General features: G+C 43.2%; 3 protein-coding genes across 3 annotated transcripts; 2 read left to right on the top strand and 1 right to left on the bottom strand.

Annotated features, from left to right (window-relative positions):
• Window positions 1-42045: 42045 nt before the first annotated feature.
• Window positions 42046-71894, bottom strand: C4H14orf39 (chromosome 4 C14orf39 homolog). The gene is made up of 17 exons (XM_068400114.1): window positions 71846-71894; window positions 71457-71513; window positions 68255-68381; window positions 63074-63163; window positions 59110-59297; window positions 58577-58619; window positions 58041-58161; window positions 56755-56849; window positions 51705-51849; window positions 51171-51245; window positions 49020-49105; window positions 48862-48926; window positions 47667-47737; window positions 45849-46006; window positions 45210-45345; window positions 43499-43556; window positions 42046-42248 (listed from the first exon to the last, which is right to left on the bottom strand). The coding sequence occupies exons 1-17, from the start codon at window positions 71892-71894 to the stop codon at window positions 42046-42048; spliced, it is 1767 nt and encodes a 588-aa protein (XP_068256215.1).
• A 3245-nt stretch (window positions 71895-75139) lies between these two features.
• LOC137661779 (proline-rich protein 2-like) lies at window positions 75140-79086 on the top strand. Its single transcript, XM_068397402.1, has 2 exons — window positions 75140-75523; window positions 78646-79086. The coding sequence occupies exons 1-2, from the start codon at window positions 75140-75142 to the stop codon at window positions 79084-79086; spliced, it is 825 nt and encodes a 274-aa protein (XP_068253503.1).
• A 4065-nt stretch (window positions 79087-83151) lies between these two features.
• Window positions 83152-85080, top strand: SIX6 (SIX homeobox 6). Its single transcript, XM_068399180.1, has 2 exons — window positions 83152-83723; window positions 84912-85080. The coding sequence occupies exons 1-2, from the start codon at window positions 83152-83154 to the stop codon at window positions 85078-85080; spliced, it is 741 nt and encodes a 246-aa protein (XP_068255281.1).
• Window positions 85081-104631: the final 19551 nt, after the last annotated feature.

Genomic DNA, 104631 nt, shown 5'->3' with positions numbered 1-104631 from the left:
ATGTAAAGGGCAAGTGTCAAGAGGATGGAGCCAGGCTCTTCTCAGTGACATCCCTTGACAGGACAAGGGGCAATGGGTGCAAGCTGGAGCACAGGAGGTTCCACATAAATATGAGGAAAAACTTCTTTACATTGAGGGTGACCGAACACTGGAACGGGCTGCCCAGAGAGGTTGTGGAGTCTCCTTCTCTGGAGACATTCAAAACCCGCCTGGACGCGTTCCTGTGTGATATGGTCTAGGCAATCCTGCCCCGGCAGGGGGATTGGACTAGATGATCTTTCGAGGTCCCTTCCAATCCCTAACATTCTGTGATTCTGTGATTCTGTGATTCTGTGATTCAGTAGCAGAAGCAGATCCAGAGTCTCATGCCTTGTCCTGGGTTGGGGACAGTATGACACCCTAGAGAGCTGCCATGCTTGCCTTGCTCGTAGCCTTCAGAGGAAGAAACCTCTGCCATCCTCAGAGCTGGCATAGGCATAATGTTTGATCCTGTAAATTCATCCCCATGGAAGTAGAAGTTGTACATATAGGTGGCTGGGGTCTGAAGTCTTGCTACACACAGAGCAAGCTGACATTAACTTTGTAATAATTTTGAAGGGGAATTTGCTGTTTGCTGAAGTATTGGATTAGCAACATCCTCAGGACTTGTGCTCCCTGTTTGAATATGACGTGGACCACACATAAAGAGTTATTTAAGAACATAGAAGACTGACAGGTTAAACTGACTTCTTTTACAGCCAGATCAGATGGTTATTAGTGTCAAAAATGTTTTCAGATGTGTGTTTCTTCCTGGTAAAGTGAAGCGTGTACTAATCCAAGATAGGTTGAGTGCCGAGCAATGACTTTAAGAAGACTACAGAGCCCCTACCAGTATTATAGCACTTGGACTGAGTGTGTGCATCTCTGATAGAGACCAGGCCGTGACACAGGGCAGACCCCAAAGTCAAGGGCTACTCTGGCAATCTACCCTCCTTTTGGAGCATCACTACCCTTACCCGAGAGAGAGGGGAGAGAGCTGCTTAAAAATCCTTCCCTGTCTTCTTTTCCCATTCCTCCAATGTTACCAAACACAGCTTCCCTGACCAGATTTTTGTATATGTTGCAATTCTGTTTTTAAAATGGTAAATTTATAATATTTATAAATATAAGCTTATATTTTATATATATAGCTAATACTTAGCATTTTGGTGCAATTTTTTTTTATTTCCTCTGTCCCGGATGTGTGTTCAAATGTGTTGTTTCCTCCTGAGGATTGTAATTTTTGCACTGTGGATAAAGAAGCCTCAAGAGAATAAAGTTTTTCAGGCAAAATATCCAGGCCACAATATCTGCTTTCCTAAAGCTCTGGACATGCTGTTTGCCATTTCCTAATCTTATTCCTGGGGGTTTTTATGTTGCTGGAGACTAACTTCTGGTGGCAAAGTCCTTGTACAGAAAAAAGTGAATATTTTGACCAATAGCCTGAAATCACACATTCTTTCATTGAAAACAGTTAATTAGGAATTGAGCTCCAAAGTTAATTTCACCAAGGTCATTCACTGTTCTATTGGGTCCAGTGACCCTGTCTTAAGTAATCACGGCATTAACATACAAGGTTATAGCTTTCTTTTCAGTTGATGACATAATCTCTTTAATTGGTGTCAGGAGGCCTGCTTATGAAAGAACCCTGGAAAACACCTATAGACTATAATTTTACTTTCCCCATTCACAGAGCAAATGAAACAAGCCTTAAGAATGTACTAGAGGCTCATTACATCTCCTGGCCTGTCAACACAAAGCCCCTCCATTTCAGCCCAAGCGTTAGGAATGGTCAATTCTGTTTACTCCTAACTTCAGCCTGTGAACTATTAACCTTTTCAGCAAAACTGGTGAATAGTAAATGTCAGATAATCCTCTCTGAGAAAGTTAAGAGGGTAGATAATGCATTTTAATTGATTAAAACTTGCACAGACAAAAGTTTAAAATATCAACAGGAGAATCCCTCGCGATTCCTCTTTTTGGTGGGACGTGATCCAACTATTCCGCATTGACCCTAGTGTCCACTTTAATTTTACCTTTTCTGAGATAAAACTTTTCTTAAAACTATACCTGAAAATTAAATATCCTGCTTAGCAGAAATTCTGTGTTCAGAAGACAAGGTCCCTTCCACAGCTGCTGAGCACTGGCTCAGCAGGAGAGGAGCTACACAGAGTTAAGCCAGGGCAGGATTTACACAGGTTGTTATTGTAGGTAGATTTAAAACAAATATCCCTGTTGACCATATTTCCAAAGCTCCAGAAATAAGTGTAAACACTTACATGTGTTCTCTGCATTCTATAGTACTAGGAGTTACTGCTTAGCCTAAATATTTGGCTTTTTTTCCCCCCAGCAATTTGGACTCTTGCATATTCTATAATTTATCCAACTCCTGCACAAGGGACTTTCTTTGTAACTCTTACGAAATCTGCCAGCACTCTCTGAGTGACAGAGGGTCTTAAATTCTACAGTAAACAACATTAAACTGTTCCTGGAGATAGCAAGATGTATTTCACCAACACAACAATAATTCACGCCTTCTGCTTTTTTTTCCATTGCATTCTTCTAAACCTTCTACTACTTCAGGTTTTTAGCATCTCTTTGGGGGGTTCACATAACCCACTTTTCTACCGTTGCACATTATCATTTGACATTGACATTTGACATTGGTCATTGACAGCTTCGTGAAGCTATCCCTTATGTTCATATTTATTGGTTGAAATTATCTTCACAATTTTTGTGCAATTTTTATTTTCTGGTTGGAAATAAATTTTGGTTTTGTTTAAAAGTGGGAAGAGAAATTTTGAAAAGTAGTTTTTTTTCAAAGGAACAGTCCTATTTAAGAAAGAAACATTAAAAATACTACTTTTTCCTGGTTATGGGTTCACAACACATTCATGGTAGCCCTTCCCAATCCTTTGTTTTTTTATCAAGCTGTATTATATTTCCGTTGGAGTGAAAACTTCTTACATTAACCCTCCTTATCTTCAGAGCCATGGCTATTAAAATAAAGGAAACAAAGAACTCAACTTTTTATTTGATACACAAACCAACGCAAAAGACTGGCAAAAGCATTGATATGGAAGAGAAATTGTTAAACATGTTTCAATAACCCAGAGAATAAACTCAGCATTACCCACCTCTTATTAGCAAAGCATTATTCCACTATTATCGTTATTCTGTGAGATCATCCCTAAGGAAAGTACCAATTGCCTCTGGCTCTGCCGTGCTGAGCACAAAAAAAACAAGATCTGGGTGTAAGTTATCACAGAATCACAGAATCACAGAATGTTAGGGATTGGAAGGGACCTCGAAAGATCATCTAGTCCAATCAACAGAGATATGTCTATTGGCAATTTTTTCCCCCCACTTGCTATGGCTCAGAGCAGCCCCATATGACAAGCTGGGCTCTGTGGATGAATTTAGCAGGGGAACGGATGGTCAGTTGGGCAGAGCAAAGTTGAGGACCAGGTGAGCTGTAGCGAAATCTCTCCCCTTTTGCAGGAAGCATCAGTGGTGGCAACACACCCAGTGAGTGCCTGGTGGTGCTCAGCCCCACAAAGGGAAGGAGGCATTTGGGAAGGAATGAGCATCTGGGGCTTATAGGTAGAAGTGGTGAATGTGTTTTATGACATCTGGAAATACCCACTGGGTAAACTATGGCTCTTGCCTTTCATCCCTTCCCTTAGGAGAGAGCAGAGGGTAGAAACAGCTGAGCTGGAGTGAAATCCAAGTGGGTCTGTTTTGATGGGATGAAGTATTGTACCCATCAGCCTTATCCTGGCCTGTTACAGCCCTCCAAGTGATGCCATTCTGTAAGCATCAGATTATAAATTATACTGTCACCTTTCCCATCTTCTCTTAGTTGGGGCACCAAGGTGTTTTTTCAGTCCTTTGTGTAGTTTTTGTGGGGAGAAATCTCACTGCTGCATTTCCTTGTGCACAGGCACATAATTTTTTTTTATACTGTGGAGCATGAAGTTGCAACAAGAAGTCCAAGGGCAATCAAGAGAGACTTCAGGGTGTTGGGACAACTGGTTAAGGGAACAGGAGTAAAAGTAGTCTTCTCCTCTATCCCTCCCGTTGCAGGGAATGATGAGGGAAGAAACAGGAAGAGCCAGCAGACCAATACCTGGCTCTGAGACCAGTTTCACCAGCAGAATTTGGGTTTTTTTTATCATGGGTCGATCTACACAATACCAGGCTTACTGGTGACAGATGCGGTACACCTGTCTCAAAGGGGGAAAAGGATATTTGCGCAGGATTTAGCAGGGCTCATTGAAAGAGCTTTAAACTAGATTTGAAAGGGGGAAAGGATAAAACCAGGCTTGCTAGCGATAAGCCTGGGGATGGCACGCCAATGTTTGTGGGGTGGTATGCTAGCAAAGTCCTTCGGTCTGCCATCTCAGTGGAGGTAGGGGATGGAGATCCATGCGACTGCAAAGACACGAGGGTTATTGATGGGTTAGAAACCACGGAAGCACCTGAGAATGGTCATGTAGGAATTAGGGCTTCTCCTCTCCAAAAACGTGATGGGATCAATAGCCCAAATGAAGTGCATCTACACCAATGCACGCAGCATGGGCAACAAACAGGAGGAGCTGGAAGCCACCGTACAGCTGGAGAACTATGATATAGTTGCCATCACAGAACCATGGCGGGATGACTTGCATAACTGGAGCGCTGCAATGGATGGCTATAAACTATTCAGAAGGGATAGGCAAGGAAGAAGAGGCAGTGCGGTGTCCCTGTGTGTTAGGGAGTGTTTTGATTGTCTAGAGCTTGATGATGGTGACAATAAGGTTGAGTATTTACGGGTAAGAATCAGAGGAAAGGCCAACGAGGCAGATATCATGGTGGGAGTCTGTTATAGACCACCCAACCAGGATGAAGAGGCAGATGAAATATCCTATAAGCAGCTGGGAGAAGTCTTACAGTCGCTAGCCCGTGTTCTCGTGGGAGACTTCAACTTACCAGATGTCTGCTGGAAATAAAATACAGCAGAAATGAAGCAGTCTAGAAGGTTCTCGAAGTGTGTGGAAGGTAACTTCCTGACACAGCTGGTGAGTGAGCCAACTAGGGAAGGTGCCCTGCTAGACCTGCTTCTTGTGAACAAAGAAGGACTTGGGGGTGATGTGATGGTTGCAGGCCATCTTGGGCATAGCAAGCACAAACTGAGAGTTTTCAATTCTTGGAGGAGTAAGGAGATGGGTTAGCAGAACTGCCACCTTGGACTTCCAGAGGGTAGATTTTGGCCTGTTTAGGAGCCTGGTGGACAGAGTCCCTTGGGGGGCAGTCCTGAAGGGCAAAGGAGTCCAGGAAGGACGGACACTCTTCAAGAAGGAAATCTTAAAGGTGCAGGAGCAGGCTGTCCTCATGTGCCAAAACATGAGCCGGCAGGGAAGACTGGCCTGGCTGAACAGAGAGATTTGGCTGGAACTTAGGAAAAAAAAGAGAGTTTATGACCTTTGGAAGAAGGGGCAGGTGACTCAGGAGGCCTACAAAGATGTCATGAGGTTATGCAGGGAGAAAATTAGAAAGGCCAAAGCCCAGCTAGAACTTAATCTGGCTACTGCCATAAAAGACAATAAAAACTGTTTCTATAAATGCCTTAGTAACAAAAGGAGGACTGAAGAGAACCTCCATCCTTTATTGAATGTGGGGGGAAACATAGTGACACAGGATGAGGAAAAGGCTGAGGTGCTTAATGTCTTCTTTGCCTCAGTCTTTATTAGTAAAAACAGTTTTCTCCAGGTACCCAGCCCCGTGAGCTGGAAGACAGGGGTGGGAAGCAGAATGAAGCCCCCATAATCCACAGGGAAATGGTTAGTGACCTGCTGCACCACTTAGACACACACAAGTGTCTGAGGCTGGATGGGATCCATTCAAGGGTACTGAGGGAGCTGGTGGAAGTGCTCACCAAGCCCCTTTCCATCATTTATCAGCAGTCCTGGCTAACTGGGGAGGTCCCAGGTGACTGGAAGTTAGCAAATGTTACACCCATCTACAAGGAGGGCTGGAAGGAGGAACTGGGGAACTACAGGCCTGTCAGTCTGACCTTGGTGCCAGGGAAGGTTATAGAACAGATCATCCTGAGTGCCATCATGGGGCACGTACAGGACAACAAGGCGATCAGGCCCAGTCAGCATGGGTTTATGAAAGGCAGGTCCTGCTTGACTAACCTGATCTCCTATGACAAGGTGACCCACTTACTGGATGAGGAAAAGGCTGTGGATGTTGTCTACCTAGACTTTAGTAAGGTCTTTGACACCATTTCCCGCAGCATTCTCCTGGAGAAACTGGCTGCTCAAGGCTTGGAGGAGCGTACTCGTCGCTGGGTAAAAAACTGGCTGGATGGCCGGGCCCAAAGAGTTGTGGTGAATGGAGTTAAATCCAGTTGGCGGCCGGTCACAAGTGGTGTTCCCCAGGGCGCAGTATTGGGGCCAGTTCTCTTTAATGTCTTTATAAATGATCTGGACGAGGAGATGGAGTGCACCCTCAGTAAGTTTGCAGATGACTGTCATGGTTTCATGGGGGTAAAATTTATAGAATCACTTTTCTGTTACATTTTGTTTGAGCTTGTGGCCAGCTGTGGTGTGGTGATCAAGGCCATTAGCACTAAGCCAGGGCAGCTGACCCAGGCTGGCCCACAGGTGTATTCTATAACATTAACATCATGTTCACTATAAATGGGAAAGCTTGCTGGGGATGGGTGGGTTTTTTTTTTTTTTTTGCTCTGTTTTCTTCTCTCATTCTCCCTCTTCTGAGTGATTGCTATCCCTGGAGTGACTTGCCACTCCTCTGTGGGCTAAGTATAATTTTGTATCTTTTGTGTTAGCATTGATATTGGTTTCCTTATTTTATGAAATCTGTTTAAATTTTAACCCATGAGTTGCCCTCCTTTTCCCAATTCCCTTTCTCAGCTGGTGAGGGGGTTTGGGTGATAGAACAAATGGTTATTGTTTAGCACTGGGTGCAGGCTAAACTAAGACAATGACACCAAGTTGGGTGGGAGTGTTGATCTACTTGAGGGTAGGAAAGCTCTGCAGAGGGATCTGGACAGGCTGGATCTATGGCTCAAGGCCAACTGTATGAGGTTCAATAAGGCCAAGTGCCGGGTCTTGCACTGGGGTCACAACAACCTCATGCAATGCTACAGGCTTGGGAAGAATGGCTGGAAAGCTGCCTGGTGGGAAAAGACCTGGGGGTGGTGGTCGGTAGCCAGCTGAATATGAGCCAGCAGTGTGCCCAGGTGGCCAAGAAGGCCAGCAGCATCCTGGCTTCTATCAGAAATGGTATGGCCAGCAGGACTAGGGAAGTGATAGTCCCCCTGTACTCGGCACTGGTGAGGCCGCATCTTGAATACTGTGTTCAATTTTGGGCCCCTCACTACAAGAAAGACATTGAGGTGCTGGAGAGAGTCCAAAGAAGGGCAACGGAGATGGTGAAGGGTCTAGAGCACAAGTCTTATGAAGAATGGCTGAGAGAACTGGGGGTGTTTAGCCTGGAAAAAAGGAGGCTGAGGGGAGACCTTATCGCTCTCTATAACTACTTGAAAGGAGGTTGTGGTGAGGTGGGTGTGGGTCTCTTCTCCCAAGTATCAAGCGATAGGACAAGAGGAAATGGCCTCAAGTTGTGCCAGGGGAGGTTTAGATTGGATATCAGGAAAAATTTCTTCACTGAAAGAGTTATCAAGCATTGGAAGAGGATGCCCAGGAAGTGGTTGAGTCACCATCCCTGGAGGTATTTAAAAGCCGTGTAGATGTGGTGCTTAGGGACATGGTTTAGTGGTGGGCTTGGCAGTGCTGGGTTAACGGTTGGACTTGATGATCTTAAAGGTCCTATCCAACCAAAATGATTATATGAAAAGCTTGTCACGTGTTATTGCCATTATTTGCACTTATGGAGCTCTCAGGATGCTGGTCCCCCACTGCATTAGGTGTTTTACAAACAGGACAAACAAACCATTTCCATCCTAAAGAGCAGAGCATGTGAAATGGGCTCAAACCCCTCTTCAAAGGGCTTGTTTTCTTCTGCTGAGTTCGCTGTGGGCATCCATGTGAGCTGGATTGGGCTGTAGTTTCTCTCCCATTACCTTCTTCTCTCCTTCTACTAGCTTCTGGGCTCAAGAAGGGACCTACTACAAATAAGTCTCAGGAAGACGCCCAGCAGTCCTGGTCCAGCACCCTCAGCTATCCTGGTGGTGGCAGCAGTGGCACTGCTCTGTGAGGAGCACTCACACAAACTTCTGCCATGGACCGTAGTAGAGTTCACTGTGCCAAGACTTAGGTCTTTTAAACTCACCTCACTGGTTATTCTTCATATTTAGATGATGGTTATCTCAAAGTACAGTCCTGACTTTAATGCAGAGGTAAGGATGTGTGTGTATGTGGGTGCACAGATCATTCCTGGATTTGCTTATAAGTTATTGAATGGGTTCAGTAATAAAACGACTCTTCTCAGACCGTGGTACTTCTTAGTACAATTATAAAATATTATTCTGCCCTCTGCACTCCAGCTTCCCTTCAGAAGGAAGGCAGCTTCCCTCCAGCACAGAAACACACCACAGTTTCCTTATTTGTCTTCTCTTTTTTCAAACTTGTTTAAGTCTTTAGGAGCCAGTCTTGCCCATTTAGCCACAAAATGCATGTGCGTGCATGCGTGCGTGTGTGTGCTTCCAGTGAAAAGAAGGGAAAAAACCCACAGGTTTGAGTTTGTACAATGTTTGCCCCTTTTCCCAGCAGGGATGGGTTTTGAGAGCCAGGAGACAAAAAGCATGGCCTCAACAAGCTGAATTTAAAAAAGAACATCATTTTCATTATGTAGTCAATCTCAATTACAAGCAAATGTTTTCTCTGTTGAGACTTTTCTCTTTTCAGAGCATTATGCAAGCCTCTTTTGTGGGTTGAGAGAAAGGATCAGTGGTCAATAGGGAGCAGAGTGTTGTGTACAGTGGATTTTTGTATCCTTTAGTCTACTACATAATGCGTTTTGTCAGGAGAACAGCCCAACATCCTGAGCAGATTTGCTGAATTAAAGAGCACAGCAGGGATAGGAAACTTGTTGCTAGGTGACTGACAACTGCTGCATGTCAGTATCTCTGCGCCGGAGGTTACTCTTCCCTTTTCTTCCACCACTCGGTCTTGCCTTTTAATCTGCATCTATAATTAACTCTCTTAATACCGTGCGGCCATTTCTTTCCCTTTTGCTTCAGATGGCTGTCTTGCCATTATTTAATCTCGAACGGAGAGGAAAAAAACTATTTAATTTTTGTGCTTCACTTGGCGGGGAGAAGTTGGGAGTTTTATGCGGCGCAATGTCTCATGTCTGCGCTGTGATGAGATGGCTCTCAAAAGGCATTTCAGAAGATATTTGCTCTTTGTTAGTCTTAATGCTCAGTGAAACATTTCTGTGTTTACCGTTCTTTCTAAAGCCTGTTTGTTTCAGTTCAACTTAATTGAAACGCGATTACTTTTAACTGTTTAGGTTTGGTGACCTTCCAAGCTCTTTCACTTGTGTATTTTGCAAAATAGATTTTCTTTGTATGAGGCTCTTTCTTCAATGTCTGGAAATCCAGGGCTGCATCTGGCCTAGATTTGTAGTGGCAGAAGTCAATTAAACAACAGTGCTCACCCTGCTTATTTTTACTGTTATTTTTCATGGGCAGATCAACCGTTAGTCACATTTATGAAGCTCTGTGTTGTTCCGAGGATGGATCTGCATTGGAGAATTACATCCCTAGTTTACACCCATCAGTTGCTCTGGAAATGTATTTATTTTCATTTTAGTTTTTATTCCAACAGCTGATACAAAATACATGGTATTTAGTGAATGTCACAATTGCAGGAATATGATTATTTACTTGTTTTTTTTATTAAAAAATTACAAGAAAATATATGTCAACCTTTATTCTGGTCATTCTTTAAAATAGCACCTTTTTTTTCTGCATTGTATGTGCATGTGGTTTGGGGAAGCTGGATTCAGAAGTTCAAAGGAATTAAAACAACAATGAAAGCTCTTATTTTTTTTCTTGCAGGTTGGTAATAAAGCTGCAGTCATTGAAAGCATGTACCTTAGACACTCTTTATACTGAAAATTAGACAGCAATTTAAGAAGAATAGCCAAGTAGACGTGAGAAGTGCTGCCGGTGAAAATAGGTGGTGGTCATTGCTTCTAGGGGACTGTCCCCTGTTTGCTCAGTAGTGTGCTGAACTTGGGTAATTTAAAGGAAAAAAAAAAAAACCAAGACTGTTAAGCAGCTGTATCTAAGCAGGAACTCTTTCCTCACCAGTGCAAAAGGCTTTACTGGCACCAGGAACCATAAATTTTATCACTCTCTATCAGCTTCTGTGAAAGGACCAGTGAGGGCAGATCTGGTCACCAGGAGCAGGTACCATTATGAGCACTATCTTATTACCATCCATCATCTCAGACTTCAAGTTTGTAGCCTGGGAATGTGAGTGGAGGGACTTTCACCCATAACCATGGTGGTGTTTCTCCTGCCCGTTAGCCAAGGGCAAAATCCTGCCTGGGGAAACCCAGCTTCACACTGGAGGAGGAGAGGAAAAATTTGCAAACTCAAGCATTTGGAGGAACAACACACATCGTAATAGGGAGGGCCAGGAGAGGGCAAGCAGTGAGAAGACACCGGCATGGGGATGTGTTGGCATCCAACCCTTGAAATATGGGGTATGAGAAAACCCACAGGGGCTGATCAAGAAGCACTGAGCACTCTTAAATGATCAGCCTGCTCAGTTGAGGCTTTCCAACCCAAACAAGGTACAAATCTAGTCTCTTATTAGCTTCTTGGGAGCCAGAAAAGGAGATACAGACCTTATTATGTAAGGCAGAAGTCTGGAACAGAACTGCAGCAATTTCACCCTTTTTTGTGCACAAGGAAGCCAGCACAGGTGTCGAATAAAGCAGTTTTGCCTTATGCTCTTCTGACTGCTCTGAGACCAGCATTTGCTCTTCAGCCTTTCTACAAGGTTCAAGTGTGCTGGGACAGGCACACAAATCCAGTGCAGGCTGGGGTGGGCTGCGTGGTCTAAAGGGTAGGCTGTCATGTACAGTGCGTTGTGGTAACGTTGTTTTGTTGGAGAGGTGTTCAGTATGTCCTAATTTCTTCACAGCAGTATGTCACCCACATTTGGGCTGACACATTTTGCAGTGAATTTTGGCCGAGTAAACACCTATCCTTTTGTGTGATGTTGTGGATCAAGTTCTGCTCCCTTTACTCAGGTGAATAGTCTCTTTGAAGCCACCTGGAGAAGGTGAGTTGGATTCATGCTACTACTTGGGGGACAGGCTATGAATTCAAGTGGTTGCATTAGTTAGTCTGAGTTGTAATCTTCATAATCATTGATTGATATTGAAAACTTGATGATTAAATTATATGCTATTAGTGACAGGGTCAAGTTCATGGCAGCCCCTCCAGCCTCAAGCCTGTGCTCTAAGCACAGAAGCAAGTTCTCGTCTTTTTCTCCCCGACTCGCAAGGATGATGGACACACACGTGTTACAGCAAAGTAGGTGATGAAAGTGGGATCTTCCTGCTAAGTAACTAAAAGGCTGTAATTTTCCTGAGGACAAGCACTAACCCCAGAGAAAGCAACTGCAGCATCGCACGGCCTGTTTGTGCTTGCCTTCACCGACTCCTGCAGGAAAACAGGCTCTCCAGCAAGAAAAGGTAGTACAGACCACCTCCATTCTCATCTGACACCTTTCTTCCTCCACATACTTGTCTTCCAAGCTCCCTCTTAGCTTTTTCAGTTTTTAATATACTCTTTGTTGCAAGATGCAGCTGTCACCAGAATCTGCCACTGCAAAGCTGAATGAGCCCCTTGCAGACACTGATCACCAGGTAGGAATGGGAGAAGAGAAGGGAAGATGAAAGGAGATAGTGAGAGAGAAGGAGACTGCATGGACAAGTGGCGAAGATGACAGACAGAGGTAGCTCTAAGCAAATGCCTTGGTCCCTCATCCAACACTGACCAATGGACACAAGGTCTACACCATATCGGGTGGTTTTCCCAAGTGTTACACACAAAATCTATGACCCTACTGGCTGTACCTGTGTAGTCCTTGCAGGAGAAATGCACCTTATGGGGCTGAAAGGTCATGAGAGAAATAGAAGATATGTTTCTCGAGGCCAAGACTAGTGTCTAGTGCCTGGAGAAGCTTTCAGACTTCTTCAGGAGAGAAGTTCTTGGCACTCTGTGCCAAGTACAGGGACATGTGCCTGTGAAGCACAGGGACATGAAGAAGGGCAGTAAGACAGACTATGCCATTGACTACTCTGAGGTGACACCTGCTTGCATGTTCTTCTCAGGGAAAATGAGATTCTGCTCCTTCCTCCAGTGAAGGGAACCAATTCCTGACTCATATCCCACCTCCATAAATCCATGGGCCCTGATGGGATGCACCCGCGGGTGCTGAGGGAGCTGGAGGAAGTCATTGCTAGGCCACTCTCCATCATCTTTACTAAGTCGTGGGCAACGGGAGAGGTGCCTGAGGACTGGAGGAAAGCGAATGTCACTCCAGTCTTCAAAAAGGGCAAGAAGGAGGACCCGGGTAACTATAGACCGGTCAGCCTCACCTCCATCCCCGGAAAGGTGATGGAACAACTTGTCCTTGGTGCTGTCTCTAGACACATCAAGGATAGGGGGATCATTAGGGGCACTCAGCATGGCTTCACCAAGGGGAAGTCATGCTCAACCAACTTGATAGCCTTTTATGAGGATGTTACCAGGTGGATAGATGATGGTAAAGCTGTGGATGTGGTCTGTCTCGATTTCAGTAAAGCGTTTGACACGGTCTCCCACAGCATCCTTGCAGCTAAACTGAGGAAGTGTGGTCTGGATGATCGGGTAGTGAGGTGGATTGTGAACTGGCTGAAGGAAAGAAGCCAGAGAGTAGTGGTCAGTGGGACAGAGTCCAGTTGGAGGTCTGTGTCTAGCGGAGTCCCGCAAGGGTCGGTTCTGGGACCAGTTCTAGTCAATATATTCATTAATGACTTGGATGAGGGAATAGAGTGCGCTGTCAGCAAGTTCGCTGATGACACAAAACTGGGAGGAGTGGCTGATGCGCCGGAAGGCTGCGCAGCCATTCAGAGAGACCTGGAGAGTTGGGCGGGGAGAAATTTAATGAAATATAACAAGGGCAAGTGTAGAGTCCTGCATCTGGGCAAGAACAACCCCATGTACCAGTACAAGTTGGGGGCAGAGCTGTTGGAGAGCAGCGTAGGGGAAAGGGACTTGGGGGTCCTAGTGGACAGCAGGATGACCATGAGCCAGCAGTGTGCCCTTGTGGCCAAGAAGGCCAATGGCATCCTGGGGTGTATTAGAAGGGGTGTGGTCAGCAGGTCGAGAGAGGTTCTCCTCCCCCTCTACTCTGCCCTGGTGAGGCCGCATCTGGAGTATTGTGTCCAGTTCTGGGCCCCTCAGTTCAAGAAGGACAGGGAACTGCTAGAGAGAGTCCAGCGCAGAGCCACGAAGATGATTAAGGGAGTGGAACATCTCCCTTATGAGGAGAGGCTGAGGGAGCTGGGTCTCTTTAGCTTGGAGAAGAGGAGACTGAGGGGTGACCTCATTAATGTTTATAAATGTGTAAAGGGCAAGTGTCAAGAGGATGGAGCCAGGCTCTTCTCAGTGACATCCCTTGACAGGACAAGGGGCAATGGGTGCAAGCTGGAACACAGGAGGTTCCACTTAAATTTGAGGAAAAACTTCTTTACGGTGAGGGTGACTGAACACTGGAACGGGCTGCCCAGAGAGGTTGTGGAGTCTCCTTCTCTGGAGACATTCAAAACCCGCCTGGACGCGTTCCTGTGTGGTATGGTCTAGGCAATCCTGCCCCGGCAGGGGGATTGGACTAGATGATCTTTCGAGGTCCCTTCCAATCCCTAACATTCTGTGATTCTGTGATTCTTTCTTTTCCTACCTTGCCATGCAATGGATCTTCTACTCGGCTGTATCCTCATTTGTCCAGCACTGGAGACAGATAACTTTTTCTTGCTATGAATATGACTGAGCATCAATCACCACACCTGCTTTGCAAAAAATATGCAGGCACCAGTGAGGGCTTCAAATAGACTCCCAGGGACTCCTTTGCTAGGTAACACATGGGAAAAACTACTTATAAAAGAACATGTTACCCACCCACTGGTGAAAAAGGCAGGAATCCCAAGGGTAGAAGAAGAAGCGTGGAGTCGTGGGGCTGGAACAAGCAGCCCCTCAGCATGGGAAAGTCCTGCTCAGGGCTGTCCAGTCGGTTGTTCTTCCTCAGTGCAGTTTTTTCGATAAAGAGAATAAACCTAGATTTAGACATGGAAATTGGAGAATACAATGTGTATTTCATATCCCAGACTATCCTTGACCCACTAAAAGGAGAAGCAGCTCTGCATCTCAGGGATTCTTTCCTGACTCGTCTTGATCTCTCTTATTAATAAATTTATGGACTCTGAGATGACTCGGCCAGACTGTATTCTTGTCTAAATTTAGCAGTCAATTTGGTTTATTGCTTCAGGGCTGCATTGAAGAGGAATCAACAAAAAAGCATACCTTTTTTTTTATCACTGGAGTTGAAAGTGCATTTGTGTGAAAATGGATATAGGCTTGGAAATAACAGCAATTAATTATTTATTAAGCACACATTGGGGAAAGGCTTTAAAAAAAAAAAAAATCACATTGCATGTCTTTGCCTCAGAATCACCCGTTTCTCCTTTGTTTGCTTGTTGTCTGTGTTTTGCACCGGGTCTGCCAACACTGTTCGCTGGACCCAAAGGACGCTACAGGAGATTGAGGTGATAAAGTGGATGTCTCTGAGCTAACCCAAGGGACAGAGGTGCTCTCAGTGATGGACTGATGCCGGAGCTTCTTTGGGGCAGGTTTCTGCCATTTCAGAAGCCTGTAAAGCATCTCCCATGTTTTAATCTGCTCTGCTGAGATATAAAATCAAATCCCTTCAGTGAAATCAATAGGACCAAGTAAAACTAACCTGGAACCATCTGCTGCCTAGTTAGAGCACAAAGAGAGGCAGTTTCCCAAATTACTCTTTCAATGAAAAATGAGTAGCGGGTTTTATAACAGAATTTCATCTTGTGGGAAACCAATCAGAAATGCTTTTGTATCCGAACATAGTCACTGGCTGCATCTCTCATAATCTCTTACTGAGGCTCCAGCTCTGGCAACTGTGAAAGAGTCTGCTGTTTTATTTTGTTGAAGGAAAAAACCCAGTGGGAATTAGGTTACGATCTCCTCTCTTTGCCCCAGTTATCAGTCATTTGAAGAGTTGGTTCAGTGCCTTATTTTAACTCATTTTCAAGGCTCGTGTGTGTTGGAGTGATGAAAACCCTTGCTGCATCTTCACTGCAGTCTCTGGTCCCTCTTTTCCACCCGCTTACAACCAGACTCACAGACCGGGGACTGGGCAGCACCCAATTTTACCCCCTCCTGCATCCCTTCTCCAGCACTACCCTGACTGTGGCACGAGAGTGCCAGGGCAGAGCAGGGTGCTGGGTCACATAGAGCGGGAGCACTGACGAGGGTGAGCCATGGAGTGAGCACCAGCCACACACACACACACACACACACACACACACACGTATCATAGAATCGTTTTGGTTGGATAGGACCTTTAAGATCATCAAGTCCAACCATTACCCCAGCACTGCCAAGCCCATGACTAAACCATGTCCCTAAGCACCACACTACTTGTCTTTTAAATACCTCCAGGGATGGTGACTCAACCACTTCCCTGAGCAGCCTGTTCCACTGCTTGACAACCCTTTCAGTGAAGAAATTTTTCCTAATATCCAATCTAAACCTCCCCTGGCACAACTTGAGGCTGTTTCCTCTTGTCCTATCACTTATTACCTGGGAGAAGAGACCAACACCCACCTCGCTACAACCTCCTTTCAGGTAGTTGTAGACAGCAATAAGGTCTCCCCTGAGCCTCCTCTTCTCCAGACTAAACATCCCCAGTTCCCTCAGCTGCTCCTCATCAGACTTGTGCTCTAGACCCTTCACCAACTTCATTGCCCTTCTTTGGACTCGCTCCAGCACCTCAATGTCTTTCTTGTAGTGAAGGGCCCAAAACTGAACACAGTATTCAAGGTGCTGCCTCACCAGTGCTTAAGTCAGGATAACATCATCTGACTTCAGCTTTGCACCCAAGTGACTGCCTCAAGACAGAAGCACGCGCAGAAGTAGGTTCGCAAAGAGCAGCTCAGGCTGCTTTGACCCATTTTCTAGGGCTTTCTTAGTATTTAACAGAGGAAAGAAGCAAAGATAATTCAATTCTTGTAAATGCTCCCCAAAAAGCTCTGTTGTCTTGGCTGGTGAGATGTTGGTGTATGTTCTGTTGAGCTCTGGATTTTCTTACGCTTTCTTTCAAAACACATAAAAATGACAGAAATGTAGAAAATTATCAAAACTGGAATTTCTGTTCACCTTTTTCCTATTCAAAACCAAAATTCTTTAGAATTGTAACCAAACTTGTGTTTGTTTATGGAGCAGGGAGCTCTGATGCCATTAAATTAGTTGTGACATTTTAATGTAATTAGACAACATTAGTGTCAGATAAGATTTATTTATGGACCTTGATCTTTGGTGGTTGTTCAAAATTGATTTTTACACTGGAAATCCATGTTGGATGGAAAAAAAAAACCACATTTCATAAATTCACCTTTCTACTAAAATGCTCAGCTAATTGACATAAGTACATTAATGAGAGCAACACACTAATAGGATTATATCAATATTCCCCCTGCATCAGTTAGAGACCCAGCAGCAATGGTCATTAATTATTGCTTTACAGTAATCCTTGGCAGCTTTTGCAAGGGTTGGATTGTCCTTCTTTGAGGAGATCTTTCTGCTTTGTTATTTTTCCCAGATTTGGGGCTTTGCTGTTGTTTATACCCATGTAATCCCATTGGTCAAAACTTCAAGCCCGGGTGCCTAAAATTAGAATCCTAAATCTATACTTTGATATCTCTCCAAAATATAGTTGGATTTTCTCCTCTCAGAACAACTGCAATTTCAAGGCAGCAGGAGAAACACATTTAAAACACAGGATGCTTTTGAAGTCAGAGCATAACTATGCATTTGAAGGGGTCTTGCAAGAGCAGGAAAGGTAATGGTTCAATTCTCACTAGAAGTCAGATTTTCTAAAAAAAAAATCTTATTTTTCCATGTCCAAGCTGAAAATTTTGTCTAAAGATGTCAGCAGAATTGCTTCTAATTTATACTAGCACCTTTATAACCTTTGCCTTGACTGTATTACACAAAAAGAAAGTGTTAAAATTACTGAGTTTCACATACAGGCCAAAAGTGACAAAATAATTCTGGTATTTTGGAACCAACTTGGTTTTGTAATGTTAAAAAACAACAATGATATTTAATCTTTAAACAACATGGGTTTAGTGATCTTTGTTTATCTTTTACACCCGTTTTTGTTTCTCATCTCATTCTATTTGATTTTTACCCCAAATAGTGTAAAAAAAAAAGCAGCTTAGTGTCTGTTAGCACACTGGGCTGCATGTAATTCACTATTTTAGGTACATTTCTTCCATTGGGTGTTTCTGAACAGCGAATATCTATATTTATATAAAACAGAAAAGATACGAATAATCCCACTGCTATGTACAAGAAATTGTACATTTATTACCAATATCACTCGTCTGCTCAGGGAAAGGCAGTCTAAAAATAGAGAAGGCTCCTCTATTTATAAACTAGCTCATCACAGTTAGATTTAATCCACAGTGTTTGGAAACCTTAGGGGAAAAAAAATGCCATTAATTCCAGGTAGCTTTGGACCAGGCTCTGTCTGAAGGGAAACATTTCCACTTGCAGATACAGCTCCACCAGCAATTTTCCTTTCAGAGTCTGGATCTGGTGCACGACAAAACCATTTGCTGCTGACGTTGAGGAGCGCACACAGAATTATGGTTCTTAACAACAATCTGAGATGAAAGGGTTGTTTCTCAGGAAATATTTTGAAAGCAAATATTTCAGAACATCGTCTTATTGTGAGCTCAGGAGAGCAGTGTCAATGAAAGTAAAGCTCTACAACAGGTACAAGACACCTTTGCACCACAAGCGCAAGCAAGCGGCTTTCCAAGCAGAGAGGAGTCATTGGACCTATCTGACAAGATACAGTGATAACCGTCTCCAAGGAGGCAGGAAAAATAGCTATCTGTGCCCCAGCCAAAAAAAGATACAGAAAATTCACTGAAATGTTCACAATTCAAGAATTATGCAACGGCTTGTTCATGTAAATGCACAAGCCGATTAAACAAAGACAAAAATGTAAAGCAGAGTAATGAAGCGATACTGCAGCATGAAGCGGTGATGCCTCGGTTGCAGTGGGTATGTGCTCGTTGTCCCCCAAATTCCTCCCCACTGCCATGTCCCCAGCTCTCCCCTCTCTGGCAGGAGAGCATCACCTTGGCTCGGTCGTGGTGCTGTCTGGCCAAAAGCTCACCTCCGGGCACCGGGTAACAGCTAAATTCTGCCTGTCCTTCCTGCAGTGGGGGAGCAACCTGCCTCTCTTTTCTGTTCCTTCTTGGCAAAACCATAAGGAAACCAACTGCCAAACGTGATGGAAAATGGCCGGTGAGTTCAGAGTTGGGAGAAACACAGTGTGATTCCCTCAAAAATAAATCCAATGAAAAGGTGGGATATTTTCCTTAACAAAGTGATAGCGAGGGGTCGGACATGCCTAAACCCCAGCCTCACTGCTGAGTCTATCCACTCAATACCTTTTTTTACATAAACAACTCAGGTTTTTATTGTGCTGAGCCTTGAATGCGAGCTTTGAAAAAGATACTGATAATGGTATGAATTCACACCAGTAGCATGCAAATGTGCTAAAAAGAAAACCTCACTGACAGAGAGGAGGAGTGAAAGCAGACTTTGTTACCTTCCCAGTCTGCAAAAGGCTCGGTATGCAACAGGCTGCCTGGGTAGGGAGGTACACAGACAGAAAGACAGGGAAGCCTAAGGGCTTAGGGCCAGACGGATGTACTGCTACGCAGATACTCATTTAGTTTCCCTTTCTTTCAGGTGATGGTCCTAGTTAGAGCATCATCTGCACAACATCTGTAATGGCCGGTGTGATTTTTCGTTGTCCTATAACTTAGAGAGTATCTTGCTTACGTGCAAGTGAGTGTAAGAAACAACTGTCTGGCTTTATAACCACTTTAAACTGCCTGTGTAGAAGAGGTTGCTGCTCTTTGCTGCCTCCAGAGCGCATCCTCGTTGCTGAGAGAGGCCCTCAGCTAGCACAAATACCTCTGCTCAGGTAGCTTTAATAATTTGCCTGATCAGAGGAAGCCAACGAGTGAGTGGTAAACACTTTCCCATCAGTGGTCTGCAGATCCTCAGGGAGTTGTGTGTGATGCTTCAGAAACCCATGGAGGGCAATTAAGAAAAGTCATCCCTTAAAAGGCGTGATATATTGGTGCTTACTCCCGCTGGAAAAAGACATTTATCAATCAAAACAAGCTGAAAATCTTTTTTGCTGAGACAGCATATCTTAGGAGTGTCCATTCTGTCTGACCTGATGAGCCACATCCCAAAAACCTCTTGTGGCCAAGACTCACCAGGCACAGACCCAGTCCCATGGAGGTCTGTGGGCAGGTGGAGCTGATGAGACATCCAGGGCTTCCTGCTGCATGCAGGGGACCAGCAACTGTCCCAGGCTGACCCAAGTCCCCGTCTACATCTCTCCCTTTTCTAGCCGCCCCACCACTCACACACCATACCCCCGCTGCAGGAGCCACAGCCAGAGTCAGAGGCACCCTCATGCTGTTACTTTGAAGGCACCCAGATCTACATGCCATTCCTCATGGTGCAGGTGGGACCCCACAGCAACCCACCCTTCCCATCCCACGGAGCTCACAATCAGCTTCACAGCAGCCACCAAGATGGATGGGCTGGGGAAGCACGGGCAAGCACACCAGCGCTGAAGCTACATGTTCAGTGAGGCTAATGCAGAGGAGAAGCGACAATTCCTGTTGTCATGTGGTAAGTGGGTGAAGCCACCAGGAGCTGTGTTTCTTTAAGGTCATGGAAGAAAAGGTTCTTCAAAAAGTATTGAAAGTAGGTGAGGGGGATGACTTTGTGAAGCACCTCAGGAAGGCTGTGAATAGTGGCAGGAGGGGAAAATGCCAAGAGATTTGCAGAGAAGCAGATGCACAGGCTGCTGAAGTTGGTACGTAGGGCATGGGGGATGCGTGGGGGCAGCACGTGAAGTGGGGAGGAGCTGGAATTATGCAGGGCACAAAGGCAAGGACAAGGAGCTTGAACAAGGTGCAGCAGAGAAAGGGGGAGTTAGGGAGTGATTGAAAACGGCTGGGCTGATCTTGGCAAAGACAGAAAGGGATTTCAACAGCTGTGTTCTGCCTGGGTGGCAGGGAGGGTGGAGAGAAGGAAGTTTTATTTAATAACTAATAAGCAAATAATTAGCCTGGATCTTTAGCAATGCCATTTGAAACGCAGAATTTTGCCCTTTCCTTTGCTTTCTCCCCGCACACAGAGGTTGTTTGATTCCTGCCATTGCTGGAAAGAGATCTGGCATTTTATTCAGCTTTGCTTTCATCTATATTGAATTTTTCTTCCTCAGTCACACGCATGGTAAATGTTTTCATTTCATCCTGGCTCAGAAATGCTCGTGACTCACTCTGATCTCTCTTACTCCAGCTCTGCGTCGCTGCAAATCCATTGGTAACGTAGTAGTTGCCTCAAATTTTCTAGAGATGTAAATGCAAGAAGCGTCAAGCCTTGTATTTGGATCAGGAGGGCTGACTGCCTCTTAACAGAAGCATAATGAAACCATCAAGAGTCTTCATTCAATTAGACTTTTTTTCCCTCTGGCAAATGATTATAACACATTTATAGTGTAATGGGCAATTACTTTATACTCCTTGTCTGTTGACATTTTATTAAGTCTACATTTGCTGTCCCTAACAAAGAGATCAGATATAATTGTTAGGAACTACAAGGAACACATAAGAACTACCAGAACACATTTAAGCAGAATGAATAAGTATCCGTTAGTGAGACGCATGATAAGCAGTGGCAGATTTCTCCACTCCTTTCTGCTCTGGGGAAATCTCAATTACATATTCTTTTTTTTTTTTTTTCCTTCATACATTAACTTTTCCTCTGGTGTCAAGAATGATCTTTGTGCTGAGTGGGTATGGATTATACAATGAATTCTGTGTTTGTGAATACAAGACTGAGAGACGCGGTGAAGGCTGCGGGGGAAAGTTTTGCCCCTGGAAGCTTTGGAGATACGTGTGTCGCCGGGGGTTTTTTAAACCTGTAGCTGGGAAGGCAGGGAAGGCAGGGCAGGGGCAAGAACTGATGGAGTCAGGTCTGTCGTGAAGCACAGCGGGTAGTTCTAACAATGCTGATGTTTTCTTCAGCTCAATAACATTTCTTATCCAGACATGGAAGAACATGAACCTTCCTGTGGTGCTCTACCACCTTGGGATGTCCTGGTGTCAGGCAACAGGCAGATGTGTTCAACATGTATGGGTATTGATGGAAGCTGTGCGCACATATCCCTGAGAGCAGAATACAGCCTTCGGATTGGGCTGCTTAGCAAACTCTTACACGAGGATTTTAACAGCAGAGATCCGGTAGATCATGGCTTTTGAGCAGCAGTCTGCAGAATCCACTCTGGTCACACACAAGCTGCCGCTGATCTGGGACTCACCTGTCTCAGCAACAGTCTGGAGGTCTCATACATGGCAATGATTCCCTCTTGAGTAACCCTGCTTACCCTGCCGCAGTGCTCAAAAGTCTTAGGGACACTGTTAGGTGGTGGGGCAGGAAGCATCTCCAGCTGCACTACCCTTGGTTGCTGTCACTATTGGTGAACTACTCTGCTTGGAGATGTATTATACCAGTAAGACACGAGGCCACTGGTTGTGGCAAGCCGTGTGAACTCATGTGGGACATGTACGCGCCTTTGCAAACTGTGGATCTTCACCTAAATGCTTCTCTCCCAGTCCTCGTTGGTGTTCCAGCTCATTGTGTTAGAGCTCCTAATAACTGCAGCATGGCTGTCTCTTCACTGACAGATTAAAGGACAACGAACAGTACGTACAAAGACCTTTTTCACCTGCTTGTTTTTATGCTCTTTCATTATCCTCTGTGATTACATACCCCTGACCGACAGGATAAGCAACGTCACATCCTGACACAGTCACCTGGGAATCCTGAGCGCACACCAGTAACTCCTACCTGTCCGCTGCAACAGGATCAGTTTACAGCTCACGAATCATCTTACAAAGAGCAGCTTTAAGAAACAGTGACAGAGTAGTCACCCAGAAAGAGACGTTACTCAGATGCTCTATCCACAGTGTCAGGGGAGTGGGACGGAGCTTGGTCTGTGACGATTTCTATGGCAGCAGAGTCCATGCCAGGACTATGGGACGTTTGAAGGCAGCGATGAAATCAGCAAGTCACACAAAACCACTTCATCTGCAGGTCCAAAAGCCACAAACAGAGACTTTTAACCTGAGCACCCGAGTCCTAACTCTACTTGATCTGCCCCATACACCTCCCTGGAGCTTGAGATAGGCAAGGGTTTGCCTGCGACGGGCAGGGGCACGCTTCTATGTAAGGTCTTCAACATTTCAGTTTTAGTACCTTCATCCAAATACCAAAGCGCTTCTCTGTTTTGAAAGCTCTTTGAGACTAATTCTGACCATTTACAAGACTCTCAGAGGATTTTTTTTTTCACCCTTAATGCCAAATTTGGGGGTTTGTGTTGCTTTTCTCCAGCCTCTTCTGGAACACCCACATGTGGATGGATTTTTCATGTGAGTTAAGTTGGTGCTCCTGCTGATCCCGAGAAACCTTTCAGGTAGTGGGCGATTTACCACAAAGTCGGGTTAAAATGGTGACAGGCTTGGGGTTGAGAAGGAATTTGTGCCATAAATCAGATGGACGCATGCCATTGGTTTATGGCTACAATTTTTTGCTTTTACCCATAGCGCGGGGTAAAATCTTCTCCCCAGTGTCACCCAAGTTCTCACTGATGAAAAATAAAGGTGTTAAACACACCTGAGGTGTTAATTTAACACACTGGAGGTGTTAAATTTGCTATTGATGTCAGAGAGGCACGCAGGGACACGTCGCGACGGCACGCGGGGACTGGCGCATGTGCTGGGCTGTGAGTTTCTCTGAGCTTGATGTCTATCACCAAACTGCTTGTGATGCCAGGGGTGGACTTTGGTGAAATAGGGGTCCCCCATGTATCTGTACATTCTTCTGCGGAATAAGAATGCAAACATCTGTGCTTCTGCCTACTGTTGGCTCTTGTCTCTTCCTCCCATAGATTCAAGCATTACTTTTTTCCACGCTCTACCTAAATTATCCATTTCGCACAGATTTCTTTTCTAAGGCAATTATCTGGGTTTTCTTAAATCAGATACCTGTATGACTTTTGTTTGCAGAGCAAATATGAATTTCATTATACTTTGATTATTGTTTAATAACACTGGGGACACGATGTTTGGAGGCAGCCTGGATTTTGATTCAAAAATGTCAGGTCTTTTTCTGAATAGCTCCTTCAACTGGAGACCTTCCCCATCAGCTCTTTAGTAAAGAGAAAGGAGGCAAATGGGAAGATAAGCTAACTAGGAAAGAAAGAGCTATTCCTTCCCTTGACCTAGAAGCCTGGCAGGACTCTTTTTCAAAGCAGTGTATTATGTAGTGGTTTTCACTATTATGCATATATTTAGCAACTGCCACTCACCAATCTGCAAAGGGAATAGGGTGGTGAAAGATGGAATTCAAGGGAGGAAAGAAACATGGGAGATGTTTTGTCTCTGCTTTTATATTGAAAAGATTGCACTGAAATATACACAAGAATATATCTCCATTGTAATGCAGGACCCTGTAGCTTTTAGTGGCTTTGGCGTCTCTCCATTCGTACACTTCCTGGTGACATTTCTGAACAAAAAGCCCACTTCAAACTGATGTCAAGACCAATCAAAAAGCAGCTCTAATTACAAGCAAAGGTAAAAAGATGCATCACAGTGCAATGAGGAATGCAAGGGGCCTGTCGGAGAACATACACCAAAATGGTCCTCATCCTCCAGCTAGAGAATATATATTGGGAAAGGCTCTGCCCAGAAGCTGGATTTTGAGCATCTTTAAAGCAGGTTATTTTTGCTGGGTTCCTACTTTGCATGCAGTACGTATGCTGGCTTACAAATAACTTTCACCAATAAATTCTGGCATCTTGAGTGCTTGGTACCTGCTAGTGTTTAGATTCTCTACTTGAAAGACCAGCTGGGGGAAAGTACCTATAAATGTCAATGGTGTGTTACATAATCTGAGCGTTCTTTGTTTCCTTGCCATTATCCCTGGCAGATTATCCAGCTTGCAGACAAATCACTGTGCAACCAATATAGATGGAGAGGATCTAGTGCAGAGTCAGAAAAATGCCTCTCTGCTCTTTCTGAATCTGCTCGAGTATCTTCACACCATCCAGTTCGGAGCTGACTGTATATTGTAATGCAACTCACGTGAAGTAGGCTAACAGTGAGCAGACCTGGCCACACTCCTTAGTGCAGGGACTGTGCTTGCACAGCTCCTACTTCATCCTGCTGGAGGTTCCACAAAGTACATCATTATAACAAGTAATGCTTCAAGCTGGGATTTGCACAACAGCAAAGAGGATCTGGTTACTCACCCGTTAGTTTTAAAATATTACAGACAGACCATGAAGACAGAACTTGGTTCTAATGGAGGATACGAGAGTAAATGTCCTGCTTGAGTCACCGTGTCTCTGGGCATCCCTAAGGACAAAAGAAGATGACAAGGGAGCTTTGATTCCAGAAGGTGAAATAAAACCCTGAATTGCAGCACCATGATAAGCAACAGGAGGAAACGCACAGTTGAAAGGCATGGTAAAGCCACATGAGACAGGAGGAAAAAAAAAAAGGGTATGAAGGTATTTGGAAATCTTAAGCTTGTAACTGATGCAGGTTTATGAAATAGGACAGTCCAGCTGAGTAAAGATACAAGCTGAGAGGAATTAAAGGCAAGGGAAAAGATAATTTTCAATATATAATGTATTTCATTAACACATGGTAGGTGTGGCATCTCACAGCATATCTTACCTCCTTTATGTGTTCAGGTATTTGATGTTATTTTTTTAAGTTTGTTGCAATGTTTTTATATCAGCTCCCATCTGGTCAAAGACAGTTCATTGTCAATATTGAGTATTCAGTATTAGAGAATTATTCACTGGATTAAACTGAACATGCAGTGAATGTTTAACCATCAATCATCATCCCTCACCTTCAGACTCTGACCTGCCAGAGTCCCTCTGAAACTGCAGCATGAATTCCTATGCAAGAGAATTTGAAATACAGTTTCTGGACACAGAGGAACTGGTGCAGAGGACATATGCACTGAGAGCAAACACAGGACTCAGCCCTCAACCAAACTAGCTCAGAGAGGGGCTGAAGTAGAGCCACATGAAATGTTGGCATTTATGGTGTCTCTTCGCTGTGTCCAGCACTGCACGTATCACAGCAGATGAACGTTTCTGTGAAAGCATCCATGAACAGAATAAACCAAGCGCTTACCAGGTCCCTGCTAGGGACTCGCTCTCCATTCTTGTCATGCTCAAACACAGGCTGGAGAATAAAAGCCTCCAGGTGAGCCTACACCACACACCTCCTGTGTTCGATGGCTCGTAGCAACATCAGTTTTTAAGGGACATTTTTTGTTTATATTACAATGAAAGCCCAACCCATTTACAAGGCATTTAGTCTCTTTTAAAGGCTTTTAGAAGCAAGATGTGTGGCCCAAGTTAATTCTGTCCTTGGCTCTGTAGTAATACCAGTAATGTGAACCATTTCCTTGGTTATCTACCAGCCACTGCAAGCACTGGTTTTGAGTGGGCGCTGAAGTGACTGAGAAGTTTGTAACACCTGGTTATCCTTTGGTAGATGCAGCATTCAGAGCCCAAATGACTGACAACCAACCTTTCAACAAAAAAAAAAATCCAAATTTATTTTTCTTCATCAAAGTGATTATTGATTGGCTTAAGGCAAAGCTGGTGACTGACCATATGGGGATGTCTGTTATACGACTGGATTAGTGTTTGCATCTAACTGCGCTCCATCTCTAGCTTTAGGATCAATAGAAGATGATAAAGAATGATTAGCCTTGCAGCTTCATTGTATGTTGTGATTCTTCAGCCACACAGCAAAAAAAAATTGAGAAACTAATCAGGCGGTTTAGAAAAATTACTATTATCTCTTAAAAATATGCCATTCCATTGTTTCCTAAACTGAGGGAATATTTAGCAGTAATCAGCAACACAGAAATATCAAATGCAGATTCTTAATCAGTTCAACTTGCTGTTCCAGGAGATACCTCTGCTGCCTAGAAGATGCAAAACCTTAAATGCTTTGGCTGTAACGTTGCCTGTAAAAATTGTCAGAGATTTAGATCAAAGTCATTTCTTTCTTAAAGGATGGAGGTGAATGGATTCCACTCAAAAACACAGATTATGAAGACATTATAAAGTTTTCTCTATATTCTTTCAAAAATATACCACCTTCCATTTGTTATGCTTTTAGAATATAGCACAGGGCCTTTCTTTTCTGCTTGTAGATGAACATGATAAAAATAGATTTTAGTACAAAAGAACCCCCTGCCTTCTAATATTAGAGATGGCTTGGGTTGCTAATCCCTATTTCTAGGAGCAGATGCTGATTGTCTTGTTAATCAAAGCAAATCATCAGGCATTAATTACACTTAGTAACAGAATAATTGCTTGGTTTACTTAAACTGCGGTAGGAATGTTTTTTTCTTTCCGAGTAGGATAAGCTTATTTGAATTATGTCATGTGCACACTCACAAAACATAATGAAAGTAGATCAAAATCCGGTTTGTTTTGCACGTGTGTGAGGTGAGCGGGTCTTGGAAACAATGTCAACGAGTTGTTGTAGGCAGTCTAAGGAAAGACCAGTCTAGAGGTGTTCTGGCAAAAGGGAAGATTGTTGTGATATAAGAGAAAATAGTCAATAAATCTTGTATCTTAATTGGTGGAAGTGCTGGCAACTGGGTTTTTTCTGCTTCCCCCTGGCTGAGGTTTGAATGCTGGATGATCAGCCATTCCACTGCGGCATAGAAAGGTGAGTCAGTCAAATACACTCCCAGTGTTCGTGGAATACCTTCTCTGATCAAATAAATCAGTAAATAAAGAAACAGAGGTACAATCTAACCGCACAATACCATCTTTAATTTATTCTGTATATAAGAGTTTATTTAACTTTGTTAGGGAAAGAGGGGACCCTTTCTGTCAGTCTGGTGCTAGAAAGAAAGGCTGATGTGACCAGGATCGCGCCCGCAGCACCCACAGAAGTTCCAAATGCACAGGAGAGGTAAGAGTTGTGGTCAGGAAGGTTAGGGCTCCAGCGGGGACAGACACCTTTGGTTAAACATCCAACTGAACTGTGTTGGCTTTTCCTGCCAATAGCTTTAGAAAGACCATGTCTTTCCCTAGGAAAGAAAAACTATGTCCCTGGTGAATAAAAAACCCCAAAAAATTTTCTCCACCAAAGCTTAGACTTGCTTTCACCAGATATCCACCTGAAGTTCTTGGAGCTAAAAGCTCAGCACAGCTTTGCTGTATTTATTCCCCACAAATGTCTTATGAATGTTTGTGATGTTTCAGGTATGGAAAAACGTATCTTTTCAGTACTGTGACAAGACAGTTACACATCCTAGGCATAACAACCCAATACTGGCAATAAAAAACGTTTGTTCTCATAAATAAGTTAAAAATGCCCTACACTGACAGGGATCTCCATTCACCCAGCCAAGAATAGCTGTTCCTCTGCTACCTCTGCAGCAAATACTCAACCATGGTCAGAGGACACTGTTCCTCTCCTGGAGAGCAAATGGGAGCAGCACCCAGAGCAGACAGCTTCAGGCTGGCCTAAGGGTACATGTACTTCTGATAAATCTCGATTCTGGTAAGAAATCTAAATATTTCTCACAATGCTTTGCAAGAAAACCAGATCAGCAAGTTATAAATAGAGTCAACATCAGCTGGAATATTTTATTTTCCATCAACACTGAAAGGTTTACCAGATCTGGCCAGAGTCACAGAACTTAGTTTTCAGATTGTCATTTCAGCTTTTATGTTTTATACACTGTAAAGAAATCTAGTTTTTAAGTACTTGAAATAAAAACATTTCAACTGACCCCAGACATCCATAAACCATTTTCCTCGTTGAAAACTACTCCTCTCCTGCAACACAGAAGAAATGTAATATCTTACAATGTCAAAACTTGTCATAAAACCTTCCCCCTCCTGCACAGCTTTAATCACAGGCTCAGGTGGCAGCAGTGGAGTCAGTGCCCTGGGTATTCCCCTCCCGTGCTACATCCCCAGACATTGTCACCTTAGAGTCAGTTTGAACAATCCCTGTAGACAACACTGCAGCACGGCAGATATTAATCATGGGGAGAGAAGATGTTTTCAGAGGAGACCTTGAAAAGAAATACGCAGAGGTATTTACAAAATCCCTCCCTGATGCTCAACACAAGAATCAATTTTGCAAATTACAAGTTCAGCCTTTATGAAGGAGTGGGAGAAGCTGCCAATGTCTGAAAAGAGGGAAAGGAAAGAGACAAAGTCAACAAGACAGGCTGGACACGTCAGTGGAGAAGCGGGGTGATGGCATATGGGTTTGTTTCCACTGGGAATCCTGGGATGAGTCGTGCTTATGTATTACTAAGATCATAATTCAGCTGTATCAGAATCACAATTACATGTTCAGAGACTAAAAATCTTTGTGTAAGAGACAGTCAGCTCACTCCCAGTAAGAGATTAATCATGCCCCGTTCAGTTTGCAGTCTAACAACCAAAAGATGCACCAGCACAACTGAAGCTAAGTCAAATTGACTAACAGCTAGCTTTTTTCCCCCACTTGTTCAGTCTAAGAAGACATTATCTCTTCTTGCAGATCTTGTAGCACGTAAAAACCACGGAATCACAGAATCAATCAGGTTGGAAGAGACCTCAGGGATCATCAAGTCCAACCGTTGCCCTTACACCACCCTGTCAACTAGACCATAGCACTAAGTGCCATGTCCAGTCTTTTCTTAAACACCTCCAGAGATGGTGACTCCACCACCTCCCTGGGCAGCCCCTTCCAATGGCTAATGACCCTTGCTGAGAAGAAATTCTTCCTAATGTCCAACCTGAACCTCCCCTGGCGAAGCTTGAGGCTGTGTCCTCTTGTCCTATCGCTAGTTGCCTGGGAGAAGAGGCCGACTCCCACTCTGCTACAACCTCTGTTCAGGTAGTTGTAGACTGCAATAAGGTCACCTCTGAGCCTCCTCTTCTCCAGGCTAAACAACCCCAGCTCCCTCAGCCGTTCCTCGTAGGTCAGACCCTCCAGACCCTTCACCAGCTTGGTCGCCCTCCTCTCCAATGAGTGTTGGACTCGCTCCAACACCTCAACATCTTTCTTGAAGTGCGGGGCCCAGAACTGGACACAAGATTCAAGGTGCAGCCTCACCAGTAATACATAATAAATAATAATGATGATAATAAAGCCATTATTAACCTGTTAATTTTTACCCATTGAGAACAGAGATACAGGAAGACTAGTGCCCAGTGACAGATCCAGCTCTCCAGAGGCTAAATGAGACAAATAATTGTGGAGGTCGGCCATTGACCTCACTAAAATAGGACTGGCCCCAGAAATGGTGACACTGCATTTATAGTTGTTCTCATTAGCAATTTATTTAATGGCACTAATACACAAAGGTGTTATTGGCTTTACATTCATTCAGCAGTTATTTAGACTCCACACTAGTACCACACCTTCCTATATCCACACGTGCTTTGCAAAGGAAGAGGCTGACAACTGCAGTGTGTGTGGAAGAGGGAGCGTGCTGTCATTTGTTGGTGTGCACATATTCAATTTATGGAGATGATGTTCTTGCTGATGATGAAAGCGTGAACAGCCAGGTCTGCCAACCACAGTGTGTGTGAGTGGTACTTATACTGTGCTATGAGTATTGGCAAGAGGAACAAAGCTGAAAAGCAACATGTGCTTTGTCCTTGCTCTACTTTCCAAGGCTCTGAGAAAGTGTCGGGAATGAAACCGGACACAGTTAACACTTGGCTTCTTGTTAAACAAACTCATCATATGAAACAAATTTATCATATGATAAATATTGCCACTTTTGGATAACTCTGTCAAGAAATTCGTTTGTTGAAAACAGGCAATACCTCTAGCTGTCGCAAGGGACAGAGAAGGAGTTGAGCTGTGAGTTTAGGGGATTGGCTCCATCCATCACAAAAATCCCACCCCAGTGACACAGGCATCCTCCATCCGTGATGATCTGAGGGTCCTTGCATTCCTGGCAGTATATCCAAGAAGGTGGTCAGACATGAGTCCTGTTCTAGCAGCTTGCAAGCGGCTCAGATGCAGAAATCCATTTTAGCAGAGCCTGTCGGGCTGGAGCAGTACCTAGATTAAGTGCAGCCCACTTCACAAAAGAAGAGCGACCACTTTGGCATGTTCAGGTCAACACTGCAGAACAATGAGGCACGTTGTAAGCAAACACCAAACGAAAAGATACTTTATGCCGTGGTCAAACCAGGCTGGTGTGGCAGGATCATGTGCCAGGGCTGGCACTTTGTACAACGGGGGAGTTACATAAGTGGAAGCACGCAGAGACTTGGGCATTTCTGCATCAGGATTTCCAAATTTCTTTGCTACTGTCCATCTCAGCAATGGTTTTACTAGCTATGTCTTTACTTCAGCGTCTCCTCAGATCACTGCCCATCTAAGTTGGTGTCATCGGCCATTGAGCTCCTAACAATAAGCTATAAAAGCAGTAAGAAAGCAGAGGTCCCTGCCTAGCAGTAGTTGGCCACGTCATCAGAGTGGTGCCCAGGGCTCGCTGGAGCCAACGCACAGCATGGAGGAGACACTGAGGAGGTAAAGCATTTGTGTCAAAGAAAAGTGACTCAGCTGGAATTAACAGGACCCATTTGGGGATCTATTTTCCCACCCAGTGTTCCTTCTTCACGCTTCATGATCCCGTTCTTTTTCTGATATCCTGCTTCTTGCTTGTTTTCTGGTTTCCCACTTGTCCTCCCCTGCTTCAAAACTCTGTTTAAATGCCCTCCCTTTCACTTTCTCTGTAAGGGTCTATCATTCTCCTCCAGATCTTATGACACATGCAGTAACTAACATCACATCTGGCCAAGTGACGCTCTCAGCATCTTAGGTGTTCACCAGCAGTGAGACTGGAGGTGGCATAAGTAAGTTTAGTGAATCACATCTGCTTGCACAAAATTTATTTTCTCTCACAGGGGATGGAAAAACTAAAATTGGTGGCCTGAATCAGTGGCCCCAGCCTGCTTGTCTGCAGGTCCACTCGGGTTTCAGTCCCACTGTTGTGGGAGAGCAGGCGACAGCAGCATATGATCTTGTGTTTTTCACAGTATACTGTGCACATCTGTAACACTCTGTGTATAATTAACACAAACAGAGTTGCCAGGGATTAAGGTTTTGTTTCTGCTCCTATTAACAAACGCCAAAAATCCCCATGGACTTTGCTGGAATAAAATCAGGCCTTAAATGACCCACCATTGACATCTGTAAGGATCTTCCCAAACGCAAGACACCTTTGATACGATACGCAGCGCCATATGGATGGCCTTCTTTTCGCCTCCCACAACAGCTGCCAGAAGCTGTAATGCTGACTGTAGTATTGACGATAAAAATAACCCCAACAGAGACGGTATTTATTATAGGAAAATAAGGCCAGTTTCCCAGGCCACTTACCCAACGTGTTGCTGTTGGCTGCAGTGTCTTTATGCTGACTGCCACTGGCCTGTGCATGGGCTACTGCTGCACCGCGGTGATGTGATGAAACACGTGAAATGCTGGGCTATGTACACCCGTGCCGCACATCTGCCTTCCTCCACTTGAATCCAGCTCTGAAAACGCTGGAGCATGCAGACATTGGTTAATCTTACCTATAGTCTTACTACGGTCTGGGGGTAAGAAGGAATACATGTGTTATATCTCTACTGTCAGTCTGTCTTTTTTTTCCATGACTTTTTCCTTCTTGCTATTTGTCTCTCTTTCCTCTCATCAGATTTGCTCTTTCATCGTCTTTCCAGACTGATATGCACTTGAAAGGACATTCAACACTTTGAAAGCTGCTGTTTTTCAGATTTTATAAATTTCTCCCAGCTTAAGTTCTTGATGACAACTGTGCTCAGAGCGTGGCTTGTCAGTAACATTGATCTAGTGGAATTGGCCCAGTTTGAATTTGGTGCACGATGCCTTTCCAAGGCATCCTAACAAAACCTGGCCAACAAGAGGAATTCTGTTTTATTTCCAACTATCACATTTTCCAAATGCCTAGCATTTAATTTAAGGCTTTTCCCCCTCTGTAAAATGCTATGAAACTAGTGGGAATTGTTTATTCTTTATTTTAGTTGATATTTTCTTTTTAATGAGTCCTACAGGCTTGATGGAGCAGACTTTCTGGTACTGAGAGTGCTAAGCAACCTTAACTCCCATTGGCTTCACTGGAAACCAAATGTGCTCAGCACTTGTGGGAAACACTCAGCATTTTATGATCCAGCCCATCCTTGTCTGCCCTTTTAAAATTGTAAAACGTTTACAGCTTGGACTCTCTCTCATTGTGCGTAACACAACGGGGCCCTAAATGAAGCTGCACCCTGTGGGTGCTTCCTGTAATATAAATGATAATTGCTACATAGGTCTCCCAGCTCTAACTACAAACAAATTCAGACACACGCTTGTTTTCACTGATGAAGGGAGAATAGTATTGCTCCCAAATCAATCTTCCGAGTTGTAACAGCAGCGATGTTTTCCCAACTAGGAATATTTACACAAAGTTTATCCAGCTGTCACACAAAGTGAATAAGGAAGTCACCCTATTTTTTATTTAGGAGTAGCTGATCGCATAAAACTCAGTTTTATTAGTTTACTTATTACACAGTTCCTGAAATCTCAGCCATATTTATCAAAATGATTTAGCAGTGATTATTTTCTTTTGCCAATACTATAATCACGCTGGTTATACTTTATAACTCCACATAGCTACATTGCAATTACAGCATAATGCAGCTGTATGTCTTGATACTTAATTATCATTTAGTCATATGAGTGCAGAGGTAATTATGGCTTCAATATTTAAACTTTGCTGTTCTTTCTGAATTTTTTTTTCAATAGCCTGGTACATTAATTAAACTGTATTCATATCACAACCCTCAATGACAGAACTTTCTAATTTTAAGGACTAGTGCTTCAGCTAAGGAAATTTAACGTATAGTTAAACGTTACCTGTGTAGATCATTAGGTTATAAAACTACAATAGCGTTGGAGTCATGGTACTGTAATACATAACAAAACCAGCTAAGAGAAGCACACATTTGCTCTAATAGCAGCTTCCACTCAGGAACTTGCAGAGATCTAAATATTTCCAAAACACTACAAGTTTTCAAGAGACATGCTCAGTATAGTATTTTTATCTTCCCTGCTTTATTACAGAAAAAAAAAAACCTATTCTCTGAAGTTGTTCTGCACAATTTAACAAGTACCAAGGATTGTAGCAAGTCTGAACATAAGTACCTGACAAATAATCCCCATGGAATTAACCTTATAACAGCAGAGAGATGTATTTTATGCTCCTAACTTCATGTTGTAATTTATAAAGACAATATATAAGCACTGACCATCAACTGTCAGTCCTGATATGATGATAATAACAGATAACTCAACTATTTCTAAAGCTTTGGGAAAAAACCACTAACCCAGCAGCACTCTCTTGTCAAAAACATCACTAAAACTGACAATGTAAGCCGCGAAAGACAGAAAACAGAAATTCGAATCATTTTTTTACTTTATGCCAATACATGCAAATGATAAAACACTCTGCCCAGACTTGGACAATCTACTTTATTCCACTAGTGTCAGCTCAGATAAAACTCAGCAAAGGGAGCTGAAATACATACAGTATCCACTGGAGCATTTGTCTTTTTTTTTTCTTTTTGTGATGTAAAATGTTCGGTGTTAAAATATCGACCCTGCAATATGTGATCTAGCCACAATAAACCCGCAAAGCAGCGTATGCTGCTGCCAGCCTTACGCTGCTGTGAACGTGTCATTTACAGACTGAAAAAGACATGCCTCCACCCCTCGCTTCTGCTGTGTAGCACAGAGATGTCCAAGGTAACACTAAAGCAATTTTGGCAACACAGGAATTCTTCTGATTTAGATCATCTGTGCCTTCCTCCTTCTCCAAAATCAGCACAGGGACATGAGCAGATGGTATGTGTGGATCTTCCATACCGCAGCAAACCCTGGTTATCGTAACACAGGCGGTGCAGAGACTTTAGGCCAAGCCCACAGATGCTTTACATACGAAGGGAGTTGATCTGTATCTCATCATTCTGATGCAATATTTCTGATTCTTCAGAACAGAAACTCTTATCCCTTGATGCTAGCACAAAAATCTCTTGCCTACCATTAATATTTTTAATTCTTTTATGTGAATGTGTAGCTGCCAGAAATATTGCTATTGACAGCCATGGAGATAAAAGTCCTTTATGTACCCATAGTTGGTCCAGCGGTTCAGGCAGTAGCAAGTTTCAGAAGATCTGAGCTAATATTCTTGCTTGTGATGCTGCTTGTAGACCTGTGGGAAGTCTACAACAACCTAATGTCCCTCATCAATCTGACCCCAAACTCAGTTCCTCATTATGTTACTGGGGATTGCGAGATGCTCAATGACTGTGACAATGTGGCCATATAATCACCTAAGGCAGATCTGTAGTTTCAATGCAACACAAGACAAGTAATCCAAATGTCCTATTTATAAGCACCAAGAATATCTCAGAACTATTTAAAAGAGCAATCTGGACAATTAATCTCTTCTGTTGACCAAATGATTGGCTTTTTTTAACAATTTTTCAAAAAATTGTCACTATAATTGGTAATTTTGATACAACTCTGTCTGCAAGCGATAATAACACTACATTCTTACCATATGTGGCACCATGCACTCAGCAGATTATAATTTTTAGTCACTACTATATTGTAATTGGCAAACGAGAATTACAAGCTTACGCAGCAACAACACCAACCCCCCCAAACCCCACAGGTCTATGAAGTCAGCCTAAAGCACAAAAATCTATCCAACAGTTATCGCGCTGGAGTTGCGATCAGAATGCTTCTCCTGTGCTAGCAAAAAACCTGTCTATTCCGTTGAAACCTGGTAAGAGCACAATCCAAGGTAAAGTGGAAGTTTACACGAAGTCATGACATACTTCAAAGAACCAGCTTCTTTTAAGTGCTCTGGGTGGATGGCCAACATGGGTTTAAAAACACTTCTGAAGTTCAGTGTTGGTTTTCCACATAATCTGTGATTTACATCTTTTTTATCAGAACTCTATTGTTCTTTGGCCTCCAGTGATGAGTCACAAGTATTAGTTCAAGATGGGGGGAAAAAAAAAGATAATCTAAGCAGTCATGTTCTGCATCACTCTTCTTACAACAAAACAACAGCAGTGGCAAGCAATGGGCCTGCAATGAGCGCGGGAGGTCAGGGCCTTAATTTAACATCTCACGTCTAAGATCACATTGGTAATAACTGTCATGTTTCTGAGAGCCTCTTCCAACTGTGAGGGAGAAAAAGAAATAGGCAGCTGCGTATGATAACTCCTTCAATATATGTAGCAGTGAGAAACATGACTGGTCAAGTGTTCGGGGCAAGAATTCCAAGGCAAAAAATCACCTTGAAGTATATATTGTATCTGGTGACATTTGTCAACCCCTGTGGCATGATTCGAAATTGTGGTGCACACCCGTCCTGCTTGGGTAGCAGCTAGAGTGCTTCAAAGGCTTGGCACATCCCTGAAATATAATGCAAACATTGCTTACAAAGGATTTTGTGGATAATCGTTAAGAAACATTTTTAACCACTTCTGATACCCATTTTTAACCACTTCTGCTTCTGGACATGAGCCCTTTGCAGCTGTGGCAGTGAGCAACATCACTGATCGCAGCATCATGGATTTTGTGGAAATAGTAAAACTAGCCAAACACGTGCCTCAAGAAAAAGAAAAAAGCAGCAAGAGACCACGCTTAGCTCAAGGCAGTCCTGCTCCAGCAGAAGGGAGCAGATAAGAACTGCAAGCTCCAAACTGAGTTTCAGTATGGACTGTCAACTACAAAGCTTCATGGACTGTCAACTACCAAGCTTCCCACCAGTCGTAACAGCTGGTTCCCCACTAGCGAGAACTTTTTTTACTTAGCCCTGTACTTCTTTCCCTGATTCTCCCCAAGCCAAGTCTCAAAGAATTATAGAGTAAGTCCTGTGCTGTGTGAAATAATTTTGTGGCTGCTTTGTGGATCGTGGTACAATACAGAAAATTAAGTTCATGTTATTAAAACATTTGACATTATTTCTCCCGTGGAATCAAAACAGTCAAAGTATTTGCCTTTTGAATATATTTAAACATTCTATTAACATGGAAACATCCATCTTTTGATACTTTCTTTTCTACCCCTTTAGCAGCATCTTTTGATTTGAATGAAACCAAATACAAGCTACTTATTATTGCTGAATTCAAGTGATTACTGAAAAGAAGAAAATCTGGGATATAACAAGGTGGGGGGTGGGAAATTACCTTTCCAAAGATAACGTGTTGCAAGTGCTAAAAAGAGCATCATCTTCACATCAAATCAAGCAAGGTACAGGATTCAAGAAACAACGTGCCAAGAGGCAATTTCTCAGCAAGATGTTAGCATCAGAACACAAAGCGATGTGTCTGGAAGCAGAACTGCTGAGCTGCAAACAACCTGGGTGTGAGTCAGAGAATATTAGGACAGTGCCTGTCCACCAGGAATACAGACTTGATTGCATGTGACTTGTGTCAACTCTGGAGACATCAAGAGCAGAACATAAAAGCAAGGCAACGGAGATATTTCTAAATGAGCCATTCAGCCTCTAAGGCAGAGGATCTGGCAACAACTCAAGTTGCAAGAGAAAAAGTCAACATTCCAGGTTTGTGTTCCATCGTTATATCCTTCATTCATGTTTTTTCAGAAAAAAGGTCACTGAAACATCATGTTTTAAATCATTAAAAGACACAATCATCTCCTTTTAAACTAGCCCATAACTTTGAAACCAGAATCCAATTGCCTGTTCAGGCTCATTAGTGTCTTTGGATCCTAATGACCCACTCAGTTGCAGTAAATGAAAAACTAATCCTTGTTTTATGCCATTGGCCAAAAAGGATTAGCCAACTCTTGCTACCCATGCAATCAGCCTTGCTCGGGGGAGATTACTACCATCTAATACTGTAAGTCTACATATTCCAATCTGTTACAATAAGTAGCACTTAAAGCTTATTTCCTTGAAATGCTTAAGCGTATTAATGCTATAGTGTAAGATTGTTTTCTTACGATGCAATGATTCTTCTACCCCTGCCCCCAAAGTTTGCATTTACCCACATATATGCAGTGATGCCCCTTTACTTCCAACATTAAGTTTTAATTATGTTCATAGTCTTGAAATGAAAAAAATAGATTTTTTTTCTTTGTATGGGGCCCAAACTGGGCAGGCAACCATGTACAGAATTTCCATGGGGTTCAGTGCAGTAATTGTCTTGCATTGTGTGGAAAGACTGCGACTCAGACTGTAACCAGTTGCAACTGAAACCAGGGTTTTAATTAATTGTTTGATGTTTAAAGATCCAGACGACATTTTTTGCACCTTACTATTAATCTTACCGGGTAGCTAGAAAATAGAGCCACTACTTACCTTTAATGTCCTCTAGTCAATACTGGGGGTTGTAACTCAGTTTTGTACCACTTGTATCACTGCAGTTTTTCCAACCCAGAATTCTGGTTGCTCTTACTATATTAGACATAAAATGAGTGACGAATTATATGAGTGTGACACTATATAAATATTTTTTTTCCCTCAAAGTATTTACACGATGTTATCACTGAAAATGTAATATGGTAAAGAACCAATTGTAACAGTATCACATGCCCCATTCATACCTGAACACTGAACAGTTTTTCTGACTTTCAATTAAGGAACTCTTGTGTTTTTATCACTTTAAGCATTATATATAACAGTACAATGAAATTTGTCCTGAACAGTGTTATGCTGTGCATATATGCTTTATATTGATAGACTTAGACTGAAGTTACAGAAAATTAATAAATTGCTCTTAACTGGAAGCCTGACTTTTGAGTGGGAATAGTTTGATCAATGTCTAATTTTCTATCAAAGGTGGTATGTGAAGCCATAAACCAGCATTACATTAAAATAAAAGCTATATCCCACAACTGCTGGAAGTCATTCCATTAGTCTTTACCTCCTAGTTTCTAAATTAAATTTTTAGCATCAAACCTGTCCAGCTGTTGCTTATTTGTTAGCCAAATATCCTGAACTGTTTATAAGCATGCTTTACATTTATGCATCAGTAAAATTAACAGTAAATTGTACATGTGGTTCCAGTCAAAGCGTTATATCACCTTACAAATTATAATGAATTTTTTTTTCTGAAAGACCACTTTGCAGAACAAGGCAAATGCAGAGAAATGCTCTTTGTGTTATTTCTGATCAGAAAAATGACGTCTCCATATACATATTATTTCTCTGGGAGAAAGAAAATGAGGCATCAGTGTCTTCCTCCTGGCAGCAGCAGGTAAGAGTGTAAATTTTCTTCTTCACTCAACAAATTCAAAAATTTATTTATTCAAATGTTATTATATTTCCTACCATTTTGGTGACATAACAGCACTGACCTAATGCTGGGTGGTACACTAGCTTTTACAAGGAATTTTCAAGTTAAATAGTTTCCTGTCAAAAACGGCACTAAAAACTTAAATGTGACAGTAAAGATATCAGGGCCCTAAATAAACATTTGCCTTCTGGTTGGGATACTCAAACAAGATTCAAAGTCAAGTCCCTGCTCTGCTTATTTAAAACAGGTTTTTACTGTTATTACCTTAGGGCTCAGCTGTGAACCTGAACTCTATTTTACCGTGTGCAATACAAGGACAGAACAAAAAGGCAACCCCCACCTCCAAGGATTCACAGTAGAAGTATGCAGTACGACCACATTACCACTTTGCAGACAGCTGCACTGCTTTTAAGAGATTACAGCTCCCAGCTGCCATTGCTGTCCTGCTGCTGGAGGTTACTGGTCTCTAGTTAAGTTGTAGTCATGTGTGTAATACCTGTCCCTCATCTACTGGAGTCCAGAGACAGCTAAGTTAGCTTTCCAAACTTTCTAACAGTGATACAAATTAAACTCACTGAATCATTGAGGAATGAGAAACTAGAGCACAGTCCATTTGTTGTATCTGCGCCACGAGGGCAATAACTGCAAATAACAAGTGGTAACAAGCAAACAGCACTTTGCTCTCAAGCAGCCCCTGCTACATGGACAAGAGGGTCTGTCTCCACTTTCAGACCAGAGATGGATGTAGTCAGGTAGGTATGTAAAGGACAAAACAAAATGACATTAGTCAATGTGACTAATTGTTTAGCCTGGAGAAGAGGGTCAGAGGTGACCTTATTGCAGTCTACAACTACCTGAAGGGAGGTTGTAGTGAAGTGGGAGTTGGCCTCTTCTCCCGGGCAACTGGTGATAGGACAAGAGGACACAGCCTCAAGCTTCGCCAGGAAAGGTTCAGGTTGGACATTAGGAAGAATTTCTTTTCAGAAAGGGTTATTAGACGTTGGAATGGGCTGCCCAGGGAGGTGGTGGAGTCACCATCTCTGGAGGTGTTTAAGAAAAGACTGGACATGGCACTTAGTGCCATGGTCTAGTTGACATGGTGGTGCCAGGGCAACGGTTGGACTCGATGATCCCTGAGGTCTCTTCCAACCTGGTTGATTCTGTGGTTCTGTGTGATTCTGTGACACATGCTAGTCTCAGCAATCCAACAACATGACCGCTATTGATTTTATAGGCATGATAACAAGGGATCATTTTTAGGCAGAATTTGATAGATAGTACTGAAAAATTTCAATGCATGTTTATAAGCAGTTCATGCTCTTAGATCTCAGAAAAGTATCCCAAATACGGAGTGGTTGCCTTTTCTGAAGTAGCTTTCTCTTTTATGTTATTAATCAGCCTATCCAATTTGTGTAAGTAAACGTCCAGCAATACCTAGAACTATGATTTCTCCCACTTCAGCCAGCAGCCTTGACTACTGACTGTAATGTCAGAGACATGGATGACAGAATTCTTCAGAAGACAGGAAAGCAAGCTTCAGTTATGGAATAACTGAGCCAAAAAAATTATACTTTCCAGCTTTCTAAATTATCTCAGAATATCTGCCAGTAGCATACCCTAAAACACATACCCAAAATAACATAGATAGGCTCTCAAACTTGCCTCTAGCTTATGTGTTTCAGATTGTGAGGTATGCAGGAGATTAGAAAAGCTGTTTAAAATAGATTAACACAGAAACCCACATTTAGAGAGCATGAAGTCCATCAAATCCAAGTGTCTCACTTCTTATTAGCTGGATCTCAGCAGCACTTCACTAAAACTTCATGAATTCCTCTCCAGCAAAAAAAAAAAAATCCAACTTTCACAAATTTCTAGGTACAAGTACTTAAGGAGAAGGCAGGCTGCACAAAAGTAGTCCTAAGGCATTTAAGAGTTTGGCAGAAAAGAAGTAGTGGCATAGATAACCACGCTTTTGGTCATTTAGGGCTTTGCAGGTCAGTAGAGTGAAAGGGACTCTACTCCCCTTTGGACTTCGTTGACATTTTATTGGCAGACTGTACTGGTGCTTTTTGTCAACTTGTTCCACTCAAGTCCATGTGCCCTTCTGACTAGTTTGTGTATTTGCAATGTCTTCTGTGAAGTCTGCTGAATGATGTGGTCTCCTCTGTATTTGCTTTGCTTCCATTTCATCATTTCGCTTGCCTGCTGTCAGGCAGGGTGTTTACTTCATAGTAAGTGACTGAGAAACCCAATTCCCCTTATGAATTCATAAGAAGTTTCAAAAATTAGTAACTTTTTCAAAAATTTTTTCAGTTATGTGTGCAACACCACTCAAAAGTGACCTGGTATTTCCTTCAAAGGCCATAAATGTGAAACTGGTAGTTCTAGAGAAGATGGTTCTGAGGGATTCACAAGGCACAGTGCTGTGGTGGCTCAGAACAGTCAGCATTCCTTGCTGCGTAACCCTGATATTGTCTTCACAGCCAGCCATTCCAGCAGGAAAGACATTTGTGGAGAACTAGTGGATATACTTATACTGATCACAGTTAGACTTTGGAAACTATCTGCTTTTGTATCTTTTTTTGAAAGACACTAGATAAAGAGGAAGGAACTTGCTTTCAGTGTTTCAAGTTAGAAAGACAGAAATTGAGATGTTAAGTATTATAATTGCAACATTCTTTCCCATCAGCTATTAAGAAATACCTACAAAACTTTACATAAAATTAACAAAAATGTTTATTTCAAAAAACTTGTAAATATTCTGTGTATAACATCTAATTTAAGAACATTGTCTTTAACTCAAATTCAGCTTTTATTGCTACAACAAACAGTTGCTCTTACTAACACTTTCTATACAAGTTATTTAGTTTATATCAGAGGTAGAAAGCATTCATCTAGAAGTTTAGACGCTCTCTCACAGATATTAACACAGTACTGTAAAATGGTATTTCTACTGCTTGTAAGTGCCAATTTAGCAAGAGCATATCACAACATTTTATGAAAACAACGTGTTTAGAAAATAAACAAGAAAAAGAAAAGCTGCGTCTCAAAGCATGTGTGCTTGATGAACATGCACGTGCTCTTGCAGCAATTGCAATAATGTATTCTTAAACGAAACGAAAGGAGAAGATTAAATGCTTTGTACTTTGACTTAAGAAGCTGAAAACCTTTGTCAAGGCTAAGTAGGAAAAGAATTTAAAAAGGAAGTCAAAGGTATTCAAAAGAATGTAAATGGTTTTGTATTTTCCAAGGAAGAATGAAAACCTTTCACAGAAGGAGACTGTGATGATCTCTGATCCTGTCCAAATGCAAATGTAAAACTGAAGTCATCTTTTCCATCTCCAAATGCATGAGAAGTCGATTCCGAGGCAAAGGGAAAGGCAAACACATCCTCGCTTTCTGATTTCCCAAACAAGCTTCCTATATGGAATACATATTATATTTATTATTAGATTAAACCTTACTGAAAAAATACTGCGTTCAGCATAATATGTTTCTTTAATAAAATTGTACTCCAAACATCCCGCTGAGTATCAGCCTACAGTTGTGTGTTTATTTCTGCACTAGAAATGGTACTGCCAGGAGGGCGCTATTAGAATCTACATAGAATGAAGTGTGAAGTACTTGAATGACTTAGAACAACAAAACACTTCTGCATGATATACTGAGTGAAATATTTTGAATACTAAGCAACAGAGGTCTTTGTAAACTGATACATTTTTGCAGATTCTTTTTTCTCTAGAGAACAATGCGATCAACCACTGAGATACTTGGAGAAACAAAGCTACTAACAGAAAACACCTCAGTTTTATATTCAGTGACACAAAATTCACATACTTTTCTCTACAACAGTTATATATGCATATAACCTTATATTAATCCACTTTAAAAAAATCTAGCTTTGCACTTGCAGCACCTCAAAAAAAAAAGAGTAGATTACAGTTCCCTTCAGAAAAATGTTCAATCAAGAGTAAGTTTTGATCCTATTGATATCATGAAAAATGGGGTTTTCATTTCAGTAAAGCCAGGATTTCACACAGAATGTGCAAATGTGTGTGGCTCACTTAGTACAAGTGGAAGATACTGTTTAAGTAGGCTGATTCTCCTCTCTCTCACTTGTGGTATTTTTTACATTGTGTATCTCCAACGGTTTAAACTGATGGAAGTCAGTTTACTATTGAGATTTCTTTAACCAAATGGAAACTTTATTGTCATTTTAGTTGAGGGAGGAAAAAAAACCAACAGTTGTACTCTTTCCAACACTAAGTTGGTAGCCTTAAGTTAAAAAGTAGTATTTACCAAGTACTATAGCTTTTTATATTAAAAGAACTGTTCTTTTTATCAGTGAAAAAACTTTGACACATTTTTCTTCTCCCTTGCAGGTCCTCTCAGTTTGCTTCAAACCCACCTAATACTATCCCTATTTCTTTCTATTCTCATACATCTTTTTTCATGACATCTCATACATTCGAAGTCAAACATGCAGGAAAAGATTTAAGCTAGTCAAAACCCAAATGAACACAATAAACCACTGAGCTACAATATCACAACTGAACATCCTTTTAGACAACCAAAGGTGCCTTGTTAACCAGGATCACAAGCTTGTCAGTCACATAAGCACAGGTAGAAGACAGCTAGTATACACAAGTACATCTGAGTTTCAGACTTACCAATATCTTTTTGTGGGGACAGAGGGTTCAAGTTTCCCACAGAATAACCTTCCTCCATCTGAAATATAAACAGCCATTTTATTTAACAAATGAGAAAGGCAAAAGATAAGCTCTGATATGTAATAAGTTCATTTGCTTTTGGCGAGAAAGACAGTCACAGTGAATGCTAGCAGCCTTCACAAAATCTGCATTTAAATGTATATATCAGTCCCTACAGTTGCAAGGTAAACTCTTTGACGAGACAGATAGGTTTCATTACATTTGCTTACATCTGCAAACACACTCCTTCCATTCTTCTGGAAAAAAAAAACATATTGAGAACAGACCAAAATCTGATTTGGCTTCCTGCTGTTTTTCAAACTGAAAAGATTCAAAATTATTTTGTTCTGTGACATTTTAGAAAACTTCTAAGCAACAACATAATTACTGCCTACTGAGTAGGACCCCATATTGCCAGAAAGAGCAGCAGAATAACCACTTATCACTCTTGAGAAGAGTTCTTAGGCTGGATTTATAATAGATACTTAAGTCCTTCAAAACTCCCATCTAACTTCAGAGAATCCCACATGAGTGCTACAGGCTGGTAAATTTTTGGTTTCTGACGCTGAGCAGGCACAAAATAACGCAGGTTCTGACAGGACTAGGTGACTTAATACCTACCTCATTCCTAAACAATTCACAAACTCCTCACCATTGTCTCCTACACACAGCTGATGCTAGGAGATATCAACAACATGTATCTTGCCAAATACAAAATAAGCCAGTGTTTCCCTCTTCCCTCCTTCAGCTTTTATCTAGTAACCTCAAGAGTGAGCACACACACTGAAATAGGAGATACCTGGATTCAAATCCCTTACTTGCCTAATGGGGTTTGAATCTACATGGCCAGCGAGTGATACCAAACCACTGCACTATGCACTGACACACATCTATCCTGAATACCTAATTATCACCATCTCTGGATGTGTTTAAGAAAAGACTGGACATGGCACTTAGTGCCATGGTCTAGTTGACAGGGTGGTGTCACGGCAACGGCTGGACTCGATGATCCCAGAGGTCTCTTCTAACCTGGTTGATTCTGTGATTCTGTGATCTACTTATTAGCCCAAGAGAGTAAAAATTACTCTAAAGCACTGTAGTCAGGGAACCTGCAAAGGAAAAGGAAGACCTGGATTTCACTCCCTGTTCCAATTAGTTGCCTACCTATCTTCTCCATTTAAGTATAGCTAATCCATATTTGCTGTTCAATATTCCTAATAGATAGTCCTTTCTTCCTTTTCTCAGCGTTCTGCATTTTGTGAAAAATGGAGAGGAAAAAATAAGATTTTAAGTACCTGATTCCTCACTTCAGCAAGACGAAACCACACAGGATAGGCATGAGAGTTGTGAATTCTGCTAGGGTAACTAAAGTTTTGCATTGCAACACTGAACCAGAAGCCTTTTTGTGAACCTAGTCACCTGTATATTTGCACAAGATCCAGTCTTGCCCATATGGGAAAGATTCATATTTGATCAGAAGTCATCACAGGGGGATCGCCAAGGAAGGAGATAAGCATTTTCAAAGGATATAAAATGTAAAACTAAGCAAGTTAGTAAAAAAAATATTTGCTACAAAGATAACCAATCTGAAAAACCTCATTCACTGTCAATTCTGTTTTCTTAGCATATTTTGCTTTGTGGAAATTTAATATTCTTAAGTATTCATTTTTACCTCGTCAGGTGAATTTTCTGCCCCAAACACAGAAGAATCAAATAAATTAAAGCCAGGTGACTTCTGGGAGTAGTTCATGAGAGAAAAGAAAGCAGGAGATTTTGATGTTCCTTCTTCACCACCTAAACTGTGAATGCTGTAAAGACAGAAAGGAAGAAACTACTTTAATAATTTTTAAAAGTAGTGTAGATGGCTTTTATGTTCTATTTTTTCTTTTTCTGTTTTGTCACTTCTTTAGACTCCCATAGTTTCCATCAATACTTGCTTCTTGCAACACAAAACAGGTAACAGCTCTTTAAAGCAAAGTGAGGCGGTGTTCTTACCAATTCCCTACCTTTTTACCAAAAAAACCTGTTTAAAGGCAGAAATTGGTGTAACAAATATTACTGCAGAAAAAGACAACAATTTTAGCAAAGGAGCTACAGTCTCTAAGCAGAGGCCGCCTCTTTCAAAACAGCTTCAAGTGTAAGAAGAAAATCTAATAAATTACCTAGCATAACTCAGAAAAAAATCTGAATATTTTCAGAAGAGCTTTCTAGAGAAGTCTTTCTATAACATCTTTCAACAACAGCAGAAATGCTTATACAATAAACATCAATACAACTTTGCTCAAAATCAAAATAAAAGCTGAAATCATACAAGTCAAACGGAGGTGTTTTAGGCAACTGGGTTTTCTTCCCCTTTGGGTCAGGTGTTCCTACAAACTCAGGTGTTTCAGGCGCTCTTAAAAAATGTTCTGCATTTTCTTCTGCTGTGTCAGGATTGTCTTCATTTGGCTTAAAACGTGTGTGTATGTCCTATTAAAAAAGAAATATACAATAATGTTTATGGCATATAAAATTCCCAAAATATCATTAGTCCATTTACCTATAAACATATTCATTGTATATATTAGGGTTAGTTAGTTATTTTTATTCTCATGAAAAATAAAAGGATTTTAATAAAATGCTCCTAGTGATATATTCACCATTCTTAAAACTAACCTTAACATATCTAATTTAAAATGGACTTCTTGTGAATGAAACTATACATGAAAATTTTCATCCAAAAAATAAAGAAATTTGTGAACTAACTGAAAACACTGATTTTGAATAAAAGAACTATTTCACTCTAAATTATGTCTTAGCGTAATGTTTCAAGTCACACTGGAATCCTCTTGATACTCCCTAGTGAAATAGAGGAACGTCACCATCAGAATGTATTTCAGTTGACTGAGATATTCCCTCTTTCTCAGAAAATGTTAAATGAGAATGTACACATGGATTCTGTGAAGCAATTTCCACCAGACTCAATATTGTTTTAAAGATGTTCTTCTCCACCAGCTGCCAGCAGGCACCAGCCTATAGTGAGCCAACCAGATGAGGAGTATCTCAAACTTGATCCGGTATACTGGTTTTGGCTGAGAGTTCATAGGTTGCATGATGCTATATTTTGGATTTGTGATGAAAAAGGCGTTGATAACACAGGGATGTTTTAGTTATTGCTGAACAGTGCTCACACAATGTCAAAGCCTTTTCTGCTTCTCTTGTTGCCCTGCCAGTGAGTAGGTTGGGGGTGCACAAGAAGTTGGGACAGCTGACCCCAACTGACCAAAGGGGTATTCTATACCATATGCTGTCACGCTCAGCGTATAAATCTGCAGGGAAGAAGAGGGGGGATGTTTGGAGTTATGTCATCTGTCTTTCCCAAGTAATCATTACGTGTGATGAAGCCCTACGTTCCTGGAAATGGCTAAACAACTGTCTGTAGAAGGGACATAGTGAATGAATTCCTTATTTTGTTTTGCTAGTGAGCACAGCTTTTACTGTACCTGTTAAACTATCTTTATCTCAACCCACAAGTTTTTGCACTTTCACCCTTCTGATTCTCTTCCCCATCCCACCGTGGGGAGAAGGAGCAAGTGGCTGTGTGGTGCTTAGCTGCTGGCTGGTGTTAAACCTCATCTTGGTATCACCTATGTATGCAAACTGGATGCACAACTGGCTTGAATATTACGGCATGGTGAGCTTGATCTCACATTCAGGCACAGCCAGTAAACGCAATGCCAACGGAGTCATACAGACTCTGTAGCCAGCACAGAGCCTATTTACTATAGTTCTGTGGGAGAAATGCGTTTCAAATGCAAACTTTTTTTTTAAATGTTTCATCAGCTCACACTGATGAAAATTATATGCACCAATTTATACAAAAACTACGATGTGCATAGGACAGTCATCCTAAATAGCCTATTGTAAAGGTAGTATAAAAACCCACAGAACACTGACATGACCACAAGCAATGACCACTGTACTAGTAATCAGAAGGCATTGACTGGCTTCTCAGCTGTTGGGTGCCTTATAATGAGTCACTTTGCCAATTTCTGAGACTTACCTCTTGCCAATAGATTCAAATATGACAATATACTTTGATTATTCTAAATAAAATAATTACTTATTACATAAGAAATGCTTTGCTCACTTGAGGTATATACAAAGAATCCTTTGGCTCATCTTCTGCTTCTTTATCACCACATTTGGCCTCTTGGTTTGCTATAAAAAAGACAGCACTGCTTGTATTGTAACAGCATTTAAAAGGGATAAATAAAAATTACTTTGTGGGAAAGAATCCTTGAGAAAGGTTTACTAACTTGGCATTGCTATTGGTAAGGAAGTGTTCTGACTGTAGTTTTCATAATAACCCACTTTGTGGCTATGCCCATAATAGTTACCTCTCGTTCTGCCACTTACTCGCTATCGTTAAAGCAATGCTTAGGCTGCTTCATATGGTTTGGTACGTTCTTCAAACCTAGCTATTGTTCCCTGAGAGTGCTATGTTTGTCTAATCCAGCTATTGCCCTGTGAGAGTGCTAACACCAGTCAATAGAAACCAGGTGGAAACAATACAAAAAGCACATCCATGTGACACTGATGAAGTGCATCTTAGAGAACTGGGCAACAGCCAGGATGAGAAATGAGAAGAGTGTTATCAGACTTTCTGCTCTAAGCTTCAGACTGTGCAATGTTTTAGGCACTGTGGGTTAAAATCCTGTGTTTCAGGACACATAATTAGGATCCTATTTATTAAAAAAATAGACTATAATTTTTGACATGCATCTAAATTGGCAGTATAATTAGAAAAAACATATTTAAACTGAAGCTCAGTGCCTTGTGATTTCAAAAACCATAGGTGTGTTTGTAACTACCCTGTTTTGTTTCTGTAGGCATTCTGTATGTATTTCTCCAGTTAATTTTCATCTTTAATAACCTTAGTCTTATGCTTCAAGATTCTTATATTACTGAGTTTATGATATCCCTTTTCTTTGCATTTTCTCATGCCTTCTGGGCAGATTTTCAGACTGGATTTCATTTTACCAAGTAATTTGAGACTAGAGCATGGACTTACAAGAGATGCTGGAAGGTTCCTTCCATTAGCAATGGTCAATGCAGAATGAATCCCACATTACTGAGCTGTTCAGTCTCTATTTATATTAGGACACTGCCTGTCTGCTATACTCAAAGTTTGAGCTAAATAATCAAGGTGGGAAAGGAATATGACTGGTGGCCACTTAATGAATGAAAATTTGGCCACTAGAATTTTCTCTTTTATAATTATGTGATCCAGCATACAGTAACAGCACAACCTATCAAAAAAAAAAAAAAAAGTGGTACTTTACCTATTACTGCATTTTCACTCTCAAACTGTTGATTGGAAGTTGTGTGCTTTGGAGGAATTACCATTCTGAAAGACAATAATTACTGTTTGTCTAAATATGGGTTATTTCTATAAACCTCAATCTCAAGAATGAAAACTACTTTATTAAAGAAAAGTTACCTGAATTGCATTTGGTTTTGTAAGCTTGCTATTGATGGAACTTGGGCAATTTGTGGGTTCTTAGTCCCTGCAGTGTCAATAACCATCTAAAACATAGCAAAAAAATGCAAATGAAGCAGCATATGAAATTGTCACTTCAACACTATCACTCTGATTTCTCCTTAGACTGTGGAAATCCCTTCTTTTAACCACTATTTAGGGGTCAGGCAACAAAAAAACTTTTTAGCCTATCTTTGCTTTTAACAGCATGATACCCAAAACCACTTCTATAATTTTCGAAAGTCTTATTCACAGCACTGCTAACTAGATGTGAGTAAATCTTCTCTCGCACAAATAACATGACATAAGTTACAAACTTTATCCAGGTTTTCTACTACTGCAGCCAGGTTGCTCCTGCTTGACAGCACAGAAGGAACTGGAGCCAGGCCTGTCTCCAACTCTAAAGGCCAAAGTAAGTGTCCACATGAGTGAATATGTCTCCTGTGTGGATTGAAAAACTGCAGAAAACATGGAAATACTCCCACCTCACAGATTTTCATCAGATCAGAAGCCCTAACTCTTACACGTAGCATGTGTTTGTGCCTTAAGGGCAGAGTGGCACTAGGAATCTATGCCTCAGCATCAGATAACACATTATTTCACAGCTGCTAGCTCTGGTTTGTTTTTAATTTGCAAAATGTATCAAATTGAATTCAATTTGGGGTGGGGGACAAAAGGGCTGGTTATGCAGAATCTGTCTGCCCCTCAGCTCCTGTAGTTTACAGCACGCCTTTTCTGAAGCATAGCAACCTTCTTTCTTCCAATCTTTTTATTTCTCCTCAGACTCCATCTTCTTTTCCTTGTTGCCACTATCCTTTCTTAAAGTTCCCTTAACCTTGACTTACTGCTTTCCACTATTCTCTAAGTGCAATTCTAGGTCCCAGATTCCCATCCTCATCTCTGGATTACCCTGGCAACAGCCCTTCTGTCATCCTCATCATGTCCAACTCCCTCAGCCAGTCACAAATCAGAATTGCTTGAAATTTCTTCTGGTCTTTTTCCACTCAATCTAGCCATTGCCCTTCATGTTGTCTTATCTTATGAAGGCTGCTTCTTCTACCACAGACTCCACTCTAAACCATTTAGTGATTCACTCACTTCATCCTTCAGTTTCCTTGAAATTCTTAAGAAAATTGCAGCTGGTTCTGTTATTTTCTTACTTCATGATTTTTGTGGTTCATTAAAATTTGATTTTAAATAGATCCAGTGAGATATCCCTTATAAAGAAAGGTTTTGGTATAGAAACGTCCCCCAGCTTCTGCACAGCGAACACAGTTGCAAACTATTTTATCTCCAATGGCCTTACCTTATCTGAGTACTCCTTTTACACTTCAGCAATCTATTGGTTCTATGAATGTTCTTGCACTTAATAAGATTTTATTAGTGGTTTTCATAACTCTGCCAGTTGTTCCTCCAACTTGTTTCTGGATTGGTTTATTGTGTTTGTATATTTAAGATATAAAGCTGCACCTTTTCAAAAAAGTGCCACAGGCATTATTTGTTTATGGGTGAGAGATGGTAAATGTAGCTGTGGACTCCTCAAATGTACACAGCAATGCTGCTTGTGGTTTTATTCCTCTCAGCTCAGATTTTTGTTTCTGGTTAAACATCAGAACTGAGCTGTTAACTGTAGGCAGTCCTGTATAGCATCCTGCACCTTTAGTCCTTTATGAAATCCTTCATTATGGAGTAGACGGCTGACAACTAAATCAGTAATAGAAGATTATGTTCCTCCTTTAGAATTCCAAAAATTTGCTACGTACAGCCAAGTGAATCTACAAAGGTTATTCTAAATTTTTAAAACTATTATACAAAATTAATTGGATAGATGGCCCACCTCAAGTGTGGCATCAGAATGCTTACTATGAGTACCAGCTGCACTTTGTAAGAACATGTATACTTTCAGTTGAATTAGAAATGGCACCAAAGAAAGATTTTTGTTATGATTACCAAGTAATAGCAGATTACCAAGATTAGCATCCTGGTTACAGTGTTAACAAGTTTTACATCAAATATAATAGCACTAAGTATATTTGAAGTGTTTTAAATTTAAACAACCACATAAAATAGATTATATAATCTCATGTTTTCACCAGTGGGAGAGCTGCATACCTGTGGCGAATTTTCTGCAAGGCTGGAGGAATTGCTAGTGGCCACTGGAAGTTCCACAGTTTTTTTCTTTTTCTTCTCTCCCTAAATTAACAAATATTGCTTAATATTGTCAATAGGATTAAGTATCCAAAGCATGGCATTGTTAAACTCAACTTGAGAACAATGCTTATAAATTTCCCTGTTAATAGAGAGCTAAAAGAAAATTACCACAAAATATGAAAGTATAAATTTACTGCAAATAATACTCAGTTAATATCTACTGTATTTATGCAAACAGTGCTAAAGGTATGTTTCAGATTTTTCTGACACTATGCATCAGGTATAGCTGTCGTGTTACTTTACTCGTTGCACAGATAAGAGAGGAATCGGACATAGAAGATTTTCAGAACATAAAGACAGGTAAGTACTCAACTTCCATTGAAAGCTTGGCTTCAACTGTCACAGTAGGAACAGTTCACTAGATTTGTTATCATGTTTTCCATTCATTTACACAAAAATAATCCAAAATCCTCACAGAAATATCATTAAACACACTGCACCTGTTTCTGTTCGCTGCATTGAGAATCTAATACTCTGTACAGACTGGACTAATTTCCGAGGAATGCATGGGACATGTAATGGTTTATACAGTTGATGTTTCTCATTTAGCAAAGATGGGTGTTCGCTCTCTTCAAATACCCTAAAAAAAAACTTTAAAAAAATTAACAATTGCAAAAGAAAGGAAATAATAAAATACAATTGGTTCAAATAAGTGGAGTTTTCAAAGGAGGTGCATGCTGCCAGGGAGGTTCTACCTCTTTTAGCTCCAGCAGCTGATAAAAATTGAAGTTTTCTTTAAATAATATCAGACAGAGAATATCACTGAAAGAAGAAGACATAAAGTAATAATAAGCCAATCATAAGAACATTGCTGACTTGAATTTTGTCAGTATCAAAGAAAAGTATTAGTAGTTTGGGGTTTTACACTTTAATCAAAGTACTTCATTATTGTAGTTCTGAAATCACATTTTCTCATTTAAAAACACTTCTGCTCTCTCTGAGATCGTCTGGAATACTCACACTACACATATACAAAAGGAAACTGCAGCAAGTGTTTTCACTCATGGAGTAATTATATGTGTAGGGTAAATAGCCTTTTAAAGTGCAGAAAGACAAAGGTTAGCAGAACAATGAAGGGTAAAGTGACTATTTGACTCAGAAACATTTGCCATTTTTAAAAATAATGAGTTCTATTTTATTTTCTCACTGGCATTCCTGCTTAGTGCCTCTGTGCTTCTAGCTACAACATCTGGTTTATAGCTGACTAAACAATGCTATTCAGAACAAATGAAGAATTGAGTCAGTCTTTTTGTTCTTGAAATTTTCCATAAATAAACATAAGATAAAATGTAGGATGTGCTTTATAAGGTAGGGTGGAATAAAATTAGCAACACTACTAAAAAAACACCGAACTAGAAGCACTGGCTAAGATACACGGACCTAACATCACATTAAAATAATATACATGCACAACTGTGATCACATAAAACCATGAACGCAGCTCAGTCAAATAACTGGTGAAAAGGACTCTCTCCACCTGTAAAGTTACATATACACCTAGTGCTGTGCTGGACTGAGACCTAACAAACTATATAAACCATATACCACCTAATATATCAATCAATAAAAACAAGAATAATATATAAACCATATACCACCTAATATATCAATCAATAAAAACAATAATAATAAAAGATTAAAAAAAATCTGTACTTCTTTCAGTTACAGTCATTATAGATAGTACCTGTGTCAAGAATGAGTACTACATGAAATAAAATGTGTATATGGCTTGTGTATCTTTAAATTCAGACATAGAGAGCACAAAAACAAGGAGAAATAAAAAACAGAAGCTAAGCACAGAACCCTGGCTAAAACCTGCTTCACTTTTTCAAAATGGTTTATTTGGCCACTTCACCACAAGTCATCATTCAAAAATGAATTGAACAAGGCTGCTGCTGCTGAGGTCATGAGTTAGATTGCCGTAACCACATTTTTACAGGACTTAGGATTGCCAAATTGTGTTTTTAAAAGTTCCTGGAGTTTCCATGTGCTTCTGGAGAGCCTAGCAGACAACTATATTTCTAGAAATTTGCTCTCCATGAAATAAAGCATTCTTTTATGATGTATGTCTATTCAGAAGACTGTATCGATAGCAGAGTTACAAACAGGACTTAGAAACTTTTGGGATATGTATTTTTTTAAGTAATAAAACCTTCCAAAAGATCCTGCAGTTAAACTTTATGCATATACAGTACACCTGCTCTCTTCCCTCCCAAAAACACTATTGAAAAGAAAAAACCACACGCTTCTTCTCTGACATAATTAATAACCATTAAAAAAAAAAAATCAAACTGCATCCTGAGGCTCGAAATAGTCCAAATTGCAGTAACGAGAAAGATCATTTGTCTTCTTTCTCTACTTCATTGTTAGTAGACATCTGAGTAGATAAAGAAATCTTTATCTTGATCCATACTGCGAAATAGATAACATTTTTTTTACTAAGTGAAAAGAAAAAAAAAAGATATACTTAAGTCAAAATAAAATCCCATTTCCTTAGCAGTAGTTCATTCTTTGTAGCATAAAAAAGCCCAAAGATTAATGTAGCTTTATCTTCACCACAGGAATCAAGTGTATTTGGTTATACATATGAAGAATCACACTTGCTACTGTGGTATTTACCAGGACTCTCGTAATGTTCAATGTTCTAATCAGGCACGTGCCAGCAAGCTCTTTTGGAAGCAGGACTTTTAATAACTAGCTGCCATAATAACTAGTAACTAATATCTGCCTATGAGATTGTGGTCAGCACAGGGCTTACTCTTCATGTATGTTTACATTTACAAGTCCAGAAACAGCTTTGTAAGGATTTTTCCAAGAATTATATGACAAATTTTTTTCTTTGATCAGTAAAAGCTAATCACGTGTAATGCAAAGATACTGAAAGATCAGCAATAATCCACCATGGAATATACTTTACATGAAGTTTTAGCAAAAATCTCTCACTTGGAACATATTTTAGGTATTCAGAGGTGGAATTAATACATAATCAAATTGAAAAAAAAACCAACCAGAATTGCAGAATAATTGAATTAAAGCGCTCTCAAACATTTTATAAAAGCAGAGAGAATGAACATGACATATGCCTAAACACAGTTCAAGATGTCAGCCTTTCTATATGATAATATAATCTCTAATTGAGAAATCAAGACCAGGGCTTCAAAAGACTTGAGTCCTATTTGGTGATTGATGAGAACTCTTGATTTGGAAATTTTAACTATGATACCTGTCTGTGTAACTGGTGAACTATGAAAGCCCACTGATCAGAGAAAAGAGCTGGTATGAGAAGAGGAATCTGTGTTTTGCAGTCAGCCTAATCGACAACTAGCTGACCAGCAGTAAGTGATCCAAACTAAAATGTTCTGAGCCTTTTAAAACAGTTACCACTGCCATCCTCCTGCCCAAAGGAGAACATAGATATCAGCATCTATTAATTCACTTGCAAGTTGTTTTCTTGTCTTGTAGCCCTCTAAAGCATTTCATGGGTATTAATTTATATATTGTTCTGCTCAGTGCTTTCATTGCTCTGTTTCGTTCTTTCCCTTGATGTTGCTGGTTTCTCTTCATGCTGCATCAGTTCATGGAGATTCACAGTACAACTCTTCTTTTTTTTCTTCTTCTTCTTCTTCTTCTTCTTTTGTGGCAGAAGATGAAGATATCTCATTTTTCTTTACAAAGCTCTCTTTGCTCAGTAGCAACCTCGTAGTGACTGCAGAACAGCTCACAAGACACTACTGCCTTTGGTACCCATATTCTGCTATTATATTTTTGTACATTGCCTTGAGTCAGTCTGCAAAGGTTTTAATTCATATGACTCATTATCTTAGCACATTTTCTGTTTGTGTTTTTTTCACAGTGGTTATAATCACAGATTCATAATACACCTATTTTTAATATCAGTAGTTACTTAATCAGATACTTCTAAGCTTTCCAGTGAATACTTTTTTTTAATACACTAATGCCAAATAAGGATTTTTAAAAACAATTTTTATGCCATTTTCTACAAGGCTTTATGTTATGGATATCTTTGACATAAATAAGCTCTAGAACTTACTCTAGGAAAAACACGTTAGTTAATAATCAGGTTATGGTTTGATACCATGTGCTATGTCACGTAAATGCATACATGGAGGTTAAAAGGCAATGTGAGTTAGGTAGTGTAAAACGTTTACAATATCTTATAACCATGATGCAAGCCATGGAATTATTGCTTCAGTAAGAGCACCAAAAACATCTACTGGTATGCAACCAAGACACAACTTCAGGTGAGGGTACAAGCACCTGAAGACTCCATGACATGGAAGTAAATGTACAACTGGCAGGTCTAGCAATGCACCCTATGAATTCCTTTCCATGAGGAGCCTGACTGAATGCTTCTTACACCTCCACACGCAGAGCACAGACCTCTGCGTTTTATAACAGTTTTTTAATTGGCATTTTTCTTTCTGCAGACTGCACATACATGGGTTTCTTTGAAAATGCAAAGGGAGTGTTTCCCATCTTTTTTTTTTACCTAATCTTAAAATTAAGTGGATTTCTTTTTTCCCTATGTTTCTGAGGTCTTGCCAATTCCAAAAAGCTTATATAAGAAGATAGAATGGGTGTAAAGGCTTAAACCACAAAGAAACAATCATCTGAATAATTCATAGGTCTGTAAGAAGATATTAAAGAACTAAACTGGCCCTGTGGAAAGAATCTTAGAGATTATTAAAATGACACATTTCTGTAGATATAGTCCACTAAATCCCCATTTAAAGCCCTAAAAAGCTTCTTTTGCAAGTACACCATAATGTAAAATCACTTGCATAAAGTCTTCTGGATATATTTTCAGTTTAAAATGGATTTTGGTCTAAAAGCGTCAGCTCTAAGGGTGATGTTTCAACATTCACAAGGACTCCAGATAAGTGCAAGACAGTCCTGATGGTGATTTTCAGTCATTGTAATTGAGCTCAAATTAAAGTAAGTCCCAGTTGTAAATGACCACTGACTAATTTACTAAGCCATTAATCCTGTCTATGAAACTTTCACTCATGCTTGTTTTTAAGAACTAAATTAAGAGTTAAATTTCTTAAGTAGTTCAGAGCTGAAGATGAATGACATGTGGAACCCTGACTCTTTCTTCCCAAATATGCGTTTAGTAGAGTTAATGTATTTTATCTCTGACTGCACAGTCACTGTAGTTGTATTCAAAACTCATAAAACTATTCACATAAATCTATCAGCAGTAGCTGTGAGGAGCAAAGGTTGCTACAAAATACTTTTGAATAATGTGTTTCCAGATACATTGAGTTCCAAGAATCAAAATTTGCCACATCTTAACCCCAAGAAATATAAAACTTTTAAAAGTATGTAATTGAATCAGATGACCAGGGTTAGAGAAGCTCACCAGTCATTATTCAGCAACAATCTGTGTTTTGTGGCAGTCTGTGTAAATGCTGAGATAGTTCTCTGGATGAAAGCAAGGGAAAAAAATCATTTTTAAGTGTACCTTTCTCTAAACTCCTTTTGCTTCTCTAGACTCTTCTGATTTTTTCCTTCAATCACTTTGGAATTATTTTGATCTTCTGTAGTCTCTTCAAATGTCTTAAAAGACAAAGAACAAAAAAAATGAAAAAACTTGAAAAATTATATCTACATGCTGCAAATGATTTCTAAATCTCATGAGTCAGTGCACAGTAGTAGAGTTTTTGCGGTCAAGACGGTCTGAAGAAATAAGCAGAACAAGGTTAAAGAGAAGCAATATTTTTTGTTGGACCAAATGTAACAACTGAAATAAACACAGAAGTTTTTGAGCACAGACCCTACATATCTATTCAGAACAAGGAGCTCCTTATATAGTCTTCTTCATAGCTATAAATATTTTTTTTTGTTTATACAGCACGTACCACATCAGGAACTTCAGTCTATAACTATGAGTGTCAAACAGTATCACAAAATATAAATAGAAAACTTCACCTGTGCACAATATGCTTCTACCAGCATAAGGCTGGCTAAAGCGGACACAGCTGGCACAGCAGTAAGTGGAGTCCTTGATCATCTGGTCCAGAGAGGTAAAGGTATCCAAATGCAATACTATAAAAACTTACCAAACTCTTTACAAGATCGGTCTACTGAGCTACTCAGGCTTAGGAGAGACCTTTTACCTCCTAGCACAGGAGTGGGTCAAAATGTTATCCTGAGAAAGCCCTTTTTTTGGAAGACCACCCCTTTGGAATCAGTGCTTCTTCTAGTCAGTGGAACTGTACTGATCTCCTGTCTATAATCAGCCAATTTTACCTCTGGGTATTATTTACCCACACATTTATTTGGGGTGGGGGTGAAAGGAATTTACATTATTCCTATTGTAAAGCATATTTAGTTAAACACATTTATATTAACAAAACCTTGAAAACCAGTAGGACCTGTGAAAGCTGTATACTCAAGCCCTGGGGCTCACTAGGGAATGGCACTGCTATATTTTGAAGTGTATTCTCTGGCCCTCTTGAGCTAGCATGAAAGTCATCATGACACAGTGCCTTGACGGAAATTATGGTGTAAACTGAGGTCAATAGCAAGCTTTAAGAGCCTTTACGTTCATGGACCCCTCTTCTCTAAGAAAACATATGTGATGCTATAGAAACATAATTACTAATACTGTAATCACCCTGTTGGTCCGTGTGCTTGAAAATACGCTACATTTTACATTTCAGAAAATATAATGGTGGTATATATGGTGGTATGTATAACTGCACATATAAAATGCATTTATATAAAATAAAATTAAAATACAGTTACCTTTTTTAAATAATTTATTTTCCTTTCTAATTCCTCTGCTTCTTTTTGTAGTTCAATGGATTCTTGCTTAGCAGCTGCAGCAAGCTTTAACATTTCCTGTGTTTTTTGCCTCGAAGAAGCACTTTGATGTTATGGAATATATATTGCAGCATTATTTTTTTCAAGCAAGGGTACTATCAGATCCCTCATACCCCTATGCCATAAGCGCAAATGCTAGAGGAACAGAAAGCTCTGACAAACCTACATTTCTTAGCCAAGTCTTCAAATCTAATTTCATTTAGGCTTCTCCTCCTTAATGAAGCATTTTGACTGATATGTCATTAAGTGAAATTTGATTTTCTTTCCTCAAAATGCTCCCATAAATTTAAACTGAAGAGTATTATTTGACTTTCAGTGTTCCCACAGAGAAATGCCAATGCTGCCACTCTAAACATAAATATATAAATAATTACTATACTTTCTAATAGGAAGATGTGAAAGGTAATTATAAACTATCTTCCCTGTAAACTACATAAAACACTACAAGTCAAGGATACATCTGTAAAGCCCAGTCATTTATGGATTTAAAAGGAATAGCCTCTGCAGAAAAAAAAATTTCATTTCAGATCATTATTTCACAAATCTCATTTTCTTTACAAATACAAGATAAATTAATAGATCAGGAGCCCTTATCTTTACTTAGTATACATAACAGAAATAGCACTATAACAGAGAGTAATGCCATTAAAAGCAGCACTAAAAAATATAAGAGGAATAAATTTAAAATTTTGAAAGGCTAGTTCTGAAGTAATTTTATGACTTTTTTTACCCCAAGAAGCCCAATGGCAAACCTCTCCCCATTACATTTATGGGTTGGAGGAAAGAATATTAGTATGCAAATTCTAAATTCTTTTTCAAAGCCTTGATTTGTTACAGATTTTTTTCCTAAAAATGGTGTAACAAAGAGAAGACCTTTTTATTAGCTTAAGAGAAACTGTGGAAAATTAATTAGAGGATTTCTGTACGGCGCTTTTAATGTGCAGTGCACTACCAATAGGCTCTACTGTAAAAGCATTGGGAATAGTAGTACCCAGAATATCCAAGCAAGCATCTTCTTTCCATTTATATTTCTCAGACTGCTTCAAAACTCGGGTTTGGAGTTCTTCAACTTCTTTCTTTTTTTTGTAATACTCCTGTGCAAGAGCAGTTTCTGCATATTTTTCACGGTGTTGCTTCAAAATCTCTTTATACTGGGTTATGTAATCCTGATACATTTTCCTATAAAAATACATGTAATATAATTTTTTTCATATGAAGCCATTGTTTACAAGTCAAAAAACTACCAATTTATGGCATCAGCTCAACTAGACTTGCTGCTGTCCTGCAAAAAAGTCGGATTATATTTAATATACCACTATTTGGCTCTATTTTTTGTCTTCCAGCTATTTTCAAGGAAGACTATGCTCTATGTAACAAAGAATACACTCATGATGTAAAAACGAGTCAAACCTCATTGTTCTGAAAGGAATGTAGACCAAACCGTATTCAAAGGCAGCCTGGCACATGACAAATGGTTTTTTCCCTGTGTAATTATCCTGAAACTCACTGCAGGCCAAATTATCTGTTCGTGTATATTGGCACAGCTCCACTGATGTCAGCAGAGCTGTAACAAACTTACAATAAAAGAGAATTTGGCCTAACATCCCATATTTAAAGTAGCCTGATGCACCACTGGACTAAGAGCTGCCTCCAAGGAGATGCTGAGTAATCTGTGTCTGACTCAGGGAAGCCTTAAACACCCACATTAGTCACGCTAAAACAATAGAACTATTCAGGCTTAAGGTTAAGCAAACACTTAAATGTTCCACTGGCAAAGAGCCAGAATGCTCAGCTGCTTGTAGGACTACCCTCTAAATTAATGTTCCAGTAATATAATCTCACTGACATCATGTGAGTACATAGCTACACATTATTAAAGTAGGTAGCATCAATTACTGTTCATGACATTTTTAAAACTTTAAATTGGCTTTTGAAAAAATTGTACTATAAAAACAAACAAATACCATAACAAGTAATAGGATGTAACTCATCACATAAAGCTGAAAATTGATCAACACTGTGTTTGGAAAGAAGAGAAAGAAAAGTGCTGTTGCACACAACAGCCATCCTCTTGTGTTAAATCAATGACAGTGGCTACACTGGAAAAGACATTTTTTCAGGTTTTCTCACTCAGGCAAGGAATTTACAGGATAGATTGCTAATGACAGATCAAATATTCACCTGTCTCATTGGGATGAGTCTTTATTATATCTATAATGCTTCTAGGCATAACTTTGTAATTTCCAGTACAAAAGTAGTATATTTTGGGAAAGCTGAATAATTAACAATGCAATCAAGGAACTGGTTCTGGTTCTTAGTGTCACACACAGGTACTCTAAGTATAGACCTGCAGGAAGTCTGTATTTCCCACATAGATAAGAGTTAACTATTGCTAATTTTTAAAATGATGAATAATAAAAACCAGTGCCCAGTAACTATATTTCTCTCTTCATTTGAAAGCAAAAGCTTAATAAGTGCTTAAAATTCAATTAAAAGATGTCATTTTTTTTTTATGTTGATATTCTATGCCTGTGAAATCAAGGAATTGACACTTCACAAACTTCATGTAGAAAATTACATTAATCTATTTGTTTTTTGACACAGGTGGTCTCAGAAATCTAAGTTTCCGAATTTACTGAATATTTGTGTGTACTGTACAAAATTTCCCAGGTATGAAAGATGGAAAATTTTAGTTGTATTTAATTTAATATATGCTACAAACAATAACTGAGCAACAAATTAATTTGCTGATATACAATTAAGAATGCATTACAAATACATTTAAAAAATATAAATAAGTAAAATAATTTGTTGGAGCAGATACATTTCAAGCTTTTGAAAATAATCCTCAAACTTTATATTCTTTTCCCAAAATGTATTTTCCACAGATTAATATTTATGGCCATATATAGCATAGTACAGTAGTCTTGAGAAATTGTCACTATTTTTAATAAGTAGCCCACATCCTCCAGTTCATGCAGCTAAACATAGGCTATTTAGAATTCAGCACTGTTCACATTAAAGTCATTAGGAAAAGTTTTAATCTAGTGACAATAGAAAAAGGACAGCACCCACAAAACCCCTGAACATTGTGTGGATAGCTATTTATTCCTCTTTCTTTCTTCACATCACTTATTTTCAGGATTAACTTCCAGTTCATGTAAGTGTTCTTACATGTTCTTGAAACCAATAATGACAAAAAAATGTGGAATGTTTTTAAAACCTCCACAATAAGTGCCTAATTAAATGAAAAATGATCTGCCCATCTTTTTAAAACATCTTCCCATCTAAAGTAGTATGTCCTCATTGCCCCCAAATGCTGGGCCAAAAAGCATATTCAGTGCATAAAGTTCTAAATGTACTTACTTTTCTTCCTAATTTAAATATTTAGAATTTGCTGAATACACATCTTGCTGATTTAAATTTATCATCAAATGCTTCGGAACAGAGAGACTGCATTTGAGAGACCACTGTTGTAAAATACATGAATTAAATTTATTTTATGATTTATAGTCATGATGTCTTATAATTAAGCCCAGGAAAACAGATCAAACACTTTCATGTTGGAATTGAAACTAGTTATCTACAGAAGCAATTTAAAAGTAATGCTTCTTTGGCTTGTCAGCTCAAATTAGCAAAAGCCAAAATGGCTTAATCATATACTCATAGAAAGCCAATTTAGCCTTATTTTTCACCAAATATAGAGCTCTGAACAGGAAGAAGACAGATAATCTACTAACTGAGTTAATTAAAGGCTATCATGCATGCTATTTCTGCCTTCTTGGACAACTGGCAAAAAGAACACTTACAAAAGAATCAAAGCCAACACTTTAAACTACCTGAAATTACACCTCTAAATTGGTAGTTATATAACTAAATGAGTCTGCCATGACCAACCTCTTCCCCTTCACAAGCAGATCAGTTAAGATGAGAAACCTCTCTAAAATGAAGATCAATTTTACCTGAGTGTTGAACAGAACTTGAGAGGGTTAACTTGGCACACCACATTTTGAACATTTCAGTGAAAATCTTCAGGGACTGTTCTTTATCCCATTGAATGTAGGCAGCTACATTGCACGACTAACCACTTATTTAAAATGTAGAATCTAATTAATGAAGATGAAACAACTGAAATGCCACTTACTGAACAGAACTGAATTTGCAATTAATACTGACTAGAATCTTACCCACAACTGGTCTTAAAATGGTTTAAGATCAGGCTTTCCTGAGACACTCACCCAGTTTTTCAGGATCTAATACTGAATTTGCATGCTTTGTGGTTATTTTGAAGAATATACAGCAGTATACAAAAACTTGATTTGTATATTTTAATAATCATATGCAATTCATATTCACAAATAAAGAAAAGCATAAAATTATCTGTGTTTCTAATTGTTATCTTACTTAGTCCACATATGAATTTAAAGGCTTAGGTTCAATTAAATGATGCTTCTGAAAAAAAAACATAAAACCTGTGTATTTTCAAAAAAGTCTTCCCAAACCTGAATATCTGAAACTACTGAAATCGCAGTACACATGAGGACATGTCATAATAATGGCAAAAAAATCATTCATAGGTAAAACTTATGTATGCTCTTGTAAATATGCTCTGATATTTCATATTTCTGCCAAAGCTGAAACATTCATTATTTTTATTTCTTGGGCTTTTCTTGAAATTGTAGGCAATTGAACAATGTTCTGAAAAGTTGTAATAGGCATTTGGGAAGCAACTGAATTTGAAGAAGCCATATTTTATCCTATTCCATTGGTAACTATAAAATAACATATGACCTCATAATAATGTAAAACAAAAATTCTTTTAATTACTCACTTATATTATCCTGAAAAGTTTACAACAACATTTTGATGCAGATTGCACTTTATCTGTGCTGATCAGTTTAGACAGGTTAATAAGTACTGCTGCTAGAAACCTTATCTCACATGATCATAGATACCTCTCATTTTCTGTAGCTTCTTGTAAAGCTTCGAGTTCATTTTTCAAATATTCTTCATGCTTGCTAAGAATTACATAGGTGGGCTTCCAGCTGTGGAGAAAGTGAAAAAAAAAAAGCAAGCATATAAGTGGTCTTTCCTAATAAAAAGCCATTCAGGAATGAAGACATCAAGTTCCTTTAGCTAGCTTACTAGATCAAATAATTTACTTAATGTTGTTGGAGATGCACACAGCTTCATTCTCATCGATATCAGCAGCACCTGTCTCACACCTAAATGCAAACAGCAGTCACAAACTCAGAATTTCCTCCATTTGCTAAGCAAGTCCTGCTCAGAAAACAGCCAGAAAGAAATGCTGTCTTTCAGTACAATAGCCCAGACACTGGGAGCACTGACCTGGCAGTTTGGAGTCACAAGTCCACATACTACCACTTACTGACTAGATTTGAACTCAGATTCTGCTCCTACAGGAAAACATGCCAGCTAATAGTTAATAATAAATTAATGGCAGATGAGAACTGAACTTCAGTTGCTGTCAAGTGACATTCTTTTCCACATCTAAGTCATCATCCACACATATTTTCATATTTCATGCAGTTGGTATCTGGCTATATAGTATGTCTACATTGTTAAATGCACCCATTCCAGAAACCTGTCTCCAGACAAGAGGTGCTGAGTGGCTCGCACGCAGCTCATAACTAGATTGCTCTAGAGGAAACCGATGGGTCCACATTCTGTGATGCTTAGCCCGGATCTCCTCTCATGTGGCTCCCCTAAAGCCCTGAAACACAATTAATCCATTTTTTGTTGTTCTTCTCATTTCAGGAGCCTCCCATAATGTAATAGTTATGATGCAGACCATCAAAGTGATTTTCTTACAGTAGGGTGCTGTAGGTTGTACTGAAAGCACAGCAACATCAAGGAATACACGAAGGACTTTGGACTTGTAAACTAATAGAACTTTCTCAACATCCAAGTATTAGAGATGCCTCTTCTTTGGATGTGGAAACTCTAGAAAAACAGGCAGATAAACTTCCTGACTCAAGTGACATTCAAATGTTATCTTTAGGAGAGGCATGTAATGGGTCTTTAAAAAGAAAGTATCCTGCCTGAAAAAAGATGGTGTAAGAAGCATGAGCCATCCGGGCCTGGATATCTCTTACCTTCCCAGCTGAGTTAACAGCTATCAGAAAAGACATTTTCACAGAAGGTTGTAACTGAACAAATGGCCAGGATGTTGATCAGTTAAAGATGATATGAAACAAATTCAGAAACCTCTGGGGCATGGAGCCTCCAAACAACGAGTAATACCTTAGTAAGACTTAACAGACACCAAAGTGTTGTGAGGTGAGGGAAAGAACAGAAAAATTGCTAAAGTCTGCTGAGCTAAATTGGTGTATGTGCTACTGACAAACTCTCTGCTTATTCAGAGAGAATAACCTCTGTAATGACAGGTTGTCAACAGGCAACTTCTGAGATGCTGGGAGCTGAGATTCAGATGATGGACGAATCATCTGGACAGACTGGGCTAGAGTAGGACAGCAATCCTATTTCCAATGAAAAAAAATCACATCCTTCCTCCAAGGGAACCTTCTATAGAAAAAATCAGCACAGCACCTCTCTAGTCAGAGCTTAAGTGATCTACAAATTCAGCTTTTGTCCAGAATACAAGCTACCCTAAGGCTACAAACACCTACAATGAAGTTTGTCTGAGTGGAACTATCCGTCCTAGGAGATGTACACATAAAACTCAATTTTAGGAACACATACATAGATACTATCAAAGCTAAACATTGAAGAAATAGAAGAAGGAAAAATCCCTAAGGACTGAAGAGACTAAGTGAATCTGGAACAGCAGAGATACAGTTATATTTAAAGAGTTACATCACCGAGGAGAAGGGGAGAAATGGCAATACAAAACAAGGTTGCAACTGAACAAAGCAAATAGCTCATTACTAGACAGGTGAGAGCAATTGAGGACATATGGTTCACTTTGCACTGCGTATTCATGAGTTGGGTAAGTAAAGGGAATTTTTGGATGTGAGTATGCCCTAGGGTTCAAAACTAGAGGGTTTGTAGCATGCAATCACACAAAGTATGAATGTGCATTTGGACAATCACTCCAAAGGTGGAATAAAATAGAGGCTTCAGGAACAGCTAAATTCATGTAATTTCCATCAAGGAAATAAATAAAGAACAAAGACCTGACAATTAATTTGCTGAACTGAAGTCCAATAACCTTGAACAAAAAATATTATACTCCAGGTGGTGAGACAACACAACAGATAATCAACATTTGTAACAGCAGTAAAGTTTGTCAACAAAAAAGCTGAATGAGAAATTGGAGTATACATTCAGGAAATTTAGTGCTATTGGCACAAATTTTTTGACACCACTGATGATTGAAAATGTAATTACAAAATGCCACTTCACCATATCTACTGCAAATCCAGCAGAAAGCTGAATTTTTAAAGGGTCAGATTTTTTAAAAAGTAGAAATCAAGATACTTATATACTTATATAAAAATGTACTGGCACAAAAACACTGTGATCTTCTTCTACTCAGAAAACTCCATGCCTTTCTTTGGAGGAGAAAAAAAAACAAGTAATGAAAAAGTCATAGAGCTTTTATTAATCAAAATCCAAACCACATTGTGTGTAACATTTTGTGTTCACATCTATTCTGTGGATATGCAAAAAACATATAGTACAAGAACACTGCTTTGTAAACACAAGAAGGTATACAGGAGTCGAGTAACTCATCTACTAGTTTGCTAAATGCATCACTGTTTCACAGAAGTTCTTGGTAGCTATCACATTTATTTGTCCTTCCTTTCATCAGCTACAGTATAAAAAAATCTTTATCCACACTAATCTGAAAGCAATAAAAATATCCTGTAGTTTAGCTAGTAGGACAAGACAACAATTTCTTTTCCAAGTTAGAAACATTCTGTATTCACCTGGCTTCTTTTTTTATTTACGTGAAATCTCATCATCCTTGAACCCAAATTTAAAAAAATAGAAGAGAAACCACAAAACTGGAATAGGTTCCATCAGCAGTATTTCACCACTTCTTATTGTTCTGGGATCAACATAGACCAATACAGATTTCTTTAGAAAACACAGTAGTATCCCAATACACCTGTCTCATATATCGTATTTTCTGTAGACTTGTTGAATATAAGAATCCTGTATTTTGTTCAAAGTCTTCAAACATGCTTCAATATACTTACGATGTCTAGTAATTCAGACAAAAAGTTGTTTCTCTGAGAGCTCTGCTGAGCATTACTGGCAATTAGTCAACTATGAAGGTGGTTGTGACTCCAAAACAATATCTGAATTTACAAAATCAACATTAGAATCATGTCCAGTATATATGGAGTAACAACTAGAATAAATTTTAGAAGTTTAAGATGATTCTACTACATAGTGCTCTAATTGTCTGATCTTATAGCTAGGGCTTGTTTATCATCGTTTTCGGTATGTCGTTAAATGACATTTTCAATAATTTAAGACACAAAGTCTCTACTCTTCTGCAAGCATTGTCCTTCTATGAATACATGTATTCATTAATGAGTCACTTCTCATTTTCAGTTTCTTTACACTAATGCCATTAATTATTCTTCACAGGACCTGAGCCAAACCCCATTGAATTCAATGATTAAAATTTAGATCAGATCCTTAGTTCTACCCTTAATTTCTTATTTCTTTATTTGCATCACTTAACAGTTTGTGATTTGCAAACAGATTTGCAACTTCAGAAGAGATCTAAGGAAGTAGCAGGAATGGTTTCAGAAACTTAGAAAAGTGTTTATTTTACACTTGGGGGCAAGAATTTAACGTAAAGGAAAATTGGAATTTTCTTGTCAAGGTCAAATCTTTTCCTGACTTTTCTTATGATAAAGCTACAAATCAGTATGGTATGGCAATTGATTCAAACAGCTAGCCACTATACCCACTTCATTCACTAATGATTCCATTCTTTCTTCTGTTTTCAGACAGTTCAAAATAAACCTAGAAAGGACCCTGATGCTATCTTTGCTTCTCTCTTTATTCTTAGAAACACCCACATTCTCCATTCACATCCTAAAAAAAATTTCAAATATATGTTATAGACATTGTTATTTAAGTACTTATCTTTAGGTATGGAATTGCAAGAAAACAGAAAGGATAGGATTTGCTAACAAATCATCACTTCAACTGGCAAGGAAGTAGATAGATTGTGGAGAGATGAACGCTGTAATGAACAGACAGGATTATATCATCTGGGCCAAACTCTGTATTGTATTTATTGTATTTACAGATTTGTCTTTTTAGCTACCCTTGCAAACACCTGAAATTTTCATTTTTAAAAATGAGACATTCCATGTCAGTAAGACAAAAATCCTTGTAGCCAAATTCTTGCTTGAGAAACTTCTAATTACTAAGATCTAAAAGTGATCTGCATTTAAAACTTGCACTAATCTGACAGAAAAAAAATCTATTAAAAAACCTGTGAACTGCAGCCCATTGCATTCATCAAAACAGTGTGCCTAGAGGAACAATTTTGCAGTCTGCAGTAAAATTTATACCAAAATTTGCTAGTAAAAGTACACGCATATCTGTATGTAGAGGCAGTTATGACACATCTTAGGAGAGAATATGTATAGGAGAAAAAGTAACCTGAAACTTTGTGAATAAAGAATAGAAAGATGCTTCAATTTCAGGAAGCCAAATTCAGAATTAAACAAATAATATAATGGAGCCTTATTGTCACTGATAGTTATTAACTTTTTTTAGTTTAAAAAAAAAAGCTTTTTTTGAACAGTATTCTTAATAATGTTCAAATTTGACAGAACTCAGATGCATCCCAATACAGAAAAATTATGTTTCTATTACCTTACTACTTTAATACTTTAGCATGCTGCAAAGATAGTACTTGTGATCTCTGAAAGTTGTTGATTCTAATAAAGAAAAACAAAATGAACTTATATGTAGTCTGTTTTTCTATAATTTACTTTTTCAGGGGATGGCTAATACTGCAATTTTTGTACTTGATGATTTGCAGCTTGAAAAAAATAGGAGAATATTAAAGTTTTCTTTAACATCACTCTTGTCAGAACACACATATATTTTTACACTACTTCCTCACTGACTTTCTTAATGCCATCCATAACTCGAAGTTCAGGCTGTATTATACTTACGCATTGCAGCTCTCCTTACTACTCTCACTTTGCTTGTGCAAATCAGCAATTGCATCGTTGCTGTTATTTATATTTTCCTGCAACCTAGCGATTTCATTCTTTTTTTCCGTGATTTTTACAGTATACACTGAAATTAAAAATAAATAAGTAAGTAAACATATCTATTTTCAACATGTCCATGAAATAAAAAGTCTGCATTCAGTATGAGTAAAAATTTTTTCCAGAATACTTAATCTCAATAGGGCCAGATGAGTGGACAGCCTGCAATTAAGCAAAGCAACAACAAAGTTAGTCAAAAACTTAGGGAGTTTCAGCTGTGTGGCAAGTACCTTAATTATACTTTAATATTGTGAGATTGACTTTGGAAGAAAGCAATTATTTGTGCTGTTTCTGCATCCCAGTCTATGTAAAACTGAACTACTAGTGGCAGAAAGCAAAGCACTCTTAACAGTTAGAGCTGACCCTTTTCTTTTGCAGTCCACAGCGTCCGCAGATACTAGAAGTAGTATACAGAGAGAGTATAATCCACTTTGTCCTTGGTAATGCTTGCAACTGGGGAGACTGATTGACATACAAAAGTTGCTTGAGATAAAGGTCTCTTTCAAACATTTATTTTCTTTTACAGAAGTCCAGAAACACAAATGTTTTGAATAGGAAAGCTGACTGCAAGAAGGGAAAAATAAAAACACCACTAAAGGCATATAAGCAAATTATTACTTGAAACAGAGACCTTAAAATGAAAAGGGAATTTAGTCACGGTGGAAATGTGTAATGTATGACAAATATAGGAGACAGAGGTTAATTAATGAAAAAAAAAGCATTGTAACGACAAATCCTCGAGCACTATGGTATTTGTGGAGATTCTTGAGGCAGATTCTTAATTCTGCCTTCTCTAACAGCTGACAGCTGATAACATTTTCTGAATGAGTGGTCAGTAGAGAATCCATGTTGTTGAACATGATCAGTGTTCTCTTTCACAAGTGAAAGCTGTGAGAGCTATCGTGCATGCTCACGTTGCAAAGCAATGAGCACAACTAGATGCACATTTTTTCTCTGTGCTGTTTATTTCTTTTTTTTTCATACAAGGTTTCACATTTATTAGTGCCAAATCATCCTTTGCCATCACTGCTGCCCTGATGTGCTATATGCCAAAGTTGGTGGCCCTAAGCAGAAGTCAATCACAGACATCCTGCCCTTCTCATCTACTTGACCGGGAAGGGCATCTTACTTATGCGAGATGTGTCGAGTTGTTTGCATTACTAGTCTAGAAATTCAGGTCATCCTGAAGTTTGGGTCTGGTTTTCCAGTACTTGCTGTATATTCACTTTCAAAGCCAGCTGCATTTATACCAGAAAAAAACACTTCTCAGAAAGAAACATCAGTCAGTGAAAAGCAAAAGATTCTCAGTGTATTTTAATATTGTGAGTTATCCTGAATATATTCAATATATTAATATCTTCAATACTTAAGTCAGTAACTTCCCTTTACTTAGCATGAAGCATAACTATTGGACAACTGACATATGCTTCATTTCTGTAAAAAAAAAAAAAAAAGGTGTATTTGGAAGCACCCTGCAGATGACATTTTGAGATTTACCAAGATTTAACATAACTGTATTAACAAAATAGCTATTACATAAGCAATGCTATATACTTAACATTTCATTTACTATTTTCTACAGATGAGCACTTCTGTGACAAGCGTGAATTGTTTGACTCACCCTTTGCTTTCACAAGGACCTTGTGGATGAGATCCATCTCACCCAACTTTACAATGCAGGCACCTACTTCAGAACTAGACATCCATGGCTACAGCTACACTCAGCGGAGACAAGCGGACATTTTTTAAAGCTTACTTTTTCTAACCTACTTTAAACTCTTTCTTCAGGATATGACAAATCACACCCTAAAAGTGCCTGTTTCCCTCCACTGTTTATAAAGGGACTCTAGCCAAAAAGCCTGATGAATCTCACACTAGAAATCCGAGGCTGAATGCCACAACTGTTCCTCTGCCAAGTAATACTCACACAGAGACGAAATTAAATCAGTGGAACTATTTCTGGGTAAGTTTTTGAAAGATTTAAGCCAAACTTTTAAAAGTCTGAGCATTGGTTGTGAGTTCACACATGTTTAGATATCCTTGAACTGAACAGGCAAATACTATGCCATGTTACTACACAGCCTTTGGATTTTCCCCAAAAGCATGCTCATTTACCACAAACTTGCATAAATGTTAAGAAAAACCTCAACCCTAAGGGTCAATTATGTGACTGAAGAGTTAAAACAGAATTCTAGGTGTACCAGATTTAGTGTTACAGATGTTTAATGCTTAAGATGCTTCAATTTAATATTGATAATCTTAATGAGTAGGTACTTGCTTGGACATATCAGTCAAGATTATCAGAAGTGTTGCCATCAAGAGAAACACCAATTAGACCAGAATTCTCTCATGTTCTTTTTCCTGAAGGTTATGAGCTTCAATATCTACCTATGAAGTACCAGTGATGAGCACAGATATCCTCAGATTGTCTAAAGAATAGTTTCTCTACTACAACCATTCTTGTGAGTGAGTGATACCATATAGTAACATGGCAAAAAAAAATCTGTCCAGTCCTAAGTCCATAATATTATGTTGTCTGTAAGTCCTGGGGGAAAAGAATTTGATGTGGAGCAAGACTTCCTCATTGGGTTTACTGTTCCGAATTTCAAATAAAATTACCAGTTGCTTGATTGCAGAAAAGAAGAACCAGGCTTGAGTAGGTAGCAGCAAGTGAGAGAACTTTCATTATTTTAAGAAAACAGAAAGAAGCAGTGAGGCAGAGGTCCAAATCTGGAAAGAACAAAAAACATGAAGAAAGAAAGGGAGGCAAGTGGCAGATGTATTGAGCAAGCACAGCTGAATCGAAGAACTGCCAGTGACTGTGAGGAGCTACAGAGTAAGAGCAGGAAATGGCGCAGCGTGAAACTGGCTGTCCATGAGACAGCTGAACGGCGTTAGCTAAAAGTCGCAAGCAAAAGCAAAGTCTGCTAGGGAGAATGAGCAAGTATTGATGGCAAAAGATGAGGTAGGGTGAGAGCAGGACACGGGACAGCTTTCATTATTAGGCTTGCTTCCGCCCTGAAACACAGAACATGTACTAGAACCAATGAAACAAAAGCAATGTGTTCACAGTCTAATAAAATGATAATTTATCACTACTCACAATTTATCTGTTGATTCACATGTTCCTTAGCATAAGAAGTTTGCTCTAGCTGGAAAACTAAGAAGAAAATAAACTTTTTCATGTATATATATACACACATACATATCTATGAGTTGAGCTGTAAAACAGATGTATGTTGTGCAGATTTAATTGCACAAACACTGGTTAACAAAGATTTTAACAAAATAACTAAATAGCAATTTTACTATTAAATAGCTGTTAGTACCCTCCTCCATAACCTCACAGCTAACAAAACATTATGTGGGAAACATCAAAACCTTAATACTATAAATTTATTTGAAGTTAATGTAACTGTTTAAAGCAGAAAACATCACTATTTCTACTGCATTAGTAATTATTAATTAAAAATATATGATATAATGACCTACCAAACTCAAGCAGAAGTTTGTCTAAGTTGCTCAAAAGCCTGTCACTCATTGTGTAAACTACAAAATAAAAATGCAGTTTAAGGATTAACACAGTCAAAAGCTTTCTTGATACAATAAACAAGTCAAAATTGCAAGAAAACACATTTTATGATGAAAGGGAGAAAAAAAGCTTTAACTTCATTTGAATTATTATCTAAACCACTTTAGTGGAACTGAGTTTCTCACTGATAGTGGTAATGGACTCAATGAAAGTCTAAACCACAGTTAGGAAAAAAGGAGGTATATCATTTAGGTAAAGCTTTGTTCCTGGAGCAGTTCTATCTTTGAGAGGCTTAATGTTCTTGGAAGGCACGAAGAATGCAAGAAAAGATGCCTGTGTACAAAATGTGTAGCCTCTACTCCAGCTGGTTTACTAAGCCTATCGACTGCAACGCTGGTAATGGAAAAGCTACTTATCCATTCTGTACACTCCTCCCGTAGTAATTGCAAAGTACATTTAAATCAGAAGGTATATGCTTAAGTGTGATTAAAGACAGAACTCATATACAACAGAAAGCAGATTATTACAAATTAATTCTTCTGTTTGCATAGTGCTGCTATGTGCAGAAATTAATTTATGGGTTTTTAAACAGTTTGGGAGTCATGTAGTCTTCTAAAAAGGATGCAATCACCATTTTATCGGAACGCACTGAACACAGCTAGTTAGCTCAGATATACTTAACGTTAATCAAAGTTATCTGATACTGAACTGTCCCACAATGGCTTCTGCATACCCTTAGTACTGTGCAAGAAGTAAAGCCACAACAAATTGGTGATGAGGATGAGAACCTAATCCAGGATAAAGTGGAATAGAAAACAACTGCGGAATTTAACTGAAGTGGCATTAAGGCTACATACTGTAGCACTGAGACTGTGGAAATGGGAGGGGGTGGGGGGAGCATTTAAAATGCTGGATGTTTGACAGAAATGAATTTGCCTAATAGTTAAGTGAGGATCAGAACACCTAATCCCAGTGACTGGATTAGTACAGGCTGTGGTAAAAACTCTGAGAAAGAGATAATAGTTTTACCGAATGTGTTTAAAAGCTTGGAACCCAAGTTCCTGCTGCCTGGAAACACTTAAGACAGCAAACAAAACATTTTCTGAAAATACTAAGAAAAATACGACCTCAAGCCAGAATATTTTTGCTTTCACACAATATGAAAGAAAATCCTAAGTAATTCCTTTGGATGCAAAAAGTAGTTTGGAGCATTTATTAAAAATCTGATCTCTAGAAACAGTTTAACAATGTTTGTTAATTGTTTCCCTGACAGTTCCCATAAAAACTGCAAGACATTGGGGCGTACACAAAAGGTACACAGATGAATGCAAAATAAAAAGCACAAACATTACTTTAAACAGCAAAGAATTTCTACTCATTGGTTTATAAATCACAACACAAAGTTCACCAATGGAGTAGACTGTACAGCTGCATATTATTAAGATACACACTATTCTATCATCTAGTCACTAAGACAGTTATGATTAATTTTATCTTTTGAATGTTCTTGTAGAGGAGAGAAACAGAGCTAAAGTGACTGTTTAAATTTTTTTTGTAATTTCACAATACAGTTTAGGTAAATTGCAGGGTAAAGTTAGGGTAAAGTTGCAGAAAATGACACAGCTCCTGAAAGCATGCACATGTAAAATACCTGCTAGTCTGGATACCATTAAAATGAAGTAACATAAATGCAAGTGACAAATGCTATTCTCTATTGTGAATTGAGAGGATACATATGTCAGTAGCAGAAAGGGCTGAGAGATGCAATTGCACTGGTAATCTATAGGATGTTTGTAGATTTCAAGAACAGTAGTTAACACCAGCCTGAAACAAAAGACACCTAAATTTTGGACAATTGATGACTTCCAGGATATGACTGTAGTAAAGACTGATTCTTGGTCCTGGGGACAAGTAACATCAAACCATTAGCCAACTATGAATGACAAATTCAGAGGATGTTCTCATGTGGGGCTGTTATTTTTGTTAAAGAGAAATATGTAACACACAGCAATGGGTTAAAGTTTCAAACTGCATATATTATTTCTAATGGTTCTATTCAGAACGCTGCCAGAAGAAAAACGTTATTATGGATCTTGCATTTTTGTACTGCATTAATAAATGTAATTATATGAAATTCAATTGTGGCAATAAAGTTTCATGTATTACAAGACTGCATTGAGTGCAGAAACGACAAACAAACTGCCTGATGGAGTCTGTAGCCATTATCATAACGCTGACATTAATGCCACTTCTCATAGCAGAGTTAGAGCACTATCTTCATACACCATCCGACAATGGCCATTTCTAGGTTCTTCATTAAAAGGTGAAAAATATCCATAATCTGTGAGGTAAATTTCTTCCTTAAAATCAAATGCTCAATTTTACCCATTGTCAGTTGTGCAACAGTATTAATTTCTGTTGGCTTTATATAAACAATTTTCATTCCAGCAGGGTTCTCTTGAGAGCAAGGTGTATTTCTCCTGTGCTATTCATTACTGTTTAAGACTCTCTTAAGTGACAGGTTATTTGATTCTTACTGAAATTTAGTAGAGTTCCCACTCCTAGACTAATTTAAAATAAAGATGTGCCTCATCCTGCTGTTTATGTTCCTCTACTCTTCTTCTGCAATGCCATTTTAGGAACCCTGTGAGGAGACTTGAACCCTACATTCAAGGTGAGGACTTGCCATCTTTTTCGAAACCCGCTGCTTTCTCTGTTTCTAACATCATTGAAGCCCTTTCCTAACCTTCTAGTTATTACATCTGAGTTAACATAACTGTAGGGCTCTTCATTTATGAAGTCTCTGTTTCTAACACTTATGTTTCAAAGCGCATTACCACCGTGCACTCTGTACCACAGCTTCATTACTAGCTACCAACGTGTCCTGTCCTCAGAAAGTCAAACATCTACTGGATTGGCATGCATTTTACTTAGTCAGGCACATACCAAATGAAAGGATATTGCTGCAGATTATTCCCTAAATTCGTGGAATTTGAAAATTAAACAGATTTTTGTCAAAAGGTAGAGGAAAAAACTCATCCTGTGGGATACCACAGGGGCTGCGAATGGGCGCCACAAAATGGCGGCGCAAGAAACGGGGAGCGAGTCCCTCCTGGGGGAGAGGGGTGACGGGGCCGGGGCGGCCAGGTGGCCCCTCTGCATTTTGAGGGGCCATCAGCACTGGGAAAGTGACCAGGACGTGGTGGCCCTGCACCATCTGAGGCGCTGCCAGAAGGGGAAGGGAGAGGACAGCCATGACGGCCGTCCAAGGCCTCACCCAGAGACGTCAGGTGGAGGGGGCCGGAGCATGGCCACCGTCCCGCTCCCTCAGCTTCCTCCCCGCCATCCCGGAGGGCAGCAGGGGTGACCCAGAGCTGCCGCCAACCTACCCCGGGAGGAGCCCCGCACCCCGGCGAAGGGCTCGCTTCAGCCCCCGCGGGGCCGAGCACCGCCTCGTCCCTCTCCCTCGCCGCCAGCCGCGCCCCCGCCGCAGTGAGGCGGGAAAATGGCCGGGCGGCCCCCGCGCCCCCGGGCGGGCGGAGGGGAGGGGCGGCGGGCAGCCGGGAGCGGGGTGCGGAGCCGGGCTGGAGCAACGGGCCTCCTGCGCGGCGGGACGGGCGGCGCAGCCCCGTCAGACGGTGCGGAGAGGGCGGCAGGTGTCACCTCCCCGCCGCCCTGCTTCCCATGGCGGGGGGGCGCAGCCCTCCGCTCCCTCGGGGGCACATCAGCGGGGTGCGCGTCTCTCCCCCCCGCCCCCGCAAAAAAAAAACCACACAACACTTGTTTGCCTTAACAGTGAGAGTTGTAAGGGAAAGATCAACATTTCCGAGGGCTTCGGGGCGGAGGGCCGAGCTGGCCGTAGGTGAAAAGCGATGAGGATGCTCCATCTACCGGGGAGAGCGCGCAGGCGGGCGGGGGGCGGAGGGGGGCAGCGCCGCTGAAACGGGGCATCGCCTGGAAACATGCTGGGGGGTTAAACACACACGTGTCGCACAAAAAGAAGAGGCTGCAGAATGTAACGTGCTTTATCCACCCTCCGGGTCCCACGCGTGCTGCTGACCCAGCTGTGGGGAGGGGGGGGCGCAGGTGTAGCGGTTGCATAAAGCCTCCTTCCCTCCATACCTCACGTCTAAAGGTGCGGCCCAGCCCTCTGGCAGTTTAAAAAGGCATTAAAGTATCACACTTCCCGTCCTGGAACAATTGCTTTACACTGAAGATGCTGGGGAATGTCACCCGCCCCGGCAGCTCCGATACTCACGGCGGCCTCGCACAAGTTGCACTAACAAAATTGTGTGCGTTTATTTATTTATTGATGTGCAGCATTACAAGGCAAAAATGCACAGCCCGGACACGCAAGAAACTAGAATGTGATACTTCCCTCCAAACTGCGGTAGCAACGGGGTTGTTTTTTTCCTCCCTATTGAGATTACTGAGGCAGAGGATGAATTTAAGACTATCAATAAGCAAAGAAAAATACATGATATGGGGGGGCACAGGGTGGAGGGAAAAAAAAGACGTCAGCATGGCTGATGAAAGAAGAAAAGACAGGGAGAAGAGAAACAGGACTGAAGAGATGAACAGGAAACTATTTCTGCCACCCGCAGCACAGGTGTCGGTCAGATGTGATGTCTCTTTCAGAAGAGTCAATTCAACCAACAAGAAATGCAGCTTCAAAGAGAAAAAGCTGACCTACCTGGCTTCAGGTCAGAGATGAAGGAGGGGAAAGAAAAGAGAGAGAGAGAAGTGGAAGACGGCATGTTCTTTTGGAAGCCACATGTCTGTGGCCTCTGCTCTGTGCACCCCGCAGCCAGCGAGGCTCTGTCCTCTCCAAGAGCATCTCCATGCTGCTCCCATCACCCACCACCCTGCCTGTCCCGGAGGACGAGGGCAGCCTCCCTGCCTGCCTCCCCAGGGACACTTTAATTCCTAGGTGCCCCTGGAGTCTCCCCAATTGCTGTTTTGCAACCCCTCTTCCCAAATCACTACATAAAACCCAAGGAGAAACCGCTTCGAAGCTTTGTCCCGCCTTAAGGAATACTCTTAAAGACCACTCCAGACTTCTAAAAATAGGAATTTAATAGCAGAGTATCAGAAAACTTCAGTGATGCTCATTAACACCTCCCGGTGTCCCGGTAATTTAAGCAGCGGTGTCAAGGGGGGCTGAGGTTCCCACAGATCCAGGGACCCGAGCTCACCCGGAAGGTTGTCAGTCGTTTCAACAGGCTTTGGATAAAGCCAGTGGGAACTTCCCGGTTAATTCCCTCTAAGGACTGTGAAAAGCGGGTCCCCACGGGGGCTTTTAGGGGCTCAGGAGCCTCTTTAGCCTATCTATTTATTACAAGGACTCCCGACCCGAAGTTACTGCTCTGCACCCACCAAAAAAACGGTTTCTGAAGCTGCAGAAAGGAGGGCTTTGTGTCCCGCTGGTTCCGCCTTGTTTGTTTTGCCTTGCTTCCCAGGAGCACCCCTCTAAAATAAAACCAAAAGAACAACCCCAAAGCCATAAACAACTACAGGAAGGACTCTTTCATAGTATCGTCTCTAATCAATGATGAATAGGTTGCATTCCACTGAAGAGAGATATGGTCAATTCAGGGCTCAGAAAGGGCTCCCAAATCCGGTTCGGCTTCCCACCCCCTCCGCTGGCAGACCCCCAGGGCCCGTGACTCCTCCGCCAGCTCAGAAAGGCGATGAGCAGGTAACGCACAGAGGCTGAAGTACTGGCCCTTAAAATTCAGCAAGGTCCAGGGGCCACACATTCAGCCCCAGAAGCATTTAGACACTACACTATCTCAGGGTATCTGATCCTGGTTCTTCACCCTTCCCCAAACAAGTGAATTGTCCCCATTCCGGCTTGCTGCTAAATAAATGTTTTCGCGACAGCCCTCGTCCCCGTCCTGGGAGAAAATGTAATGTTTGAAGGATTTTTTTTTTGCATTTCCGTAGACACAGTATAGTTTTCCTTATGACTCCTGCTCTCAGTCCCCCGCCTCCCACGGGAAGGGAGCCACAAGAACACTTTGTTTTTCCAAAGGACCACTCCCCATAGAAAAAAAAAAAAAGGTAAAAAAAGGTAAAAAAAGGTAAAAAAAAATAAAATAAGGACTTATTGGGAAAAAAAAAACAGCCGAATGGTCAAAAACTTCCAGATTTATTTGAATACTTTGGGGTTTTGATTGCTTTTGTTGCAATTTTCAGTGAAAACCCTGATGGAAACCAGGGATTTTAAGCAGAGAGAAGATTTTGTAAGAACACACCTCAGTTTACAAGGAGAATTGCTGGTGTGTGTATTTACCTGCAGGTAAAGGCAGCAGCCGAATAAATCCCGATGGATCAGGAACTTTAAAACCAGGCCCCTAGCTACACCCTAAAGAAAATTAAAGATAAATCTTGGGCGGTAGATCCTTTCTGCCTGTAGCCCTGGCCGTGACCAGGGCCCTGTACAAGGAAGGTCTTTCCTTACCAGTCTCAAAACAATTCAGTTTTTTGAGTTTTCGGTGCTTCTTTATTCTAATATCAAATACACCAGCCGTGGTCTGATACCTCGTATTGCAGGTAACCTAAATAATACGCCGAAGGACAAAGATTTAATGAATACATGGTCTGAGAGATGAAAGTGGGTGAACATCTCTGTCGGTCCGATAGCATTTTAGGGACTCTTCTGTTCTTTCGATGGTTGTCAGTAATTTAAGTGAGGATCCAACCTGCACACTCTCCCTAATATTAAGCAGACTAGAGCTTTAAACATAACTCTTCTTAGGAAGAAATGGAGAGTTCAATAGCTGTTATTTCAACAATTACACCACTCTTAAAAATAAAAAGGCAAGTATGCGAAACGCATCGAAACACCGGTCTTTTCCCTACTAAGTGTCCCCCACCACATCATCCTGAGCTTGAGGTCCTTCCTCCACCAAAGCTTCAGGGCTATCTCGGTGGGAAACGCTCCCGAAAACCCCAGATCCAGTCCCCGGAGGGGCTGAAGTTTCCAGTAACCTTTTCTATAAGCGACAGCGAACACTCTGCTCCCGCTGAGCATCCCTCCGATCTCCCCCGGGGCAGCGGGTTGAAAACCAATTGGGATGAGGGCAGGGAGCCGCGCCGCTCCACGCTGCCCGCTCCAGTCCTGCCCGACCCGGAGAGCTTCCCCGGCTCCAGGCCGGGTCCTACCGGTACCGAACCAAGGCCAAAAGATCCTGTCTGATTTCCCAGGTACCCGCCCGAAGGACTGCCGGCAGTCCGGCTCTCTCAGCCAACGCTACAGACTCGGTTAGCATCACTTAATGAACTCCCGCATCTCCGGCAATCCTACCGAGACCTGTAAAGCAGGGCTTCTGGTTCCCGGGAGTGTTTTTTTAATGCAATACTAACGCAAATCAAAGGTTTTAAAATTGTATTCGCACCTCTGCTGTGTTTGGAAACTTCTTCTAGATAAATAATCCCCAGGGACTACGATTCTGGGACCCAGCATAGTTGATAACCGCTGATATGAAGTTGTACAGATACGTTGCTCAGCATATTTTTGCGTTAAGGCCCTGGGGGGGAGATGCCGGTGAGCACACCGTGTCGATGCAGGCCGTCGGGCCGGTACGGATTGCTGACAGTATTTTTGATTAATCTTTTTTAATGTGCTGTTTTATTCCTCGTTCTCCAGTGGGTTCATCTGCGCAGGGGTAACTCCTCACGCTACATCTAGCAAGGGTCAGCGCCGTAACCTAAAACAAGATACTTATCATTGTCGGCTTTTAAGGTCACGAGTAGTGTCCCTGTTATAGGGGGGGGGAAAGAAGAAAAAAGGCGGGGGTGGGAAGCAGAAACGAAGCGGACACGCCCGGGTGCACACCCAGGCTCGCAGGAAGCTCTAATGAGACACGGGGCTGAGCCAGGAGCCTGGGCACCCCAGGACCCTGTGCTTTCCTGGGGAGCCTCTCCTGGGCGCGGCACTGGGGGTGAGAGTCGATCCTGGGGGTCCCGGTCGCGCTGCGGAGGCAAAGCCCGGCCCGGCCCGGCGGTAAAGCTCCTCCGGAGCGCCGGGGCGGGGGGAAAGCTGTCGGGGTCCCGGCCACAGATAAAACGCCCGAGGGAGTGGGAGAGGGACGGAGGGACGCCCTTGGAGCTGATCTCTCTCTCTCGGCGCTGGTGGCACAGGGCGAGGAGCCCCCATATCCTTCCCCAGCCAGGTACAAGTCGGTTCCCCCCAGCCCGGACTATGCCACTGCCCAAATACAGAGCCCAGCGTTACAGCTGGAGAGGGCGCGGAGCTGCTGGGGCTGGGCTGATTTTCCCCCTCGGGTCACCCTTTAAATGATTAACACAGAGTTCCTGGGTCCGTTTCGGTGTTGCCTTTTCTTTCTCTTCCTCTCCCCTCCCAGCAGGGCTGCCACTATCTCCCCATCCGGGCCGGTTTGTGGGGAACAAAGGCTGGGGACCTGGGGGACAGCCCCTCGCCCCTGAGAGCTGCTCTCGCTGCTCTTAATGAGGATTCATTTCTTTAGCCTACAGTCCTGGCTTTCATTATGGAGCTTGTCTCGCTCTGTTCATGGTCATTAGGCTGCATCCCAGTAACTCCCTCGCCAGATCATGTGCATGCTTTAAAACAAAACTAAAAAAGAAAAAGACAGACCTACAGTAATATTAGTAATCATCAGCAGCATCTGGCAGGTCTAAATTAGCTACCCATTCACACAGGCTTTCCACCCTTCCGCCTCTCTCAAAGCAGAGGTTTTTCTCCATCAGCCCCTGTCCCGGGATGCTTTCGGGGGCTGCCGGCCGCCCCCCGAGCGGGGCTCCGGCGGGGCGGGCTGCGGGGCGGCAGGGCAGCATCCCCCTGCCCGCCGCGGAGGTCGCCGCCTCCGCACCCGCTGGCCGGGGAAGTGCGATGCTCATAGCTGGGAGGTTTGGGGGTGTTTTATCCCTGTCCGAAGTGGTTATTTGGGATCTTTCATTGAGCTGCTCAGATGACTGTTTTTCGTGGCGGAGAGGACGGGGATGGGGTGGAAGGAGACTCTCCCTCACCATTATTTACAGATATTTTCCTCTGCTCTGATTTTCTTTCTTCCCTCCTTTTTTTTTTTTTTTTTTTTTCCGAAGAGGATCAGCGTACCAAACCTGGGTCTGTAAAGTGAAGCCGAAGAGTCTCCCCTTTTATTTTTTTTTAAGTTTCTGTGGAGTGTCTCTGAACTCGTGAGTTTTGTCTGTGCTTTTATGTCTCCTCAGCTCTGTCGGGTTTTATGAAAATGAGCAGTATTGAAAGCTTTTCCATCCCGCTAGCTGTGAGCCTCACATAAATGATGTAAATGGCTCGAAGGGTTTTTTTTCAAGTGAACTGTGTAGATCTGTGAAAATAATATCAGGGTTTTCCGTCAGAATGAGCTTAGCACTGTACTGAGGCGTACCATAATCTGACCCGACACCTCCGACCATCTGCGCTATCTATCTGCCTTCTGATTTACCAAATCTTCACAAGCAAAAGACAAATTGTACTTGATACTAAATAAAAGACGGCGAGCCCCAGTCCAGCTCCATTTCTGCGGAGAAATGATTGGAGAAAATGTAAATCTGTTTAATTTCAGTCTACGGGCAACTAGCAAAGGAGCTTTCTTAAAGAAGGAAAGAAAAGAAAACAAAAAACAGTAAGAAAAAAATAACAAAGAAGAAAAGAGAAGGGGGAAAGAGACAACAACAAGATATCAAATTAAGAAGAGATTTCTTTGACAAGCATTCTAGAAAAAAAAATGCATTGTAAAGAGCAGAGGAGGGAACATATTGAGCTTAATTCAAAATATATGCTGCCTTTCCGAGCATGGTCCCTAACATTCCCTTGAAGAAATTGCCACTGAGCAGCTCTGTGTAGAATAAAGGGCGACTTCTTGATTTTTTTTTTCCCCTCCTTCTCTTCAGAAAACAGTTCGCATCCTCCCAGCTCCGAAAGTGATTTCATCCCTGCCCCGAGACGGCCGGAGGTTGCCCCGCTCCTCCGAAGGGGCGGCCGGGCGCCCCCCTCGCCCCCAGCCCCGCTGTCGCTCGCTCGGGGTGCGCGGGGACGGGGGGGGGACCCGCGGGGAATGATTACTACCAGGTGATCAATATTTCAAAAGATTCCCGAAATCTGCTTTAAGTCGCTGTCCTGACCTACAAATGACTTCTCACTCCCCGCGACTATTCTCGGCGTCTATTCAGGACCACTCAGCCGAAAACAATACGGGTTTAAATGTTAAAGAAAAAAAATAAATTATAAAGCTTTAGTTGAACGGAGAAGGGCGCTGGGCTCTTTGCAGATAATTCCTCATCTTAACAGAGATGGGAAGTCATCCGTCTCTGGGGAAGGGGGAGAGTTTTTCCCTAAACCGCGGCTCTTCTTGCGGTCCTCCCGCTCCATCCATTGTCACTGACACTCCCGGTATCCCTGTCCCTGTTGTGCAGCCGGTTTTTTATCTCATTTCTCAGCTCTGCCTTATCCCCTTCTCCGACCCCGGGTGCGCCGAGCTCTGTGCGTGCAGCACCGAGCCGGACCCCACAGCTTTACCGGGGAAGGTGTATGGGGGTCCCGGCCATCGCTTCGCGGCGGCCGCTCCCTCCAACTTCCCGGCAGCAAACCGCAGCGGGTACCGGCTGCCCCACTTCCCCGCCTTGCAGCCTGCCGCTCCCGGGGCGGGTGGGCTGCTCTGCCCCTGCCCGGAGCGGAGGGGCAGGGCGGCGGGGTCGAGGCCCCCGGGGAGCGGGCCGGGCCGGGCGCCCCGGGGAGCGGGGCGGGGAGCGGGGCGGGGAGCGGGGCGGGAGGCGCCGGCGGCCGGCGGCGCGGGGCCTTCCGCCGTGATTGGCAGCGGCTGACAGTGAGTGGCAGCCCCGCCATGGAAACCCGGGAGCCAATCTGCCGAGCCCGGCAGCAAATCAGCCGCTCCCGCAGCAGCGCGGCGGCGGCGCGGAGCCGGGCTTGTGCCTTTTCTTTTTTTCCTTTTTTTTTTTCTTTTTTTTTCTTTTTTCCCCCTTCCCTCCCTCCCCCCACACCCGCCCTCCCCCCTGCTCCATCCTCCTCCGCCTCGCCCCTGCCCACCGCCCCCAGTCGCCGGAGCCACCGAGCGCTCCCCATCGCCTCTCCGCCTTCCACCGTCCCTCCCGCGGCAGCTCCGCCGGCGCCGGAGGAGGCAGAAGCGGAGCGAGGGGCGGCCGCCGGGCCCGCTGCCCGCTTCCCCGCCGCGGGGGTGTGCGCGGCGGCGGCGGGCATCGCCGGGGGTGCGCGGAGCGCGGAGCGGAGCCCGGCGCCGCCTCCATGTTCCAGCTGCCCATCCTCAATTTCAGCCCGCAGCAGGTGGCCGGGGTATGCGAGACCCTGGAAGAAAGCGGGGACATCGAGCGCCTGGGGCGCTTCCTCTGGTCCCTGCCCGTGGCCCCCGCGGCCTGCGAGGCCCTCAACAAGAACGAGTCGGTGCTGAGAGCCCGGGCCATCGTGGCCTTCCACACGGGGAACTACCGGGAGCTCTACCACATCCTGGAGAACCACAAGTTCACCAAGGAGTCCCACGCCAAACTGCAAGCCCTCTGGCTGGAAGCGCATTACCAGGAGGCGGAGAAGCTGCGGGGCCGACCCTTGGGGCCGGTGGACAAGTACAGGGTGAGGAAGAAGTTCCCGCTGCCCCGCACCATCTGGGACGGCGAGCAGAAGACACATTGCTTCAAGGAGCGGACGAGGCATTTGCTGCGGGAGTGGTACCTGCAGGACCCTTACCCCAACCCCAGCAAAAAGCGGGAACTGGCTCAGGCCACGGGACTTACCCCCACGCAAGTGGGTAACTGGTTCAAAAACCGCAGGCAAAGGGACAGGGCAGCAGCTGCTAAGAACAGGTAAGGTGCAGCCCGTCCCGTCGGGGCACAGGGCCAACCCCGTTGGGGAGGCTTCGCCCCCGCCCGCCGAGGCTGGGGAGCTGCGGGGGCCGGTGGGATGCTGCCGGTGGAGGGACGGAGATCCCCGCCTCGGGGGACGGGAAACGAGCCCGGGAAGTTTATTCCTGCGAAATGCAGCGAGATAAAGTAGGAGCAGTGGGGAAACCCTACGGCTTTAATTTTTTTAAATTTATTTTTAGTAGGGGGGGGTCCCCGCCCGGGATCCCCCTTGGCCGCTCTTCGGGGAGCGGGGAGGGATGAGAAGGAGAGAGGCCGCCCGGGCACCGCGGCTGGCGAAGCTGCCGTGACCCCGGCAGAACCTGGCGGCAGAAGGGGCCGTACTCAGCGGCTGAGCGGGGAGAAACCCCCCTTCAAAGTTTTACCCGGACATATAGAAACCTATTTCGCATATGACCGCCTGGAGCAGAGCCGGCAATGCCCCTCTGCGGGCCCTGCTCGCTGCAGAGAGCCACCTTGCCCTAAACCTTCTCCGGAGCCAGCCGGGAACGTTTCTAGGGATATTTTTCTTATTTTTCTTCTCCTTCCTTTTTCTTTTTTTAATCTTAAAGAGCAAAATCCCGGCTCTCAATGCGCTATGTTACCCTGACACTAGCGGCACAAGCAGACGCCCTGGGAAGCGGGGAAGGGAGCAGAGTCCCCCCGTTATCTCCTGTCCCAGAGCCCGGGACGGGGGGATGGGGGGGGGCGGGGGGTTCCACTTGTCACCCCGCAGCCGGGCGGCCGCACTTCGGGGAAATGGGTGCTGTCACCCGCAGCCCCTTTCTCATCGGCTGAGGGGGGAAGATGTAAGGCCTGATGGAGGGGAACAGCGCCTGGGAGATGCTGCAGGGAATGACCGACCCCTCGGATGAGGGGACGGGCTGCGGACGGGGGGACAGCGACGGGCTGCGGAGGGAGGGACAGGCATCCCCGGGTGTGCCCGCCGAGGAGCGGGACTGGCCCTGGCATGGGCACCCAGTCTCTCAGGCCGAGCCGTCAGACTGGGAAAACCGTCGTGAGCTGGAAGGGTGGGCAGCGGCGTGGGGGTGCCGGTCGGGGGAGTCCCTGGGGGGGAATACGGGGAGGGCTGGCGGGTCCCCGGGGCGCGGAGGGCCGGGCGGTGATGCTGTGTGTGCCGGTTCCTTGCAGGCTACAGCAGCAGGTCCTAACGCAGGGCTCGGTGCGCTCGCTGCAAGCGGAGGAGGAGAGCGGCGGGGAGGCGGGGGGGGCCGCCTCCAGCCCCGCAGCCAGCCTCTCCAGCAAAGCCGCCACCTCCGCCATCTCCATCACATCCAGCGACAGTGAATGTGACATCTGACACCACCGCCATGACAAACCGGGGGGAGCGGAAAGGTCCAGCTAACCGGTGTCTGCCTGCCTGCCACACGGCCGGAGCAACGAGGCTTGCAATCGCCCGGCCGCGGTCGCCAAAGCCGGGGTACGGGGCGCTGCCCAGCCACACGCCGCCCGCCCGCGCCTCCCTCCCAGCCTCGCAGCAGACTGCATTAAAAAACGTGATAAAAATCGTTGTCGCCTTTATTTCGAAGGATTTGCAGAATTGATGCCTAAAAAATATATATATAAAAATTAAAGAAAGCCCACAAAATGTTAAAACAACAACAACAAAATAACCGAATGCCAAGTTGCAAAATGTCTGAGCGCCTGCCCTTATCCCGCGGGGGTGTTTCATGTTGAAAAGACGCTGTTCTTTTGGTTGGGTTTTGCTTTACTTTAAAGGGTTTATATATATATATATATATATAATGTTTATTTACTTATTTAAGGGATTGCTATGGTAGATTTTTTCTATTATTATTATTATTAATTATTATTATTTTTGGCTTGTTCTCTATGTGCACAGGTGACTTGTAGAGCATGTGCAGGACGAAACTGTATGAAGCAGCCTAAAACCATAATAAAATATTTGGTGAACGACCCTCGCATCTGCTTTGAAATGACCGTGTCAGTCTCAAGCCCGCCAGTTTATGCAGAGCAGATCTCCGAGGCCACGGGTATTTCAGCATCAGCTCTGCTAGAACCGAAATAGCCGGGTCCCCGGCACCGGGGGTGATGTCTTTGCAAGGCAGAGAGCCGGGGGGAGCCGGGGGGAGCGGGGCCGGAGCTGGCGGAGGATGCGGGTGCCCGGGGAAGGGAAGGAGAAGGCATCGCCACAGCTTCTCCTCTCCCGAGGGCTGAGGCTTTTGGGATCATCGGCCGCGATTTTTTAGGCAGGGACGAGAGAAAAAGGAAGGGTAAAAAAAAAAAAAAGACAGGGGGAGAAATAGTTTGGGACAGCCCAGCCGGGGAAGCCAAGCTTCCTGCCTCACCTGGGAAATGCAAAGAGAACAGGGGGAATTAACAGCCCTCCATGCCCGGGAAGGGCCGGATCGGGGGCGAAATAACCCCAAACCCCGGCCCCTGCGATGTGCCAGGGGCTGTCCCCACCATCAGCCTCCCTCGCTTTGTTTTGAGACGGTTTTGCTGGAAGAGACCAAACGCCAGGTCTAAGGAGCGTGCTAAGCTTTTCCCCCCGCAGAAGGATTTTATATTATACAATTTGACATTGATCTTTAAATCGCCTGAGCTGTGCTTTTTTTGTCTGCTCGCTCGCAACGCGTTTACTTCCCTGTCCTCAGAGAGATGCCTCCCCGGTAAGCTGATTGTTCGTCTCGTTTTATTTAGCAGGCGAAGCCTGGCATGGAGGGAAGCCGGGCAGAGCTAACCCGCAGCGGCTGCGGGAGATGCCCCGGCTCCCGCTCAGCTCCAGCTCCCCCGCAACGGCACGGAGGCGGCTGGGGAGGGGGGGTACAGGGACCGTTTCAGCTCCGTGATAGATTAATTCAGTCGTGCTGCCTCTTATCGGGGGGAAGATTCCCGTCTCGGCAGTGGCTTTCCCCCCTCTGCCTAAATTTGCATTTAAAGCTTGAAAAACGTTGGCACCGCCGATGTCTAAATTTGCGTTTTACATCCCCAATGCGTGTGCGTTGGTTTTCCTCACAGACCGTCACCGGGACAGGGCAGGGAGCAGATGATTTTTACGTCCATTTACAAACAACTATTTCCCTGACGTGGTGCAATTCAGGGTGTCGGGAGAGGCAAATAAACTGGATTTTGCGAGTGCGGGAGCAGCGGCTGGCTGGGGCGGGGAGCGGGGGCAGTTTCCAGCTCCCTTCGGGGAGCAGCCCCCCTTGCACCCCAACTCTGCGCCAGGTTTGATGCCTCTTAAACCCCACCGGGTTTGTCCCCGACAAAGCCGTGCAAGAGGAACCCGGCTTTGCTGCCCAAACCTCAAACGAGGCGAGGTTTTTGCCTTGGTTTTGGGGTCGGTGAGTTCTCTGGCGGGCACGCTTACCACCCAGGAGGTTTTTTTTGGGGGGAGCAAAAGCGGTTTTCACCCTCAAAACGGAATGGGCTGAAACACACCGCCTGCTTTCTTTCCTTCCCCGGGAATGGGTGAAGCGGATTGCAATTTCTCCATTGGCTTCCGCGGGCAGAGTAGCTGGCGCTTGTTGTGGGGAATTAAACCTTTCGAAAAGACATATAGCGAGGTGGAGAATTACATGAATACACACACACACAAAAAAAAGCTGAAATTTGGACGATAGGCAGCGGCGGGAATACGATATATTTCGACAAATGGTTTCAGTGGTGTAAGGGATGCTGGAGCTCCCGAGTGGGCTGTGGAGGGACCCTCCTAGGGATGCCGCCCCCGGCCGCAGCGAGGGCACAAATCAACCCCTTCCGAAACGGTGGCCGGGGAGGGGAGCTCAGCACGGAGCCCTCCACCCGAGAAGAGCAGCCCCGCTCCCCGGACTTGCTCGGCGTGGGAGGATGAGGAGAGCCGAGCATCTCCCGGCCCCGCTTCTTCACCGCCGGAGCTCCGCGGGGCTGCGCCGGCCGCGTTTGGCTGTACCGATAAGACCCACGGAAGAAAAAAGCTTGTTCCACCCCCTCCCTTTTTTTCCCCTTCTGCCCTTTCCCTTCCTGCATGGAAAGGGAATGCCCTGCCCCTGGCATTTTCAGCATTTTTTTTTTCCTAAAGATCAGCCCAAGCCGTCGCCCTCCCGAGCCTTCGGCTGTTTTAAAAATAATAATAATAATAATCGGGGAAGAAGGGGGGGAGCTTGTATTTACATTAAACAAAACGCTCAGAAAAGGGTCGCTAAAAAGTCTGCCTTGACCCCTCTCTCTCCGGTTTAACAAAGAAAGAAAATATTGTATCAAAAGTGAAGTGAATGGGGAGGGCGGAGAAGAGAAACAGCTTTTCCTCTATTCAGCTGGGGAGGGTTGGGAGGTGGGGGGAAGAAATGTTTGAATATTTCCGTTTCTTTTGAGAAGTGGGGCAGCCCCGGGCAGGGCTGAATGGGAAAGTCTTGTCAGCGGGCTGGGAGGCTGTCAAACTGCTCAGAGTAATCACTGCTAATGAAGGGGTCTCCAGCCCTCCCTGGGACAAAGGATGCTTACGAGTGCTCGCCGGGACTGAATAGATAATAAGTTTGCAAGGGGGAAAAATGAGTGAGCTGTCTGTAAATTGATTTTGCAAGAGCAAAAAGAAAAAAAAAAAAAAAAAAAGGAAAGCAAAAGGCTTGCAGGTTGGGGAGAGCCTGGCCCCGGTGCAGCTGGGGACAGAAGGCCCACTTATTCGGGGCGCATTGTCCCAGCCCTGGTGCTGCAGAGGAAGGCTGCTGCTGTTTGCGGTGGAAACTGGCATGGAGAGAAGGCTGGGGGATGAGGGAGCCTTGGAAAAGCCACCCTGGCCTTTCCAGGCTGGGAGTGCTGCCCCGGGGTGCACACATGGATGCTCCCCACACACCGATCTTCGTGCTCCAGTTTGCAGGAGCCTTGCTGAGCCCTCTTTCTGGCCCCGTCCCGCAGCCTGATCCCACAGAAGGGAGTGACTGTTCCCTAACTGTTCTGCCACTGCCTTTTGCCCCTAGTCTAACTACAGCATTTTCTTTGCAGAACAGAAAAAGGGTGGGTGTCTGGAAAGCTATTGAATATTTCTCTGCCAGCAGCACCCCGCTTGGCTGGGAGGGTTCCCTTACAAAGGGTCTGCTTTGGCTTGCTGGCCTAGGAGCTGGCTGGTGGCAGAGGTTAGGAAGGAGGCTGGATTAATTAGGAAGCACCCTTGTGTGATGAGAAGACGGTGCATCTCATAGCTGCATGAGAGTGAGCTGCATTTTGGACCTTTCACGCATTCAGTTAAAGTCTTGGGAAGATCAGACACTATCACAGATCCAGTTACCCTTGGCCGAAGCAGGGGTAATACCATGAGAGAGAGCGCAATACTCCCCAGCGATGTCCGTACCCTCTCAGCAACACTGGGCACTGGCTTTTTTATATTCTTGTTCTTTCTTTCTTTTCCCCCAGAAGCTCCAAATGTGTTTGCTGTATGGGAGGATGGAGGTGTGGGAAGCCAAAGAAAAAGGGCACTGTGTGGTGCAGAAGTTGCTGAACTTTTGTTGTCCAAAAATCCTCTTCTCAGACAAGACTTTGACATGTCCCCTCCTCTGTCCCCTCCCCAAGGCCAGCCTGCAGCCTCAGCATCCATAACGGAGCCTAAACCCTGGGCTGACCTTGGTGTGCCTCCCCCCAAGGTGGGCTTGGAGGGTGAGACCTAGCTGGGAATCAAGGCAAGGAACACGTCCTCTTAGATCCCCCAAGGGATACAGCACTTTGCACTCTGTCGGCGTTTATTCTTGGCACTGGAGTAACAGTTAAAGCCCTTGGATTTCTGTTCCCTTCTGTTTCAGGACAAGCTTCAAGACCCCCAGCAAAAGGCCAGGAAATGTTTCCCCCCATTCATCACTTGCTACACTCAGTCTACCCCCCAAAATACAGAAATTCCCTAGAGAGCCCTTTTTAACTCTGCTGCCTTCTGATCTGTGACATGGACCTCTCTGGCACACATCTTCCCTTGCAAGAAGCACGGTTTGGAGGGATGTTTCCAGCTTCAAACCTTATAAAAGCAAAGTGGGTTCACATATTTGTCCCCTCTATCTCTTCCCAGAGGTGGGGGAGAGACACAGTGGCCCCACAACCCTCCACACTTCATTAGTTGTCTCCTTACACATCAGCCCTCACAGTCACTTCCACTGTTTCTGTCCCAGAAAACCTAAAAACGGTGCTAATCACCAAGCGCTCTCCCCTCGCAGCCTCTTCTTGCACTGCATAAAGTAAAACCCACAGGGCTTTTCTTGCATCTTGGGATTGCCCCATAGAGCTGAGCTAACCCCGCCCCTGTGGCCTTCCCCACCACGACCCATGCACATGGCATGGGTAGGATGGGATCTGCGCCCTCCCCACTTATTGCTGGGCTTAAAGCGTCTCCTCTCCAGTGATGCCTGAGGAAGGGCTTGGTGGGGCCTCCAGGACTCCCTCCCCACCGGGCCTATCTGGAGCTGAATAAAGATGGAGACAGAGTCAGACAAGACTGGGAGCTTGCATTCCCCAAAATCTGGATTTATAGGGACCCCTCCTCCAGTTCACCCTCAGACAACCAGTACGGCCTTGTCAGCAGGGTGTCCACACAGAGACCAGGCTCATGGGGTAGTCTCTCTCCCCAAACATCCCTTCAACCCAGCACAGACTCCTGCCTGGAAAACATCTGGCAGGGTTTTAGCTCTTTATTGTCACAGTAAAGACCTGTCATTGATCAGGCCGCCACTTTGCCACGTCTGTGCTATTAAATGCCATGTCCTGGCACGGCTGCCCGCTGGTGGGGGGCCCTGCTCCATGCTTTTCAGCCCTCTCACCCTCCAAATAGGGTGGCTGTGTCCATACTGCTGATGGGAAAGGCTCCGCAGCCCATGCTAGCTATTGAGCTGTTCCCCAGGGACCGTGCGGGACAGCTCTGCCTGGTCTGGGGCAACCCTGTGCCAGGGACTCTTCTAATGTTTTAATTGGATAAGTGATGAACCTCAGTGCCCTCGTAAGTTTTAATGTACAGATACCGCTGGACTAAAGCACTTGAGACATCCCAAACAGCCTGAAGGATTTAGGCACATCTCTTTATTTCCATTTAAAGCTGTTCCTCCTCATACTTCTTTTGTTGTTGTTATTTGTTAGTGGTCTGATGTAAAGCAAAGATGTGAAAAGAGAGGTTATCATAACCTAGCAGTAGGAGCAGAAAGGGAGCATCCATTTGTCCTGAGCACCCACTCCTTATTTGCACTAGTCTCAGAAGTCCAGTCCCTTAGAAAACTTTACACGGGCTGAATGCGGGTTTCAGAGAGGAGCCTCCAGGAGATACACAGCCACTGCTGAGATCTGCATCTGCATCCACACACACAGGTATTGATCAGCAGAACAAGCTTCTCAGCCTTCATTCAATAACTCCATAGTAACCTGCAATGACACACTATTTGGGGCTTCACTAGGACAAGCTGGGAGTTTTATCTAGCACTACCTTCTCTTTTTCAAGACCCGTTGATTGCAATGGAGAGCTCTACAACAGAGCAGGACATGATTTTTTAGAGCTGGAAGACTTTTGTTGTGTTGAGTCATCTTTCAGTGACCATTAGTGGCTCCCTTCAGAGCAAAGACACCCCAGTTCCTCCTTATTTCACCTACAGAAATACACATGCTGCTTCAGAAGCAGTTCTTGGAACGCTTTCGTACCACGTAGTTGTAATACCAAGGTAGCTGAGGACAGAATGACAGCTTTTCTTCCGGAACATCGTGTTGTAGGATAATTCCCCATTAAATGTACAGTGAAGCCAGCCACACATAGGGACACACAGGTCCAGTGTTTTTCAGGCACTTCAAAGAAACACAAAGACACAGAATCACAGAATCAACCAGGTTGGAAGAGACCTCAGGGATCATCGAGTCCAACCGTTGCCCTTACACCACCCTGTCACGTTCTTCAAGGAACAAATTGCTGTGTCCATAAGCTGGAAGAAAAGCCTTCTAGTTAACATTTCTACCAGGAAATTTATATTGGAAACTGCTGTTCAGGCCACGTTACTTTTCAAGTCAATTGGAAGGCTTTGTGGGTTGTTCTTCAAAATTACCTTGGTTTGCAATCACTTTCTCATGCGCTTGCTCCTGTGTAGGTTGGCAGCTGATCTCTGGAGCCACTGTGGGGATGGATGTCCCAAAGCTGACATGAAGGAGGTTGATCTCCGCAGGTTGCCGGCATGGTCAGTGGGAGAGGGAAGTTCTCATGTAGGTGACTCAGAGCACCTAATCCCACTCTAGTTACGCTAGCGCAGTAATCCAGCAACGTCAATCTGGCTCTGTTGCTCAGAGAGATGATTCCACCCTCCTCCCCCTCCATCCTTAGCAGCAAGAAGATCTAGGCAGTTTTAACCAAGATCAGCTCTCTAATCAAGTTCACCGTCTGCAAAAGCTTGTCTCTGCCTGTTGACCGCAGAGGTGGATGAGACTTCCCGAGGCCAAAGCTGAGTTTCTGTGAGTATTGTTCCCACTCAATCTGTGATCCTTTTTATCCCTTGACATCCCCAAGTGCTGAAGGAGCGATGCTGACTAATGTGGTTGTTAAGCTTAAACTGCTGGAGTATTTCCCAGCAGACTTGTTTGGTGGGTCACTCGTGGGTCAGAACTACTTCAGGGCTTCAGCAGTGGGATGTCTCCTGTTCGGAATGGCTCTTCAAGCAATACCAAAGTCACGTTGGTACTTGCGAGCACATAGTTCATGGCTCTTTGGCAGATCTGCTCACCTGGTTCCAACTTTTTAAAGCTGCTTTTCCTGTTAATATTTCATTTTATTATCATGCAATGCTAATAAATATTCCTATTACAGTATTTTAGCTGGTCTCTGACATTTTCTTTTGACTTTGCTTCTGCTGGAAACCTACTGTCTCCAGGAGCTGAGGTCAACAGACTCATTTCTCTGTTCCAAAAGCTCTTCATTAAAGAGCTGAGCTGCAGGAACTCAGCTAAAAATCTTCTGTATGGGACTTGATGGGTATGGTTCTTCACCCTGGGCCCCCGCAATATTAAGTCTTGCCTTTCATCCACCCTTCATCATCCATTGACTTTCAAGTGTGTCATCTCAAAACTAAGTGTTTGTAGGACTGGGGCTTTAAACAGACGAAATATAAAAAATTAAGGTTTGTAACGCAGCCTCAGAGTAAAGTGAATGAGCTGCTCTGTCTGTGGCTTGTTTTTGAGAAACAAATATTTTTCTATTACTTATTGATGCTGCTAATTGCCATCTGAGGGTTTGGATGGGAGGGGGAGCAAGCTGAGTTGCTGGACGTAGAGCCCTTCTGAGATAAATGAGCTCTGAGAAGTAAAGAATTTGCTGTAGCAGTCCTGGAATATGTGCCATGTTTTGCAAAGGCATCCAGTGCTCTGCATCTCCTTGCAGAGAAAGAGCTGCTGGTGCTGAGCCCTTTTATTTAGGAAACTACAAAAAATAGTTGCTTCATTTTAAAGTTCTGAATTTGAAAATGCAGACCCAAGAACTCAGGTTTGGGGCATGCTTGAAGGAAGAAAAAATACATTTTAAAACATTTTTTTAATGTCTTTGATTTTGGAAAATCAAATTTAAATACTTTGTCGCAATGTGGCGTTAAAATGCCCCAGCCAGGAAACCTTTGCTTTCCTGAGTCAAAGACAAAGTCTTCTCTCCCTCTCTCGTGCCCACACATCACACCCATACACACATGGAGAGAGGAGAGAGAGGAGGATACGAGGGAGGGAGCTTTTAGTGTCTAAACTAAATGTCCATTATGGAAATAAACATGCTCAAAGAAAAAAAAAAGACATTCAATAGGTTATTTCTTTACATGTCTGGCATACATCTTTTTATATAGCTGGTATCTCTTGTATTGGAGCATGAACATTAACCTCCTACAATTCACCTTGGTTTGCAAACTGTTAGAATCAATTCACCTAAGATGGATGTTCACATCTAGTTAGCTTTCTGCATTATCTCAGCTGGAGAGGTCACTAAAAATAGTTGTATAGCACTTTAAATTTTCAACAGGGAGACTTTATTATCGTTTAGATCCATCATCGTTACTTTATCCACCATGGTTCTTCCAGCTGAAATAATGCACAGAGCTGGTAGTGGCTAAGTGTTTTCAGAGTTCATGCACTGATGAGCAGGACAGCTTGGACAATATCTGAATTGCTAGCAACAGCAAGCTGAGCAAGCTGCATGGACAGTGTAACACTGGTTCAGTAAATCCCCACTGCTTCAACTATTTCATCAAAAATGCCTTTTTTTTTCCTGCTCTCCCGCACTGCAGAAACAGGACTGAGCCTTCACCGTGTGCTACCCTGATCCTGCAAACCATTACCTTCACCAGGAGCAGTGCTCAGCCTCCTCCCTGGTCCCGCTGAAGTCAGCGGGGTTATTTGTGCCAAGAAGCATCAAGGGGCTGCGGGGTCACATCCGCATTGTGTGAGACAAGGTGACAGAAGAAAGGCTGTTCTTAATGGTGCTGCAGTATGATTTTCATTTATCTTTATTACTTTTAACAATTTCCCGTGCTTTGTTAGGAATAAGTCACCTTGCCGAGGCTCCTATGGCCTTCCAGGCATTAGAACTTGCTGTTCATGTCACCCCTATGTGTCACCGTACATACATGTGGATGTAGATATACATTTTGGCTGTTGTTAAATTCTGTTTGTGTTACTAGACCGACTCAGCCATTATGAGGTTTCTGAGTTTCACCTTCCACGTACACACACGTGAGAGCACGATGAGCCCTCCATGCCTCGGCCCAGGTGCTCCCACTGCCAGTGCTGACCCTGTTTGCAGTTATTGCATGTATTTATTTAAGTAATGTGGGCAAGGCTCAGAGAAGACATGAAATGCCTGGGAGCATCAGCAAAGTATCAGAAGACACAAAGAGCAACGGAGCAGACTGACTCCTTGGTTACATTGCAAAGTAGGTGCAATTAATGGAATGTTTCATTCATTTCTTTAACAGAATGGTATTAATTATTTGTTGCATAAATAAACACTCTTTCCTTCAGCGTTAACTGCTTGAGCTCTACATCGCATCTCGCTGTCAATTCATGCCAGATCCAAACACTCTTAAGATCAGTAGAAAGGTTCCTGTGGCCATTAGATTGGGTCCTGACACAACATGAAATTGCAGTTTTCAGGGGTTTAATTAACCGGACAATAAAAACTTCATAACAAGATGCACAACAGAGCCTAAGAGAAATGCCTTTCCACCCTTGCAATTCTTCATTGTGACTCCAGAAGAGGCTGTGCTGCCAGGCATTAAGAAAATCCAGAGAGTACCTCACTGTACCTCACTGTCTTTGAGCTTGGTGAGATGGGCTACAGCTTTCCCACCGGAGGTAGAAGAAAACTGTCTCATGGTGGGTATCAAAATGGGTGGATCTTCAGCTGTGTCAAAAAGAAAAGATGTTGACCCAGATTTCTCAGTCCAAGTGGTATATAAGTCAAATGAAATTTAGCTGTCAAGCAGAAGTTTGGGAACATTTTCAACTGCCAACACCTTTTTGAATGATGGAAGAAGTACACACCTGTGGGTGTTGTGTGGTCATGTTCCTGTCTCTCTTTTCTGCATCAGAGAAATTTCAGGAACTGGTCCTAGAAAAATGAGCTACCTGAATTTTTTATCCTGCAAATGTTTGTTCTCAAGGAGAGTCCTTCAATGGGTGCTGTTCACACAAGTCAAGACTGATCATATCCGTCTGGGCTCTCTTAATACCCTGGGATGAAACCTCCAGGTTTCAAGGAAGTTGATCGTAGGATCGTAGGTCGGAAAGGACCTTTAAGATCTTCAAGGCCAACCATTAACCCAGCACTGCCAAGGCCACCACTAAACCATGTCCCTAATGGTTGATGGACCTTTAAGTCAGGGATACACCAGGTTAACAAAGCTTTTGGTAGAAGTCAGCAAATACAGAAGTCTGTAAACCTGGGGCTATATTGACATGGTGGGTTAAACATGGCTTTTATGTCCATCAAGGATGAAGCACACAGATGACCTGGCATTACACACACTCAGAATGGCTTTGTCCCTGTCACAGCCCCAGCTCAAACTGCTTCCCAGTGGCCTCTGCCACCCACCCCAGCGCACTGGGATCTCTGTGGCACTGAGACATTACAGGTGCCTGACCCCAAAGCCAACAGGAATTGGGGCAAGTCTGGGGCACTTGAGGGAACCACTTGGGTGTTTTCATGGTGGACCTTCTGCCCTGCAGTGACAGCCTGTTTGCTCATGACAAATCCCCCTTTGTCCATGTGCTCTTTGCTTTAGCATCGTTTCAGCCCCTGTGGTCCTTTCCTTTCTGCTCTTCCTCTTCTCCAGCCCTCTCCCATCACCCACTGAGAGCCTCTCTCCCCGTGTCTCTCCAGAATTTATGTGATTTCCCCTCAGGCTCACAAAAAGACCGGGCACCAACATGCTCCTGCCACATGGACCCCTCTGCTAATGCTACACACCTTCTTCACACCCTCTGCCTGCCCCCACCGTACCGAGCCCGGAGAAGTCTTGCTCAACCAACTTGATGGCCTTTTATGAGGATGTTACCCGGTGGATAGATGATGGTAAAGCTGTGGATGTGGTCTATCTCGATTTCAGTAAAGCGTTTGACACGGTCTCCCACAGCATCCTCGCAGCTAAACGGAGGAAGTGTGGTCTGGATGATCGGGTAGTGAGGTGGATTGTGAACTGGCTGAAGGAAAGAAGCCAGAGAGTAGTGGTCAATGGGACAGAGTCCAGTTGGAGGTCTGTGTCTAGCGGAGTTCCGCAAGGGTCGGTTCTGGGACCAGTTCTATTCAATATATTCATTAATGACTTGGATGAGGGATTAGAGTGCGCTGTCAGCAAGTTCGCTGATGACACAAAACTGGGAGGAGTGGCTGACACACCGGAAGGCTGCGCAGCCATTCAGAGAGACCTGGACAGGCTGGAGAGTTGGGCGGGGAGAAATTTAATGAAATATAACAAGGGCAAGTGTAGAGTCCTGCATCTGGGCAAGAACAACCCCATGTACCAGTACAAGTTGGGGACAGACCTGTTGGAGAGCAGCGTAGGGGAAAGGGACCTGGGGGTCCTAGTGGACAACAGGATGACCATGAGCCAGCAGTGTGCCCTTGTGGCCAAGAAGGCCAATGGCATCTTGGGGCGTATTAGAAGGGGTGTGGTCAGCAGGTCGAGAGAGGTTCTCCTCCCCCTCTACTCTGCCCTGGTGAGGCTGCATCTGGAGTATTGTGTCCAGTTCTGGGCCCCTCAGTTCAAGAAGGACAGGGAACTGCTAGAGAGAGTCCAGCGCAGAGCCACGAAGATGATTAAGGGAGTGGAACATCTCCCTTATGAGGAGAGGCTGAGGGAGCTGGGTCTCTTTAGCTTAGAGAAGAGGAGACTGAGGGGTGACCTCATTAATGTTTATAAATATGTAAAGGGCAAGTGTCAAGAGGATGGAGCCAGGCTCTTCTCAGTGACATCCCTTGACAGGACAAGGGGCAATGGGTGCAAGCTGGAACACAGGAGGTTCCACTTAAATTTGAGGAAAAACTTCTTTACGGTGAGGGTGACTGAACACTGGAACAGGCTGCCCAGAGAGGTTGTGGAGTCTCCTTCTCTGGAGACATTCAAAACCTGCCTGGACGCGTTCCTGTGTGATATGGTCTAGGCAATCCTGCCCCGGCAGGGGGATTGGACTAGATGATCTTTCGAGGTCCCTTCCAATCCCTAACATTCTGTGATTCTGTGATTCTGTCAGCCTGACCTGACAGCAGCAAAGGAGATGCCAGGAAAGCACAGAAAATCATCACGATGCTGCAAGGTTCCCTCTCACTAGGGACTTTCCGAGCCAGAAGAGGATTTCTCTCCCATGAACCTCCCTTTGAATGGCAGAAACTTTTACCAACCACAGCATCTCCTGTCTCAGCATACCTGAACGTGGTGCTCATCATGGTCAGCACAATGAGTTCTTGTCTAGCTCATAGACACTTTGGTGGCACAAACAATTATATCCTAATGGGTCAAGCTGTGTTAATTTTTGCAGCATCACCTGTTTGGAAGCTCTGCTGTGATCGCCTTTTTTTGTATCAAGTGTAAGAAGAAAAACAAACAACAAAGCGTTGTTTATCTCCTGCTGTGACAATCACCTATCTCTTAGAATCACATAAACCCAGGAATGCTTGAATGGTAATTCAAGATTTTCCCTCCTCGATTATTAACAATTAAAGCACTGGTTATTTTCAATATGGATGTCTTCTTGATACAAAATATACCAGCAAATACAAAGGCCACCACACATGGGAGGGATCCAGTGTTGATTAAAATGCATTATCCACAGGGTTTGTGACTCACACAGGCCACACTCCACAGATAATGCATTTTAATTTTATGGGGTTTAGGGCTGCAGGTGAAAGATTTAGCTACCCGGAGAAGAGCCTAATAGCACTGAAATAAATAGGGGCGCAGCGCTGAAAGAAATGGGGTGATTTCAAAGAAAGGCGAGACTCTCCTAGTGAATTTTCAGTCTCTACCCTCACTCTAAAGAAATACTGTGATTACTGTGCCATATCTGAGAGGAGCATTTCCACATTGAATTGCCAGCAAAGTGGTGGGCAAGTGAGCGTGGGACTGCAGATGCCTCGGTCCATGTCAAGTGCAGCCTCCTGAAGCCCCTGGAGATGGTCTTGGTGGGACAGAGGGCAAGACATAATGGTGAGAAAGAAGACGAGGAGCCAGTGCCTGGTGTACAGACTCTGATGGGTGCTATATCACATTCAGATTTATTTACACACCCTTCTTCATCCCTAGTCTTCTGGGAGCCGCTCTGAATGTGTGCGGGGGCAGAGGTTGGCACCGACCCCCATGTCTGTGCAGCTGATTTCAGATCCCAAGGCCAAGGGTGCTCTTTCTCCAGTAGCATGAGTGGGTCCCCTGGCATTACCTGTGGGGCAAAAATGGGTAAATTCAGGCTGAGGAGAGGAGATGGTGCTGGAGCACACAAAAACCAGCCAGTGGGGACTGTCTCTTTGCCTTTTGGGAAGGGGCAGCAGCCTGGATTAGAGGTAAACGGATTTGTGCTTGCAGGACCCTGGGCTTCTAATTGGGGTTTTTTTTAATTCCTGTAATCCTGGATGATTTGGAGCAGATGCTTCGAGATTACTGCCAGGGCCCAAAGGTGACTGCAGGAAGAAAACAGTCCGTGCTTGGCTGGCAGCAGTGTGGTGGGCTGGGGGTGCCTCTATGCCTGGGGGGCTTCTCCCCATCCTGCTGCTCAGAGGGGCTGCAGCACCAGCGAGGATTGGCCTGAGCTGGGTTTTGCCCCTGCACCAGGATTTTGGGGGGACCCGAAGTCGCCTTTGCCCTCCTAGCAGCCCACAGGTGCGGGGGGTCAGAGCCCATTCCCCTGGAGGTGGTTGATGGGAAAGACAAAACCATACGGAGTTGACAGAGAGAATTTATTTTTTCTGCCTGCTCCCGAGCACGTGTGAAAATCCCCTGGGTGTTGGCAGAAACCCTCGCACCTGAAACCCCAACGCCAGGCTGCGAACACGCCCCACCAGCCAACCGTGGCTTCAGCGGGTCCTGGGGGTGAGATCTCTTGGTAGAACCCATCAGAGGACGAGACTTCAACCGCTGTCAAATACAATACGTCAAATATTGATGGGGACAGACTTTTTAGCAGGGCCTGTAGTGATAGGACAAGGGGTAATGGTTTTAAACTACAAGAGGGTAGATTTAGACTAGATATAAGGAAGAAATGTTTTACTATGAGGGTGGTGAAACACTAGAACAGGTTGCTCAGAGAGGTGGTAGATGCCCCATCCCTGGAAACATTCAAGGTCAGGTTGGACGGGGCTCTGAGCAACCCAGTCTAGTTGAAGATGTCCCTGCTTATTGCCGGGGGGTTGGACTAGATGGCCTTTAAAAGTCCCTTCCAACCCAAACCATTCTATGATTTTATGATAACCTGTTATACACAGGCTGGGTCTTGGCTTAGCCCCATCCTGCAGCTTTTCTCCAGGGTGCTGCTGGAGTTGGGCAGCTCCTGCCTTGCTTTTGCAGGAAAGACCAAGGGACCACATTGGCCAGAGAGACAGCAAGAGGCTTTGGAGAGGAGGGCAATGAGTTTAGTCCATGGGACAAACGAAAATGCAGTTTCTTCTGTACCAACTCAGGGAATTCTGAGGATGTCTCAAAATACAGCCTATAACTACCTTCTGCACAATATAAAAATTCATTTAAGATGATGCCCAGGACTACCTGGTGAAGTCCTTGGGTTTTATTGGCCCAACAGGACTCTTTGCTGTCCACTCCAGCTCTTCCTTCCTCTATCTCTTTACATCTCCATGTAGGATGAGCTGAAATCTGTCTTTGATCTTTGGGAAATGGTTGCCTAACCTGATACAAAATATTAGGAGCCTGGATCCAAAAGTACACCTGTGTTTGTCTGTGGGTTCCAGCAATAATTTTGCAAGTCTCTAATGCTGCAACTTGAAGCAGCCATCTAGGTGAAAATCTCTTCTCTGATCTTAAATATTTAACAAATACCATACAAAGATATGTAATATCTGCAATATTCATAGCCTCGGCAGCAGGCTGAAAACACTTGGGTTTGGTATGGGGTTACTTGAGGTTTTCCTTTGAAGACCAGTAGGTTTCCATTGCTTCTTTGTCATTCAACATTGCCTACAACATTAATAACATGTAACTGATAATTCATAGGCCATTTGGGATAATATGATGGCCCAGAGATGGTTGCAGTAAACAAAAGCATATCTTAAATAGCTTAAACAAGATGTGGTGTGCAGGCTGACTTGTATGAGGCAGAGATTAACTACAATTATTAATAATTGCAATCCCCAAGCCAGGAAAGCACTTAAGCACAATCATATGCCCCATTGGCTTCCCAGAGCAGCCTCTCCATCAACGCCCGGGAGACTTCAGCGTGTACAAACGCCCAGCACCAGCCCAGGGTACGCAGGAGCCGGGACCGTGGTGCCAGGGCTGCAACGACCCTCTCACATGAAAGCTGCCGCGCAGGTGAACGGCAGTGAAGCCTTCCCCACGGGATGGGTATTGCCTTCCTTCTTTGCTGGGAAAGGAAGAGAAGAGTTTATCTGGGAACGCTAACGTGAAAGGTTTGGATATAAATGCCTACAGCCAGGCAGTTTTATCGCTGCTTGACAAAGCCAGCTGCTTAGAGAGGCTTTGGGTTGGGCTATTTAAAGGCGCTGTTGATCCCCAGCCGACTCTGCGCCTACGAGTCTCCTCGGCTGAAAACTGCGGAGTGTGACAGGGAGAAATGGGGTCCAGGCCACCCCGACGCCAGGAAAGCAGGGCATGACGCAGGGACTGAAGACGTCCGCAGTGGTGTTGACCACAGGAAGGAGACACGGATGAGCGGAGCTGTGTCTGGCTGTCCCCACGTGCAGTGTCATGCTCCGGAGCTGTCTCGATGTCGAGGCAGGGCTTACCTAGCTGGCACCAAGCGTCACCTCTTACGACACAGCGGTGACCAGACACACAAATACCCTCCTTACCCATCCCGAGCCGCCCCAGGGCTGGGCCAGACGAGGTGGCAGGAGGCACACAGCGGTAGCAGTGGGTCCCTGTGTGCAGGCGGGGATCTCTGCAGGGGTGCCCATGGCCAGGGCGAGGGCAGAAGGAGGAGCTGGAGCTGTCGGAGCTTTTTAAATTTTATTTTCTCCTAGACAGGTATACCTGAAGCAAAATCCTGGGTAAGGATCTGGGCTCCAGTTCCCACTTCAATCTGCCTCTACCTGATTAAAGCTGTTCCTCTTGACTCAGCCCCTGACTCCTGGCCCCACTCAGGTGCAAAAAAGCTTCAGTTTGGGTGGGGGTTTGGGGGGACCCGTGCTTAGGGCCGGTGCTCCTCGCACAGCTGCCGGGAGCCCTCCAGCCGCCGCCCAGCCAAAATCCAGGTCTTTAAGAGAAAAGCAAACTCCCGTCTGTCCGGATGAGGGTCGGGGTGGGCGGGCGGTGGTGCCGGGGAGCCCCGCGGCGGCCCCGGCCCCGACCCCGACCCCGACCCCGACCCCGGCCCCGGCCCCGGCCCCGGCCCCGACCCCGGCCCCTCCCGGCCCCGGCGCGGAGCAACAGCTCCACCGTGTGCGGAGCCGGGAGCGCACCGGCTCCGGGCCCGGAGAGCCTGAGGACACCGGCCAGGTTCAGCTCGTTTGTCACGTTTGTGCCTTTGTTCACTATTTAATTTTTATGGTAAATAAAATATAAAAACCAAACCAAGACACCCCGCTGTTTCAAGGGGCATCTTCCTATCTGCTTCTCGAGGAAGGATAGATTCATTGTTGCAGGACTGCACAACTCAGTGGATGGTCTGTGATCCAGAGAAGCCTTCAGAGATCCTGGAGTTGACTGAGGAGAGACTGAAGGAACTGGAGGTGTTTAGTCTGGAGAACAGGAGGCTCGGGGGAGAACTTATAGCTCTCTACAACTACCTGAAAGAGGGTGTAGCAAGGAGGGTGTTGGTCTCTTCTCCCTGGTAACAAGGGATAGGTCAAGAGGAAACAGACTAAGGTCTCACCAGGGGAGGTTTATTGAATATCAGGAAAAAGTTCTTCACCTAAAGGGCTATCAAGCACTGGAACAGGCTGCCCAGGGAAGTGGTGGAGTCACCATCCCTGGAGGTATTTAAAAGGCATGTAGATGTGGTGCTTAGGGACATGGTTTAGTGGAGGGCTTGGCGATGCGAGGTTAACTGTTGGACTTGATGATCTTAAAGGTCCTTTCCAACCAAAACGATTCTATGGTTCTACTATTGCCAGAATTACAGCCTGCATCTTGTTAGAGCCTGCAGTAATTCAGCGTGGGCTTGGTTATTTGCTTTTACCCTGCGTTCAAATGTTTGCTGAGGGACAGAGACTCTCACAGATTACCCTTTTCCGCTTCTTCTGAAAGGACAAGGTCACAGATTTGTAATTTTTTTGGTTTGACTTGTGATTTCTCTGAGGGCTGCAATCGTTCAACAGTCCCGTGGGAGTTCGCCTCTTGCCAAAACTGTCCAAGCACAACAAACCACAAAGTCATACTTCGTGTTCACTCAAATACACTTACTCAGTGTCCAAACCCATCCTTCTGATAGACTTCTCAGCTCAGTGCCAAGCATGGCAGAGTCAGTGCTCACCCAGGGCAGCCTCAGAGTGCTATAGGACCAGGTTTCACATCCACAAAGCTTAGCAGGAACTTGGGCAAACGCTGCTGTCAGCAGGCAAACGCTCCAGCCGGAGCACATGCAGCCGTGCCTGTGCGATGCCGGGGTATCGCTCCCGCTTATGGCTGTGGTGGGGCAGCATTTGAGGCCACTGCTCCTGCGGGGATGGGACCAGCTCTGGGCACACCCCAGGGATGATGCGCGTCGGGTAAGGGCTGGCAAACCTTACCTCCCAGCCTGGCAAATATAAACATGGGCTGTGCTAGAGCTATAGAAGGAGGACCTTTGGGGCCAAATAGGTTTTGTTCGTTGTTCCCCCCTCCCTGGGGTTTCTCTCTGGCTTTGCTGTCCTGTGAAAAAGGCAAACCTGCCTCACCTGGATACATCAGCCCCGGTTCAAGCTATGGGTTTATTTCTTCCTAGTGTTTTTGGTAACTGCTGCCTTCCCTTCCCCCCCATATGCCCTTGATGAAGTTGTTGGCAGGGAGGGGAGCACATTTCTTTCCTCAATGAACTCTGCAGGTGTTTGCTGTCTGTGGCTACCCTTCCCCAGTGAGGTCTGGTGGTCAAACACCCCTGCAGCCCCTGGGTTGAGGACTGACCCTTCCAGGCCAAATCCCTAACAAAAATCACATCACACAGGCTCTACTCTTCCCTCTCCCAGAGATGTCTCTGGCTGCAGCTGATGCCAAACCATCCCAGGAAAACCTTAAATCCTGTGGGCTCTGAGCTCCGGGAGGGGAAGCCCAGGTCTTTTGATGCCACCTTGTGGAAACGTCGCTATCCTGCCATCACCAGAGCCAGTGGCACCTTGGGGACAGGGTTGTGGGCAGCAGGCTGAGTGCTGATGCTGGCTAACATTTTGGGAGGGGTTGGGCGCAGCTGATCTCATTTAGGCTCATCCACACACAAAAAAGCTGCTCTGCAGGGACAAGGATCATCCCAGCCGAGCAGCCATGTGAAGGGAGCGCAGGGCAGTCCACTAGCAGTTGGACAGGATCAAGGTCCTCATTAAATGCAATCACAGGTGCTTTCTCTTTGTAAAAGGCAGCTCAAGGAGGAGGAGATGCACGTACCCACATCCACTGCAGCCCTAAGAATTCAAATGCTTTCCTCCCAGGAGAGCATCCTTGCCACCAGGCTACAAGCTGGAGGATACTGGATTTATTGGAGGGTAGGAGGGGAACATCTTCCCTCCTGTTGAACCTGGACAACAGCAAAGCCAAGAATTTTCCTCTGCTGTTGGTTCATGAGGATTATACTTGACTGCCTCCAGGACACACAGATTTTGGCTAACCTGCCAGGTGAGTTAGTGCCTGAGCAGCACTTCTCTGAAAGACAGGCAGAGCTTTTCCCAGACATCACACAGCATCAGACATCTCCCAGCTCACAAAACTTGTGCAACCTGTGCCTTAAGTCTGTCTGAATACCTTGCTTTAAGCCTGTATACCCTGATGACATGCAGCTCAGTATTTCAGCTCATGTCAGTATCTTCTGATACTCAACACAAGCATCTTTATGTCATTTTTAATTTGGAAAGTATGGACAATGAACAAGCATCTTTAAAATCTGAAAATAAATAGGAACATGATGTATTTTTGTGTGTTTTCGTGTATTTAACTTCGTCTTCCCCTTATGTTGACATGGTCTGGCTTACAGCTTAGAAACCACAATAATATCAAGAACAGCAAAAGCTGCAAATTACTATAGATCAGGTGCCCACATCAAACACAGTCAGTGGGACCTGTCTGAT

Source organism: Nyctibius grandis, chromosome 4, assembly GCF_013368605.1.
Source record: "Nyctibius grandis isolate bNycGra1 chromosome 4, bNycGra1.pri, whole genome shotgun sequence".
In the NCBI taxonomy this organism is placed as follows: Eukaryota; Metazoa; Chordata; class Aves; order Nyctibiiformes; family Nyctibiidae; genus Nyctibius; species Nyctibius grandis.
This window is presented reverse-complemented; position numbering and strand designations above follow the sequence as displayed.

Bases quoted from the DNA above. Each gene is read 5' to 3' on its own strand.
- C4H14orf39 (XM_068400114.1), bottom strand. From the start codon at position 71,894: ATGAGTGACAGGCTTTTGAGCAACTTAGACAAACTTCTGCTTGAGTTT. The intron at 71,514-71,845 runs GTAGGTCATTAT...TTTTCTTCTTAG, and splicing joins CAAACTTCTGCTTGAGTTTG to TTTTCCAGCTAGAGCAAACT. The intron at 68,382-71,456 runs GTGAGTAGTGAT...TTTTAATTTCAG, and splicing joins TGTGAATCAACAGATAAATT to TGTATACTGTAAAAATCACG.
- LOC137661779 (XM_068397402.1), top strand. From the start codon at position 75,140: ATGACGGCCGTCCAAGGCCTCACCCAGAGACGTCAGGTGGAGGGGGCC. The intron at 75,524-78,645 runs GTGCGGAGAGGG...AACTCTTCTTAG, and splicing joins CGGCGCAGCCCCGTCAGACG to GAAGAAATGGAGAGTTCAAT.
- SIX6 (XM_068399180.1), top strand. From the start codon at position 83,152: ATGTTCCAGCTGCCCATCCTCAATTTCAGCCCGCAGCAGGTGGCCGGG. The intron at 83,724-84,911 runs GTAAGGTGCAGC...GGTTCCTTGCAG, and splicing joins GCAGCAGCTGCTAAGAACAG to GCTACAGCAGCAGGTCCTAA.